This window comes from Perissodus microlepis, chromosome 15 (genome assembly GCF_051167445.1).
Source record: "Perissodus microlepis isolate ML-2025 ecotype Zambia chromosome 15, ASM5116744v1, whole genome shotgun sequence".
NCBI classification, from domain to species: Eukaryota; Metazoa; Chordata; class Actinopteri; order Cichliformes; family Cichlidae; genus Perissodus; species Perissodus microlepis.
This window is the reverse complement of record NC_140475.1, coordinates 23,035,380-23,179,558: the sequence shown is the minus strand read 5'-3', so window position 1 is coordinate 23,179,558 and position 144,179 is coordinate 23,035,380. Positions and strand designations below refer to the sequence as shown.

Genomic DNA, 144,179 nt, shown 5'->3' with positions numbered 1-144,179 from the left:
TGCTTGCTCATTGTAGAGTCTTTACCTTACAATACAGAACACCTTGAAGCTACTGTTTTGAGTGTTGTTTAGCTGTTATATACCACTGTTTAGTGCTATATAAAAACACTTGAATTATTAGTAATTAAGTAGAGTTTGTAAGAAAAAAGGAAAATTATATATTATGTAAGTGAAAATAGTGAACTGCTAGATTATTGTCCAGTTGGTATACTGGTACTTTTTTAAAAAAAAAATGTTTGCTTAAAGTAAAAGGTGTCTAAAAGTCATCAACAGAAAATGAGCCAAGCTTTAAACTTCCATACTATAGAAAAATAATAGAAATGCATTCACATAACTGCTGATCGGTGTTGTTGGTCATCAAATCTGTTTCAAAGCTAAAGTTTTATGCCTGCTGTAGCTGAGAACCAAGAATGCAATTCAACCAGTGTGGCCAGTTTTCAGCACTTTCAGGATCGTCAGCAGCTTTTTTGTCCAAAAGTTCTGGTTTCCTCTGAGGTCACAATTGGAGATAAATTTTTAAAAGCCTGACACTGTTTATCTCTGTGCAAACCTGATTGGTTACTGTACAATATAAAGCGCCTTGAGGCGACTATTGTTGTGATTTGGCGCTATATAAATAAAATAGAATTGAATTGAATTGGTTAAGAGTACTTGGACTACAAATGGAAACCAGATAACCTTGTGAAACCAAAGATCTTATTGACAGTTAAAAGAAAAAGCTTTTTTACATTATTTTTTGTTATTTCCCCTCTCTATTTGAGGAATTTTTAGATTCCTATTTTAAAGAGGAAAGTCCCCACAGATTGTCAGCTTTGCTACAGGAGCCAGTTAGCTGAGTATCTGATAGAGCTGATAGCTGGGTCCAGTTGAGGTCAGGTCAGATTTCCACCACAAACAAAACCCTGCAGGTTTTTGGTGGTCTTGATCTGGGCCGTCGTGTCTGAGTATGATTACTGTGCTTCCACCAGTGTTAGATATGACCAGATTTTTAAAAAAGCACCCTCAGGGTATTAACATGCATGTAAACTACTCATTAGCAGCTTTTAGCTTCTCCGTGTTCCACTGTGGTACTTTTTTGGTTTTGCTGAAAACAAACAGAAAACGAAAATCACAACTAATGATGCACATTTTTTCAAAACTTTGCAGTAAAAAAGAAAATACAAAAATATTCCCTTCGTGTTCAATAATATTATGCAAAGAGTGACTGGTTATTGAATTAATATTTACAGCTGATGGATCTTAAAGTAAAAGCATCACACATTTATTTGTCTCGTGTTGGTTTTCAGGTTACACCCTTCTTATGGCTCCACACAGATCAGTGGTTGTGTCTCTTTATCGTACTCTTCCTAAGTTCGTTGTGACATTTCAGTGGTATTTTGTTATTGTTTTCTAAGCAATAAAAGTATAGCTGGAGAGCCTCTTTGTGCCTCACTTTACTTTGTCATTAAATATTAAAAGTATTGATGGGCGTTGATCAAATCATACCTTAGAACGTAAGACGCCTTGCCTTGAATGATTTTTCTTCTCTAAAAAGGAGTCGCACTGTTCAAAGGGATCTCTGGTGTCACCCCCAAACAATGACAGCCATCAGTAATTGAAACATCACGGCACCCCGGCGCTGTAGCTCGAGGGCCTGGGCTCTTTGGAGACAGCATGTGTGAGTGGGTGTGGGCGGCTGGGGAGTTGAAGAGGGCACAGTGCAGACCTGAATCAATAAGGGTCAGGGAGAATAGGCCGTCTGAAGTCCCCATAAACTGACAGAGGTTTCAAAAGGTTTGGATGGTGGCAGCTGAGGCCTTTTGCAGAGGAGCTGCTGCAGGATTAACCCCCTCCAGCCCCACAGTTGGACAACTTGTTTCATTGCCTAATGGAGCTGCGGGCTAAAGGATTACTGCGATGGCAGACCATGACGAGAAGCCCCTCACCTCAAAGATGTTGCAAGGACACAGAAAGTCCCGGCTCTTGACAGGTCATTATCTTTCACCGGCGTTTGAGACAGTCACTGATATAGGGGGCAGTGCTTCTGCTTTCTTTAACCTTCAGAGTCCTTCCTGCACACTTTTAACAGTAAACGTGAGTAAAAGAGAAATGGTGCGAAGAAACGAAGAAGTCGATTCCACCAGGGACATTTTGAAGTGGTTACCAAGCAGGTCAAGCATGCTTGAGGAAACTGTCTCTACTCTGAGAAGCAGATATGTCCTTGAATTCAAGAAACAAGACATTCCTCTGATGGGTAAAGCACCCGGTGGCTCGCACTCGACTGCCTCTTCAGCGACAGTTGCTTAATTAGCCCCCATCAGCCGTGCTGACCTTCCTGTAACACGCTCGAGAGGCCCGCGGTCACGCAGACCCTCCCTCAGACAGATAATTGGCCTGTAAATATGAAGCCATTCACAGCAGGCTTAGCATGGTGCAGCTGTAAAGGTGTACAGCTGCATTTGCTTCTTCCTCTCTATCAGTACACCCGGACCTTAATGCTCACTTTGACAGAAAAATATAAACATTATGCTAGACCAACAAAGCCACGTAAAATAAGAATACTGGACTGTGGTGTTAGAGCAGGACTCTCTAAGCTTTGATGCCTGACTGCAATGTCAGAAAACCTACAAATGATGAAGTTAAAGGTGGATATGCAGTTTGGGGAGTTTATATAATTAACATAATTAGGGTTAATGATTAAAACTATAAAGTTATGGCTCACTTGCTTAGAGCTGTATTATATTGGAAGTAATACCTACATGTTGACATATTAAGAATAACGGAATAAGTTCTTAGTTTGATTTCTTATGCTTAAAATGTATCCTTTTATTTTGATAGTCTGGCAGAGACAGGAAGTTAGGCTAGTGGAGCAACACAGTTTTTGACCTCTCAAACTCTCTGCATCCGTTTGAACTTTGTAAGTCTTTGATAACTCTGTATTCAATTACTGGTTACCTGTCTTTGGACATTTGTAAGTAAATATTTTAAAACTATATCAACTCCTGTGGATTTTTGGATAAGGAAAGTTGAGCGTTGAGCTAAGACTTCATTTACTGGAAAGCTACAATTGCTATCATGACATCACCCATTGTTTACTGAAAGCTTCCTACTGTGGACCTTCAGGTTTTGCAGTGACAGGTGTGTGGATCACACTGTGAATGGCCTTTTTTACCATAAAACCTTAAATATTTGTTTAACCGCAGCTTTAAAGCACTTAATTTACTATTTAGGCCAGGAAGATTGACTCATCTGTGTGGCAGCCATAACAAGATCTGGTTGAATATTCTAAATACTAAGGAAAGATGCTTCAGTACTTCCTATTTTTCATCTCCTTTGGCAGAGGAAAAATTAGATTCCTGACAGGTTATGGATATTGCTGTAACTGTAAAATCAATTGTTAAGTTGTGTCAGGTAGAGGTAAAGGCTGGTCAGTGACCCAATGGTAAACAAGCAGCTGTCACAGAAGAATGTGTTTGGAGAGTGGTTGCTGGAAGTCGCTTGCTGTTGCTAGGCGATACTGGACGCAGAGAGGCATGTGGCGCTGCACCAGACATCTCCTGGTGATTCCTTTGGTCACTAGTACATTGTTACATTCACCTGCAGTTCTGTCTGCTAACGCTTGCCGCTTGCAGTTTTCTGAAAATATGACAAATGTGATGCAACCCAAAAACGGAGACCAGGTTAGAACATACTGGCTCCAGCAGTATGGCACAACTTTTACTTTGAAGATGAACAGTCTTCACACACTTATACAGTTTTAGTGCCGCTCTGTGATTACTTAGCAAGTGTTTCCGGATGAGTCTGAGTCTTCTATGCAAACTCGGGGCCACTGCAGCAGCCTGCTAGTGACCAAAGCAATCAGAAGAAGGTTGTTGTGCAGCACCCTCTTTAGCACAGCAACAACCAGCAACTACTTGCCAACCAGTTGGGGAATACATACTTGCCAGGATATCACTGACCACTCTCTGTGTAACTGATGCCTTAGTCTTTTGCAAGAGCAAGTTTTCATACAGAAGAAAGTGGAAGCTTAATATACAGTTGCTGATATTTTAATGATAGCTAACTCCTTGGGTATCATAAGTGGTGAAAGTGAAAAATTAGCAGGCAAAGTAGCACAGAGTGGAAGACCTAGCAGAATGTGTATTTATAATTTAAGTGCAGTTAAAATATATGCAGCAGAAGTGGGAGCAGTTTTAATTTCCAGATTTGCTCAATTTGAGTGAAATTTGACACTTTAGCTGTTTCCCATTTTGTAGACACTGCCATAGGCCATGTCCACACTAATACGTTTTCGTTTTTCCTCCCTGTTTTGGCCCTCCATTCACACTAAGATCCATTTTTGGTCAAGGAAAACAGAGCTTTTTGAAAACGCTCTCCAAAGCGGATACATTTGAAAATGCCGTTTTCGCCTCTTACGTTTCAGCCGTGCGTAATACAGGAACGTAAGCATTTTCAGCCGTTTCAGTATGGATGAACAGCTGTTCAGAAATGGTTGAAAACGATAGTGTGGATGCGGAGCGTTTTTAGATGAAAACGCAGTTTTCAAATATATCTGGATTAGTGTAGACATAGCCATAATGTTGTCAATATGTGCTTTACATACAGATGCTAAAATAAGTACTTGATGCTACCGTGGATGTAAAAAATTCTCTCACTCTTCCTTCCATTGTTTCCTCGGCGTGAAGACTCTGCGGTGCAAAAACTGAGGTGTTGAAAGTCAAAGGCGGCAGTCTTGTCCCAGATGGCCTGCTGCTGAGATACGGCATAATCTAATTTCCATCTCCATTACCCAAATAAGTGAGCAGATTAAATTTTCATCTGCATCTAGGGTTTAGGAAATTAAGACAGTGCTGTAAAAGAGATGAGGCCTGATTGCTGCTAAATGTGATTGTCTGCGGCGCGTTTCTCATGGATGAGATCCACTGACGGCGAAAATTACAGCGTATTTTTTTTTTTATTGTTTTGGTACCCACGAGGCGCTTCTGTTTCCATAATATGGAAGAAACTAATTTTTTATATGTCGAATGTTCCGCAAGTTTTATGGATTTTTTAGCACCTAATTTATTTTCCAGTCAGCCATATATTCTCAAAGGTTTTTAGAAATTTAAAGACACAATTTAAAGTACCTAACTTCAGCATAACTGGATTTGCTTATTCAGTTGTAAATGTGACACTGTAGTTTCTTTTCAAAGTCTTTGTGAGCCTCTGTGCTTCCTGCAGAGCACTGATCAGCCTCCACCTTGCCTGGGCATGCCAGCACCCGGGTATCTAGTTAGGCGCTCAGGTGGGAACGGCAGGAACAGTGCGTGCCGAGGCGACATGAAGATGCAGAGGTGCCTGACGAGACCGTCCCCGCAGTATTAACAATCCACATAACGGCACACGGCGGCACCTCCGAGTTCTGAGAAAGCTTTTGGTGTGATCATTAGAGAGTGGAGGGGAGAGAAAGGCATCTCCCTGAGGTTTGCCACAATACAACAACCACACCGGGTCTGTGGAAGGAGTGTCTGCTCCAGCAGGCAGCTAATGAAGGCTGAGAGGACCTGTGGCAGCTCGGTAATTGAACCTTTGGGACATTCTCTCACTCTTCATCAGCATTCTGCTCTCCTGAAGTTACACTCAGTTTCATGCTGCTGCTGCTCGGGGACTGTTTAATGTGGCATTGTGTTGTTGTTTTTTTTCGGGGGGATGGGATCATCTTGATTTTGTTGACTGAATTTGAAGTGTAGATCATCAGCTCGATACCATCTGTGACGGGAGTAGTGGTCACTTCACTTTGTCGGTATTTCTCTGCTAATGAAACCCTGACTGAGCAGCAGGTTGGCTCTAAAAATGCCCGCTTATCACAGAAATAATATATCCACTCTTAGTAATGAAATAATTATATCATTTACAAACCCACATTTTCATATTTTTTTATACTTAAGTTTTATTTTCAATCCCATATCTCATTAGTGTGTAAAATGCTAGTCCTTTATTCTGTTATTTATTGAGTTTACATTTGTTTAAAGTGTCCACATGCAGCACACAATAAAGCTGCAGAAAGAAGGATGAAGTAAAAGAACACTAAAGACTATTTTTTCCCAGTTTAATGTGAAGCCAACTGCAAGCAATAGCTTCACACTCACCATACCAACATGCTTCATACTGTAAAACATACATCCTCTTTAAATTGTAAGGTTTTATGATTGAAAATTATCAGGTGATCTGATCAGAAGGTCTGAAAATGTAGATGAGCTACAAACCACAGCATGTTACACTGTGTTATTTTTTATTTAAGCAAAACTATTCCAAAATGCAGAAACTGTGGAAAAAAATAAGTTAATTCTTTCTGCATCCATTGGAATTAAGAGGGTAAGCAACCAGGTGCTGCCAGCCAGATGCACTTGATTAACTGATCATCAGGTCGTGTGAGCACCTCTATGAACATTTTTCCAGTTTGCACATCTGGAGCTTTCAAGTGTGTTAACAGAATACTGAGGAGGAAAGACAGAGAGAACCAAATGTTGCTGCCCGTGAATCTGGCTAGGGTTATTGTCATTCTACAGTGAAAACTGAGAGATTATTCACACATGGGAAACATTCAAGGCAGTGGACATCCGACCAAAATAAGGACATGGTCAGACCATGCAATGCTCAAAGAAACTTCAGAAAACCAAAAAGGAAATCTCAGCATCTACAGGCTTCAGTTCATAATAAATCTTAAAGTTCATGGCAGCAAATGAGAAAAATACTGATCGATTATGGCTTGTTTGGAAGGGTTGCCAGAAGAAGGCATTTTCTCTCAAATAAGTACCTGGCTGCACACCATAAGTCTGCAAAGTTGTATGTGAACAAAGCACCAGACTTCAGCACAAATACCCCCATAAAATCTGTCAGCACGGTGGTGGAGGTGTGATGATTTGGCTTTGTTCTACAACCACAGGACCTGGGCATCCTGCATTTATGAATTTGACCATGAACAACTCTGTACACTAAAGTATTCTAGAGTCAAATATGAGGCTGTCTGTTGGACAGCTGAAGCTGGGTCATGCAGCAGCACAGTGATCCCAATCACGGCAGCAAATCTAGCTGCAATGATCCTGTTACGGTCCAGACCTCAATCCTACTGAAATGCTGTGGTGGAACCTTCAGAGAGCTGTGCATAAATGAGTGAGCCAACATTCCTCTTCAGCGATGTGAGAGGTTCTGTCATTTTTTTAAATGTACCAATTTCATGACTGTGGGCTCTGATCTATGGGTCTGATTTTGGGGGAATTAATGTATTGCGACATGTAAAGATGGACTTTTTCACCATGAATAGGTGTGAACAAACGTGTGACTAAACGTGGATCCGGTTGAGATGAAATCAGCCACAGTGCCGTGACTTTCTGGCATCATTCGAGACAGAAACAGACAAGCTGGGCGACGTCTACCATGTCTGTCCCACAGATGGCCCGGCCCCGCTCTCCCTCTGTCTGCAGGGCTGGACCGGCGCTCTGCTGGACGCCGTGACTGTGCCAAATCATCTCAAGAAAAAAAAAAAAACCTTTTCCTCCAGCAACTCCCTGGCAAAACCCTCGCCTCGCTCATCTCATCTGACTGCTTCTGTAAATAAATAACAACAACAAAATAGCAACAAGAGGGTGACACCCGGCAGAACTCGTTTCGCCATATGGGACCTGCTAGTTGTCAGCATTTGGCGAGGCGCAGGGGTCACAGATGGCTGCACAGCCCTCGCACCCTTCCACATTTTTCCAGGCTGCTGTGCTTTTAGGTCGTCCTCGATCATCAAACCGGCCTTTTTTCCCCAACTAATTTTTTGATTGTTGACACAGGCTCAGATGGGTAAAACACAATAGCAAAAAATTAACCAAAGGGAGCTGAATTAAAGGGGGACGTATTATGAGACGGGTGGCGGATGACTCACTTTGCATTAGGCTTTGAAGACGGTCCCTCGCGGCCTGCGTCGAGCGCGCCGGCATTAAAAGCCTGTGCATCTTGGCACCTTGCTCAATAGAAAAGCAGGCGGTTGATCTGGGCTGCATTAGTGCTGAGCCTTTGTTCTCCCGAAGGGCTGTCAAATGGAGAGACGGCTCCCTGAGACATTTTATAGATACATTCCCCTCAAAGGCAGCTGAGCACCGGCAGGATGAAGCAGGCTCAGAGTATTAAGGCTGCAAATATTCCATTTGTTCATTTGTAAACGATGAATGAAAATATGACTGACAGACAGCCCAGAGGTCATCGGAGAGGATTTGAAGTTCAGTTTCATTTTTATTATTGAGCTTCATTGTTATTTTTTGCTGCCACTTTTTCTGATTAAATGCTTTCATGTGTGTCGTTCGAGGATCCAGCAGGCGAGCAAATTAATTCCTTATTACACCCCGAGCAACATGACAGAAGTGCTTTGGAGAGCTCTAAAAATTTCATCAGATTCAAGTTTTAGCTCAACAAATGTTTTGTTTTTTGTTATTATTTTTTTTAGAAGTGAACTGCTCTGAAAATCTCTGAAATATATATTTTTAGTGATCAGTCAATATAGCTCAGCATGTGCACACTCATCTCAACTTAAATATGTTTATTTTAAATTCACACACACAAATAAGTTGATAAATGTATAAGTCCTGTTGATTGATTTAAGTCGTGTTAACATGTGAACCAGACAAACAGGCCTCATTGTATGTTTCCCAAGTGCTGTTACACAGAGCAAGGAATTTTAACATAGGTTTTCCAAATGTTTGAGTTTTATTTTATTTTGCATACAGAAACACAAAAACTTAGAGGGTTCAAATTAATCTTTTATCCATTTTTTCCATTTATCTTGTCTTCGTTCTTCTGGCAGATGGCCGCCCCTTCCTGAGCCTGGTTCTGCTGGAGGTTTCTTCCTGTTAAAAGGGAGTTTTTCCTTCCCACTGTCACCAAAGTGCTTAAAGGGTCATATGATTGTTGGGTTTTTCTCTGTATATATTATTGCAGGGTCTACCTTACAATATAAAGCGCCTTGAGATAACTGTTGTTGTGATTTGGCGCCGAATAAATAAAATTGAGTTGAATCTTGTTGGATAACAGCCTGCAGTCTCACACGTGTCTCCTGAGCAATTCCAGCCCATTCTTCTTCTGAGAATCACTCGTGCTCCTTCAGATTTGATGGTCTTCTAGCATGGACCATGGTGTTCAGCTCACCCCACAGATTTTCAGTGGGATTGACGTCAGGGCTTTATGCGGTCCAGTCAAGTGAGACGTGTGTTTTGGATCATTGTCGTGTTGGAAGACAAAGCACTAATTCAGATCCAATTTTGCTGCTGACTGCTCTGCACTGTTTTCTTTTAAAATCTTCACATATCCTTCTTTTGTCATGATTCCTTCCACCTTGACGAGATTCTCACTTCCAGATGCACTGAAGCATCCACACAGGATAATGCTCCCACTGCCATGTTTCACTGTTCTTGGGTTTGTACATCTCTCCATTGTTTCTCCAAACATTGGCAGCTGCTTTGTAGACGCATCTCTATAGCTTTACTTCCAGAGTCCTCCTGCCTCTGCCAGACTTCTTCTGAACTGTTGTGGCTTTCTTTGAATTTCTTGATAATACTTCTCAGTCCATTTCCTGACACTTAGAAATGCTCTGATGATTTTGTATATCGATTTCCTGCTTTGTGAACAAGCCTGAACTGATTTCTTTTGTTTTTGTTTTCTCAAATGAAAGCTCAAACCTTTGATGAAGTTTTTATATTCTCTGTAAATATGAAGATAATCCTCAGATTTAACTTCATTTTAAAGCTTTGAGCATCACAGTGAAGTAAATGTATTTTCAGATGTACTACCAATTGTACTATTGGTTCTGTATCACGGCGAGATGTCCCTAATATTGTAATCAGAGGATCTGTTTCTTCACCCACCTGCTTTTCAAATTTTACAAGGAGCAGCTAATTAGAAGAAATTTTTTTAAAGGGGGAGGAGCTAACAGAAGATGAACTAAGAACACTGCTCATTAATTTGGTTTTTGGGATATTCCTGAGAGCTTGAGGAAAAAATGCTCTCAACAGTCAGCTTTTAGATGGCTTTTTGATCTCAAACATAATGAACATCATTAAAATGGTCAACCTAGACATAAAACTTTAGCCCCACCCACCTGCTATTCAAACTTGGGTGGCAGCCAATCACAGAATGCCAATCAAGAAAGTTCAGAAGAATGACAAGAATAAGGATAAACTGATTAAAAAGATGATTTTGAACTGTAAATCATGTAAAACTGGTCTGGGAGACTTCAAGAATACAAGAATGAGCAGAATAGAGCAAATGTTGAGAACAACAAAGTGCCTGTAATGAAGCCGGAGGAGTAGCAGCAGGTTAAGTCAGCTTGTGTAGTTTCACACCTTTTGTAGATCATACTGCCTTAATTGTTCCCACCTGTTTTGCTGTCACTCAGTGTGTGTACAGTGACAGAGCTACTGTTTCTTGTCCTGTTTCCATTGTCTGTTTTGCCGTTGTACTTTATTTGGACATATAGATAATAAATCAAACCTTCATTTTTTTCTATTTAGTGCCTCACATGTACATTTGGGTTCTTTGTTTAAGGTCATTTGGTTTATCCACATTTAGGAGTGTTTGTTTATGCCAACTTTTGTCTTTTTTCCATAAAAAGGATAATCAATCTCTGGCTTCAGGTCCTTGATGCATACTGAACTATGTTAACCTTTGTAATATTTATCACACCTGGATTTTAAAAAGCAAAAAACTGACATCATTTACTGTTTTTACTTATAAGACTGCAGCATCAACATCTCTCCAGAACTGTTGTTCTGTAAGTAGAATAATCCTGCTGCTGCTGCTGAAGTCCCAGCCGGGCTCCTGCTGCCGCCCTCGTGCCCCGGAGGAGATCAGGTGGTCAGGCCCTGTGGACGGTTACCTGGCAGCCGGCGCAGCGGGGGAGGCTGAAGGTCCCCGAACACAGCAGCACTCAGCCTCCTCCCACTGATCCTCCTCGCTGCATCAGCTCCATCTGCGGCCACAGTCGCACTCAAGGAGATTATGTTTCATCTACAGACTGTCGGAGCACTTTGCTTCACACATGAACACAATAATAAATTAAATAGTAAATTCAGAGCATGCCAGATGTGGTGAGAAAACATGCATCTTTATATTTTTACCTGGAATAGGAGTATGATAAGAGTGTGGGTAATGCAGGATTAGCAGGATTACTTAGTAGTGATTTGATGTCAATAAGTGATAAGTGATTGGTCTGGGTGAAAGAGTTGGGTTAAGACCGAGAACTTTTTTCATGAAATTTAAATTAAGTTTGTTACTGTTCTTTTATCTTTCTTGGCACTTTACAGTCACTAAACTACTTTGCTTTTATAGGAAGACTAACTACAATGCAGCAAGGTGGTTTGAGATAGCGACCTGCTATAAGGTCTACTCTAAAATTAAACAAAGCTGTTATTTTTATACTGTCAATTGCAGAAATGATGTAAAACATTTGTCTTACAAATGTCAGCTTATTTATTTGTACCATCTTTATGAAGGCTGAAGTGTCTTTTAGCTGCTTGAAAAGTTACCAGATATTAACTTGAGACAGTGATTGTTGCAGAGCAGCTGAATTTCGCACCAAAACCAGAAGTAGTCGTGAAGAAGCGATCTGACAATCACCGCAATCGGTATCACTTTGCCCTGTATGCATTTTAGCTGGATGACTGTTTTGCATCTGCAGAACGTGAAACAAACTGTAACACAAGTTGTAACTATTCCAGCCTCAACAGTGAGCTTTTTCTAAACCATACTTTTATTGTTTAAAGATACGGTCACACTGGGAAAAACAGCGATTGGAGGCCTCTGCATGACAAAAGTTGCTGCAACCTCATTGCCTTTAAAATAGCTGCTTCGAAGTATCAGGTTTGTTTCGAGACAGCAATAAAACACCAACAAGAGGGATTCAGACTCTATCAGGTTGTGATTGAATGACGTCAGACTCCTAATTACAGGCAATCCGTTTATGATAATAAATATGTTATGCACAAAAATACAGATTAACTGCTTACATTCAGAGTCCAGGCAGAACCTTACAGATGTGAAACAGAAATTCCTCCACAAATAGCAATGTAGTTGCTGCAGGGTGGCGATTTAGCTTGGAAACGACACGTACTCTCAACATCCTTGCTTTTACATAGGAGTATAACCAGAATGCAACCAGCTGAGGCGTGTCTCCTCCTGCAAACTTACTCATCTGCACACTCTGTCAGATTAGAGGGTGATTATTTGCAATTGTTCCCCAATCTGTCTGAGAGTGATTGCAGTTATCCAGAGTCAGACTATGACTGTTTGGAGACAGGTTGCCTCCCATCAGGTGAAAAAGGTCACCCAGAAGTAGTTAAGGGTGCTGCTCCACGCTCCACCTCAGGGCGACCAGTTAACTTCTGCAACTACGTGCAATCAGCCACTGATTGTGGAAAAATTTCGTGCAATCACCAAGAAGCCACCAATTATTCCAATTTTAACTTAAGTGAGACTGAGCCAGTCACTACAGATGCGTCAGTGCATCTGGAATTGGAATCTTAACAAGGTGGTAGGAATCATGAGGAAAGATAGATATGTGAAGACATTTTGCCCAATACCCTTCCACACTCTAAACCCCCTAAAATTAGACATTCTTCAATTAATGTGCAGGGATATAAATCAGAGACCAGTGTGTTGAAAAACTCCTACACAGGAACACAAACCTATACTTTAAAAGTTGTCTCTATTTCATAAAGAGCTATAAGACTGTGTTGGGTGATGCCTTCAGGGAATAAGTGGTTTTTCTGCTTGTTTGTTGTACAAAAGTACAGTGTCGAAGGCTGTGAAAGTTATCATTAGTTTCCCTTTCTAGATGAAGTAGTGCAAAGAACAACATGGCTACAGCCTCAGTGGTTCAGCCCACTGCTGCCTCTGAGGATTCAGGAGTCAGATTTGCTCGTGGCTGATATTTTGCTCCATCCAGCAGCTTTTAAGCCATCCAGCAGCTTTTAAGCCCTGCTGTCATCCAGGAGCAGATAGAGACGCCTCCAAACCCCCGGACGCTGCGACTGTTCACCTCCGATAGCCTCCTCGAGCCACATAACTAAATAAAAACAGCACTCCTCTCTTCCTTTTACCCCCTCCTCCCTGAGTCCCTTCCCTTTTCTTTCATTTCAACTGATGCAGTGTCTGTCTGTCTGTCATTTGGGGTGGGGGGGCCAAAAGAAAATGGACTTCTGTGTGCTTGCTAGCAGCAACAGCTTTTTTTTTTTTTTTTTAATCCTAGCCCCAAGCCGTACTGTGCACTGAAGCAAGCTATTACATGGCAACAATTAAGAGGCTGGAGCGCAGCACCTGGTCCTCCCCATTCGCTGGCCTTCAGTGGCAGCTGACTATACAGTTCCCCCTGCCAGGTGGTTCCACTTCAATCACATTAGCTAGTCACTGTAGGGTTAATAAAGAGCCTGCTAGCCCTCCCTCCACCCTCTCTGCTTCTTTTCTGCAGCGAATCTGGAGACGGAGCATTTTAAAACTCGTTAAAATTAAGATCCCTCCACGAGCGCTGGATAATTAAAGCAAAGGCAGGACGAGCTCCTTGGAATCCAGGGCTAATGTTTCAGGAGGGTGGGGAGCAGGAGGGGGGTGGCAGGGGTCCCTATCCGCTTAGTAGTCCATTTGTACAAAGAGCAGAGGATCATAATAGACCTTTTCATGGATAGACAAAACAGATGGAGGCCAATTGAAATGAGACAGGCAGGGAGACTGTACGTATCTGCCCGGATACTGGAGATGTGGAGGGATTCAACAAAACAAGCGGTGAGCCAGCAGCAGCGGCGAGCGGCAGCTTTTGTTCGTCCCCGCCGTCAGAAGCGTTATCACAGTAAAAACAGCCTGAAAACCAAAACCTGCAAATAAAAGGAGTTTGGGCCAAATGTGTCAGGCTCGCAATCAATAGTCATTTGTAAGCGCAGAAAGCAGATGTATGCAGTGACATTTAATGCAGCTCGGCCTCCTTTCAGCAGGATGTTAATGGTGCTTCTCTCTGCTGACCTCCTGTTGCTTTGTTGTTCTTGTAGATTTTGTTATTTTGGGGAAAAAAAAGTTTTATCCCATGAAATTCATCTTGTGCACTCGAGGATGTCTCCATTAAAAGAAAAAGAAATAAAGGCTTAAGTAACAAGTGGAAAACTGTTGTCATTGTGGCTCAAATTACCATCTACTTAAAATATCTTGGAGTGTTTTTAACAATTTCATATGCAACATAAAGTAATTTTAGCCTTAAGTCAGACAATGTGAAATATTTAAACCCAAAATGCAAAAGCAGCAACAGAAAATCTCCCAGCATCATTTACAGCAAGCAGGGTTACTGCATAATTGTCAAATCAGCTTTTTTATTGATTAATATTAAGATATAAAACAAAAATGCAGTAATAAAAAGCATACAATGTTGACTAGATGCAGAAATATGTTGACACACATTTAAAATTTGCAAGTAAACACATTTTATGACCCATTTTTTAATCCAATGAACTTCTTAAAACAACATTTTCTTTTCTTTTAAAGGTCCACTAATCAACATCATTGTTACTTCTGTCAGTGTTTGCTCATTTTTAATGCTTATCACTTGGAAAGCTGCTGATTTTTCTGTATAAAATTAATAAAAGTAATCAATTTTAAAAAAAAAATCAATCACGACAAATGTAATCCAGCAAGACAAAAGTAAGCAACATGTGTAAAGTTCATATTTGAACTTGTAACACCACCATTATATTATAAAGTACAAATGTAAAGCCTAATCTGACAAACACAAATGAACATATAGCAATAAGGTGTGATGGCAGGTATTTTTTTTTTTATCAAGGTTTTATTATTACATGCGTTAATATTAAAAATCACTCTATTGTATATTTAATGGAAATGCCCTTATTGTGAAGGGACTCATGTCCAAACAGTGCCCTTCTCCTTTGGACACTGGAGCTTTCCTTTATTCTGCAGCTTTTCAGAATAAAAGAAAACTCTGATTGATGTTAGTTATTATTATCTAGTCTGTGTATTTTTTTCATATATTAAAAGAGTTTTGTGAAATTTAATAGGTACGAAACTGTAAATCGGCAGTATGTGACAGCTGGACTTTGTCATGTGTGAAAGTCTCTTAGCACAGAAATAAGTTTTGCCATTTCGTGTTTGGATTTAAAGCTTTAAAACATATTTATAACATATTTCAGCATATTTTTTATCTGATATGTAAGAAGCGCAGAGGGTAATTTAAAAAGCAGTCACTCAGATTCTGCAGTGTTCAAAATAAGAAATGATCGGTAAAAGTGCCCATTTCTACCAGCTGCAGATTTCCATTTGTTTTTTGTTTGCTTCTGTTTCATCGACAGAATAAAAACCCTCTTTAGAAACCCTGATGCTACATGTCTGAGTCCTCTCTGAATGTAACTCTGCTGTATTTCATGTCTGCCTCCCTCAGAGGCATCACGAGACACATCAAAGCCCCGAGGCTGAACTGGAGATGGAAGGAGGCGAGGAAGGGGGGAGGAGGGGGGAGGGAGGGAAGCAGTGCAGGATGCCCACACTTTAATCTTCTTTATCCGCTGATGTGAAGACAGACCGTCCCAAATTCCATTTATAAGAGAAATACTGATGCAAAAAGGCTGAGCGTGTCTTTATACCAGAGTGAACAAATTGGGATGCAAATGCACAGCCTTTGAACTGTGTAAAGTGGCATAATGGGATGATCCATAAATTATTAATCAGTGTTGGTTTAGAGCTGAGCCCAGAGGATGGCTGACATCACCGCTGCACAAACCCAACAAAGATTATGAAATAAAATAAGTAAAACCTCTGGTGTAGACTATGAAAAAAGGTTGCTTAAAATATTGTTGTGTCCTTATCTTTCAAAGTAAGGCGCCTTGAGGCAGCTGTTGTTGTGAGTTGGCGCTATATAAATTAAACAGAATTACACTGAACTGAAGATGGACAGATTAAAAAAAAGACTTATCTTTAACACGTCTTTTCTTTACTGATTTAGGCGTAAAGTTAATGTTTAAGGGTTTGGTGAAACGGTTTTTATTTGAAGGAGTTGCTCATTAATACAAATCTCTAATCTGCCAATCACATGGCAGCAACTCATTTAGGCATGTAGACATGGTGAAGATGACGTGCTGAAGTTCAAAAGGAATAGCAGGGGAAAAGGGTGATTTAAGAACGTGGTGTGGTTGTTGTTGCCAGACAGGCTGCGCTCATCTACCAGAGTTTTCCCGGATAACCATCTCTAGGGTGTAACTCCATCTCTCTGAGAAATGTTGATGTCAGAGGTCAGAGGAGATGGGCCAGACTATTTCAAGCTGATAGGAAGGCAACCTTAGCTCGAATAAACACTCGTTACAACCAAGGTGTGAAGAAGAGCGTCTCTGAATGCACAACACATGGAGCCCAGAAGCTTCTTAGCTGAGAGGGTGCCACTCCTGTCAGCTAAGAACAGGAAACTGAGGCTAGAATTCCCAAGAGAATAAGACTGGAAAAACATTGCTGTGTCTGAAGAGTCTTGATTTCTGGTGCAACCTTCAGATGGCAGAATCAGAATCTGGCATAGACAACATGAAAGGGTTGATCCATCCTGCCTTGCATCACCGGTTCAGGCTGGTGGTGTAATGGTGTGGGGAGAGCCCTTAGTATCATCTGAGCATTGTTTAATTGATCAATAAGGAGTGAAATCTCTGAGAAATGTTTCCAGCACTTTGATGAATCTGTGCCATGAAGAATTAAAGCAGGTCTGAAGACAAAAAGGGAGGGTCAAACCCAAGATGTACCTAATAAAGGAAGGCACAGGAATTCTACTAGTTGACCTTGACATGAGTGAATTTGTGAATCACAATGAATCACATTTCAGTTTGTTGCCCTTTTGAGTTGCAAACATATGTTGCAGCGCAACTCTGCAGGTGGCTGGATGTATGTGGAGGAGTGTCAAGCTGTGATGCGTCCCGAGTGTGGGAAAGTGTGGACGCTGCTATTTAGTTGGCTTTATGCCAAGTAGTGTTGCTTTAGTTGGCAAAGGGCAACTGCTGTCAACAAGATCAAAGTGGATTATCTTTGACAGCACAAATCTGAAAGCCTGCATTTAGAGGAAAAGGTTTCAATTCGACTCTTTGGTATCCAGGAGCACTGAAACATTTTTTTAAACTAAAACGTTTGCTGAAAATAATCTGAATAAAATTAAAATTTTTGGCTCTATATCATTTTGAGAGGATGGTAAAGAACAGACTTCCTGAGAGAATTATCATCATGAAAGTGGAAAAAGATCCAGATAATTCAGTCACATTTAGCTTCTCAGATAGTTCCTGTATATAGATGTGTCTGTTTAATTAAACTGAAATCAGAAATCCCAATCGTCTCATAAAACTGCCACTTAGGATGATTGCTTGCTAAAACAGATGCATTTCCTGCCCGTCAGCCTTAACACAAAGAAACTGTCTCCAGGTTTCAATAATCTGCTTCTACCTGCCTTCAGAGCACACGGGCCTCTCACATTGTTTGGGAAGCTGGATTAGCAACGCTCTGAGTGACTCTGCATTATTGTGTTGCGTTGTGGAACTCCAACACCGCCTTTCCATGGGGGATCCACGCCACATGCTGTCCAGGCTAGCACGCTAGCTAGCGGGCAGGAGAGCCAGTGTCAAGGCTGATAGGCTGGCAGGCTGCTGGGTCTCAGAGCCAAAGCACACTGCAAAAAATCACCCAGGACTTTAGCAGGATTACATCCAAGCAGTCGCATAATTCTCACTGATGTTTCAGTAAGAAGGCAAAGTTTATTCATATAGCACTTTTCAAGAACAAAAGCTACAAAGAGTATTACACAGTTTTTCTTCCACTACTGTGATAATTTCCACACACACCAACTCAGCCATTAATCTTAAAAACTTTCTTTTTCCAGGCAGTGGCCCTAAGCCACCTGTGGCAGAGCTGAAGAATTTACTTGGGAGTGACCAGGATTACTAATGTTAGAAATTAATAAATTAGAAGGACAGCTCAAACTGAGATGGTCTGGAGATGTGCAGAGGAGGGATAATTAATATACTGAACAAATTATGTTGAATATGGAGCTGCCCAGCAGGAGGAAAAGAGGAAGACTGCAGGGGAGGTGCAGGGATGCAGTGAAAGAGGATATGCAGAGGGTTGGTGTGACCAAGGAGGATGCTAAGAGGGTGAGATGGAGGCAGATGATCCGCTGTGATGACCCCTAAAAGGAGCATCTAAAAGAAGAAGAGTTAAAAAAAAAAAAAAACCAGTGCTTAAATGTCTTTTAATGTACACTGATTTCATGTTTCATTTGGTGCTTTTATTTTGAAGGATTTTTACTGGTAATAGAGAAAAGACCTCAGATAAACAAAGGAAAGCAAATAGTTTTTTTTGCTTATTTAGTATTGTTCCTGTTGGTGATATTGTGAAACATCATAAAGTTGTTTTTCATAGTTTATGTTTTCAGTTAATAGCCCAGCTCATAAGCTGTCAATATAAAGATATAAATATATAAATATACTTCTTCTCACATTATAAAACTGAAGCTGAAGTAGACTATATGGACATGAACAGTAGGCCACCTTCATATTACACCTACAAGAGTTCCTTGGCCAAGGAAACCCATGAAATGAAGCTCCCGGCTGAGAGTTTTCCTGCTGATTTTAATGCCAGAGGAGGTTTGGAGCTCTGCAGATTTTTTAACACTAAAAAATTCCATTAAACGATTCCACTGTGCAGTAATATCCCTTACAGCTGATCATGGACTATCTAAACAGGATGAAATTTCATAAACTGAATTGCTGCAACGGTAGCACCATACTCATTTTTTGTCACGTTTAATAAGCAGTAATATGCTTTTATAATAATATCTTTTTTTTTTTTAAATGTTATTTTTATAGCGCACTAAAAGCCAAATCACTTTGAAAATAAAATAAATTAAAAAGGGGTTCCTAAAACTTCACACGCTTGCACTTTTTAGATAAACTGCAAAAAGCACAACAACAACCTGCTCTCCAACCACAGCTTCAGAGATCGAGCTCTTCCAAAAGCTTGACAAAAAAGAATGTTTTCAGCTCAGATTTAAAGACACTCGCAGCTGATGCTTGTCTGAGGTCTCTTGGGGGATCAATCCAGAATCTTGGTGAAACAACAGCAAAGAGGGAGTGTATGGATGCAGTATATCTGCCACATATGAAGGTGGAAGACCGTTTAAGGCTTTAAACAGAAAAAGTGGCATTTTATCCCAGATTCTGTAATGCACAGAGAGCCAATGCAGATTAATGGGGGCGATCGTGGCTCAAGAGTTGGGAGTTCACCTTGTAATCGGAAGGTTGTCGGTTCGAGCCCCGGCATGGAAAGTCTCGGTCGTTGTGTCCTTAGCCAAGACACTTCACCCGTTGCCTACTGGTGGTGGTCTGAGGGCCCGGTGGCGCCAGTGTCCGGCAGCCTCGCCTCTGTCAGTGTGCCCCAGGATGGCTGTGGCTACAATGTAGCTTGCCATCACCAGTGTGTAAATGTGTGGATGACTGAATGTAGTGTAAAGCGCTTTGGGGTCCATAGGGACTAAGTAAAGCGCTATACAAATACAGGCCATTTACCATTAATGTAATCTCTGTTTTTTGTCACAGTCTGTAATCTGGCTGCAGCATTTTGGACTGACTGTAACAAACAACAGATGACTGACTAACTCCAGCATGCAGTGCATTACAGTAGTCTGGCTTAGATGTAACAAATGCATGCATAACCTTTTCCAGATCTGATGGTGTATAACAGATTTTAGTCGGGAGATTGTTAAACCACAGTGTTGATTTGTTTGTTGAGTTTCAGAATTGTTTTATAGATTATCCAAAGACTTTAAAACCTCTGTTTCAATAAAAGGAGTTAAAGAGCCCAGGTACTGTACCATTTGGCGTCATTTAAGGGGTTCTTTTGAGCCTGTTACCTGTAAGTTCAAACAGGAGGTGATGTGCTGTGATGCATAGGTGAAAGTTGGATGAATATGAAATATTATTTATGTGGAAGATAAAAGAAAGAGCACTGACCAAGATGACTTCCAAAACATCCGGTTTTCATATCCAAAATGTTGTTCCTTAAGCATGCTCATTGTAGAACAGTGATTTCCAATATTCAAAGGTCCATACAGTTGTAAATCATCTGCATAGCAGCAAAAAGACGTGTTATGTTGATTAATAATTTGACCCAAAGGGACCATGAAAAAGAAACAAAAAATAACAGGCCCCAAAATAGACCCCTGTGGAACTCTAGGTTTCATACCTGCATTAATGTGAGGCATTAGCAATCAGAGTTTGTACCACAGGGTTGTCTTTCCTTTCTGAGATATTTCCTTTCCACAGACTAACTTTGAGGTTTCCTTTTCCTTCAAGCAAACACTTTTCTTCTCATCTTCTGGAGCTCAGTACTCAGTTCAGTGCCATTTTCTGATTCTTCACACAGCTTTATGGCTGATGGCGTGACTTTAGCTGTCCAACATTTTTTGCAGTGTGTGTTGTAGTGGCCAGACTCGGAGCAGCTGGTCAGTTAGCAGGCCACATCAGCGTCAGGCCGCCTCACTGATAATGGGATTAGCTTAAGCCAGGCAGCAGGGAAAGCAGAGAAGGATGGAGGGGGGGTGGGGGTGGGGGGGCGAGGAGGGAGGACAATCGACAATTTCAAATCGTCTGTTTGTGCTCTTTGAAATTCATTGTCACTTTTAAAAACGTATCTTTTTTCTTCTTTTCTTTTATATGGTCTTAGTTGCTAATCTCAAGTCTTATTGAATACATGATGTTTATTTTGTATATTATGGTCCCAATTAGTGTCATAATGCAGGATAAAGCAGGGTATGCATACAGTGTCTTTACCTTTCTAAGTTACTCCTGACTTGCTACATAAGGTTTCATAGTGCTCATGTTGAGGCTTTGAAACCACACTGTGATATCATGGTGTTACATTGAAGGTTTAGAACATAACCTAGTTCATCCTCTTTTTGAGTGTAAATGGGACGATCTTTTGCAAAATTAACATCCTGTTATATTAAATCACCCTGAAACCTTCAAACTGAGACCATTAACTCATCGTTGAGAGTGTGAATCAAGTAAAGAGAAGACTTTTCTCATTGACTTCTATGCAATCTGACTTTTTTTTGCAACCATAGGAGTCATACCAGTCTTATTTTTTCCTGTTAAAACAAATTTCTTCAGTTAATCTGTCTTGAACAGGGAGTTAAAACAAACAAACAAACAAACTTGTAACATCCAGCAGTTAATATTTTTAAAAGTCATAACCTTTCCATGTTCTCTATAATCGTTCTCTCTGGTTATACTTGGCTAATGAACATATACAATCTGGCAGAAACATGTTAAAAGCAACACTTTGTCTCTCAATTCAAGCCAGTATGAGCTTCTGAGAGGGATATTTTTTGCAGTGCTTGCTCTCCGCCCTTCAGCTCACCTGCAGTGGAGGGCGGTTGAACCACACTGGGCACTAATAGGCTCACAGCAGCTCCATTATCATAGTCAATCTTGTGCTGTGCTGGCCACAAGCTTTAATGGCTTGGGCCTTTGCCGAGGATAGCGTTAATAGTAGCATCAATACGCAGAGCAATTTTGGTGTGATAGAAAGCCCTGAAGTCGGCGTATTACTTCCTCCCGAACCACCACCGCTACTACCACCAGCAGCAAGAAGCACTACCACATAATTTCACCCTAAAAGCCCCCAGTGCTCCTGCTGAGGGCTGGAGAGGATTGTAGAGGGATTGATCTGTGAGAGTAGATGGATGTGTGAAAGCCTACAGAGGCATCTATTGATTTCAGGAGGCGTGGAGGATGAATCCAATGATAACAAAAGGTCACCGCTCCTTAATCTCGGTCTTTAATCAGAACAGAGGTCCGTCCAGCAGCTACTGGTCCTCTTCAAAAGAATGTGGAACCTCCTGAAAAATGGGGGTTGGGAGGTTGGGCAATGATTTTTCAGAGGTGTGAGGCCAATAAATTCACAAGGATGGGGGACAAAGCTGCACACTCGAAATGACAAAGACAGTGCAGATATCAAGTGGAAGAAAGGAAACTGCAGTTTCCATCCTTTTTAAGTAAACAAAAAAGTTATTGCATGGTCAAAAATGTTGTTATCATCAAAAGTAGGGTCTAAATCAATGTTTTACTAATGGTCCATCTTTTACTTTCTTTTACTTTGACATGGGTGACCAGAAGTTTCACAGTAATGGTATTTCTGCCCCAGCCTCAGAGTGGTTTGATTGAAATCTGGTGCTTTTTATGTCACATTTTTGGAGCCCTTATAAAAGGGTGTTTTTTTTGTTTTTTTAAAGCCAGGCCTTAATATAAAAAGTACAATTTCAACAGCACATCTCAGTTTTTCAACTTTATTAAGAAATTCTGTTGTAGTGAATGAAAGAAATCTGTGAGAATGTCTTTGTTCTTCAATTGTACAAAATAAATGTGTAAAATCAGACGGTGGTAAAAAAAAAAACAGGAACGTTTCTGTCATTTAATTGTTTATTTTTTACTGAATTGCTTTGGTGTAGCATAAATGGCCATGGGAAAGGTCTTTATCAGTGGGAAAAATGATAAAACTGATGAATAAACAGAGAAGTTAAATGTTCAAAAGTTCGGATCGGATCGACTCGACATGGTTTGCCATGGTGTCCAAAATTTTCCATTAGGTCATAGTTCCTGGTACCAAGCACTTTTTTGCTACCTGCTCGGCCGTTGTTCTTAGTGATCCAAACAGGTACTACAATTTGACGTTGTTGCATGCAGTATGCCACCGACTGGCAGATCAGTAGTGTCACTCGATGAGTCATGAGAGCATCTTGTTCACGAAAACCGCGAAAAGCCACAAAAAACAACGCAGTGTTCCCCGAGTGTGACAAAATGTTACAGAGCGAGCAGAAGGTATATATTTGCTTCGACGTCCACCTTTGTTGTAGCGTTCATGTCTCATACGTCGTGGGACACGCAGACATATTGCTATGACGACAAGCACGCAAACAAAGTACTACTGGGTTGTTCAGTCAATCCTAGTCGTGTCAATCTGTGGTGAGTCGACCTGAGTAGGTACTATTGACGCCATCCAGTGGGCCAGATTGGAGCTTTGCCGGGCCTATTCTGGCCTCCAGGGCTTATGTTTGACACCCCATCCCTTATAACATCATAGACTTGAAAAACAAAGTTAAATTAATGTTTTTTAAAAATTCTGTGGGGCAAGATTTTCTTCTTCTATGACAAACTATGAGCACCATACATCATACTTTGAACAGTAATACCAGTTTCATGATGTATGATGCAGAGGAACAGAAACCAGCTTTGGTACCCTGGATGTTTCTTTCTATTTTCTCATATTTTACTAAAAAAAAATTGAAATAGTGTTATTTTGGCAAACTTTCATGTTTTATATCGTCATATAGGGACTCCTCAAAACAAGTTGTAGCATATAAAAGATCTCCTTTTATCTACATTTGTCTTCTAGCCACAATTCTGTATGTGTTACAGTCATTTTCTAACACTCAGAAATTTGGAGCCCTAGGTGATTGTCTGACAGTATTTACTGTGAATTAAAAAGGGGGCATATTTACATTCAACCAACTCTACAGCTTCAGAGTCTGTAAGAAGGAACAAATAGTAGTATAAAGGTTAAACCTTGCATGGCTTCTTTATATGTGATGTTGTAGCTGATTTAAGGCTGTTCGTGTGGGAACGTTTCTCAGCCTTGACTCATTTCATAAGGAATGATCCAGCAGCTCACATAAGACCATAAAAATGGTTAGTTTCAAATAATGCCGGGCAAAAATCGCATTCACATCAAATAAAATCAACCCTGTTAACAGTTCCTCATGTTTGAGACTGTCCACACTTAAAAATATTGAAGTTTTGAAAAAAACATCACTTTGTAAATGTTCTCACTTTACAGAGTCAAATTATCTCTGTGGTCTAATGTTTAAATTGATACTGGTTTAACTTTCTGAGTCTGTGTGCGTGTGTGTGTGCGTTTAGATGTTTTTGTCTGAGCTCCCATTCAGCAGCATGTTGGAATGACATGTACGAACATGTTTGAGCTGCAGGCAGCTGTGTGTGTCAGGTACCACTTGGGAAACGTGTGTATGTGTGAAGTAATTACAGCCACTGTGCAGCACAGTGTGCTACTGACTGTGTGTGTGTTAGCATGACTGAACAGCATCTGCAGACATATGTAAGTCCTTAGATATACGTGCATGTTTGAGTATGTGTGTCTCTTCTTGTATTTAAGTGTATGCGGGGTCTGTTTTTTATTTGTATAGCCTAATATTAAAAAACCTTAGCACAAAGAGCATTAACATCTGTTCAGACTATCAGTTCAGACAAAAAAAAATAGACAGAAATGATCTTAAAAAAGGCTGAATACCAGCACAGACAGAAATATTCTCTCTACTAATGCTCAATTTAACATTTCCATCTGTCTGCGTTTAAGAGAAACATAAATATATCACTCTGGGTATTACTAAGGCTACGTCCACACGTACCCGGGTATTTTTGAAAGCGCAGATTTTTCTATGCGTTTGCACCTTTCATCCACACGCAAACGGCGTTTTCGGTCACTGAAAACGGAGATTTTTAAAAACTCCGGCCAGGGTGGATATTTTTGAAAACTCAGTTTTTGCATTTAGGTGTGGACGAGAAAAACGGAGAAAATGCAGCGTCAAAGGTGTGCGCATTTTTTGACGTCACACTGTGCGCCACGTTATTGTTTCGGTGAAATGAATTTCTACAATACTGTTACTGTTAATTGTACTCTCTGCAGTGTTTAAATGCTTACATATACACACATAGTTACTGTCCCTCCACACCCCCATCCTTGTTTACTATTTCCCACCGAGGCTTCTAGACTTCTGATTGGCCAACATTTCTACACGGTTAGGAATATATCGCCACTTGTTGCTTTGGCATGTTCCTAGCAGCGTTTTTCTTCATTTCTGCCTTTACGTGTGGACGGGATTATTTTTTAAAATGAAAACGGAAAATCTCAGTTTTCAAAAAATACCCGTGTACGTGTGGACGTAGCCTAAGTCCACACACTAATCAGTTTTCGTTTGAAAGCACATCGTTTTGGCCTCCCATCCACACTGAGACGGCGCTTTCCTCAAGGGAAAACGCAGCGTTTTGAAAACGCTCTCGAAAACGCATACATTTCAAAACGGAGCTGCCCCGTCGCAGTGTGGGCACTCGAAAACGCAGACTTTCTAAAACGACGACGCATTAGTCATGTGATGCAGTCATGTGACCAATTAAACAAAGATAGCGGAGGGCATTATACAGCAGTTGTTTTGATTGCTCTCAATTTTGACAGCCCTAAAAAAGATTAATATCAGTCTGTACATGCTCCAGATAGCTATTCTTCAAATTCTTTAATTCTAACTCGCTTTTGCGCAGGACTGGAACGTAAGCGTTTTCATCCGTTTCAGTGTGGATGCACGACTCTGTGAAAACGACTGAAGACGCTAGTGTGGACGCGGAGCGTTTTCAGACGAAAAGCCATTTTCAAATCTATCCGGGCTAGTGTGGACGTAGCCTTAATGCCTCATTACTTTGCTTTTACACACACTGATGGTAAAATTCTGATTCTTGTGAGTTGCCTTCAAGCTTCATTTTGCTTGAATAGATATTCTGAAGGTTTAAGGTTGTTAAACTTGGCTTGTTGGCTAATTGCAAAGTTAAACACATCAATAAATGGTATTCATCTTTCCATATCCCAGTGCAGCCCTCAAGGAATTTGACTGCTGATGTGCAGTAATATGAGTTACTTATTGTACGTCTCACCTTCAGCACTGTTTTATGTAAGATGGCGACCTCTCTGACTCTGTGATAGGGTGACAGCAGAGCAGCGTTTGACCTTGAAATTATTGGACTGCTCCTTTTAATTAGAGAATTGGGATGCGATGTGACATCATGGTAAAAAGTTAACGACTGAGGACGAACTGTGCCAGTATGAGCTGAATTAACAAGAAGCAGCAGGGGGGGACCAAATGTGGCCAAAAGCTCTAATGAGCTCGTTGAATAAACTCCAACATCATTAAGGGCGTCTGCGTTTTTGTGTGTGTGGGTGTGTGTGCGTCTGTGTGTGTGGGTGTGTGTGCATGTGTGTGTGTGTTTGGAGGGGAAATATGTTTCTCTGACCTTTGGAGCTTCACACATGTTCTGGCTTGGTATGATGGCAAAATGTGAAATAGTATAAGAAAGAAATGAACTTTATTTTTGTGTGATCACAGAAAGAAACTGTCCTGTTTTCTCATGACTGTCAGTGGCTTGTATGTTGTTGAGACTCTTCAAAGAGTTCTGAAAATGTGACAGCAGCTGAATTTTAACCTGATGGTCTTTACCATGATGTTGTGTTTCTGTTGAGTTATTTTGTAATCTATGGTCTCTTTACACTGTGGTGACTTTTACTTCCTGTCTTGGTTCCTGTGCTGATCACCTGTGGTGTGCCACCACCAGCCAGAAGTGGGCTTCATGCTTTAACTCCATTAAATCGACACTGTTGATATGTCATAACTACAAACTCTTCTGAAACGCTACGGTGTTCTTGATTGATGACAGTGACGGGCCTGATTAGTTCCTTTGTCTGACACAGAATGGATCAAAATTAAGTTAGACATGTGTAGACTGCGTTGCAGGCTCTGCATAAACCCAGAAGTCCAAATTAAACTTTAGATTGATCATAATTTTCAAATAAACATGATTTTTTCCCAATAAGACCTAACCTTAGCGACTGAACTCGTAAAATTGTCAGAAAAGGGTTGACTGAGGTCGTTATAGAGGGAAAATATTTGCAGGCACAGTTATATCCCCCTGCTGGTCATTAGACAGAATGAAGCTTTAAGGCACTTTTGCATTGGCTTCATTTTTCCTGATTCAGAATTATGTTCAACTTGTATACTTCCAATGGTGAAAGCAAATGACTGCGCATCCTTGAGCCTGGTTCTGTTGGAGACAACTTCCCGTTAAAAGGGAGTTTTTTATTCCCACTGTCTCCAAGTGATCCTCATAGGGGACCATCTCATTTTTGATATTCTCCCTCTTATATATAACAATAGTGAGATGATAATAATAGAGAGTGTCTTGAGATGATGCTTTTTTTGAACGGTTGCTGAATGTAAAATCATTTTATTGAACTGAATCAGGTTTACACTCGATGGAATGACAGTATGATGGTATCTGGACTGAAGCACTGCACAGAACATGTTTATGATATTATGATGAACACAGAGTTGTACCTTCATTAGTAGGCTGAGCTGGAGCAGGGGCTGCTGGGAGTTTGACAGCTCTGTGGTGTGTGCGTTTGTGTGTGTGGTGGGCAAGGTGGTTAAGGCTGAGGCAGCAGGGGCTGCTGGGAGCTGCTGGTGCTGTGGAACGATGCCTGAGCCGTCAGTAGCGCTCCTCCACTTCTTCTGCATCGGACACAAGCTGACCCCCACCCCCCAACACACACCCTCGTTACACACACACCCTCTACATACACACACAGGCCAGGCCAGCCGTGCCTTTGTCTGCTGTGTCCACATGCATCTGTCATGCATGGCAGCGTTGTCAGTGACAGTCTGCCATTGTTGCCCTAAACCTCCTCCATTCACCCCCTCCTTCAGCAGGAGACGCAGCCACAGTTTGGGGTAATTGCTGGTCCTAATTAGTTCACACACACGGACACACACAGACACACACATACACACGCACACTCCTGTAAACACACACATATTTGCCAAAAATACTGATTTAATGCCCAAATCCTATTAAAGGGAAGCTTCGGCAAAACAATGAAAAGTTGAGTTTTGTGAAGCTCCATTGTTGCTCTCTAAAGAGAAGGTTTATCTCTTAATTCTGTGTCTAAGAGTGCAGTTGTGAAAAGCACAAACAGCCACCGAACCGGCAGCTGTGCAGAGTTTTGCTCTAAAGAGGCCAGTGCATGATTCAAATAAACAAAGCAGCAGTTTGAAGGAATTTTTGCTGATCTTTTCTGAAGAAATACCAACACTGTTCTTTGTTTTAACGATAAAACCCAGTCTGTAAAGATGTTTGCAGTTTGGTTCACTAGTGCAGTTTAAAACTTTGTTATCAAAGCTGATAAAAAGGCCTGATGGGTTTAGCTACTCATATACTTCTGGGTAGCTTCAGCTATAATACCACAACATCCTGCATTTTTCAGTTTATATTATAAAATCTGCAAAATAGGAAGTACAGGTTTGATATAAGTGATATCTATCTATCTATCTATCTATCTATCTATCTATCTATCTATCTATCTATCTATCTATAAAGCTACTTTTGACTGATTTTGCATCATATGCTGAACAAGTGAATAAAGTAAAGGGGAGAAATGACTCCACAGATTGTCTTGCTCTGACCTCATACTCATTATGTTGCTCTGTATGCTGCAGGTTGTTGCCATGGACGCTGTAACCTGATAGTAATCACACCCTCGCAGGGGGAATTTACATGTGAGCACCTCTACTTGAAATAATCGCCCGAGCGTGGCCTCATTGGCTCCCAGGGGTCCCGACACAGCCCTGATTTAATCTGCTCATTATTACACGGAAAATTCAGACAAAATACATCCGTGGATTTATCCCCGTGATTTGCATTCTCCTCCCTTTTTTTTGAAAAATACACAGTTTGTGTGTTTGTAATCTCGTAATCACTGTGTGCAGTTTGAGAGCTAGAAAATCATTGTGGAGGTATTTCAGTTGTTATAGTTTGATCAGCTCTGGTCATCCCTGCTCAAATATTAATAAAAGTGTTTTTCACTTGTCTTCTGATGCTCTTTTGCTCCCTTTGTGGCTTTTTAATAAATATAAACAGGATCTGAGCTTTTTTTTCGCCCCAGATTGCTCTTTTTGACACATTTCCACTAACTCAGATCCATAACACATTCAGCTGAGTCTCAAAGATCTTTTTTCAGTTCCAGTTCATATCCTTTTTTGGGGTCACTCTTTGTTTGCCCCTCGTCTCTCTGTTTTGTCTGGCTGTAATTTTTGAAAGGCAACACTTCAGCTCCTAAAGTCTGGCTTTTACTGACAGCCTGTGAATAAAGCAAATCCTGGTGTCATGGCCTCGGAGGTTTTCTGTGAACGTCTTTGTGTTTCTGTTTTCTTGTTACTTCCGCCACGAGGTTGTGTTTTTTGTAGTGTTGCTTGCGTGTTGCTCTGTCTGTAAACATGATAGAAGTGTTCTGAATAAATGGGGTGTAGAAAAGGGTCACAGTAACAGTCCATGAAAATTTGCCTTACATTCACCATCTTCAAGGTCAACTTTGACTTTGATTTATTGGTAGAAAACTATCAAAAAGCTTTATAACTCAGAAAGTGTGCTGTGTGCTAAACAAAGTACATATGTACTATATCCACATAAATAGAAATGTTGTTGTAGTGTGTAAAGTCATGAGTTCTATTTCTTGAGTATTTGATTCCTATTTTATTTTACTTTAAAGTCTATCCTAGTCACGGTGTTTTGGTTCCCGTTTAACTTTATTATTGTTCACATGATAATAAAGTTTTGTGTGTTTCCCTCGCCCACCGCTCGACACGCTGTCCTTCTGTGCTCCCCTGTGTCCTTGGTCGGTCATTTCCTCTTTTACTTAGGAAGTTTTCACTTATGTCTTAATTTGGGTTTTGCGTCCTCCATCTCTGATTGTCTTCATTTGTGATGATTACGTGCACCCATCCGTGTCAGCGGTGTTAATTTGTGGGCTGTGTATAGTCTTGTCCTCCCTTTGTTAAGGAATATGTCCTCTAGTTGGCTTCCCGTACTTTTTGTATATACCCTTTCATACAAATTCTGGTCACCCTGAGTATAAGACACAACTTGCCTAGCACGACCAAATACAGGTACAGAATCAAAACTGTCATGAAGTTTGCACATTTTATCATTATGTGCTCCAGCAAACAGTCAGTCAGGACGCACACGTTAAAATAAAATTGCATAGAGCCTAATAGGATCAGTGAGGATTAAACTCTGATCTCATTTTTCTTTAAAAAATCTGTCACCAGTTTAAATTCCCCAGCAGCATCCTGCATCCAGTCTGTTGTAGAAGAAAGCTCAGCTAGCAGCTGTAGTTACACCTACACTGAGTATTGCCTTGAGCATCTCCACACATGCCGCTTTTATAAAGAAAAACAATATTTATGTGTGTCTTTTCAGTGCAAAGAGTTAAAGGTATTCAGATTATCCTGTGTGTGCAGCTATGTGGCAGTCTCTGTGGAGTCATTTCACAAACTCCAGCGCCATCTAGAGGTACAGACGAGAAAGTTCCACATTGAAGATTTCTAAACAGAGAGAGTTCGGGCATGCTCGGGTTTATGAATGGAAAATAATAAAGTAAATAAAGGATTAAAAAAACATACTCAAAGCAGATCACACAGCATGAAAATAAATATATATATACTGACACATGACGTGTACAATATTTCTGTTTTATTTTTTTAATTTATTTTTATTTTGGTCCACTCAAGATGTATAAATAGCCATGACTCTGATTCAGGTGTATTAATGTGGACAGGCTGATAATGAGACAGTGGAAAAATAAAAACAGAGTCAGAGTAATTACAGAAATATGAATATGTGGATTTTATTTAATGTTTAAAACCTGATGGGGTTTTTTTTTTTAGTTACAATCACACAGAGATGATGATGTTTTTCTGGTCTGCTTTTTAATTTTAAATTTAATAATAGTTTAATAATTAAGTTATTCTGCATATGCATGTTTATCAGGATGGCCAACGCTGGATTTTGTTTCTCCATCAAGAAAATGACACTATTAGTGCTGGGACTTTTTAATTCAGTGCAAAACACATTTATTAGACCACCTGTCATTAAAAGACAGCTTTACAAATATTTTACAGATCTGTCAAAAACATTTTTTAAAACAAGCACTCCCTCAAAACAAACCATGTGTCATTTATTAGGTAAATGAAAAATTGAAATCATGTTTTTATACCCATATTTGAGCCACAGTCTCAGAAACCTAACATCCAACCACTAAAACTGATTTTCTCATCAGGAATTCAAGTAATTAAATGTAATCTGGCATCTTAATGAAATAAATAATAATGTGTTTTATTTTTTTCTGCCTTTTTGTTAAACAGTAAATTTGAAAATCCATAGATAACAAAGATAATTATATTTGAGCATTAAAAATGCAATTTCGATTGCAGAGCTTTTGCGTACTGGTGAATTAACCATTAGAGAAATATAAAATCTTTTTTGGTACTTACCAATACTTTTTACAATTTAAATACAACTTAGGAAAGTTTTGGCATAGACCTCGTAATAAATTCGTTAAGCATTGTATAGCTTATATCTTATATTTTGAGTTCAGAATTGGGGTTTCTCTTTTATTGTGTGCATTTATTTATCTGTTTATTTTTGTTCTTTTAGCTTCTCTCATTTCATTTGCATCACCGTCATCATTTTCACCATGCAGAGCTTCATATTCTCCAGCAGGTGGCGGTCAAAGACAAGAAAAATAAAACCCTAACTCCACACTCAGCAGGAAGTGAGACGTTTGGAAGGTTTCTCTGGCTGCTGAGCATGCTCAGTTCAGTCCACAGCGTTATGGCCCTGCGTGTGTGTGGCTTTAAATGTTTACCTGAACTTTAGTCCCTCAGGATCCTCAGCGCAGTGCAGAATGGTAAGTTTCTTCTACTTCATCACCTTTGGTTCCTTTTAAAGCTGCAGATACATGTGAATTTCTTTAAATGTCCCCGACAGGTTTGCTTCTGTCTTCCTCCAAAAATATAAAGTTAAAAACATAAAATTACACCAGCTCCTTATTTTGTAAAAGAAAAGATACTTGTCTAAGTTATTTTGTGGCTCACACAGCAGCTGCAGACACTCAGCTCAGCCTGAAAACTTCTCATGACCCTCTGATGAGCTCTGCCAGCCACAGTCATAGTCCTAAGGTATAAAAACCAGACCCTGTTGGTCTTTTTTTGTTTGTGAACAACCAAGTGAAACTTTATCAGAACATACTCTGCCTCACTATTATCAAGGTATTTGATGATATTTATAACCTGGCTTTATGACTGCTGACTCTCCTGGCTGTTTGGTACTCCTAGAGAAGATATGAGTTCAGTCAAGACCACTGTAGTCAAAATATTTTTATGTCTACCTGCATGAATGGAGATGCTGGGATGGCGGTGTGTTGCAAAGCGGCTTGCAAAATTGCAGCAAATGTGAGTGCGTCGCTCAACATTGTCACCATTTCATCAAACAAATGTAAAATTAATGTATATAAAGGATCATACTCACTATAAATCGCCTTGAGGCAATTATTCTTTTGATTTGGTGCTATATAAATACAATTTAAGTAAGTAGTAGTACATTACTATAATAGTCATTTCATTTGTTTTTATTGTGTTTTTATTTTAAGAATTTTATAACATTTATGTTTTAAATTGTTCTAAAAGAGGCAGCTGTTCAGCTCTAAATTTGACTATGGGTAGAATTAGCTTTTTGCTTTTGTTTCTGTGAATGGAAGAAGTTTCCTCGTTTCTGTGAGGTTTTCCTCTCCTGTGCCAGAATCAGTTTATCAGCACACTGCTGAGGCCAGTCCTGCTTTGTAGCCTTCTGAAAACTAAAGTTTTAAAACCAAATGTTACCCAGAAGTTAGAGTAATGTGTGTGAGAGGAAAATCACAACCTGTGAATCGCTGGTATGTTTCTTACCCCTGTCATAGATGTCACACCGCTGACATTAGTGATTCCAAATTTAGGACCGGCAACTTGAAACCATAAAATATTAAGTCTGCGTACAGGGTCTGTTTTTTTTGTTTTGTTTTTTAACTGCTTACCACATGTAAAGATCCTGTCATTGATCTCTGCTGCAAAACCACATATAAAGTGATGCCAAAGCTACCGACTTTACATCACAACGGAAGAAGCCACTGTGACGTCAGTCACACACAGTCGTTTGTGAGCCAGAGGTGACTGAAGTAATGTGAGATGGTTGAGTGTTAAATTATCAGCTACACCCTAGCTAATTTACCATTTGGTAAGTTATCAGCTGTGTTTGTGCAACACACATGTTCATAGGTTCTAAGTAATAAAAACTCCAATTTCAGACAGTTTCATTAAATTTGTTTTAAAAAGGCACAAAAACCACAAACATGGTGGAAAAGTCCAGTTCAGTGATACGATTAGTGAGATAGGTGAACTTTAAGCCTTACCATTATTCAAATAAAAATAAATAAATAAACTTCCAGTAAAAAATGTATGAAGGAGACTTTTCATAAAATTTATATCAGGCTGTAAACATGTTTATTGCTACTGTAATGTTGGACATTTAAACATGGGAGGCTGGGATTGGCTCAGTTTTGGAGCGTCACGTAAAAATTAGATTTTTCAGTAAAAAAAAAAAAACGAAAACATTTTGTTAAAATTCAAAAGAGAGGAAAAAAAACAAGAGTGAAAAGGTAATTCTGATAAATACACGTAACAGTCTGAAAGCAGTTTATTAGATTGTTTTTAATCTGGAGATTTGTGTTCAGGGACAGGACACATGGGCAAGTTTGAGCGCCACATTGTAATTTATTTTTACATTTACAGTCAGAGCATGATTTCTACACTTCTTTCAGGGTGGATTTATCTTAGTTTTTACTTATTGTTGTATTCTGAAACAACTGGGGTTAAATCTCTTGTGTGCGTGTGTGTGTGTGGAGATAATGGACACGAGTTATCTGAATATTTAGTGTTTTCTTTCTGGGGTAAACGGATCACTGGATCAACAATATATTTAGCAACATATCACATCTTTTTTTTGTTCAAAATGTATTTATGCCCACGAAACTCAAGTTTATTTATAAAGCACAAATAACCAGATAAAGTGCTGCACAAATATGTGGAAAAATGTTATTACTAATAAGTCAGCCATTGTTTACTTAAGATAAAATATGTAATTAATAAGTTTCAGCACACGCCTGATTAAAAGCCAACAGATGTGTAATAGTCGATATCTGTAAACTGCAATACAGCAACTCCTTGCTGGACTTTAACCTTTTATCAACCACCAGGTTACCATTGAACTGGTAGGGTTTTTGTAAGGTTCAAATCTAACCCATTCTAGCCATGCCCTTAACTTACAAAAGCCTTAAGCAGTATTCTGATTGATGAGTTATTAAAAAAGAAAAACTCCCATAAAAATTTTGTGAAGGAGGAAACCGTCCACAGAGGCCAAAGTAGAATTTTATAGCGTGCTGTAAACGTGTTTATTGCTACTGTAAAGTTGGACATTTTAACATGGGAGTTTGTGGGGCTTGACTCAGCTTTAGAGCATCAAGTGGACGATGATGCTCCAAAACGTAATGAAAAAAAGTTTAACTAAAATTTAAAAGGCAGAAAATAAGTGGAAAAGTGATTCACGTGTATACATTTAACAATCTAATGACAGTTGATGAGAACGTTTTCCTTCCCCCGAAAGAGACGCCACAGAGACACTGAGACAACAAAGGTTAGCTTTAGGAAAAGCTGCATTAAAAAAAAAAAAACATACATATACCTGACATTTTATTGATGATTTGTTTTGTCTTTTTAATCGCATATTTGTTTCTAAGTGATGTTGTTCTGTTTTCATGAATGTACATGTGCCCATATGCCCCCCAAAATCCATCACTTTGATAAATCTAAAAGATAAATTGCTGATTTTGTCAGGTAATATGTCAGATAGTCTAAACACTAAAAGGAGGTCATTGAATATTCGATTTTTTATGTAAAGATATGAAACGATAGGTATAAAGTGCTATGGTAATAATAACAATAATAATAATAATGATAACTTTATTTATATAGCACTTTTCAAAACACGAGAGTTGCACATGAAAAGTGAATTGCAATAATCAAGATGGGAGAAAATTAAAGTGTTTACTAAAAGTTTAAGATGACTTACTGACCTTAAAAGTTTGACTTTCACAATATTTCTCAGATGAAGGAAACAAGACTGGGTAACCTTTGAGATATGAGTTTCAAAATTCAGGTGCTGATCAAAAGTGATACCAAGGTTTTAGCAGATGATTGTATATTATTGGCAAGGGGGCCGTTGTACTGACTACCTTCCTTAGATAAACTGTCTGGGCTGAGCACTGGAACCTCAGGTTTCCAAGAATTTGAGATTAGAATACATCCAATTAATAATGACAAAGACTCGTTGAGGCAGGAGAGGTTGTTGGGCTTGACAGAAAAATATAACTGTGTGTCATCTGCATAGTAGTGGTAGGAGATTCCAATAAAACCATTAATTGGTTGGCTCAGGGGTAACATTTATAAAGAAACAGAACTGGTGGATGGATTGAGCCCTGGGGCACTCCACATACGAGAGGTGCAGATGACGATATACATCGATTCATATGAATTCTGAAATATCTGTTTGAGAAGTATGAAGAAAACCATTTGAGAGCAGTGCCAGTGATGCCGACCCAGTTTTGTAGTCTGCTAATAAGAGTAGCATGATAAATGTTGAAAAGGCTAAAAGTAAATACTATAAAATGTAAAGCTGCTGTCACTCCACACCTAAATACTGACATTTCAGTTGACTGAGTGGCTTCAACATTTTACAGCAGCTTGTCCTCAAACTGGAGTTTCTCCTGCTCTTAAAACAAAATCAAATCCGACCTTCCGTTAAAGCTCGAGACGGCTGCTTGTTCGCTGTCTGGCTCGTCAACATGTCGGGTAAATAAACGTAAAGTAATGTGATGTGTGCTCCACCTCCTCTGGCTGTTTTCTTAAAAAAGGCTCTTTGTAAAGCTGCTCCATTAATGTTGGCTGCACGTGACGCCCTCTTTCACCCCCGCAGAGGTCAGAGGTCAGCCTGGTGTTTGGATAAGCACACTGATCCTGTTAAAGATCTGAATGGACCACACACACACACACACACACACACACACACACACACACACACACACACACACCAAAAAAAGAGATATTTTTGTCCACTCTGGAATAACGCACAATTCTGTTGTTGTTGTTGTTTTTTTAATCAATTTCTTATTCATTTATTTAAAGTCTGAGTTTGAGTTGTAGAACATAAATAAAACAGGACATGAGAAAAGACCTAATAAATTAATTCCCCTTTTTTTTAAATGAAGGAAGACGAAAACCACAGGAATAATTCTGTCTTTATCTCCCAGAGTTCAGCAGGAGCAGGATCGGCCCTCCAGGTCCATGCGATCAGGGTCCGCCCGGGTCAGGAGCTGCTGGGAACTCTGCAGGCTTTCGTGGAGGAGAAGCGTCTCCGAGCGCCGTTCATAGTCACGTGTGTCGGCAGCCTCACCAAGGCAACACTGCGGCTGGCGAATGCCACGGCAACAAAAACAAACGAGGTAGTCGAGTCAGCGTGTTGGGTTGTATTTATAGAGCTCTGAGACACGTGGGCTTGTCATGATGTCAGCTTTTAAACTTTTCCTTCAGGTGGTGCACCTCAGTGGGCCCTTTGAGATCGTCTCCCTGGTGGGCACTCTTAACCCAGACGCCCACATCCACATCAGCCTCTCAGACTTCGAGGGCAAGACAGTGGGAGGTCACGTGCTGGGAGATCTGGAGGTGTTCACCACAGCTGAAGTGGTCATTGGTGAAGCGGTGGACCTGGAGTTCACCAGAGAGATGGATGAGCAAACAGGTTTCCCCGAGCTCGTGGTTCAACCACGACCACAGACCAACCAGTCAGCCTGAATGAAAATTACAGGAATCATTCATCTTTACATTTAATATCAAGTCTGTGAATCTGAGAGATTAATTTAAAACTTATCAGCAATATTTGAGCAGCAGCATTTACACCTGCAGGGCAGCTAACAGAACATCGATGAGCTCCACACAACAATCGTCCCTCAAGAATCTGTCTGTACCCAACACATGACACATCGGACTTACATCATGTGCTTTTATGTAAATCCCAAAAGTTGATTCTATTCATCTGGATGTCCAGATAATTTACTTACCTGGATGATTGAGCATACATCAAGGCAGGTCTTACGTAGGCTTTTTATTGTCCACAAAGCAAAACTGTGGGACTGGTGAAGCTTCATCATGAGCTATCCTTGAAGCTAACTCTGAGATTAACACTGTGCTGAGAAACTCAGTCAATGCTTCATGTTGAACTAGAAGAATGTGACATTAACTAAACTTTCTTAATAAATCAATAATAAATACTGACTGTTAAATTACTGCAAAGATGCAATGAGATGACTTTGTTGAAAGAGCACCATTAAAGGCTTAAATCCTGAAGAATGCTTGAAAGGAATTTTTGCATTGTATATATCATTTAAGGTATTTTTGCAGGTTTTCATCTCAGTTTACTGGAGTTGATGGTGCACATAAAAACAAGGTTAAAAGTTGATGTAAGTTAAACGAGCTTAAAGTTGTTGTTCTGCACAGATGGCTGAAGGGATCATTTGTAAAATACTCAGCAGGCATTTCAAAATTGTTTGTTTTGTGCTCAAATAATAAAAAAAAATGCAAACCCTAGCAGTTTGGTTAGCGTCGGGACAGAGGAGCGATCATTTCTCCTGCACGCTTGTGCTCTGCAGTCTTTACAGTAGCTGCTCCGCTTCCAGGAGAAAGAGGCGGGGCACATTAAAGTCGAGCTACAAAGGGTCCCCGCTGCAGCTTTGTGCTTTTGTTTGTCTGCGTCAACGCAGCATGGTGGCCAAAAAAGCGTTGGTGGTCTGCCCCTGTGCCCCCACCCCCAAGGGGGGCAGGGGGCCGTTTAACACATCCAACTAAAGCAGCTTCGTTTTCCTTCCTGACAAATGAGAAGGCGATGCAGGCGTGCAAAGCAGATGTTCTGGATTTAAAATATCACTTTTTGATCTCCATCCGTTCTTTCGTTGCTTGAAACCACATCTTAATGTGGCAGAGGTGATTAAACATCACCAGCGTTGTTTTATTCGCTCTCACGTACCCTCGCTGTGCGTCCACACACAGATATGTTGCTGTTCTTCTTTAAAATGTCGCCGACTAACAAGTTTAGAAGTAAGAGTTGTTGTTTATTAATGTTTGTGTCTGGCATCCTGCTGTGAGGCACCAATTACTTTCTACTGTGAGTCTCTTGCTTGACCGAGAGATGGCTTTAATCTGTGCGCAGCTTCAGAGTTCAGGTTGCTGTGTTTGTGCCCACACTGCGGCTCGATGTGTCCCCATGCTGACCTTTTAAAAACACACAAACACGAGCATTTCAACACTGTTATTTTATGAATTCATAATATTGAATGGGTTGCACCTGTAGAGCTTGAGTGAAGTCAATGTAAAAGATAAAGGTGCAACAATCCCTATACATATATAACTATTCATTAGGAGGGGGTGTTGAAGATGCATGGAACAGCCAGCAGGATAGGCTACTCTGTTTGAACTGTGGTTGGTTCCTTATCTGAGCTCCAGCTGTGGAGAAGACAGAAGTCCGATTATTGGAAGAAGTTCATCAACTGAAGTGAAGTCAAGTGTTAAACACAGTCCAAACTGTCCACTGTGGCCTCTGTCTGTGCTTCCTGAACTCTGTGGTAAACTGTTGCATCACTGTCAGCATGCAGTTTGCAGTTTGTTTCTATAGTGTCTGCATTGGCAGAATTCCCACACAAATCTCTCTTTTTGATACAGAAATTGACCTCAGCATGGGAATATAAATCCCACTTCAGGCTTTCAGGGAATTTGGGGAATGCTGCCAGATTTTAATCTACTGATTTATTTTTTGATGGTTTTTGTTTTTAGACCTTGTGTCTGGACAGTATTCTCCTAAAGTTTACAGAATGTGTTCAGATGATTGCTGTTTAGAATTTCAGTTTTAAAGACCGCCTGGCTTAACATGATTCACAATCATTTTGTAAAAGCAAACATGTTTGGTAGCTGGCGGAAAGAATAGACTGATAGTAAAACTACCTATGGTAACTAGGCACACACACACCCCGCTCTACTCAGGTGAATCTCCTTGTGAAGATGAAAAGCAATGCAGATGATAGTATCTGCTCTCTTTTTCTCATTAGAGGATTCTCCTCCCTGTTGCCTTTTGTCCCTCTACTTGTGTTATCCATCAGTAATGAGCCCGCCGCCCCCTCTTCGCCTCACTTCTAACGAGACCAACCCTGGTCATTTGTAAGTCGGCTGCAAAACAGACTCCTGTTTGGGGAAACAAGAGAAGCCGTGGTGGCGGTCGCAGGCCTATGGCACAAGCAGACATCCCCCTCCCCGGGAAGCTGGTGCTGATCAGCCGGCTTTCGGCTTTTATGTGGCAGTCAAAGATCTTCCAGGCTAATGACACGCAGCTCTGTTTGAATGTCACAGCATGAGGCGGAGGGCTGGACAAATCCCACACACAGATCAAAACATCCGAGCTGCTGCTGTCACCGCTGAGGGAAGCTGACACAAGTTGCTAGTGTGTTTCCAATGTACAAATGTTTTGTTGTTTTTCATATTTTTGTGGCTCAGAAAGTGAAATACAGTGTATCCAAATGAGAAAGGTTTTCTGAAGAGGTAAAAGAAGAGCACAAAACTAAAAGTGTCAAGAAAACAGTGCAAGGAAAACTCAATTACAGTCCTGCACGTAACAATACAATTAGTACTGAAGTGTTCTCGAGATGGAGAGATGCAGTTCAGACCTTTTGCTGGATGAAGTCTGATAAAAGCAAAACAGAAATAAAAATGGAAAGAAGAAAAAAGCAAGGACGGAGGACTAGTTCAGACTGATACAAATTCTTTTAATATTTTCTAAAAAATGTATCTAATATCTGAGTGTTTAGCTCTTCCGATGCTAAAGTACAGACATAGCTGTTGTTTTCAACCTGGACGCTGTTCAGCCTGATCAAAGCTCACAGGATGACTTTGGATGGATGTACTTGGACATTATTAAACATGCAACAAACTCTCTGAATCATTTGTGTTTTCATTTCAGTTGAGTTTTTCCTGTTTTAAAATGTTCAATTTTACTTAAGTTTTCATTAGTTTCAGTGTAAGTTTCTTTTTTACTATTATTATCTGAGGGGTAATGTAATCCTCTAGGGCAGTTAGTCCTAGTCTGTTTTTGTTTCAGCTCAGTTTGTTATTTTTAGTTAACTGTAATAACCTTTTGGAACAGAAATATTGAACTGAGTGTTATGGCAGAGGCTGAAGCTGTTTATTATTTGGAAATTCACTTAAAAGTTCACTGTTCAATTCCCCATCCTGACTCTAAAACTGTTCACACAGCAAAATAAGCCCATGTGAGTGAGTGGTAGGCTCTGAGGACTCTTTGATGATGATAACTGCAGTTCATGCCCTTTTCTCTCTGCGGTCTTTAAACTTGATCAGACAGGCTTCAGTCACATCCAGGCAGCTTATTAATGAAAAACCAAATCAATAACGCCAAATCCTCCTCAGGATTTGAACATGAGAGCTCTTAGGCCTTAGAGTTTTGGGGCATAAAACGGTGCTGTTGCAGACTTTCACCACCAGGAGGCAGCACGAGTCAAGATGAGACGCAGGTTGCAGGAGGTGCGCTCTTTAAGAGAATCTTCAGTCAGAACCATTTACAGCATGAACCAGGTAAGACCTGGAAGATGGTTTAATAGTTAAGAATATTTAGAATAATTAGAAAAGTAAGTTAGGTAAATGACATTTTGGCCTAAGTGTCCTTTACCGTTTTTGTGATACTTTACTCAGTGTTGCGTTAAATGCTGTTTTTGTAGGAGCAACAAACTATCTCTGGCTTTGTTACTATCACCTACTATCCATCTGTGAGCATGTATGAAGGGTTTTCCACAGCTGACCAGGCAAACAAAAGAACCAGAGCCTTTACAACGTACTATTGGTAATTTTTTCTTCACAAAAAAAAAGAAAGAAAATCATTCGTTTATTACAAATCAAACTAAAAATAAAGGTTGGTTCTTTGTCCTTTTCAGGAAACATGGGCTCTTCCACAGCTTTAATAAGATAAACGGGCACAATCAGCCTGAGCAGAATGGGGCCAAACGCTGGTATAAACAAATAATCAAATCATTTGATGCAGTTTATGGGAGCACTGCAGCTCAAGTGCCCTTGCTCAGACCTGTGTAGCTCTGTCTAATGGGATGTTGGTTGAATTGCTGCTAGCTCAAAATCGTCATTTTATGTCTGTTATTTCTAACAATACTAACAGATAAAGAGGAGAAAAGGACATCCATAGTGACTGACTGTGCTGTTTTCAAGGCCAGTGTGGTGAAAGTTTAAATGTCCCTGAAATAAATTTGATTTTACGATGCTAGGAAAAAAATCCCAGTGTGGCCTGAAATATGAAAACTGTCAGCTGTTTTAGAGGCACGAATAAAAATCAGATAATGAACCAAACATATAAATCTGATCCTGTGAGCAGCCCCAAACAAAGGGTCCCACTCAAAAGGGTTAATTCCCGTGCAATCGCACAAACCAGGTGAGCCCCATCTCAGACACTGTAGGCTGAAAGGTTAACGCTCATGACAGTACAGCTAGAAAAAGACTGACCTAGTGTGGTGTGTCAGGAGAAAGCTTCTTCTTTCTATAAAGAGCATGGCAGCATGGCTTGCTCTGTTCAGATCAGGGTCACTTGATCCAACGTTAATGATAAACTTTGCTAAAAAGGGATGTTTGTAGCTTAATCTTAAAAGTATCCAAACTGGGGGCTAGTTCCTCAGGAAGAGTCATTTAGGGTTAGCTGGATAAAGGCATTGTGTATTCTTCCACCTTGCTTTAAGACAACAATCAGTCAGGTGTGAACAAATCATACATGTTGGGAATGATCATAAAGCCAACCCTGGATGCATTTGCAACTAGTTTTCAAAACAGAGGACAGCTCTTCCCAAACTAGGCCAAAAACAGAGTGCTGCATTATTAAATCCCACGTGTGTTTGTATAGGTATCACGTGGACACGTCCAAGAGGTTAATCCTGGTACCAACACAGCCTTTATCTGGTCTTCTGCGGACCATATTTTACATGTCTCCCACGTTATCAGATTAGGATTTGGGCCTCTAAAAGAGATGGGAGATTCACAAATAACTGAATTTATTTCTGGACTTTATGTCATTTGCTGTGGATGCATTTGTTCTTTAAAAACTGGCGTAACTAAAAATAATAGAATTCCTTTGTTGTCACTCTCCTAAAATAAAGTAATAAAATTAAGTTCTGAGATCTGTCGTGAAAAATAAAAAGTGTGAACATTCCTTCCACCTCAGGTGAAAAGACAACAAGAAAATGAGCCCTGAAGGCAACATCAGAGCCTTTTTGTTTGGATCCTCCAGCTGAAGTTGAACTTGTTTGTGTAACTGAAACTCAGTGAACAGATCAGCCCATCTGCAGCAGACAAGGGTTCCCTTTTGAAAATGTGCAGTGAACTTCCATTAACAATAATTGAGTCCCACTCCACTGAGTCACTAACAGAGGGAGGAGGGGGAGGAGGAGGGAGAGTGTGCGTGTGTGTGTGTGTGTTGTTATTAAAATGCCTACCTCTCTAATGTGCAGGTAAGGACCCCTCACCATTGCATCTCACCAGGCTTGCTGCCAGGGCCGTCTCTTGCTTTTAAGTGAGTGCCTTAATTGAGACAAATTTAGCTCAATTAAACCGCTTTACCTCTGCCAAGAGCATTTCAGAGCGGCGGAGCGGCCTTTTCAATTAGCTGCCGTGAGTAGATTCACCACTGATCCTGTGACTGTTTGGGTGTGCGGACTGTGAGAGCGCTGGAGCCCACCAGAGTCACAGACCCGCTGCTGCTGCTGCTGCTGCTCCATCAGCACGACCTGGGATGGCCATAATGGAGCTCAAGGACATTTTAACTCATTTAATAACACGAGTAAACAAACAGATATACAAAGGAATAAATAAACAAATACATTAGCAGATAAATGACCCAAAATTTTCAGAGTGGGGTTGTGCTGGCAGGCATTCGGAACCCCTCATTAACATGTGAGTTTTAAACCATGTTAGTGGGCTGGCGCTCACGCGGCACTGCTGCTCTGCTGACTGAAACATCTCGACTGGCGTTAATTTCTTAACAGACATTAATGGTTCCCAAAGGATGAAATGCACTCACATATTCCTTTATAATAAACACTTATCAGTGTATTAAGTGGTATAATCAGACACTCAGTGGAAAGATTATGGGGCAAACCGTTAAACCACGCAGACCAACTGCACCCACAGTCAAAATCAGGATTATGTAAGAAACTTTCAGCAGCAAGTGTCACACGACTGACTCTTGATCTTTCCCTGTGACCTTGTTTTGTCTTTCTTACAGTAAGGACATCAGGGCGTTTTACGACGTGGACAAGTGTGACCAAACTGACAGAGAAAGGGATTACAGGGGATACGCACAGCTGGGTATCCCACAGGCCAGGGAAAGTCAGTCACAGCCAAATGCCTCCAGAGGATAAGATAGGTGCTGAGAAACCAGCTCAATGGTAGGCGTGAGATCCAGTCCACCCATAGATGGGATAATAAGCTGGCCACAGAAGGAGACAGACACCAAAGATGTCAACATTCACGACGCTGGAGGGTCACCGATTGGTTTGTGAAGTCTTGCTGTGAAGATGAAGTTCTTACCTTTCTAAAATCTGAAGTCACAAGTGTGGGGTGAATCTGACTGGCCAACTGAGGGACGCCACGCACATCAATCATGGGTTGGTAGCCAATGAACATACAGTAATTATCCTCCTCTCTGAGTCCAATGAGCATCATGTTTTACTCTCTGTGATCTGAAACTTGTAATTTGACCCATAAACTCATCAGGAAATTTTTACCGAGGTCATAGAAGACTGTTTTCTATGGAAGCCTGTTTCCGCCACTTAGAAAAAAGAAAAAGGATCCATAACTCGAAATTTCGAGGCATTTTCTCAAAATTTCGACTTATTAACTCAAAATTTTGAGAAAAGCAACTCGAAATTTCGAGTTACCGCTGCCAGTCAGTAATCTACGTGAATGACGTCATTTCCTTGTTACCCGGAAGCTGAAGCCCTCAGGTACAAATGCTACAGCTAAGCTACCGATATTACATCCAGTCATGAATGCAAGGATTGCTGAGTACTTTCAGCGTGGCTTCAAAAATGATGAAATACTTGTGTTATTAGCTAAATCAAATGGCGTTACTATCAGCAAACGTACTCGCGAAAGCGCCAATTTGTTGCGATCCGGTTTTGAGTGTGCGTTACTCTGCGCCATATGCTTCCGGGTAACAAGAAAGTGACCTCATTCACGTAGATTACTGATTGGCAGTGCTAACTCGAAATTTCGATTTGTTAACTCAAAATTTTGAGAAAAGTAACTCGAAATTTCGAGTTATGTTTCTCCAAATTTCGAGTTTAGAAATTTCGAGTTATGTATACTTGTTTTTTTGTTTTTTTTGTTTTTTTTTTGGGGGGGGGGGTGGGGGGGGGGGGGTGTTGTGGCAGAAACGGGCTTCCATAGTTTTCCCATAGACTTCTTTACAATCAAATGTTTCTGTCGCCCCCTTCTGGCCATTCACTTTTAAGCTACGGACTCGACATCCATCTTACATGTCCACCTTGTTATGTTCCCCGCATTCATTTTTCCGGCCCTCCCTTCTTCGTTTTTTAAAGTAAATTCTAACCTCTAAATCTGAAATCCAGTTTCTTCCTTTTCCTGTTCAGAAACATCAGGACCAGCTCATCATCGCTTCATGTCAACTTCATTTGTGTTGTTTGTTTTACAGTGTACGATGGCCCCTAATGGAACCGTTACGAGCAGGGTCTAACCTGAGGAAAGCAGGCTGTGCCTTTGTTGATGTGTTGTGAGTTCTAAATCCATATGTGGGGCGGAGCCAAGAGGAAGCAGGCTTTAACAGAAGTTCAGATTTTTATATCTCAAAGGTAGCAGGGATGGGAATGATGTAGTCATTCCTTTAAAATTCTGGTGGCTGTATTTTTAAATAACTGGAGACGGACTTTTGGCTGTTTATGACAATCTTCACTATAAAAATAATGAAACATTTCCATGCAGTACAAGAACTCAAACGTTCTTCCCACCGATGACCGTAACAGGCAAACAAATAAGTAAAAATTCCACTAAAAGAGGAGGAAATAAGATGCAGAAAGCTGCCTGTGAGCGCTTCAGAGGAGAGGAAAAACGGAAACCCGGCAGGTCTTTATTCCTGCAGCACAATGGGCAGAAACAGACTCAAAGAGGCTCAGATATGAAGAAGTGTGCGAGCCATGGAGGACACATCACAACCTTGGAGACACAAATTGCTCCGTTGTACGATGTGAATTCCTGCTGAGCTTTTCATGAGTAGGCTAAAGGATCAGCTAATCAAAGGCGCACTAACATGTTTAGCCAGTGTCTTTGTTAGACCAAAGCTACAGTACAAATAGACCAGCACAACAGACCTTTTTTTTTTTTTTTTTTTTTATCGCGCCTTTATTAAGCTTCTGTTTATCAGATGATATCTCATGTGTGCAGTGCTCCCTGTGCTTGAGTGTGAAAGTGTGAATTTAACACATGAAAACACAAATCAGCTTCTGGATCAGACTCTGAAAGCAGAGGCTGAAGGAGATAAAATGACATTTGAATACGTAAGTAGGACCTACAGCAACCTGGTGTGAAGTTCATGCTCAGACACTGCTGATTGTGACGTGTGCCTCAGACTCTGAGTGTGGATAGTTCCAGTCTAAACGAACAGAGGTCTTGTGTGGTGTGATCACTTTAGCTGTTTGTATTTTGTCTTTGAATGATTGTTCTAAAATAAAGTCTGTGCTTAAGGTGTTAACACAGCTTCAGAAATCATTTTAGGCTTTGGTAATGAATCGAGGTGCCAGCAGGGAGTTGTGGAAAAAACACAGACACCTGGTCTGAAAACCACACAAACTACTGTGAACAGTTTTAGTGTCTTTGTTTTTGTGTGTTCGCCTGGTTTTCTGAATCTTCTTATCCATTTTCAACCTAAAAGTGGTTCTTCTATGATTCTGTAATTATTTTGTCTTAAAAATTACTTTTATAGCTCTTTTTAACCTCCTTGTGTCTTTTTGAGATCTTGTAATAGCCCTTTGTGTTCCAATCTCTGTTTTTTTCTATTTTATTTTCATCATTTTGCATTTTCCTTTCATTCCCCATCTCCTTGAGTGATATTTTTTGCCTTTATTGGTGATTTCTTCGTATTTGTCTATTTTTAAACATGAACTATTGGATATTTGGATTCATATGTACACCTCCATCAGAAGTCCACAACTCCAGTGCTGGTGTGGAAATGATTTTGTGATCTGTTTGCATCTCTTTGCTCCTTTTATGTCTCTTTTTAGTTACTTTGCATCGCGCTGAAGTCTTGTGTAGCTCATGGTCTCTTTAAAGTCTCTTGTGTTTTGGTAAGTTTGTAAGTAGACATCATTTTATTGCCTCTGTTTGCAGTGATTTTACATCTTTATTCCTCTATTCATCTCTTTTTAGTTGATTTTCTTCCTGTGTTTTCTTTTTGTGTCTCTTTGCAACTGTTTGTGGTAAATTTCAGTAGTTTATCTTTTATCTTTTTGATAATTTACTTCGTTTTTTAGCAGAAAATTTAAACCACCACATCAGACAAAAGCTCTATGGGCTCAAAATGTGGTCTTAAATATTTTGTACTTGTAAAAAAGATTTGTATGTGTAAAAAAGATTTGTGTGTGCGTAAAAGAGATTTGTATGTGTAAAAAGAATTTGTGTGTGCGTAAAAAAGATTTGTATGTGTAAAAAAGATTTGTGTGTGCCTAAAAAAGATTTGTATGTGTAAAAAGAATTTGTGTGTGTGTAAAAAAGATTTGTATGTGTAAAAAAGATTTGTGTGTGGACTTAGCCCAAAAAAACCCCTGCAAGTTACAAGTACGAATTTTGACCCTATTTTTCTTCCTTTCATCTGATTGGTCAATGTCATGTCAATCACAAATGTAACAATCCAATCAGAGAACAGATGGGTTTGGCTGTCGGAAGGGCGCTTTTTTTGAACTGCAGGTCTTTGAAGGGAATAAATGCCCTTTTACATGCCAACCCAGCGTTTTCCTTCATCACCACGAAGGAAAACAGTCTGTGGTCGTCCGAGTTTGGTGATTTTTGTGTCACAGGTCTACGTGTTTAATATAGGGACTTCCACAGCCTTTTCAACAGCGCTGCGGACCGCGGGGTGGGGGCGGGCAGTGTTTTGGAAATGACAGTCTTCATTACAAAGCTTTCTTCGTTATGAATTAGCATACATGTTTTTATTGAACATTTGAAGAACCAGCAAAAAAAACAGAAACTCTTGTAGGGGACATAAAGTCAGAGATAGAAAAGACAAGGAGCAGGTGCATCTAGTACAGGTAGAGCTGCTGCAAAAACCCACAGAGCCCAGCAGCCAGCGCAACAAATTCTGGATCCTTTGCTTTTAGTTAGCAGTTAGCATTAGCAGCACATCCTGCGTCTGATGTGAAAGGACTTTTATGCTGCGCACTGTGACTCACAGCAATGGTCCCGGGTCAGCCCTGACTTTGTGTTAAACTAATCCTAAAGTAATAATGGTATTTCTAACCACTGATATTGCACAACTTTATCCTTTCAACAGCTGCTGAAAGTTAGGGGACCTAGCTGCTATCGGATATTTATATAGAGATCCTCCAGCTTCAAACTGTATTACCCTTCAAGGACCTGCAGTTCAAAAAAGCCCCCCTCCGACAGCCAAACCCATCTGTTCTCTGATTGGATTGTTACATTTGTGATTGACATGACATTGACCAATCAGATGAAAGGAAGAAAAATAGGGTCAAAATTTGTACTTGTAACTTGCAGGGGTTTTTTTGGGCTAAGTCCACACACAAATCTTTTTTACGCACACACAAATCTTTTTTACACATACAAATCTTTTTTACACACACACAAATTCTTTTTACACATACAAATCTTTTTTACGCACACACAAATCTTTTTTTACACATACAAATCTTTTTTACACATACAAATCTTTTTTACGCACACACAAATCTTTTTTACACATACAAATCTTTTTTACGCACACACAAATCTTTTTTACACATACAAATCTTTTTTACGCACACACAAATCTTTTTTACACATACAAATCTTTTTTACAAGTACAAAATATTTATGACCACATTTTGAGCCCATAAAGCTCTGGACCTGGGGAGCTCTGGTGAGAACAGTATTTTACACCAAATACATCAGGGCTTGTCTAAACATATGAATGAAATTAGTCTCGAAGTTGGTTTGAATTCATCCTTCAAGTTTTTCATGTTAGCTGCCTCTAGCCCAGTTTATACATGTACCATGTAGCATGATAATATAATAATGTAATGTCATAATCAAAAGTTAAAGAATGAAAGTGAAATTCACATATACAAACACGCGTTTGTTTGGCAAAAGGACACACATTCTTCACTCGAGTGCAGCTGCAGATACTTGTGTTAGAAAAGCTCTGAAGCACTGAAGTACTGTTCCAACTCCTTTACCTAAATAAAACAAAAGTACAGGCTCTGAAATGTATTCAGCTTATAGAAGTAAGACATAGCTCTTTGAAGGACATTTTACTTTTAATCATCAGCTGTTTTTGTGCAAAATTAACTGACAACTGTGATTTTCTCTCATATTTGTTGTTAAAAGTTTGTTTCTCTGTCACAAACATCTCTTTGATTTGTACTCACGTTCCTTGCAAATGTTAAAGCGCGTCTCTTGACCTGACTTTCTCCCCTCACCCCCAGCCAGTCGTGGCCCCTCGCTGAGCCTGGTTCTCCTGGGGATTTCTTCCTGTTAAAAGGGAGTTTTTCCTTCTCACTGTCACCAAGTGCTTACTCATAGGGGATCAACTGTTTGCATTACTGTATGATGTTCACCTTACAATAATCTGCACCAAATAACAATAACTTGTTCACTGTTGTTGTGATTTGGTGCTATACAAATAAAATAAAATAGAATTAAATAGAAACACACTTGTCTGAATGACGCTCAAACTGTCTCAGATGAGAACTGCCAAACAGGTATTTTTCCAACTTTCATTAATCTGCCATAAACTTGTTCTCACAAAGTTTTATTTAATTTCACACATTTTTTTGTCTTTGGTTCCCACTGATGAACTTCACTCAGTTCAGTTCAGTCAGTTTAATAGCTGTACTGGGAAATTTGGTTTGCAGATATGCTCTCATGAAATCCATCAACAATATAAAAAGAAGAAAAACACTACATAACAAATACAGAAAATTAAATCCACATCCAAAAAACTGATAAGATATAATCCTCAGTATAATTTTAAAAAAAGGTACAGCTATCACAAATTGATTTAAAAAAACAAAACAAAACACTATTGCATAGAAAATAAAGGAGTTTTTTGTCCTGCCACATTTTACTCTTCGTGTTCAGTATCTGCAGCCTGGAGCAAACAGTTCAAATTCTCTGTGCAGGGCTTCGGTCTGGTTCATCACATCAGCGCCTGTCTTTTGCACCTCCTCCTGCTCATAAACAGCAGATAGTGAGATCTGTGGGGCTTTGCTCAAGTTTATCCTGTCCTCGGTTCAAACATTTCCAAAGCAGTCAGGAATGGAGAATATTAAAACAGAGTGATACTTATAGCTGCCCTCTCTTTAAAACAGTATCTTGGTGAGTGCCTTCGTGTGACACGTTTAGGGGACATCTGCAATCTAGCTTACACTCTTCCTGTGACAGCAATGCATAAAAACCCATCTGGCCTCAGGTTACAGAACACACCTGCTATTTACAGCTACAACTAAAACGGATGCAGGATTGTTTTTGCTTCGTTTCTGTTGCTTAAATTACTTGCAGCTGAGATTTTTAGAAGTGACTCATAACATAATTTCCCACTGCCTTGTTGTTTACTCTCTTATTTACCATTTTGATTAGGTGGAAGTACAGTTGTGAATATTCAGTGGAGTTTTTCCAACTGCACTCTTGGCTTATAATAAGCTAATTTCATTCACTGGCATCCATAAAACTGTTTTGACTGTACAGTTTTATAGCTCTTAATGACTACATTTGGAGATGTAGAATAAGTTATACAGTAGAATTTCCGATTTTAATATGATGTAGAAAAGAAAAAAAAAGATGTTGAACAAAGGTAAATAATTATATGTGGACTTTTTACCTTTTTACCTAACATGTGATCTCTCCAGCCTGGTCGTCCACCCTGGATCTCCTCTCTGTGTCTCAAAAGTTTAAATTAGTCCAGATTGGATCAGACGTTTTCATGTCCCAGACCTCCTCTGTCAGACTCTCTGAGATTTAGCAGCAGCTGTTCCTCTAGAACAGCTGGAATAAGACAAAGTAAAGCTGAACCCTACTGTGAAGCTCCAAAAGAAAAGACTGGAAAAAATAATTATATATGCCCTTTTTTAAAAAAAAACAAAAAAAAACATGCATTAGGATATAGACTCTGTACTGTTGAACCTGTAGTATAAACAGCTTGATTAAATTTACTGTCCATGGACACATACAGGTTTTTAAATCAAGTCGAATTTCATCTAGATGTGATATCCAGATAACCCGGGCTGGTGATGATGGTATTGATCCACCAGGTGAGGGCGCTCTCCCTCTTTCAGTCGCCTGCATGCGTGTGGAATACCAATCCAGAGAATCCCCTGAACAATCAGCTCACAGAGAGATGAGATAAAGACTGAACCTTCACGTTTCCATTTTTTCCAGCTCTTCGAATGAAACATGTTTTTTAACTTCTGAAATGCTTAAACTAAAACTTCTGCTGTGAGATTGTTTTGATAAACCAAAATTCCCACTTTATCTCAACAGAAAAACTTTATGGAAATCAGTCAAAGCCCAGAATGAGCGACCATTTTTCCATGAATTCAGCAAGTCATCGTGTGCAGGTGCCGGAATGTATTCTTGTGTCATACTCCCGAGCTGCACCTCCGTGCGCTTTCACATCTGCCATTTGCATCAGATTTCACTTTATCTTCTCCATTTCTCTCCACAAACACTAAAACGACGCCTCCGTCCTATTACCTGCAGCTCCAGCGTAAATGTTTATGGAAATGGCTCGTCGGAGCAGGCCAAGTGTTTTCCATCAGCGGCTCTTTGCAGTAATAATACTGCAGTGTTGATGTCAGACCCGCCTTGCCTGAAGAGGGGAGGCTAATGGCCCCTTTCCCCCGCTGCATGAACCAGTGAAGAGAGGAGGGAGGGAAAAAAAATCTAATTCACCTTAAATGTGCTGCTGCAGGGCTGGGAAGCGAGAGGGCATCTGTTCAGAGAGTCCCCATTAAAGGAACATCATGTAAGATCAACCACAACGCAATTATAGGGAATATGGACACGAGTGAGAGTCTGCGAGGATCACACCTCTCACACACCTGTTGGCTTTTGGTGGTTTCTTCAAAGCACTGTTTTCATTTCAGTCCCCACTTTTAACATGAAAACTCAACTATAGAAGTGATTATTATTATTATTATTATGTAATATTTTATTTAAACAAAAACACTGAGTGACAGAGCACATACCGCTGTAGTACATGTTTATAACAATATTAAAATTAAAATTCATAATATGTGACAATAATAATAGAGTAGTATTTGCAGTATCAAAATGCATAAATTTACATATAAGTCACAAATAGCTTGCTCGGTGTCTTAAACTTTACATTAGAAATTAAATATGAGTCATATTTGTAATGTATTTTGTGGCTGTGGTTTTCCTTCATTTTTATGTTGGTACACATGTTTAAATTTATAGTGAATGTTTAAATATAAATTTAAAAAGATTTTATTGATATCCTTAAACCATCCATAAACTCCGTCATATAAGAGTTTATCAGTGTCTTGTAAGGTATCAATAAAAACATAGGATGTCATTATTAAAACTTGTTGTACAAAATGTTAGATTTTCAGCATGATCAATTTAAGCATGTCTTATTTTATTTAATCTCCAAATCATAAATAAACACAACCATTAATACAAATGCACAACAAATAACATTATAACATTTTACATTGCACATCTGATGATGTATTTGTACTGTGAAATATACACAATAAACACATTTAACAGATAAAACAGATAACTGAACAAAACTAAATGTTTTATTTTGAAATATTAGAAATTATTAAATGTGTTTCTTAAAGTTGTTTATTTGTCATTTTCTGTGTGCTAAAAAAGTTTTAAAGTAAATTATTAATTCATTGACTGCATTAGAGAAAATATGAACGCTGACAAGCTTCAGAGACTTTCTCAGGAAGCAAAGATCGTTCAGCAGTTGATTTATACTCATGTTAATTTAACAATACCTGCATATTAATATCCCTAATAACAAAAATAAAGTATTAAGGAGGAAATATAGATCCCAGTTTTCAACATTATATTCCGCTTACATAAGTGGTGAATATAGTCCAGAAATAAATATTTATTTTATTAATTCATTAATTTACAATCCTGGTGGATCAGTTGTTTCCATTATCAGGACCGTTGGACGCCTGCAGTACCGTCTCCGACCTATGGGGTCGCTGTGGAGTTGCGAGACACTTCAGGGTGCTCCGGAAATATTCGACATAAACCGGAAAAGGTACACAATGGCTACGGCCAGTAGCATGTAGCCAACGCATCGACAGTTAAGATCTTGTTTTAATTAAGCTGTTTTAATCATTGCCTACTTGTTCGTATTTTAACCGTTGAAATAGAAACGACTGTTTACCGGAGATGGGAGTTCCGGCGTTTTTCCGTTGGCTCAGCCGAAAATATCCATCAATTATTGTGCACTGTGTGGAGGAAAAGGTGAGTGGTTAGCTTTGAAAGCTAGCAGCCTGTCCGAGGAACATTATCGCGAAGCTTTTTAACACTGTTCTCGCGCATTTGACTGCGTTTTAATCGCTGCACACAGCGGGTGAAGTTACTACGGCAATGTGAAATGTTTTGGCGAGAGTGGGGACGATAAATCAAAGCTCGTGCAGTCTGTGTTTACTTACACGTGACACCGTAAACAACACTGCTGCTGTGTGAATGTTTGAAACGCACGCGGAACTTTAACCTGACAGCAAACACAGAAAGTGTTTGGATTCGTTGTTTTTGTTTTGTTAAAATTAACAATAGCTATAATTATTTTACTGGTCTGCTGTTAAACAGTACTGTGCAAATGTGTTGAGCCACTCCTCGTTTCTTTATGTTTTGTTGCCAGGAAGCCAGAGTTTCTTTAAAAGTGCTCTTGAGCAGCTGTTCTCTAGGTTTTTTGAAGTCTTTCAAGGTTTATCTTTGGACATTGGCTGCTTTTGCACTTTGTTTTCAATTCAGTCCTTGTACCTGAACATTTTATTTTTTTCTTTGTTAAGACTATGAAGCAGTCGAGCATAGAAGGAACCTAAGTCGAGGGATGGACCAGTGTTTTCTACACATAATGGACAATTAAGCATAGATCCAATTTTGAATTGTATCTGTATGCTGTTTGTTACTGCAGCCTGTTACAAAAACAGATCATTTGTTCCCACGACTTTAGCTGAATCTGCAAATAAATGTTATATATCCTAGGCATTTTTTTGCACTAACAAGCTATTTGCCATAAACATTGCATACAAAAGTAAAAAACTGTCTGCAGCATACATATCCTACAAATCACACAGAAATCTGTGCTGTAACCTGACATACATGTCTGTAGAAATGTCACTAGGTTCTGTGTGAGTGCAGCTCACAACAGCTGAAGATGTATTTTTGTCCAGAGTTGCAGCTCTGATGCAAAAAAGTTTTTGTTTTTTTTTGTTTTCTTTCATGTTAACAGGGGAAGGAGTGTAATGGAGTTCGTATTCCTGTTGATACAACAAAGCCAAACCCCAATGAGGTGGAATTTGACAATTTGTACTTGGACATGAATGGGATCATTCACCCCTGCACGCATCCAGAAGACAAGTAGGAACCGTTCTCAGTTTAATCTGGACATAGAAGACCGATCTTCTGTGTTTACAGCTCAGTTCATTTCTGATATAACAGAAACATACTCCCTGTGAGGTTTTTGTTTCCAGTGTAATTTATTTGGAAGTCAATAATTTCATTGAAACAGTCTTTTTCTAAATTTGAAATATTTATACAAATTTATACATATATAAAAGTTCATAAATGAAGCATTACCAAGTCTTCACTTTGTCTCTTCCTCCACAGACCGGCTCCCAAAAACGAGGATGAAATGATGGTCGCCATCTTCGAGTACATTGACCGCCTGTTTAATATCGTGCGGCCGAGGAGAGTTCTCTACATGGCAATCGACGGAGTGGTAAGCTGCTGCCGTTAACAGAAACGTGCAGTTTTTTTCACTGATGAGCATTCACAAGTTTTACTGTGTGTGAAGTTAACTTGTTTTCAGTGTTATGCCGATCTGACAGTAGCTTTGATGTAAACTAAAGTTAACTCTGCCCAGGCTCCACGTGCCAAAATGAACCAGCAGCGCTCTCGACGGTTTCGTGCCTCCAAAGAAGGGGTCGAGTTGGTGGAGGAGAAGAGTCGCGTGAGAGAGGAGGTCATCCAGAAAGGTGTGTTTTATTTGCCTCTTTGACTGCTGGACTGAAAATATGGGCAATATATTTTAATGTGATATTCAAAACACTGTAATGTTAAGTGCGTCAAATTTGATGCATGGGGTTTTTGAGGGCTGTACATCATCTGTGTGTATTTTTTCCCAAAAAAAACCTAAATTAACTGATTTTTAAACAAATTGCAAAAAAATAGGCAGATATACCAAACATGATAAAAATTAAACTTGCATATGCAAATTGATTGATTTTTTTAAGTATGAAAAGATTTATTAAACATTCCAGTTGAAAAATATTTTTGGACATTTATAAAACAAATGTGTATTTAATACATTCCTGGTGATTTTCTCTAGGAGGAAGATTGAAACTCTCAAAAAGAGTTTAAAGCATTAAATCTGGAAAAAAACCAACATCCTGGTTTTTTGTTTGTTTGTTTTTAAACCCGGTTGGATCAATTTCAGCTCAGTGTAAAAGTCTGCTGATTTTTTTTTTCCCCCTGTTTCTCTCTCTGTCCAGCTTGGATAGGGAATACAGCCACATGGGGGTAACTCCGCCCTCTAGTTTCTTCTCAGTATAATATTGAGATTTTTTTTTTTCCGTCTACAGGAGGTTATCTTCCTCCGGAGGAGATTAAAGAAAGGTTTGACAGCAACTGTATCACCCCAGTAAGTTTACTCCATCCAGTGAAATCTTGCCTAACTTTTATTTACTTGTAACAACGTAGTTACAGGATTTGTACTTGAATGGATGATTCAGTGACTTTTCTCTGCAGGGAACAGAGTTCATGGACAACCTGGCACACTGTCTGCGATATTATGTGGCCGAAAGACTCACCAACGATCCAGGATGGAAGAATATTGTTGTGAGTCTAATTTATGGCCAGATGTTACCTGCCCACAACTATTTCTTTTATGAAATAAAATGACTCAGTTTAATCATCCTTACGTTCCTCTTTTTTTGTAGTTTTCAGCTCTTGGTATTTTGCATTTTCAGGCACTAATCTTCAGTTTCTCTGTTATCCAGGTCTTCCTGTCTGATGCCAGCGTCCCAGGTGAAGGTGAACACAAGATTATGGACTTCATCAGGAGACAGAGAGGTACATGCATTAACACTCAGAGCAATTCCAATGATTTAATTAAAGGGACCTTTTATGATTATTTCACCTCCATATTTTTATGGTTGGCTTTAATGAAGAAGCTTTGCAATACTTAATGTTCAAAATAATCTTCGTCTTTCACTGGGTCTTGGTGTAGTGCCTCAGTGTTTTAGGTCCTCTATCTTTAAGCCAACTTTGTTCTGATTGGCTGTCGCTCCCAAACTGAAGGTTTGTGCCTGAGATGACCATATTAGGGATGTCTCATCTCGTCAGCAGCAGGATAGATTGCAGCAGTCTGAAGCTGAGCTTTGACATACGTTGACCTCATTGTTTGAATCCTTGAAGCCATTTTTTATGTAAGACCGTGTTTGTGATAGAAGAAATGAAAAAAGCACAGTAATTCCCCTTGAATGCAGCTGCACTTCAGAATGATAAATGGAAAAACTGAAAATATGGGATGCTTCTGATGTGAAGTACTCTGAACTGTAGTGACAGATTCACAGTTCAAAGTTAAAGTGCTGTTGATTATCAGGTTGACTCTTTTATCTTGAAGTCAAATTTGATAGGTGACCTTTGATGACCAAACATCAAGTGCGAGCCTTCACCACACACACACACACTCTGTCTGATCTTCTGTTGACTCGATGTTTATGGTCGACTCTTGCAGCTCAGCCCAACCATGACCCCAACACACATCACTGCCTGTGTGGAGCTGACGGTAAGCCTTCAGATCCGCCCTCTTAAAGTCAGGATAAGTGCTCTTAATAGAAGCCATTTACCTCCTCTGACCCAGCATATTCAAGAGATCTTGTGTTGCTGTCTGAATGACTAATTTATATTTTAACCAAGTAGTTTGATCATGTGTTTTCGTTGCATGTCAGCTGACCTGATCATGCTGGGCCTGGCCACTCACGAGCCAAACTTCACGATCATCAGAGAGGAGTTTAAACCCAACAAACCGCGACCTTGCGGTCTCTGCGGACAGACTGGCCACGAGATCAAGGACTGTCAGGGGATGCCCAGAGAGAAGCAGGGGCAGGTGAGGAACACGACTCTGAAGTTTACGTCCCTGTTAGCACTGCTGTCTGAAAAAACAAAGCTTTAAAGCGTAGTTTGAAGATCCACGATTTGAGTGAAAGTCTTTGACTGGAACATTTGTTTGTGCACATTGCAAAATGAGCTGTGAATGGTTTCAGTGTAGGAGCTGTTTAAATGGGCCATGTTTCTTGTCCTACAGGAATTTTAACTGGAACCACCTCTCGACCATGTTTGTGGTGCTTTTTGGAGCATTTTAGTAAAATTACCTGATAGTTGTACTATCGCGCTGACCTAGAAGTTTGTGGTTTGGTTTTGCTGAATGAAGTTTTAACATTTTATCAGTCTGTTATTATGCAATTAGCATGTTTCTGTATCTTTATTACGCCTGCACAGTTTACGGGTGGAGCTTTCTAACCAAGCCAGCTAGTGTTACATAATAACTTAGGACTCCACCTTTTGGTCAATTCTGGCTCAAAAAATACTGCTGAAAAATAATTGATGTTTGATGTCCCATTGCTGACATTTGCCATTTAAAGTGCGCAGTATAAACTCTGTCAGCGGACTGAACCTATGTCTGTTTTACAGCATGATGAGTTTGCAAACACGATGCCGGCGGCTGAGCAGGAGTTCATATTCATCAGACTGTGTGTTCTGCGGGAGGTCAGTCACTCAAACTCACTTCGATCAGCTTTCTTTCTTTTTAGTTGTTTATTTTAGGGTCAAAATCTCACCTTTTGTTCACAAACATGAAATCGATCTAGAACGATCAAATTTGTGCAATCCAACTTCAATGAGTTTTACAGAAACAAAACACAGTGTGTTGCCTTTGTGGTGCTTAAAATGATGGTTCCTAACCTCGGGCACCTCTGAAACTATTTTGAGGAAGAGTAAGAATATGAAATAATGTTTTGAGGATTCGTTACATGTGTTTAATATATTCTGTTCAGTGTTCAGGTCAGCTTCGCTGTAAGATTTCAGCCTTACCTTGAACATTTCCTTTGAATCATCAGCTTTTCTTTTTTTCTCAGAAGTAATCAAAGACGGGCTGCAGAGGAATGTTCTGCCTCTATCTGTTATGCACAGCATTTGAACATGAAAACAGGAGCTGAAGTGTTGCTTCATTGATAAAATGACCTTCTCAATCATCTTCATTAATTCTCATGTTTTCTTTAGTACCTGGCCAGAGAGTTGACCATGGCCAGCCTGCCTTTTCCCTTCGACTTTGAGAGGAGTGTAGATGACTGGGTCTTTATGTGTTTCTTTGTTGGAAATGACTTCCTGCCACATCTTCCGTCCTTAGAAATCAGGTGAGCGTCAGTTCATCGTCCCAAAACTGCTTTATACAGTTCTTTCATCAGGGACTATCAATCTGAAACACGCTGTTTAAATGTGGTGTCAATTCAGGAAGTGGTAACAGGGGTGTCTGCAGTGAAAGGTTATTCAAGAACTTATTACGAAGCGCTGTCATAAGTTTACTTTTATAATACCCAGAATGTACATACAGTTACTCACCATGATGTAAAAGGGGAATCAGAGAAAACAGTAGGGTGACTTATTGAATGATTGGGTTACAATAAGCCACAAATTCACAGAAAAATGGGGGGAAAAAACACCAACAACTTTTTAAAAAATGTCCAAAAAAGAAACATAATGAACGAAACTCAAATGAAACAAAACACATAATATAAATATAAAAAGACCCCAAAATGAAACCAAATGAAGAAAATGAAAGAAAACAAAAAGCACAAAAAGTAAAATGCACATGGTTGAGGAGTAAAACTACTTTTCATTTGTTATTCATGGGACAAGGCCACAGCAGGTAGCTTATTTATTTATTTATTTTTTTAAATCTGTCCTTTCTGACTCGACCCCAAAAAGGCATTTCTGTCTCCTCCCAGACTTTAATCGGGTGAATAGATTTTTATGTATTTATTCCTGAGCTTATTAGAATCATCCATGTTTTTTCACTTAATAAAAAAATAAAAAAATAATACAGTTCAAATAAATATAAAAAATCAGGTGATTTAAATAATAGATTTGGTGAAATAAATAAAAATGTAATAATAATTACATTTAATAATAATTATTTAATAAATTTAAATATAAAAATGTAAACAATTAAAATGAATATAATTAAAATTAACAAATGTCCTGGAGAGTATTTATGTATTTATTTATTTATTATTGGTTCTAATTACAAAGCCACAAGTTCATCTCATAGCTAATCAACTGTCAGAAATGTTATATTAAGTGCTGTATCCACTGTAACTCTATTATTATTTTCTTTATCGTGTTTTTCATACTCGTATAGTTTTCAAGCTTTTTATGCTGTTATTTGTTTGTGCAATATACAGAAGGTGTTTTTTTTTTTTTGTTTGTTTTTTTCCCTGTTGTATAAAAAAGATTTGAGATTTGTATGTTCAGTCTTTCATCCCTATTAATGAAACAAAAGTTGAGGAGCTTATGTTTGCATCTGTGGCTCATGGTTTTGTTTGTTTCCCCCAGAGAGGGAGCGATAGATCGACTGGTCAGGATCTACAAAGATGTTGTTCACAAAACTGGAGTGAGTGTCATCATTTATCTGAGCTCTGCAGGCAGCAGGGTCCAGGGTTTTTCTGTTTGTTTGTTTTCAAATGTTTTAACCAACGCTGGAAGAAAAATGATATCATTGTTATATATAGATATAGGTATCATTGTTTTTGAACAATTGCACTTAATGTGTAGAGTCACCCTGTGCATACGTGCTTCTGCAGGGCTACCTGACACAGAACGGATACGTCAACCTGGAGCGAGTTGAGATGATCATGCAGGCTGTGGGCGTTGCTGAGGACAACATCTTCAAGAAACGCAAAGAGGATGAGGTGATTTTCACAACTTTCTCTCCTCAGATTTAGTCTTTTAGACCTGAGATGAAGACGAGAAAATGTTCGAGTATTTCTGCTCTTTATGAATCTATTTTATCGTTCACGATGTCATCTTCTTTCTTTAGGAAAACTTTAAGAGAAGAAACAAAGAGAAAAGAAAAAGAATGAAAGTGAGTATGATGAAAATGATGCTGATATTTTGGCTTTATAGTTTAAATTTACTATATAGGATCTTTGTTGTGCCATCAAGTAAACTTTTCAGGTGTTTCTGCTGCTAATGTTTAGCCTTTATTTTCAATGCAGAGTCACCCCCGAAGGTGCAGAGAACCTAATGTGTCATTTTCTGCCTAATCAGCAGATATCACTTAAAAATACTTTTCTAGTTCGAGTTGAACTCAGATGGAGAAGTTTATATCAGTCTCATTTTCATGGTTACTGAAGACACTATAAAGCTATAAACACAGCATGCAATTAAAATGAAGCTGATTTAATCAGTGTGATTCGACTTCACCCAAAAACAAAGCCTAGAGTAGAAGTCAAAGTGTGACAGTGTTTCTATTTTACTTATGGCATGCCACGTTCCTGATCAGTCATGGTCAGGAATGCTCTTAGCATTTCCACTCATCCTGATGTTCCCTAAAAGTATTTGAAACTACACATGCTGTTTTATTTTTGAGTTGTCATAGTTGCATTCTTACAGTTATGGGCTGGAGTTGAGATATTCTGTCCATGTTTCTGCAGGCGGAGCAGCAGGGCCCGGCCTACCTGACCACGGGTCAGTTTGCCCCTCATGCCCTGGGGAGAAGAGACCGACCCGAGGCTGTCCAGAATGCTCGGCACCAGGCCTGTGACATGAGGATGCAGTCAAACATGGTAAAGCTGGCTGTTTCTATCAGATTGGTTTTGTTTTGTGTAAAATCTTTAAGCACTGATGGTCACAGTTTGGCAAAACTCTTACTGATTCTTGCATAATGTTGTCGTGATCTGTCATTCTGAGATTTTCTCAGAAATACGAGTTACCACTGAGCTGGACCAGCAATCCATACTTGGTGTGGTCATATCCAGCATTGTGTTTTTCATAGAGGTCCGTTACACTCAGTATTGGTTTTGTTGGGCACAATCAGACCTCGGGTCTGTGCCTTTTATACCAACACTGAGGGCGCGAGTACTCTTTGCATTACTCTATGAGTGATGGGTGTCGCCACTCAGACCAAACCACCACATGTGTGCTCGTGTAGCAGGAGAAGAAGTCAAGACGGAAGTTTCTTCAACCTGTGCAAGGCTACAACGAGTGAGAGGTGCACAATAGGCCAAAATAACACCAAAACTGCAGCCCGTAAATACGACGTCACTCCTGCTGTGTGGCACCATTTGCGAGGTCGAGAATTGCAGGAAAAACGGACCCATAAGTCATGTGATTATTGTATCCTGTACTGTTTTGTTTGAAACCTGACATTTTATTGCAATGAGCCATGGAGTCCTTTTCTTTTCTCCCCTCAGAATGCCGCTCAATCCTTGAAGGCCATGATGAAGAATGGAGGCAATGTAAGTTGGCAGATGTATATCACTGTGTTAACATTGACTCGCTGCGTTAGTTTCCAGCACCATGTTTTTTGTTCTTGGACTCGAGCTGTGCAGGATTTATGCTTCCAAGTAATCATTATTTCCTTTATACTGAGCCTCAGTGGAGCCCCCTCTGTTCATCCTCTTTTGAAACAAGCGTCTTTGCTCTTCTCCACGCCCAACTTTCTTCTGATTGGTTGCCCCTCTTAAGTGGAATATAAGTGGGAGGTCACACTGAGAGTTGTGTGCCTAAGTTGACCACACTATGAGTTGTGAATTTTTTATCTATGGTGCTGGTTTTTACGTGTTCAGCATCGTTTTAAAGTGTGTCGAGTCATAAATAACCAACAGAAAACCAAACCACTGACACGCGGGAGAGTTTGTGTCCTCACCATTTCGATCCCCTGAATAATCTCATGGTCTCTTCACAATCTTCTCTCCTCCTCTTCTTCTCAAGTGTGTGTCTGTTTACACCTGCAGGGGCTGGAAAACACCCACTTAAGGACTCGGGGGGGGGGGGAGAGTTTAATTCTGCTGTTTAGGTTATTGGGAAAAGGCTTTTTTTTTTTTTTTCCTGTAGAGATTCTTCTATCAGCAAAATCTAAAAATTAATTTGATTTAAATGCTGCTCTATCAGTCAGTTTATGTGTTTCCTCTCTGCCATCATTTATATTTGGAGAAAATGGCAGCCTGTTTAAAAAAAAAAAAAAAAAAAACAGACGCACGGCCCTGAACTGAACAAAACGCCAGCGTCTGTATTCTAAAGTGTCTCCCAAGTTGGTAAATTTCCTGCCGTCGTGCAGCGTTAAATTTTATCGGCTGTCAATAGGCGACCATACATTAGCACATGAATGAAAAGAGTACAAAGGCTTCAGGGGGGCAAAAAAAAAAGGAAAGCTTGTAGCTAAGGCAGCGGATTCAGTGTCCTTCAAACACAGACGATACACACGTATATGCAGGAGCAGCTTTACCTGACGTGAATGCATATAGTCGACTCATTGTCAGCAGAAAGGTCTTATAATGCTCAGCATTTACTATGTAAATATATATATAGCAGTGTATTAGGCAGTTTTTATATACCCTTTTTTAAAACGATTAACCAATAATCACGTTTCATTTGAACTACAGGAAATATTGATCAGTTCAATCTTTTTTTTTTTTTTCTTTTGAAAGATTTTGTTGCTGCTCTTGGTCGAATAATACATTTTAAAACCGATGCAAATTTACTACTATACTAGTACTTGGATAAGAGATTTTTGAAAGTATTACATTAGTGACCTGAGAATCTGTTCTCTTCAAATGAAACAATGATATTACCAGCTTAGACCTGTTTAACTAAAACGGACATTGTCCAGGAATTTTTTTTTTTTTGTTTTATTAAAATGCAAAGCAATCGCTTTAGATTGTATCAGATAACGAGAACGAACGCCGACTGCGGTGGAGCACAGCTCAGTGATCATAAAGCTTGTTCAGGAAATTTTAAAATATTCTGCTATTTCCAGCGACACACCGGTTTGATGAAATTGTTTCTTTGGGGAGAATTTGAAGATTTTCGTCTGCACAGGCAGAACTGTTAAAGCTCAATGCAAACACTACAACACTGCTGCTGTGTGAAAGGAAAGACCGCTAACCTGTTGTGTTTGAAAGTGCTTCTGCTCATGCTCAGGTAGTCCAGTCAGGGTTTTAATGTAGAGAAGTGCAATTTAAGTTCCTGATTATTTTCTGCCATGGTCTTGGTCTCATCTGTACATTTTCTTCTGTTTTGTGTGTGTGTGTGTGTGTGTGTGTGTGTGTGTGTGTGTGTGTTGGGGTTTAATCACCCTCGGTAGTCGTCTGCAGGTCCCAGTGACAGTGCAGACAGCAGGGGAGTGAAGAGGAAAGCTGATGACAGCGATAGCGAGCCGGAGCCTGAAGACAACGTCAGGTAAATCCTTACAAACTAGGTGGGTGGGCTCACAGCAAAGGGTGGGACTACTGTGTTTAATCTAAAGTGAATACAGAATCTCCCCCCAATTTCTTATATTTGCTAACCCGCATTAATTTCATTTTTAGAATTAATAAGCCTACAAATAAATTGTTCCCCTTTAAACGATTCAAGCAAACAAACTTCTCACGTGCACCATATCATCTTGTTCTCTTCTGTAACTACTTCATGTTTTTCGTCATCCATCATTTGATCCGAAGTCTTATTTAGTCTTAAATCTTAGTGCAGACAGTTAGATTCCAGACTGACGGTTTAATTTCAGGATATCTTTTCCCCCGTTTCTCCTCTTTGGCTCTATTAATCATGACAGCGCTCTTATGCTCTGCTCATTTTCCACATCATAAGCAAAGCATATATGAAGGAGCTGCTGGAGACCACTGCAAAGAGGACTAAAGACCACAAAATCATCTGCATACATAATGCGGTTCACTAGAAAGCTGCTATTCATCCACCCACTTTCAGCTTCTTTGATAAGTCATCAACATATAGATTAAAAAGAACCGAGGACACAGCTCCAGTAAGCCTGAACACTCGTGATGAACACTTATGGTGTATTTGGGCACCCCTCTTTTGACTCAACACACTTTCCCCCCCCCTGTATTTATTTACAATTAGGAATGTGCACACAGGTCAGTGAATGTTTGGCTTTAAAGCCAAAGTGGTTATCAGTGGAATTAATAAAGATATTTATTTAAAGCTTGGCATAATTTAAACTTCAGCTGTAGGCCTGTCAAGACTCCCTGTCTTACTGGGTTTATTCTTTTTTATGATTAAAGAAACCCAACAGCACATAGAAATGTAATTTTAATCATTTTAATAACTCATACAACTTTGTGAGCAAGACATTTTTTAGTTTAAGTTAATTATAAGTAAAGTTAATCACAATAAATTAATTATGGTGTGAAAACAAGGTTTCATAACACAACTTTCACTGACTTCTCAGGTACAAACTCTCAAAGTGCCCACACCAAAGACCTATGCTTGAATTAAACCTGCTTTTACAAACCACCACAACCCGAATAATACTCTGCAAGTAACAAAGCTGGCGTGTCAGACAAGCTGCTCATTGGCTCCTTTCTCAGCACATTTAGCGTCTCTGCTGGGCTCACACGGTGACCAGAAAACGGGCAAAACAAAACTATTTGTTTATGAGGTCAGTCATTTATTTCATCATTATTGTAAATCGGCTGCTGTCTGTCGAGTTTTCTTGAAGCTGTTTATAACTGGAAGCTCCTTCATAACCACAAATAACCCGTAATTTGAATGCCCAGGGAACCGCGTGCGTGCAGTTAATAAAACGCCTTAAAAATAAATCTGTGCAGATGAACTTCAGTCAGCAAAGGTCGCTTTAACAAACAGAAGAGGAGAGACGTGCTCATTAATGCCACCGAGCTGCACCACAAGCTCTTTAACTCTCTGCCATCTCCGCTGCGCGCGCACACATACATATTAGTACGCACATTTGTACACACACTCCCTGCTCTGCTGAACAGCTCCCACTTCCCTTCTGCACGTGATTAATATGGAAAGCAGGAGCGTTCGAGTAAATTCCTCTGTGACGCACTCGTCAGAGCTGCTAAATCCATCGGGCTAAATTGGTATTCATGGAGGCTTTTCTCTCAGGAGTCGGCAGCTTCCCGCGGGCCGCTCCGAGGAGCCGTCGCGCAGATGCCGGACGACCCTGATTATGTGTGCAGAACGGCATCGCCGCCCCAAATCTACCGCGAAGTCATAGCCGTTGAACTGTTCCAGCTGATTTTTCAGCCTATAGATGAGCCATTTATTTGAATATGTTGTTCAGATTTACCTAAACTGTAAAGATTTGGTCATGTCAGCCAATAATCAACAATGGATTTGCAATTCTTGGCCACTGGCAGTATTTGTACCAGTGGAGTTGATTTCCAACATTCCCATCTTTATTACTAACTGAGATATCAAGCCTTTTGTCTGGTCATCAGTACGGGTGGGAGCAGTCTAAAAAAAAATTGACATTGTGAAGTTGTTGGAGGTGGTGGGGTTCAGACAGATGTTACTGATGTTGAATGAAAGCATTTTAGTGGAAGTCTGGAGCTGTGCGCAAATTAATCCACATTTTAACCCCCAAAATGTTGCATTGGGCAGAATTCCCTCAAATTAGATTTTATTTAAAGGTCAGTGTTGGGAAGGTGGGTGTTGATGCCTAATTAACTACTCCAAAGGTCATCTCCTGGCCTTTTGGACAGTCCACTGGTAAATATGAAATTTGATTGGCTGTGGTAGTTGACACTGTTCTGTTTGATCTCCAGTCACAATCTGTTTTAAGCTTAGCAGAGTCCACTGTGTGACTTCTCGTGGTAGCTCCATGAGATCTTTGTTCATGATGCAAAATCAGTTGTCTTATGTTTCATTGTGAAAGAACTTCAGAGCTGTGCGGTTTGTGACATAAATTTAAGGGGACTACCTCATGGTGTGATGTGTCGAGGCCTACTTTTTTACCACGTATCTGAAACTGTTCAAATATCCCCAGCTTAGACAAAAGGATCCATTATAGGTCCTCTTCTGTTTTCCTATTTGTCTCTAAAGGACTGAACAGTCATCCACCACTGGGCTCAGTGCCACTGGCTGTCTGTTAAACTTGCGCTTGGTTTTATGGATCGGCTCCACAATATATGTGGATCTTTTAATTCCATTTTTGGCCTTCAGGTCACTGAGGTGATCCTCACAATAACTTCTCTCACCTAACACCTAAAGACCTACCAGTCCTTTGCCGTTACTACCCCAAGCACATATAAATATGTGGAATGGCACATTCCAGATAAAAACATGTGCAACCGGGAAATATTTCTAAATTACTCTTTCTATTATTCAGGTCTAAGGAACAAGATGGAAGAAAAACATGCAAAACAAAATGCAGAGCACTTACCATCAACTTCCCAGTGCCACATTTTCTGGCTGTACTACTACTAGCTAAGACTGATTTGTGCACGCACGCTGACAGAGATACTTGCTAATTATTATTCATTTGAATTCTTAAGGAGACTGATGACTAAATTACTTAATAATAACCCCACAGTGTGGTTTCCAATAAGATGACTTAAATCTCAGAGTGTTTGGGCCTGTGTGTAATGTCTTTCTTGGTTAGTGCTGTTGGTGAAGAAGTTGTGACCACCCGTTTTGTGTCCTGCAGGTTGTGGGAGGAAGGCTGGAAGCAGAGGTACTACAAGAACAAGTTTGACGTGGACGCGACAGATGAGGATTTCAGGCGGAAGGTGGTCCAGTCGTATGTGGAGGGTCTCTGCTGGGTACTGCGCTACTATTACCAGGTAACTGAAGTCACACGGTGGGTTCAGTACTGTGTACAAACGAGCCTGTGTTCAGCAGCGATGTGTTCTTTTCTTTTTTTTCTTTTCCTGCTGAGAAACCTATTCTCACTGGTTTATAAAGCCTTTACTTCACCCAGATGCTAGCTTTAGAAACCGTTTAATAGTTTTCTTTGAACTTTGAACCCCGAGCTTTCATTACATACCACGATCCAAGCTAAATTTCCACCTTTACAAATGGAGAGGCAGGTGTATTTAGTCCTTTTTTTGATGAATTTATGCACAACATCAACCTTTCTGATCCTGTTTCTGAGTTACAGAATCAAATTATGTTAAGTTCCCAAATATTGCTGGTAAGGTTAAGAGTTTATTTTTCAGAGCAGTGCTTCTCTCCTTGAACTTCCACATACTCGTCTTTCAGCGGTTCTTTTTCTCTTTTTTGTAACATTCTTTTTTAGTTAAGGTCTTATTTATACATGTGTAAAAAGATTAATCGCATTAAGTTCTTGCTAACAAAAGTTAACGATAGCTTTCGTAAAATTAAATCAAGAGTGTGGCTGCCACAAGGTGAATTCTAACTTTTGGATATTTTAGCTTTCACGTAGACACTGAGGGGAAAAATTTAAGGTGAATGATGCACAGAGCAGAACTTTGTGCTAACAGTGCAAACAAAGACTGAGAAAATCACTAAAGTTTTTGAGGGGAAGCTAAAGGATATGGATGCTTTTTTCTTGTCATTTCGCAACCTTAACCAGAACCTGTGTTTGACACAGAAACCTCACATTCTCTGTAAAGGTGATCCTGTAAGGCACATCGACTGAGTAACATGGATAAAGCCATTTATAGAATAGAATAGAATATAAAGCTTTGTCATTGTGTTCAGCGTACAGTGAGAGTCTCTGTCCTGCTCGATGCATCAGGGTTAAGTATCGCTCATTAGTTTCTGAAGCATTTGATCGTTCTGGATTTTGTTGCTGTTTGCTGAAACCTGAGTTACAGGAAATGGGTGGATCTGACTGAGAAGAGCACTACATGTTGATACTTGCTTTTCCTCTGCTGTATCCTCGATTTTACTTTAAATACACAAAATGAACGTCATGTTGTATTCACGTATACTTTAAACTAGCAGCTGAGAGCATCAGCTAACCAGAAGGGACTTTGCTGAGGTCATAAACAAAGTGTGCAGGAGGGACACTTTCCTGTAGATCTGGATACAACAGGAGTTGTTCATGCAGTGAAAGGAGTTGCCCCCTGCTGGACATTAAAGATAAGTTGCTTTCATTTTTCACCACAAGCTTGTAGAGATAGTGGGAGAGGCAGCCTAGTTGTGTGAAGTCTTCTCCAGGTCTATGTGGAAACGAGCTTCATGCCCTGTGAAACGTCCATTGATGGTAAAACCTGGTTGTTCAGTATATTCAGGTATTCACGTGACATAATTATTTAGGAAACTAACATTGCTGAGCCTTGATGTAAGCAACTCATAAAACTGCCTTCACTTGCTTGTATTGTTGCTGCTAGGCATGTGCTTAACTTAATTTGATGTTCTTCTCACTGTGATGTTCCTGTCACTCTAAATCAGGGTGTATCTGGGCTTATTAGACCACATGACCTGGGTTCAGTCTTTATGCTTCCTAAAAGATTCGAGCCTGTTTAACAATTAGCTTCACTGATAGCTGGTTTTCTTAAGGGTACACGTGTTTAGTCCCAACACCGTGAGGCCTATTCATATTCATATGTGGAAATGCTCTTACTTTTAGTAATACAGCCGTGAGTGCTTCTGATTTATTTTTAGTCTATTTGATTTCACCAAACTGTTAAGTGATCTCTGATGACAATTTTTTTTTCTAACCATGTTTCTTCCTCAAGGAAGAGCATTTGTCCTTCCAAAGTTTTAATAGTGTGTTGGAGAGCCTAAAGTTCAGTCTTCAGACTGGTCTGACTGCTCGGTTTCATTTCTTTAACTACTTGTGGTCTTGTGTGAAGTCAGAGAGAGGATATCCTTAATGTGGGTCAAACCTTTTGTTTATACGGAGCAGCCAGTGAGAAGAAGTTAGTTTAAGGGAGAGGAGCTAAAACGTCAGAGGCTAAACTGATTGGAACGATAAGAATAAGGACTATTCTGAACTGTGAATTATGCAAAGCTGCTCTAGTAGAGTCCAAGAATCAAAATATGGAAATGAGCAGAACCAGATCAGAACCACTTGCTTGTTGTTTTTGAAGATGATTTGCATTTGAATAGGACTCGGAGGAAAAATGTTGTGTGATGATTGAAAACATGAAAATAAAAGATCGCTACAGCTTAATCTTTAATCCTGCCTGTCCACACACCTGATAGGAAGTAAACCAAAACCTTAATGAGGAGTCGGTACACTTATTGTTGCTGAGCAAACATGTCTGACACAGAAATGCGACCTTTACTTCCCACAACTCACCTCTGAGGTAACAAGGTCCTCTGATAAATCCTCCTCACAAGTGAAGTTAACCCAGGGACTGATATGTGTTTCGTTGCATTTAGATGAAGCCTTCCGACATGAATGACTCTCACTTTTATTATTATTTACTATGTTTTTATTTTAGTTTTACTTATTTACACGAAATAAACTCGTGCTCATCTCACACTGAGATCTTCTGCTGTTGTTTGCAGTGTGATTATACACGAATCACTGTAGTGTTGTAAAATATTGATCTTTATGTTGAAATGAAATAATCAGCTGGGGTCCCTCTCCAGGAGAGCCAGGGCACCTCAGGCTGAGCCGGGGGGGATTTGTCCTGGCTGATTGTGCTCCCCTCGTACGCACACTCTGTCGACTCCACACGCTCGCCAATCCAAAGCCCGTCTCAGGGGGCCGCTCTGAGTGAATTCATTAGCGGGCCCTCGACGGACGGAGACGTGTCTGCTCTTCGCTGCCACACATTCACGCTTCTCCTCGCCACTGACGGAGTTAAGATCACGCACACCTCACCAAGTGATCGGGGAGGACAGAGCTCAGTTTATCCCCGTTCTGTCTCTGCTTTTCATCATAAGGGCGAAAAACCGATTTTTTTTTTCCTCCAGTAATCTGTTGGATGTACAGAAAAGGTCTCATCTGCCAATAATTCATTTCTTTACAACCGAATGGCCACAAATGACAGTTTTCCAACTAGCAGGCTGTTCTCTAATGGCAGTTTGAATGTTCATGCTTTGTTGACACTGGTGATTTACCTTTTTAGTATTTTTATTGTAATTTGTGGCGGTGCATGCAGATGTTAATGGGCTCTACAGCATTACAGGACTGACAGGCAATTTTGAAGGGCAAAGTTGTCGGGGTAAAAGTCAACGAAGGGAGAAACCTGTGTCCAAAAATGTTATTTTATTTCAGGCTGAATGGAAACTGAGCTTTATTTCTTCAGTTTAAAGAAGGTTGAGCTGTTTCCTGATTTCTCTACATTTCATGGCTGATGGACCCGAGTGTTCCCAGCATTGTGACCTTTTCTGATTTAGTTGAGCTGTACAAAAAACAAACCATATCAACGTTATCTAATGAGCGCAAATTGAAAAATAAATATAAGCAGAATGTTTGTGGTGAGCCCTGACACATTTCAAATCTCCTTAAGGATTTGATGTTGCTCATCAGTGGTGATAATTATACAGGGCGAGTTTTGTTGTTCTTATAACTTAAAATGGAGATGATCAGTTTAAAATGTTTGTTTAAAAACTTTGGTAATCACTGGGGTAATATTACTGTAATCTTTCTTGAGTCATCTGTCATTTTTCTTCAGTATTTTTATTGGTTTTTGTTTAAGAAATAACAAAAAACTTGAGCAGCTGGATAGTAACTGGATCCTAAGTCAACCAATTCAGACGTACTTTCATACTCGCAGTCGTTAAACATGCACAGATTATGAACCAATGAAATATCAAATTTTAAAATGGTTACATGAATAAATGTCCCACATTTTTACAGATGTCTGCTTTCCAGTTTGAGAAACAAATAATACATCGATCACTCAATGTCGATGTTAATAACCAGTGAACAAATGATATTCTGTGGATATTTCCGTGCCTCCCAAATAATTTTAGTGAAATGTCATAAAATTGTTTTTTTTTTCAACATGTGGATTTTAAATCAGTAAATTCAGTTTATTTAAAAAAAAAAAATCTGTTAATGAATTTTTGATTATTTGACTCACTAATGTGAACACAGTGTGAATAAATCACCCATTTATATATTTAAACTGAAAGGTCTGTGTATGTTGAATCTGTGGCTCCTTCATGTACTTAATAACATATTGAGGTAACAACTTTCACTTCCTGTTGTCAGCTGTTCTGAATCAGGACAGTAAATGTGTATATATATATATATTTTTTCCCCCCCTTGTTGCTGCAGTTCGTGATCTTTGACCCTGCCAGCCTCCGCCACAAATGAACCGAGTCCTTGAGACAAAACATTTTGCCATATTACCATAAATGATCTGTGCGATCGTCCGAATGTGGCGATCAGAGCCTCCTCTGCCTTTTATCATGGTAAAAGGACCGTATTATCATTTGAATGACCACCTTTAATAATAGAGTGCTGGGCTTTAAAGCTGAGATTGGCTGAAATTCAAGGATTGGTGGATTTACCGGAGGACCTCGTTTTCTCAAAGGTGGATTGTGGGAAGTGAAGGTTGTTCTTTGGTGCGAGGCATGTTTGCTCAGGAAGGATAAGTGGTCCAACTGCATGGTGACGACTTTTTTTTTTTTTTTCTTTCCCCAGAGCTTTTTTCTTCTTTGTCAGCAAACATTTCTGAAACACAGAACAGAGGAAGGTGATTACATTTTAGATGCAAGAGCCTCTCAGCAGGTGTGGGAGAGATTTATTTATTTTCTTTCCCTCAGAGGCATCATGGTTTGAACTACAGTCTAGGGTTGTTTTTCCTCATTCTTGTTGTTTAACCATCAAGCCAAAAACAAACAAACAAACAAAAAAAAAAATCTGGCATGTCTGAAAGTGTAGAAAGTTTGAATAAAAAGCAAAAGCTGTCTGAGGATTCAGTGAAAGGTTTAAAATGTCAGCACTGCCACCTTAGACTGGTCAGATTGGATTTTAAGCTTAGTGCCGCTAAAGAAAAAGGGCAGAGAAAAGCTTTCTGCTTCCATTTCGAAGTTGCTTTTAATTTTTTTCCCCCTCATCTGGGTGCTTGAGTTGATATCGTGCCAAACGAGCTAACGCTGAATGAAGGGAACAACAATAAACTAACACCAACGATTAAACTGAGCAGAAAATGAGTCACCAGATTTTATGAGAGTTATGCCTGATGTGAGTGACTGAAATGTGTTGATTTTTGGATTTTCTGTATTTTTATTATTGTAAAGTGAACATAAAGCGAATTTATTATCCAGGTAAGGGATAAAGCCACTAAGAACTCCACTGGTGAGATGTGGATTCTTCTTCATATTTGTGAATAACTTCAATGTGTGCACCAGCATCACACTAAAAGCAGTTTATGATCTCAGGCATTACCAGAAATGATCTTCTGTGTTCACAAACATGTGAAATGTAAGTTTAAAACTGCTTCAGTACTAAGCTGTGTATAGTTTGTTTTCCCTGATCTGTAGATCAGAGGTTAACTGTCCCCTTGTATATTTTACTGATCCACAAAAAAAGCTTTAATTACTTTATATGCAGCAAGCTTCTTTTTTCAGTCAAACATTGGCCCCATTAACTGATCTTAAGCTCAGAGCTAAGTTGTTGAATTGAATTGTTTACTCGTTGATTTGCAGGGCTGTGCTTCTTGGAAGTGGTACTTCCCGTTCCACTACGCACCGTTCGCCTCTGACTTCAAAGACATCAAAGACATGTTCTCAGACTTTGAGAAGAACACCAAACCAGTAAGAATGGATTTATTTCTCTCCTCTTCTATTCTTCTATTCTCAATCTTTCTCTCTGTGACTTTTCAGTGAGAAATGTTGTTTTTCCTGCAGTGAAATCTGAAAGTGTGTTGAATCAGTCATGTTCCTTTAAACTAAATGCTGCTATAGCTTGTTGCTTGTAAAGCCACTGATAGCAGCTCAAGTTATTAAAGAAATTCACTAAAACACCGTAAAAGTTCACCTCAGTTGACCTGTTCGTCTTCTCTAAGTATTAAGCTGGCGTTATGAAATGAAAATTAAAACAACGCAATGAACAACAGTAGAACAAGGAAAACACATCAAAGGTTTAAACTGAGAAAATCTATAATTATACAACCAGTTCCTTTTGAATTTGATATGTCTTAAAAAAGTTGGGAGATGTAACAAAAGGGTGGAAAAAAAGGAAGTCGTATTAAGAAAGTGCTGGAATAATTCAATTATCTCATCTGCTGTATGTAATATAATGTTCACTCTGGCGGGAACTTTGTGTGGAACAGACAAGGCAAAAAAAAAAAAAAAAAAAAAAGAAAATCTTAAATCCAACTTGATCAACTGATCATGTCAAAGCAATGCAAGACAGACCAGCGCACAAATGTGAATCGTACAGCAGCATTGCACACTACAGCGTCTGCTCTACAGGGTTTAATCAACAGACATGACTGTTTGTTGGGTGTTTCGTGCAGTTCAAGCCACTGGAGCAGCTGATGGGAGTGTTTCCTGCCGCCAGCGGTAACTTCCTGCCACCAACATGGAGGAACCTCATGAGCAGTCCGGTAAGTTTCAGGCATGAAACACCTCAGCAGTATTGCTGCTCTCTGATCTTTTTAGTTGTGGTAATTGTACCAGTGTCTTTTTGAGTTTTACTTGAAAAATGAAAAAATAATTAATGAAATCACTTCCTTTGATGCAGGATTCCTCGATCATCGACTTTTACCCCGATGACTTTGCCATTGATCTAAACGGCAAGAAATACGCCTGGCAGGGTGAGTCTGTGACATTTAAATAATGTGGACAGAGAGGTTTATTACAGCTGTTTTTGTTTAATCTTTATTGTTAATAAATGGAAATATATTTTTAAGTCAACGTTTCATTCGACACACTTTTTTATTTGTTATTAACTATGTGGGTCATTTTGGTATGAAGGGCTCAAATTCCCTGTGCAAACAGCAGAAACTTAAAAAATGTTTCAGTGCGGGAATATAGAGGCTGTGACTTCAAAATAAAAGTTTTAAAAAGGAGAAGCTATAACTTGAGTACACATTAAAAACAGATTTAGAGAATGTAATACTGTACTATTACATGATTACACTATTTATTACTGTAAGTGCACTTGTTTTATATCATGGTGCTACTTTCATAGGTGTTGCCTTGTTGCCTTTTGTGGATGAACGTCGGCTGAGGGCGGCTTTGGCTGATGTTTACCCCGACCTCACTCCTGAGGAAAGTGAGTAAAAGCCCATCGTATCAAATGTAACATCTGGATTTCTCTTTCGGTGAACTTTACCTTCTGTGATAAAGGTGTTTGATGTAAAACTCACTTTATGTTTGTAATTCTGACATTATCACCATAATGCAGTAACAAACCACTCCAATAGCTGGGGTTGGCTGTAGTGTCAAAATGTTAAAGGGTTGCAGTGCTGCCATCTCTGCTCCTCTCCATGTTTGGATAAAGGGTTAAAGGGTCTAAAGAACTGTGTTATAGTCAGACAGGTGCGTTTTATGTATTTGCATACATCATCCCCACAACGTACAGTTTGCAGTAGAACCCATATTTACCCTTCTTTTCATTGTTCTGACATAAATGTGGTCATTTATCTCGTTATTTTTCTGTTTTCTAATCATGGGCTTCTCTCCCGTTTACACTCAGACCTGTGTGAGCAGGGTAGCAGTTTGTGAACACTTGTTTTTTCTCTCCTTTCTAACCACACCTGCTTTCTGTCCTCTGTTTCAGAGAGGAGAAACAGCCTGGGAAGTGACGTGTTGTTTCTGGGGAAGTCTCACCCACTCTTTGACTTCATCCATGAACTGTATCGCACAGAATCTAACGAGGTAAGAAACCCGACGCCGTCAGTAAGCATTCACTTCAGTCAAATCAATCAATCAAAACTTTATTTATTTACCTCTTTTCATACAATAAAGATTGAACTCAAAGTGCTGTGCACATTAAAAACAGAAAATAAACAAAAATACACACATGCATCTCCTTGACTACACCCTCTCATCACCCCTCCATCCCTGCACCATGACCTACACATAGATATAGACACCCAGCCATCATACAGAAACACTGCAGATAAAAAATAAATAAATGAAAGCTAAACATAAAGGCAGGTAATGTGAAAGAATAGAGACATAATTATAATAAAAGAGGAAAATGTGAACAAATAATGCAGTGAAAATGTGTCAGTAAATAAATGAAAAGTTAAATAAAATAAATTAATAAAAAACCTTAACTTTAACTTCAATTCAAAGGAAACTCTTTTTAGCTCAGTGTTATCGTGAGAGACACACACACACACACACACACACACACACACACACACACACACACACACACACACACACACACACACACACACACAACCCTGTTCAGCTATCTTAGTGAGGACCTTCATTGACACTATGGTTTCCCTAGCCCCTTACCCTAACCATTAAAAATGAAAATGAATGCCTAACCCTTACCCTAAACCTAACCATAACCCAATTGTAACTCTGACACTAAAACCACATTTTGAGCCTCAAAAAGGTCTTTAAACTTGTGAGGACGGGTGAGTGTGTCAGTCACAGGGATCGGATACAGTATATGCGAAGAGGACCATCGAGGAAAAGGAGAAGAGGGGCAGATAAGTTCAACAGCAATTTCAAAGGAAAAATCTGGATGATCCAGCGGCCCCTTGGACCGTGCAATAACAACTTCTATGAAAGTCAACTAAATGAAACTTTTTTTTGCAGATTTCGGTCCTCACAAAGATAGCTAGACAGGAACACACACAGAGTCAGCTGGTTTGCGTCTGTAATAACAGTCTTCTTCTTCTGCGGCTCAAACTTTGATATGCTGCTGTGTCACTGTGCTGCAGATGTGCGCTGAAGCTATGCAGGTGTCGCCCGCTTTGAGTTTAGTCTCACTGATTAACCGAAGCAATCGATGCGTAGACTTGCTGGGTAAATACTTCTTAATGAGTGCATCTGAACAGTCAAGCAAGCTTCTGTGCTTTGCTTTCAGCGATGAAATGAATTTGATGCGAAGGAAAATTAGTTCATCTAGAGGATTCAGAGTTTCAGAGGCCTCGCAGTCTGACTGAAAGAATAATGCAGGTTTTATTTATCGCTGCGTTCCACGAGAGAAAAGCCTTCACCTCAGAGGACCCTCTTCTCCTGCAGTTACATGAACTTGAACTTTTACGTAGCCCGTCTAGACGACAGGTACAGATTTGATAAATAAATAAAACTGTCAGATGAGGATGAGATGAACTACTGAAAAACATTTGACAAAAACCTCCTGTGCAGACATGCAGTTTAAAAGGAAAAATCTTCCCACCTGACCATCACAGTTTTGGCCACAAAAATTCCTTTTTTTTCTTTTTTTTTTTTTTTTTTTGAGGGTCCATTTTAAAATTCCATTATCTATAAAACTACTTGAAGTAGGTCCTTCACATTTTTAGGGTAAATTTCTGGTACTATGGCTTTGAGTGTGGACTCAAGTCAACATAGAATGTGGATGCTTGAAGTCCCTGAAATATTTGGATGTGTGATCTCTAACGGCAGATTTGGAGACCCGTAGAAAGCCGTTTTTCAGGTAGAGGACTGACGCTGCTGCTCATATACAAGGCAGGTGACACTAGTTTAGAATATGTGTAATCTATTCACAGAGTCATAGTAACAGATATTTACCCTCAAGAATTTATTTGGAGCTCAAATATTTTCTAGATGATGGTATTTTAAAACAACTTCTTTAAAAAGATGCTAGAGAATTGTAAAAAACGCCTCATCCCTCAGAATTTTTTTTTTTTTTTTAACTGCGCTTTAGATGTTTTAGTTTTTTTTTCTCCTTTTATGTCCATGGCCTAAGAAGATCAGAGGAAGCATAATAATAGATTGTTGCTGCATTAAACCATCATTTGTTTGTGGATACAAACTGCAGCTTTGTCTCCATCAGGACACTGAGATCCCTGCAGAGCTGTGCCATGGAATCCAAGGTAGACTAAATCTCGATGACGACCCTATTCTACCAGATAAGTAAGCAACACCGACTTTATTCTCATTTCTCTGCCTCTTGTCCCATGTTGCCACCGCTCTAAGCCAACGGAAGACGAGCTGGGTAAATGTGACATCTGCCTCATGTATTTGTTTTTGGTTATCCTGCAGTACGGTGAGGTCGCCTGTTCCAATGCTGCGAGATATTTCACAGAACACTGCAATCGGGTAAGTCAACACAAACTTTTTTGTAGCATTGATATTTACTGTACATGTCGGGAAGACTCATTGGATTTAACTTAAAATTCCACCAACAATGACGATGATGTCAAGTATGGCTGGAGGCGAACAAAGAACAGGAAACGCCTTTACAATTGCAGTTAAATGGTCAGATTAAATATTTTTGGCACCAAGTAAAATGTTCAGATTTGTGTAATTTTTTACACAATTTTTTACACATTACATATTTCTTGGTGATAGTTCACGCATGAGGTGTCTTTAATTATTCATGGTCATGTCGTTTTTTTCCTGTTTAATCCCTTTGTATAAAAATTCCACAACTATACTTATAAAAAGCAAAAACCTTCCCTGATTTGAATTTGGCTGATGTCCGCTTCAGGTTTGTCTGCTTGTGCCCTTCTGGACTGTATCAAACATTCCTGCTGTTTTTATTTTTCTTTCTTTTCTCCACTTCCCTCTCTGAAAGTCCAATTCTGCATCTGCAGTGCATGCTGATCTTTATGGTATCAAAGCCACAACCCTTTAATTAAGTTTTACAGTAAAAAGGGAAGTCATATTGAGACAAATGGAGTAAATATGTGCAGCATGGAATAGAGCAAATATTTCTCTATTACAATGCATTGGAATTGGGCATCCCTGATAATCTGATACGTAAAAAGTAAGGTCCTGGTCTCACTGCTGACCTTCTGATCTTATGCATTTCCTTTGGGCTTCAACACCACTGACTTGTCCACTGAAAACTGCCATTTGGAGTTGGAGGCCAGATTCTCATCAGCAGTGGTGAAATCTGTTGTCTACAAGTAGCCCAAATTGGATGACCTGAAAAATTTAGATGAGAAAATATTTTATTTTTAAAAATCTCAGTTTTGAGTTGAATCCCAACTTTAACACAGATGTCGCACAAAAAAAACATGACAAACTGTTGCATCCACTTCCAAAAATAAGCTAAAAAATCTGATTCTGATGGACGTTATGACAGACCATCCCAGATTAGTCTTTTTTTTTTTCTTATCGTTTTTATTACAAGCTTCACTGACGTCGTCATGTTTCCATTGGTGCTCAAAGCTGTTTGACAGCACATTATTATCGCCTCATAGTTTTGAGCTGTGTACGCACCATCCCCCCTTTCATTACTGTAATATGAGCCATTCTTCAAGGATGAAAAGACATTTGGGCACGTGTTGAAAATGACTGAGCGAAGTAGGCGAGGGAGGTTAAGAAGAAAATGACAACATTTGAACCATCATGGTCTCAGGATCTCTGTGTTGAGGCAGAGATTTATTTTGCTTCTCTGAAATTCTTGCTTTAAAAAAGTATGAGCTAATGGAACTCTTGTTGTGGTCAGTTGCAAATGATTTTCATTTTCTTTCCAGAGTGAAGTTCAAGGATCCCCAGTATCCAGATGGCTTTGTGTTCAAGGCGGTCCTCCTGCCTGGAGCAAAGTGAGGATTTTTCTTCCTTTTTGCATTTATGTCATGAATTCCTGGTTGAACATTAAAGGCTTTATTCATTTCAGGTGCAGAAATAGTTTTTTCGTTTGCCCTTGTAATTCCTAAAGAATACAGCAGTTACATTCATATATTTTTCTTATTGTAACAATTCCATGAAAAGACCAAGACCAAGTACGCGTTGATTCATTTCTCAATAGGTTGTGAATGTCTGATTTGTCTCAGGCTCTCAGCATCCTTTAGGTCCATTTGTTCCTAGAAATTATATAAATCGTTACAACATGTGGTGGCTCTGTTTGCAGAAAGGTAGTTAGTTCTATTGGAGTCTATGGAAAAAGGATTTCAGAGCACCGTTAATATATAACCTTAAAAAAAACCTTCCAAATTGGGTTTATGATGTGAATCCCCAGTTTCAAGGCTTATTCAGTACAGAATTGGCCTAGTCAGTGTCTTCATATTAAAGGAAGCTCCTGGAAGAAAGCGGGCAGATGTTAACACTGCAGAAAACGATGGAGAAAAAACACAATGATGTTGCAGGACTCGACTGTGCAAGTGCTTTGAGACCTTTGACACTGGGCACTGGAGCTGATCTTGCTCAATCAGCATATACCAGAGTGATGCAGGAAGTCAGAGTCAGGAAGAACACAGAGGCTGTTTTAAAAAGTTTAAAAAAAACCTTTGCAGACTAAATCCTCCACTTCTGAAGTTCTCCGGCATGACTTGAAACTGTGAAAATGAGAGAGCAACACTGTGTCACAGACACAGATTCATCCACTTTTGTCAACAAGAGCGGTAAAAAAAGTGTATTTTCAGCTGTGACAGAGGCGGTAAACTCAGGTGGAGAAAAAAAAGAAAAAAAAAAGTTTTTTTTGTTTCTGAAAAATACAGAACTGCACTAAGATCACAGTCACAAAGTTTGTGGGTAAAAATACAAGTCCTTCATCAAATACGAGTCCTACAATTCACTGGCAGCATTTCAGTGGTGTTGAGACCTGGATTTTTTTTTTTCTTTCTACAAAGGCGTCACTGATAGATTTGAGGGTTTCAGGTAAACACGATGGCACCCTTCCCTCTCTCATATATGTCAATAAAAGGAAACCTTTTTCACATCATAATGCTGTCTTTCAGGATTCCCAGTAAGGTTCTGAAACCCGAGGACTGGGTGAGAGGGAACGGGCAATCTTGGAGGCCTCAGCTGGGTTTCAACCCAAACAGGCAGCAAGCTCACCTGGACCAGTCTGGCTTCAGGGCTCTGGGGTATGTTCATATTTACATTTTTAATATAATCAATGTTAAAACCATGAATTTCGAGTGAAAATGGTTCAGACTTTTTCCATTCTCACATTCACCTCAGTCAGGCAAATCAGGACTGCTGTTGGGTCGTTTGTTAACACTTCCTAACAGGCCCCGGTTATTCCAGAAATCGGTAGGTGTGTGGAGAACAGTTGTACAGTGCTGCATTCCTTATTCATATATGATGAGAATCTCAGTCAGGATAATGGAGGCCCTCTACACTCCAGGGATACATCTCCCCAGACCACAGACCCACTGCCAAACTGGTCATGCTGGGGGATGTTGCGGCTGGTATAATGTTCACAATGGCATCTCCCGGCTTTTTCACGTGTGTTACGTGTGTTCATTGTGAACTTGCTCTCAATTACAAAGAGAATGGGGCAGTAGTGGTGGACCTGTCAGTTATGCTACCCTCAGGGAGTCTGTTCCTGGCCGTCATGTTGCAGGGCTCTTCCTGTTCCTCCGTACAGAGACGAGCAAGATACAGTCCCGCTCTCCTGATATTTCCTTCCCACTTTTGAGACTGTGCTGAGAGACACAGCAAACCTGGAGCTGGACTGTCTGTGCGACCTGAATGAGCCTGAATTCTCCCAGCACTGATGAGGACATTAGCAAAAAGCAAATTGGAGAAAAATCGGTCAGGAGAGATGAGGAGAGAGCAATGGTTTAGCTGGAGTTATACAGGTTTTGTATTATACTGTGATGACAGGGTTTTTTTGCTTGTTTTTTTACAAGCAGTGCATAACCATATCTTTGTTACAGAGTATTTTCCCATGCTTTTATTTTGAACAGCAAACAGTGATGCCTTTGTAATATAACTTTGCATCCTGAAACTTTTTTCATGGTTCATCGGTGGTTTGATCAACTTCGGTAGATACACCTGTCTCTGAAGCTCCTCGCTCTGTGTGATGAGATCATTTTAAAGCATCCAAGTCTGTCTGCCGTGACTCAGTACAGTAGTTTTAAGTATTTTTAAAAACAAAGATGTATTTAAATGTTTACTGCCTCCCCCCCACAGTGGCCCCCATTAACCAGCCATCCTTGATTATGATCTAAGCTCTCTTCTCCACACATTGATATTATCATTAAGGAAATGTGAATAATTGAACATCTGGCACGGCCCGACTGTGGGAATTAATTATGCACAGATTTGAAGAAACATAATGTATTCCTTCCCCCCCCCCCCCCCCTTTTTTTTTTTTTCCTGCTAAAATAAGTCGTTAATTCAGTGATTCGGGCCGTTATGTGCCTTGATGGGACCACACGGGCAGGTGCTCACAGGATGGCGAGCAGGAAAACCTGAAGGAAGTGAATTTTTTTATTGCTTTGATTTTTAAATTGTGCAGTTATGGGTGTGTGTGTTCAGTTTAGGAAGAGGCCAGAGGTCATATGACATTTCTGGTAGGACACAGGCTCTTGTGTGGAAAAAGGCCGGGCAGAATAGCTCACTGAATCATTTAACCCTTATGTGTTAAGTGCTTTGGTTTGGTTTGTTTTTTGCCTTTTTGTGGATGTGCAGGGAGTAAAGATAATTTTACCACCATGAGACGACATTGTCCATCCAGCTATCAACCAGTCAATCAATCAGTCAATCCTGCTTTTAATGCCTTTCATACTTCCTTGTGTTTTCCTTTTCCTGTGATCCTGAAATTGTTCCCCATCCAACATTGGGGATGATTCCTGAATCATTTTCAGGGTTTTAAGGTATCAGCTTATTACAGTATGAAGTGATGGCATGTGCCTGATTCTACATTGCCTTATTGATTAATTGATCAGTCAACTGATTTTCTTTTTTAAACAGTTAAAGGAACAGTAGGTTTGCAAAAAACAACAACCACCTCACCAAATGCCACAACTGTCACACTGACTCATCACAACTGGACAACAGAAAACTTGGGGAAAAAAAAAAAGTTGCCTGGTCTGATGAGTCTCGATTTCTCCTGCCACATTCAGATAGTGACATCAGAATTTGGCATAAACAGCATGAAAGCATGGGTCCATCCTACCTGGTATCAACAGGTCAGACTGCTGCTGGTGTAATGGTGTGAGGAATTTATTGGTACAGCAAAGCCGGGCCCCTTAGTACAAAGGCATTTAAATGCCCAGCCTGAATCTGTGTTGTTGCTCAGCATGTTCATCCCTTTATGACCAGATTAATGAATCGGTCACCAGATCTCAGGTCGATAGAGCACCTTTGGGATGCGTTGGAACAGCAGATTGATATCATGGATGTGCAGCCGACAGATGTTCAGTAACTGTTCGATGCTGTAATTTTAATATGGACCAAAACCTCTGAGCAACGTTTTCGGCACCTTGTTGAATCTGTGCCACAAAGAACTAAGATGGTTCTGACAGCAAAAGGGGATCCAACCTGGTACTATGAAAAGTGTGCCGAGGTAGGGTGGAAAGTTTAAAAGTAATTCAATGTTACTCTGGCATTTGCTCTTCTCTTCTATCTTCTATCCTGCATTTAAATAAAAAACAGTGTTATCAAACATAATTGATGAGTAATGCTAAGACTAAGCTGAAACCAGCAATCTTCTTCCTTTGTTTTATATGCAGCATATTCAGACCATTTTTACCCACTTCAGTCTCCAGACACTGCCCAGACATTAAGGTTAATACCGGGTGTGTGTAAAGGTTACAATGGAACTTTCTTTATTTCTAAATTAGTTTTTAACATCATAGCTTCTTCTTCTCTCTTCAGCCACAATCTGAACAGAAGCCAACAAGGTGGAGGACAATACAGCAGCACTCCACCGCCAAGCAGCTACAACCAAGGAGGCTACCGACCTTCACACAGCGGTGGCCACCAGTCTTTTCAACGTAAGACACACACACACAAACAAACACACACTGCAAGGCCTTATTTTTGCCCTACTCGGTGTTTAACCGAACATTTTTCTTTGTTCAGAAACCAGTAAAGATTTTTTTAGTGGTCTTTAACAATAAAAAAAAGGATCCACAATGAATTTTACAGAAACAAGGGTTAGCGCATTAGCAACCCATTTGAAAACCGCAGCCCTAACCTTAAGCCCCCTGAATCATCTTTAAAGCCCCCTCGAATGGCCACTATCTTAAAAAAAATGTCCTCAATATGAAGATGGAACATTTCTGGTTCATAAATAGTTCACAAATTTCAGTTTGATTCAGAATGATGTATTTAAGGCTGTTTGCATCAATATAAAAGCAAATAAAATTATAGATGAGCGTTTAATTAAAATTTATTCCATACCGGGGAGCCAGAAAGACTCTCATTTTACAATTTAACAATCCAAGGTCTCAAAAAAGCAACTGTGTAGGCAGACGAAAGAGCCAGTCCTGCAGTAAGAGTCCTCTTTTAAGTAAAACAGTGTGAGATGCATTACACTCAAGACTCTAACGTGTTCACGGATTGGGGACATGCTGTTTCATAGTCCAGCACTCCTGCTTCGCCCTGTCCTATCCTGTTACCATTAATTTGATCTTCTTAAAAAATAATAATTACAATATTTTAGACTTAGAAATAAAGACAAAAATCTTCATGGCACTTTTTTTCTTTATTAAAATTCTCGACAAATCCAAAGCATCCTGGAAAGTTTGGTCAAATGTGACTTTACCAAAGGAATAAAGTGATTTTAGTAATTTAAAAGTGATCTTGGAGCATTTTAAAATTTTCAGTCTTTATTTTCATTTTTTAGATTAATTTTAGATTTTGGATTCATTCGAATTAAGAAAGTGCAAATATTTTTCAAATGTAGTTTTTTAAAACGTTTCTTTGTCCCTTCTCTATACAAATAAACAGCAGTTTTCTAATCTAAAAATTAAAAGTATTTACATCTGAGTTTACCACACTGAGAGTAAATCTGACAACACACTCAGATCAAAGTTTGGTCAAAAGTAAGTGGACCTCATCAAACTGCTGCTGTAAGGTCACTGATGAGCGTTTGAAATTGGGTGAATTGTTGAGTTTGCTGCTGTAACCTTGAGCTCAAAAAATCGATTGAGATGTTTTGCTTTAATGCACCCCCCACCAACAGTACCTGCTCCATTAAATTCAGTAAAAACTTTCTTTTGGCGTTCCTCTCTGGAATGCTCTCTTTTTCTTTGCACATTCCGACGGCCTTGCTTTTCATGACAGAGCGTAAAGCTTTCATCACGAGGCTTTGACATTCACGTGTTATTCTAAATATTTGTATCCCTTTAGCAGAGACGAAGAAAAGCTAAAATATTCAGCAAAAGGTAAAATGCCTCTTCAGGTGGATTTCAAAGAACTGTAGTCATGTTAAAAAGGAAGTGTGACCTCTTTAAGTTGTAAGATTTTACATATCCAGTCTGTTAAATATATCATACGTCTCATCTGTAGACCTTAGATGAACAACAGTACATGACAGAAGCAGTGTGTTTGAATCTTAGCAGAGTGATCTGAACAAAAAACAAGACTTATGGTCTGATGTCCTTTGGCCTGCAAATACCTCACACCAGCTGTCAGCACAGAGGTGTTGATTCGGGCACCTTGCAGTCATTGAGGCGACTTTGAACTCCTCTGTATACCAAAGTATTTTAGAGTCAAATGTGAGGCCATCTGCCTGACAGCTGAAGCTTGGTCAGAACTAGGTCGAGCACTAGGTGTTTCTACAAGCTGCTTAATCATGGGGTGGAATTCGTTTTTCACAGACTGCTTCGGTTTAGTTGTTAAGTGAAAAACAGCTGTGTAATGTGTTGTACGTTGGTGTTAATCTGATGATGTATTGATAATCTTTGTTATGAATTTTGATACATTAAACCATAGAAGTGGAAGAAGTTGTACTTTCTTTTTCCCATTATTGTCCATTTTATGCCAGGCACGATTGGCTCTGATATTTTCTAGGTCAGCTGGTGGTTGGTTCTTTCTTTGGTTTTGAGCCTTCTTTAAGTGACTTTTTCTTCTTCAAGTAACGTCTCTGACTATCCTTGATCACCATCATTATAAATAGTTGTCCCTCAAAGTGGATTAAATGTGTGTATGAAGCCATTTTGAATTTCTTTTTTCAACTGGCAGAAGAAGGCGGCGACTGCTGCAGTGGACCATTCCTGTCACGATTATTTAAGCAATTTATTGGTTATTTGTACCAAATGGCACAAAAAGGAGGAAGATGCATCTTTTCTAGGTTGTTTTTGAGCGAATCAGCTGTGAATAAAAAAAGTAATTGATCTTAAAAATGACGTCTTAATTTTCCACCGATGGACTGATGTAGTTACTGACTAATCAGGTCACATCTGGAACGGACACCGTTGCCATTTCACTCTGAGGAAATTGGGCGCTGCAGCTGCCAAACGGAGACACAAATAATTGTGTTATATGATTATGTTCATCACATGCAGTTGAACAGCTCGTCACATATGGAGGCAGAATCCGTCTCCCAGCTCCTAATCACGGTCTGTGCTCTGCCTCGGCCCTGGCCCCGCGGTCCTCTGCCAGCTCTCTTCCAGTTTGACTTTGATGTGCCAATTTGCAAGTAGATGAATAATCTCATCTGCCCACTGATGGCGTGCGGGGGAGTCTCGGCTATTCTGGTGGCACTTGATGCAAATGGGGGGCTTTTGGCTCCTCCGGATTGCGGCAGCACCTCCCTTGGCCTCTGCTGCTCGTTCTTAGTGTTAAACTTGCCAATTAGCAGCCCGGGATGTTCACCACCCCCAGCTCTATATTTGTCCTATCATTCACGGAGAAATTATTTCAATAAAAGGGAATCATTTTAAATCCTGCTCGTCCGGTTCTGGTGACACAGGATGATTTTTATTGTATCAGCTTGAAGTACCTGAAATAGAAATATGTCATTGACAAAGGTAGCGTTTATATTTTATTCGATTTTCTTTTTCCTCCTGAAGTTTTAAAGCTTTTCTGTGCTCAGTTTTGATTTAATGCGGGCGTGTTAATCTCAGTTTCACTAAAGACCAATCTGCAAATGTACTGCTCATTTAAAAAAAAAAAAAAAGGGAAAAAAAAGTTAATGGCACACTCGATCGTGGTATCATACAGAGTCAGCTAGACTTCATTGGGGTATCGATATGTCACGTTATGAAACACAAACCATTGTGAATTTATTTCACCTTCTTTGGCTCCCTTGCAGTGAAATTCTGTGTCCTGCTCACTGCTGGTGGTGTGACACGGTATCTGCAGCCCAAGCAGGTTGCACAGGGACTCCAGCTTCTCCAGGATGGGGGTGCATCCTTAAATGCTATTTGTGAAGGTTTGCTGTGTCTGTCAGCACAGCCTCAAGAATGTGAGGAGATACTAGGAAAGTGGGCATTACATGATGAGAGCTGGACAGGGCTGTAGGAGAGCATCAACCCAGCAGGAGGACCAATATCTGCTCCTTTGTGGAAGGAGGAGCAGAGGAACACTGTCAGAGCTCTACAAAATGACTTCCAGCATGTTTCAGAGTCAGACTCCTTGAGTGAGGCACCAGGGCCTCACATCCTTTAGTGGGACCGACACTCGGAGCCCAGCACCGTGGAGCTCAATTGGCATTTGCTCAAGAACACCAGAACAGGCAGATCCACCGATGGCGCCTAGAGCCGGTTCACACCGAGCACATGTCACAAATGCCACACTGTCTGCAGACGTTTTGATATCTGTGATAATACGTCAGATATACCCCGTCCCTGACCGCAGAGATCTAAGTTGCAACATGATTGCCGAATTGCCAGAGTTAATTCTTGACTGACTGAGTGGATAGACGATCTTCTGGTTATGTTCCATTTAGATGTTTTCAGTCCCTTGCCTCAGGTGAAATTGGCAGCCTTCAGTGTTAGCTCACCTTTTGTGCTGTTCTGTGTTGACTGGCTTGCTTATATCTAGACCTGCAAAGTTTATTGAGCACCTGAAGTGATTCCAGCATAAAATGTGCTCTGAGTTTCATCCGTGTGGAGCAAAATAAGATTTGTATATAAAGTGTGGATTTTTTTTCTTTCAGTAGAGGTGATTAAATTATTTGTTCATCTCTTCTGATTCTTTTTAACTTTTATGGTAAAAACTGAACATGGTCCAGTTCTAATATCAGCGACTCCTGGAATGTGATTATCCACACAAGTAGGCCTTATTCTGCAGCAGGAGGCCAGAGGCTTGCTTTTGTCCTGGTAACGCTTTCTCAGAGCCAATCCTCTGCTCGCCCAGTAATCACTGCAGGCTTTGCTGGGCTTTTGTGTGGTGGCTTTGCTTGGTTGCTGATTAGTGTTGTGGGAGACCGGGGGCCGATAATGAGACTGTCGAGTGGCTCCGCTGGACACTGGCCCCCTCTGATAAAAGCATCCGGGAGGCTCCAGTGCCATTGGGTGTGTGATGCGCTCTGAAGAGGGTTGAAACCAAAGTTAACTTGCCCCTTTGACGACGTGGCCACCTCCTGCGGTGATGTGTCAACACGCAGCCTCTGAAACATGCTGCTGGGCTTTGTGTGCCACAGCCAAACCAGCTGGTGTTTAATAACCAGCCATGGGAGTCTCTGCTGGTGGCCATTATTGTCTTGACATGCAGTGACACCAAATTTTAACCAGAGCAGCAAAGTAACTGTTTGATCCAGCAGCCACAGTGGCCGATAAGCCTCCCAAAGTCCACTTCAGAGTAGCAGCTACACATAATGGCTGCTCACACGGGCTGGTGGATCGACTTCAATAACATAAAGTCATTGGATTTTATGTGGCCTCGAGTATTTTTGTTCTTTATGTTTCTCTAAAGGTTTTCAAGTTGTGGTGGAGAACATTTTTATGTAAACAAAATTATTATTATTATTATTATTATTATTAATGAAGATTAGCTTTATGTCCACTTTAACGTAAACTCTGTAACCTCAGAAATGTAGGTGTAAAGACCTGTTTGCGTTTTCACACATGCACTCCAGATATGAACTTTAGTAGTCATTTCCGAGAGACGGTGCACATTGGCCCAGATGCTAAATTGTCATTAAGGTTATTGTCAGGTGAATTCTGTGGTACATGTGATAGATGGCAACTTCACACTGATGGTTTGAGACCTGATGGTAATGAAGAACTCTCTGAACTTGCATTGTTTCTAATGGCCAGCTGGGGCGACTCCTGTGGCTGGGAAAAGACTCAAGGTAGTCTATTGGGAAAATAGCCCCAGGCTTTTTTAAATCACCATTACACTTTCGATGTCTGCAAATCCACTATGGTCTGCTTGGGTCCCAGTGACGTAATTTGCCATCTGGTGGTTAGCATGAGAGTTCATCATGATGTCCATGTTCTTGCCTCTTTTTTGTGACCACATAAAGCTCCCAGGCTTCTGACTTCAAGCAGACTTTAAAGACATATAACAAGAATGACTGCTCAGCCGTCCACAGTCAGAACCTGCCCCCCGTGATGGAAACAGCTGTTTTTCTCAAAAATACATTTACTCCTTATTCAGTAAGTTATTCCTTGTAAGCACGAACTATAATAAAAAAGAACCCACTGAGGTTGCAGAGGCCGTGTGACATAGCCAGAGCAACCGGTGGTATAATCGTGAAACAAAAAGAAGGACTTAAAACAAACTAGTGAAAATTATGTATCCTAAACAGACAAAATAAAATACAGATCATTTGAAATTCATCTACTCATGTAGTAGTAAGCTAATGGTATGATTGCAGTTCTGGCTGGATTTTAACCAGAGCGTCACAAATCTGCTTGAAACTGTCAGTAACAAGTTTTACACAAATTTTTCTACCAGTTATTTTGGGCTTGACAAATTAGTGCAGATTTTGGTGGATAATGTATGATTTACATATTTAAATATAACATTTTGTGGCATCTTTCCTTGACGTATTGGTGAATGTATAATTTACCAGGTCCTCGTGATTCTGCATGTATGTCTGTCCCAGTAAAATGCTCTTATTCTGATTCCAGCCATGTCGCAGTCATTTGTCTTTTTTTTTTTCTTTCTTCTGAAATTACCTCTCGGTTTGTGGAGCAGCAGCAGGAGCAGGTCGCTAAAGTTTTGTCCAACTAATAGAAAAGTTACTGTCCTCCTTCTGGGATCTGAGTCAACTAGTCGCTGAACTAATTGAAGCGATGTGGAGAGAGAGACGTTTAGTTGTTTAGCGCGCTTGTAATCCCTGCATTAATACAGTGGACGCAGCGCGTTTTAAGGATTTAAAGCGTAATCCTTTGTTGGCTTTTGTCCGGCGCAGACTGGAAGTCTATACACTTTCAGATCATTGTTAATTAAGGAGATTGACAGGTGTCCACTTGTAATTCTCTCTTTTGAATCATCGCTGGTGATGGGGGGGAGGCCAGAGGGTTGTGGAGTTATAATTGGAGCCCAACTGGGTGGTCCACTTAAAGTTTGTTGGTGGAGGAGATAATCAAACATGAAAACTGAATGACAAAAACAAAATAAGAATGTGTCAGCAGCAGTCTGCCTGCTTGCTGCTAATTGTGTGTTTTACTGCTTTTTGCTGTGGTCAGCAGAGAACGGCTGCAGGATTTCCCACTTGCCTTTAGTTGATCAGGTGATTCTGATTAATTTGTTTGTTTTTTGTTTTTTATCTGCATCAGTTGGCTGGAGATCTTATCAGCATCCCAAACTCAGGATTTCTATCTGATTGCCAGACGTCCCCCAGTATTGTCAGGCAGATTTTATTTATTCTACTAATCCAACAGGAAGTTTTCAGTGGCAGATCATTGTCCTGTTGTGATCTTAAAGTGGGTACTAACATGTCTGGAGTTCAGAGTTTACAAATTAGTGTCATTTTAAATATTTGAGGCACTTTGAAGTTAAAATCTAAACACAATAATTAAAACTAGCAAAAAGAGTCTGGTTTGGTGCTGCTCAGAGCTTTGCAGATCCACATCTATATGTTGGAAAAATATGTGCAGAAGATGGTAACACCAGCTACTCGCATGCCTGTTAGTGTAGTTGTTGCTTATGTAGCTTTGCCCCAGTGCAGTGTCATAATCTTTTTTTGCAATGTTTGATTTTTGAGTGTTTTCCTCTTTGTCTTTATCTCCGCTGATTCACTTCTCCTGTATTTTTCAAGCCAACCTTTGAACCAGTGACCGTGTCAATACCTTGAGGCTACATTCTCTTGGCTTTTTGAAGCCTCTCCATTGGCCTTATTCCCATAATTCCTCACTCTGTTTAGCCAAAGAGCTACAGAAACTGATGCTAATGTCCACGTAAGATTTTAAGTTAATCTCTCCATCACACTGCGATTGACTCGGCGGTGTTTTAAACTACATGCTGATGTCAGCATGTTAGTGTGGTCACAGTGACGGCGCTATTGAATGCTGACATTGGCTAATTAGCATTAAAACTAAACTTATAGAAGATATTGGAGAGAATGCCTTCTGCTTATGAGACCTTATGACTGGACTTGGTCTTACAGGTCATCTGGAAATTGAGGTCAACTCGACATGTGGTTTGTATTGCTGAAAACTAATTTTAATAGGTTCACTTTTCCTTCGTCTTTCTCGGTTGTCTTTGTCTTTGTTTACATCTGAAATGTGTATAAAAGTGTGTATGTTGGATGGTGTGACTCTGCGTCTGTATGCTGGAACATGTCTACTTAATGTGTGGTTTGAATCTAACTGTGAAGCCCGTTGTAAATGTGTTTTCAAAAGTGTTTTATAAGTTGTTGTTATGAATATTATTATTGCTATTGTTATTACTGTTATGTCGTAAACCAGAGAAACCTATTACTGTCTAGTTATATGTAATATGTAACTTGTACCAAGAAGTGTAAAGAGGACTAAAGGAAAACAGTTTAAGACATAGTTGCATCACACATTTTATTTCCTTTTACATCAGCCTCAATAAAGCCCAAAAATGAAATGTACAGCTGTTAGGGGATAAACTGCATCACTTCCATAGCTCAGAGTGTTTCAGGGGTTCTACAGAGAAAACATGCACAAAAAATGTCAGGGTCCACCAACATCCTCCTCCAACAGATCCTCACTTTGCTCCTGGATGTGTGAAGTATTAACAGTAGCTTAGGTTTTTGTCACCCACCAATGAGGTTTTAGCCAAAGTCATATCAGCAACGTTGTATCAAACCTATACGTTTTTAAATTTTAGCATCATTTATTCAAATGCAGTAGGTATTTTGTGCTGATTGCATGCTCAGAAAAACAGGAAAGCTTCTTTCAAACAAGGTTACCACAGGTTCGCCGTCTTTACGATGCAGACTGAGCATGTCAAATTATTAATGCAGGTGTTCGGTCACATCACTGAGCCTGTTTATGAACAAATATTAATGCCCCCACTCTCATCTAATACCCACACTCTTCCACCCAGACACTCCTGCGAACTCATCCCAGTCCATAATTTTTTCTTTACTCCGACTTTAAAGCTTCCAGGTTTGTAAACGTGAGCCTCTGGGTCCTTTTTCGCAGCACCCTTCACCCACCCCGGGGCTGAGCCACTCAGCAGGCCTGCCCCTATAAACAAACAGCCCCACGGCTCGCAGCTGGCCATCGCCTTGGCAACAGTGAATCTGGAAGAAGCCGTTCCCTTTTTTTTTTTTTTTTTTTTTTTTTTTAAAGTGTGTCTTTGTGAAGGGCTTGCAGCGATGGAACCAGGGTACTTGAGGCGTCGACAATGCTGCCGGCTGAATGCTTATTTCATTTTCTGAACAAAAAATGCAAATGTGGTGCTCCCGCTCCCTCCTCGCATACGTCTCCCCTCTCCACTCTTCCAGAGCCCAGTGCGATTCGACGTTTGTAAAATCCTAATTTTATCATGGCAACTGATTCGTTCTGTGTGCAGGACAGAAATGAAGGAGTTGGTGTTTTTTTTCTTTTTTTGGTTAAATTCTGTTTCTTTATTTTGTTTTTTTTAATCTCTGGGGATTAAGCAGGCATCAGGCGGGTTAATTAGTATCCACGTTTAATGTCAAAGCCTTCTGCGTTTGGCTTTTAAACAGTCAAACTGAAGGATTCTCTCAGGTTTCATAACAGTTTAACTCAGTGAAAGTCGCCCGTTGATGTGAATCTGACACATTTTATCATTTAAACTGAATCACAAAAGCACACCAAACACCACCTCCTCGCTGCTTAGTTGTACGTTGAGTTAAAGGCCTTCAGATGCAGCTCACTGAAGCTCCGTGCTTCTTAAAAAGATTTGAGCAGAACCACTCACAAGCACGTCTTTTGTTCCCTGCAGATTCCAGGCAGAACAGTCTGATGGGAGCGCCTCCCTCCTTCCACCAGCCCCAGTTTCCAAGGTGAGTTGCTCTTTGTGAACCTCCATTAACTGGTTTTCGTGGGAAGTAAAGTTCGCACTTAACATGCTAACTTCACCTGTGTCGATGGATACGAGCAGCTTTTTGTGGTGGTTTGTCCTGGACTTTGTCCTCCACTCGTCTCTAATGCTCCTCAGATTTGTGTGTTTTATTGGTGTGAGTCATGTGTGAATTAAACATGTCCAGGCCTGTGTGGTCTCCACATTTCCAGCCTTTCCGCTCTGCCTTCCCTCCATTGGGGGGCTCCGTCCGAATTAAGATTTTTTCTTGTCGCTCTAAAACAAATTTCTCTCGAGGAGGTTTGTGCAACTTAATGAGGCATCACTAATGTTGTTGGCGACCGCGGCGTTTCCCTGCGCCTCGGCCTGGCCCGCACAGACTGGCTATTGATTCTGGCTCCAGACCTCTCCAAAGTCCTAATCAGGTTCTCTCGTTCAACTTTTCAGGCCTATTGTGGCTCCGTGTCACTTCAGGTCAGTAGTTATTAGCGGCGACTGAAAACAGTTTCTTTAACTACTCAGGACAGGACCAAATGAAATGCAGGAGGAACTTGGAGAGAGGGGATTATGGATTCCAGCGCTCGGTTAAGTCCGCCGCTGGCCAGAGTGTGACATGGTTCAGTAATGAGGGATGGGGCTGCCGCTCTGTTTCTGCTCTCTTCATTGTTCCTCAGAAGAGACTTTAATATCGCCGCTGGATCGGCGCATTGTCCGGTGGCCGTTTGGAGGGCCGCAGCGTACTGGCTCTGCACTCGGTCCCACGGACGCAGCGCGGCCGCCTCAATTCAGGAGTGAGGGCGACTCGGGCCATATGGGAATATGGTTCATTTCATTTCATGTGCATCGATGCTAAGTCGTCTCTGAGGAGAGGCCGTTTTGACTCTTTGACAGCTCGATCCCTCGGTAAACTCGAGTCGATGGGGATTTTAAGGAGGCCACTTCAAAGCAGAATTGGAAACTGACTTTTTGGATCAGTCGGGTGGAAATTCTCCAAACATGAATTAATCTTAACTTCTTAAGTTTATGAAGTTGGTCAAAGCCAAATTATTTTTTTCTCCTCATTTTAATGAATAAAAGATTCAGACTGCTGCAAAGAATACACAGGTTGTCCTTTTGTGGTTTTCATTTGTTGCTTTAATCAAACAATGTGCAGATAAAACAGGTTCTCGATCAGTAAGTGAAAAATGGACTAAAATGTCCTGCTTCTCGTCTTTTTGTCTGCAGGTTCACACAAATACACGTTTACTAATAAAAGGTTTTAAACTGTTCAGAAGGTTTTGGCAGAATTTGAAGCCCACAGCGATGCTGCTTTTACTCCCTCCACACTTTTGTAAATTGTAAAGCCACTGCATCATTCAGCTATTTATGGAACAGGACGGCTCGGCGCTCTGATTCAGGAGGCCAAACCAGCAGGAAATTAGAGTCTGTGTTAACCCAGTGCACATACAGCGGTGACTGATTTTGGACTGCTGTAATTAGTGAGCGTAAGTGGACGGCTATCAGCCGAACACCTGAAAATAAGTCGTAATAATTCTGTGGATTCTTTTTTAATTTAACTCGTGATTTTAGGCTGTTTTGTTAATATGATATAAAACCCAGTGGTTGAAGCTCATGTAAAAAAATTAATAATAATTCTTAAAAGTACTTTAAACGCAGCTCATCTTGAGTGTAAATACTATAATAAAATAGTGTGTTTTCGTTTATGTCTATCACACAAGTTTGGTCGTAAATTTAATTTAATGTGGTATTAAAGGGTACTTAAATATTACGTTTACTGCTTTTTTGTTATGTAAAAACAAAAAACATAATGTGTTTAAAAGCCCCAAGAAAGGAAAGAAAAAATGAAAATGAGTCTGTTTAATTCGTTATGATTGCTTATTCTTGTCTAGTTAATGAGTTCAAATTCTTTTGTGTGACGTTACTATAATATTGAAGTTTGGGGTATTTAATGTTACAAATGTTCTGCTGAAGGTGCCGAAAAAGAACAATTTCTGCTATGAAACTTGATTAATGAAGATCTTACAAATAAGGAAGTGGAGTGTTTGTTCACTGTATTCAAAATTTTAAAGTTTTAAGAAAAACTTATTATTATTATTATTATTATTATATTCTTTCCTTTTTGTCCAAATTAGGAAAAAAACGATTATGTCTTATTAAACAAAAATGATATAAAATGTGTTAATAGGGATGCACTGATCATGATATTGGTGATTTTTAAATTGTGATGTCATCTTCTCATGCCAAACATTCTGTTGATTTTAGTTCTTGTGTATTTGTATTTTTTTTACAGTGTCAGGAAAATAAATTACTCTTCATTATAACAAAAAGTTTTCCATCTCTTTTACATAATTTTTAAACTTTATAAACGAATGTAATTAAACCGTCAGGTGAATATTTCTGCCCTCCAACACTGGCTAGAGGCAGATATTTGGTTTATCGGTGCATCTGTGTTTTTAAAGGAGTCCTTATTGTTACCTGTGGGAAAGTATTTCTAACCTCAGGTGTCTCTTACTCATTGTGTTGGAGCTTTAAAAGTTTGACGTGCAGATTTGACGTGTCTCCAGGCAGCAGCAGCAGTACAGGGGCGGGAGTCACGGCTGGGATCGGGCCATGCAGACGCAGCAGTCGGCGTATCAGCAAAACTGGAACCGTGGCGGAGGCTCGGGGCCGGGCGGCTACCAGCAGCAGCAGCAGCAGCAGCAGCAGCAGCAGCACTACGACCACCGCAGAGACGACTGGCACGATCGCAGAGACAACCGGGGGCAGCACCATCAGGTAAATGCGACGTTTCCACGCACACCAATTTGTTTATGACAAGTGGAGGGCAGGGCTAAAACTTCCATCTTCACTTGATTTTGGCTTGTTTTTATTTGGTAAAGTTAAAGTGAGGCTTAAACTGTTTCTGGGCAGATCTGTGAAGCATATGCAGAAGAAAGAGTCTGATTGGTTGTTGCTCAGTTGCTTCAGATTGAAATCAGGAATCTTTTTGCTCTTTGGGTCTGTTTTTTTTTTTTTTTTTTTTTTTTTTTTTTAAAGGTTTTTTTTGTAAAATATTTAACTATAAGTTTTATAACATTTTTAAGTATTTTAATTTTAATTATATATTTTTGAATTTTGAAATACTTCATGTTACTGTTGGAGGTGTTTTTGTGCCTGATTCAGTGTTGTGAAAGAAAGTACTGTGTGAACTGTAAAACCCAGAAACACTCAAATATCAACAGACAAAACATAAAAACTCAATATGAATTTATGAGAAGCTGAAACTTAAAGAATTAAGAAATTATCAAAATGCTTAATTTTATAGAGTGAAATTATTTTTTTTCTAGAAATATTAATCATTCGGATTAACTGATCAGAATTTAACCAAATCAGAAATTTCAGAATTTCTGTTTTGATAACTTTTGATTCTTATCAGACAATAAAAGTTTCTTTCTGAAGCATTTTAAGTGAACACTTAAGCAACTCTTCTCTGATTGGCCAACAGAGTTTGATAGAAATTCTAACCGGAAACTTTAAATAGTTTCAGTAAAGAGTTGTTTTACAGTATAATAGTTTTATTCATGTCAGCACGCTTTTATTCTGAAAGGAAAGCATGGAGACTGCAGAGTTTTCTGGCGTTCTTTTAAAACTAGAGCCAGAGAAAGTTCAGTGTGTAAAATTTGGAAAAGTAAAGAGATTTTTTTGGCTCAGTTTATCTGTGGGTCTGATGTGTTAAAATATCAGATCACACACATTCCAACAAGTGTGCTTCGTTTTATTGAAAGCTTTGGATTTATTTTTGTTATTTTTTAAACAGGAAGACTTTATTTTAAAAGTCTGTTAATCTAAATTATTTCCTCAGTTAAAAATTATTTCAGTGAGATTTCATTTCATTTGATTTTAGCGTTTAGTAAAACAAGAAAAAATGTGACAGATGTTTAAATTCTTAAGCTTGTGGCCAAGACTTGCACTGCTCGTGCTAAATGGGTGGACTAATTAAGAATAAAACCCTCAGTGTCATCTTGTCTTTATATCAATATAACTTAAAAAAAAATCTGACCATCCACCATGTAGACTGTTTTAATACAAACAAAATCAATTAAATTTTTACAGAGAAAATCTTTGTATTAACCAGTTTTTATGTTGTTCTATTATATGCTATACTTTTATCGTGAAGCACTTTAGGATATTTACCAGTGAAAAGTGTTCTGTGAATACATTTTACTTACTTAAATATTTTAATACTGTTTTAATAGTGTTGTGCTTGTTAAAGTTAAAGTTATTCCTTTGACCTGATTGTAAAGCTGTAATCTTATTTTAAACCTCTGTCTCTATTTCAGGGCTACAGCTCCGGCAGAGGTTACCCTCTCCCTCCTCCATCCAGAAGATACAACTGGAACTAAACTCTTAATGATGTTGGGATTTTATGGAATGGGGAACTGTTTTTAGGGGAACAATGTCAACATCTAGCTTTTTTTTTGTCCACATTTCATATTATTGTCTTGTACAAGGATTTTTTTCCTTTATTGTACTACTTTGGGGAAAAAAAAGTGTGTTATGTAATCTCTGATTTTTATGATGAAGCCTCTTAAACTTGTAAAATACAAGTGAGTGAAGGACAAAGTGTCCCGCTGTGATTATTTTTGAGAGGAACCTCTCCAACTTGGCTCATGTATTTCAAAAATGAAAATAAATTCTTCTCAGTGATGTTGGTATATTTGTCTGAACAGAAATCCCTTTTTTCACGAGTTAGAAATAATAAATAAACCCATTTAAATTTAGTTTAAATATTGAAGGTAAAGTCACTTATTTAAAAAAACATAACTGTCCTAGATTTTTTGGTGAATATTGTGGGATATTTAAAGGTGGACATTTGATAGAAATCCGTTCCATGTCCAAGTAAATGCTGTCCTGTTGGTAATTAGAGCTGTATTGATGGAAATGCGTTAGAAAAATAAAAAGGTCCAAAATGAAAATATGATTTATTCAATACTGTAAACAAACGAAAATCAGCTTTAACAAAGGATCTCTGATGACGTGCCTCAGTTCGGTTTTTGTCTTTATGAGCTGCTTCTATTGCTCCACTTTGTTGAACCTGCAATAATTTAATTTGTTCTGGAAATGAGAAAAAAAAACATGTGAGAGGCGCCGGAAGCTGTGCCTCATCCTGAAGTTCCTTAAATTAAAGTTTCTCTGCGTTCAGTCTCAGTCACGTCTGGCAAATACAAAATAAGAGAGAGAAAAGACTTAAATGTTTCGTTTAGAAACGGGAGAAGAAAACGCGCCATCATCAAGAGTCAGCGCGAGCCCGAGGCTCGAATTTACAGTTTGAGTTGTGCACGTTTTATTGCTCAAAACCGCCTTTGAGTCACTGCGTGTGCAAAAGGAGCCGAACCTTTACGCACGGAAGGAAAACAAAAAGATTGGCGCGTGTCCTGCAGAAAACGCCACTCGGAATGATGCCCTCCTCTCGGCATCACTACCAAGTTCTGCCGTACAGTAAGTTGGAGCCGATCATGCTGTTGGTGTACTCAATAAGCGCCGCGTCCGTCTGCGTCATGTTGATCTGCCCGTGCAGTCCCAGCGGCGGGCTGGGGGACAAATCCTCCAGCTCCTCGGTGGAGGACAGCTGGTTCACCTGCGGCTGCTGCGCGCTCTCCACCATGGCATCCCCCACGCTGCTCTGCCTGTTCCCGCTGTGGTTCGACCCACTCGAGTCGGTCCGGCAGCCTTTAGAGTTCTTGGAGAGGACCGGGGACACAGACGAAGCCCTGCGTGTTGCTCCACACAAGCCGCCGCCACCGCCTCCTCCGCCGCCTTCCTGCTGGAGCTGTTGCGCGGCCTTGTCCTTGGCCTGCCGCTTCAGCTTATAGCGGTGGTTCTGGAACCAGATCTTCACCTGGTTCGGGGTGAGGTGGATGAGTCCGGCCAGGTGCTCTCTCTCCGGGGCGGACAGGTACTTCTGCTGCTTAAAGCGTCGCTCCAGCTCGTACACCTGCGCCTGCGAGAAGAGCACGCGTCGCTTCCTGCGCGGTGCCGCGTGCAGCGTCACCATAGACTTGGCGGTGGAGTCCATCCCGGCCAGACTGCCCACCATCCCGGGCATGTTCATCCCCGCGGAGGGGCCCATGAATCTGGAAACTTTGAGAAATCACAATCAGAGTTTGGCTTTAAAAAGAAAGAATAATAATAATTAACTAAACTCGTTTAGAGAGGAAAAGTGAAAACGGTAGAAAAAAATTAAAATGTTAAATTACCCCAAAGTCTTCTGTAAAAATAGGAAAAGTTTGTTGTTGTTGTTCTTCTTCAATAATGAATCATATTGTAAGATTTTAATCTTTTAAACCAGACCGACAGGTGCGAGAGTCTAATGGGATAAATCAGTGAGTTAACTTTAAAAGATCAAACATGTTGACGTTAATTTAAAGGCATTAAAAATGCAGTTAATCCGGATTCAATTTGTTTAGGAGCAACAAACAAACGTTTAATAAAACATAATTTAAACATTTAAATCCTTCAAATCGTTTGGAAGAGGAAGCCGGATTATTTTAACATGTCTAATAATCATAATAAAGTGACTTAACTCTAACAATCGCTTCAGTCTAACTCAGGCTCGCCTCTCCGGGCCGGGGACGCTCTTACTTGTCGGGTATCGGGGCTCCGGGTTGCTGTACCACGCCGCCGCTGCCGCCCCTCCGCCTCTCACCGTCTCCTGGTAGGACGGCAGGTCTCCGACGTTCCCGATGCCGCCGTTGCAGAACCCTCCGACGGCTCCGGAGAACTGCGGTACCCCGTGGGGCACGTGGTAGGGCCCGCCGGGAGCCAGAGCGGCTGCTGCTGCTGCGCTGGCCGAGCCTGATGAAGAGGAGGAGGAGGATGAAGAAGAGGACGAGGACAGGTGGTGGTGGTGGTGATGATGGTGATGGTGGTGGAGGTGAGGCGGCTGCTGCTGATGGTGCGCCTGCTGCTGATGCTGCATACCGGGCTGCGAGACCTGCGGCTGCCGGTAGGCTCCCAGCGGGGATCCGAGGCTCCCCGCTGCGGGGTCCATCACTCCGAACCTGCGGTAGCTGTCCTCCATCGGGCTCAAGATGTCTGTGACTGAGAAGGGAGTGGAGTGCTTTGGGCTCAAGGACATGGTGCGGCCACCCCGTGCCCTCCTGCTGCGTGCGGCTGGATGTGCTCGGTTCTCTCTGGCGGCTCTCTGCCTGAGTCCCCCTCCCTCCCACCGGCTTCTTGCTTCTTCTGTGTCGCTGGGAAAAAGTCCAGCTGATCGGCAGCAGGAGGAGACCAGTTGCCCTTATCCCGCTGGACCCACATGGAGGGGCGGAGCGACGCGGACACAGCAGCCAACAATGGTAATTGACATTAGAGGTAAGCAGAGAAAATGGTTCAGACCTGCTGCTGCTGCGGATTCTGTTTCCGAGGCTGGATAGAGTCAAAGCCCAAATTCCTCCAAACATCAAAATCATCACCTGATTTACCACGGCACATATTTACCCGGAGAAGAAGAAGAAAAAGAGCGGCCACCTGTCAGAGTTCTCACAGCGGCTTTCCTTCAGATCGTTCTTTATTGGAACTGAATTTGATGTTTTTTCATTTAAAGTGACCATAAATGTGCCCCCCCCCCCCACCCCCTCTCAACGTGTGACACCTGCAGCTCTTTCGCGGTTTTCTTCTGTTATTGCGCGCGAGCAACAGTGCGCAGGTCTATTATCTCAGTTTCAGCTTCCAGTTACGCGCGAGTGGATCTGAGAGTCGGTGACACTTCCACGCGCGGTTACTGCTTCGTGTTCAAACCACATCTTTAATCTGACTGCGAGTTTAATCTGCGCGTGTTTTAATCCCGTGTATTTCCCGCTCTCTACATTAATTTTGCGCACGCGCTAATCTGCTCCCTTTGTTCACTCTGCGCGTTACAAAAGTTCACAAAAATAAACCGAGCTAAACTTTTGTTTCTGGATTTTTTTATGTGTAACTTCTCCTATAAACGAATATTAAGAAGCTATTAAATCAACCAAAATTATAATTATTCAGACTGTATTTATTGTCAAGTGTTTATGATGTAAAAATCTTTGTTTCACTGTCTTTAATCTAACAGTCTTTGCATGTAAATAATTTATCCAATTATTGTTTTATTTGCTCAATTTGCAGGTTTGCTTGTTTATCCTTTTTTTTAATGACATAATACATCCCAATGAAAGTTTCAAAGAGTTTAAGATTAAATATTTAAGATTAGAAATGTCAATGAGAGAAATGAGACTACAGAGAAGCTTTTGGCGCTTTTTGTAATTAGGAAAAACGCTAACATGAAATGGAGCTACATGCGTGTGAGCCGAAGAAGAAGAAATGACCCAAATAAAATATATATATATATTTTTACATCCAGATTAATGCTTTGGATGATTTTCAATTCTTTTTCCAGTAGAAGTGAGACTGAAGCTGAAGCTCTGACCTTCGTTTTAATTCTACTTTTTCTCGTCAGAGCTGCGAGGATATCCAGACTTTTCTCCTGATCTTAAACCTCTTTAATGTTCTCACTGACCGAAAACAATCCACCTTTAAACGTGCACCTTCAGCCATCCTGTAAACAGTCCGAGGAGCCAATCACCTGCTGACCTGCAGCACCACGTCACGCCACGTCCTCTTTGGAGTTTTCACAGATCGAGGCTTCCCCGTTGCAGGAGGGATCGGGAAACAGCCGGGCCAGGACCGAGGCCGGGATCCGGAGCTTCCTCCGGGCTCAGAACTACTGCTGGCGGTAAGTGAGGTAACCCGGCGGGTGCAGAAGCACCGGAACCACCTGAAACAAGGTTCTACTTTGAGGAGTTGGAGCTCTGCAGTGGCCTGATGGTGTCTACAGATGTTTCCAGCCCCTGTAACGTTTTATAACGAGAGACGTTATCGCTATAACTATTATTAATGAGTGATAGTGCTCTAATATGACATCACTACAGTAAAGTTATGTGTTAATGTATTTATGCATTGATACAATTACAGGCACTTAGTGATCTAATGCTCCTTTAATGACTTTAGGGGGAAAAAACTATCACACCATCTTAATAATAGTTAAAACTTGTCACATACAGACCTTGAGTGCTTTGGCTGGTCACATATAATTAATCTGGTTTAGGTTTTACTCACTTTATTATTTCCTAAAACAGTTTTGGGTTTTTTTTTTTGTTTTTTTTAATCTTTGGTTTGTTTTTTTTTCATCGCTGAAACTCTGAATATGTCTGAGACCTTTTATGATGCGTTTAAGATCAACTTGGTACAATCAGATTCTTATGGTCCAGGCTCCTTTCCTGTCCGATATAATCATTGCAGTATTGTAGTTTTAGTGACTCTGAGCCACTTTAATGATTTTCAAGTGAAAAAAGAGAAAAAATAAAAGGCTTTAAAATATTACACGCTAATATTTTAAAAATGTTTATATCATTGCAAGTGTCTGACTCCTTTTGTCTCGCTATTTATTTAATTTTACATGACCTAACATGTATTTCCTGGGATTTCACCAAAGCATTCAGGCCTACTGAGCTCTACTTATTCCACTCATAGTGTATCCCGCCTGATTTTGTGGGCATTGACTTTATGGTCTCTTCAGAGACACTTTCATTACTCCCGCATGGACTTTAATTGTGTCTGTGGCTCTTTATGATGTGTTTAAGCACGTGATACATGTATGTCTGTTAGATATTTTAAAATCCTCCAATTACTTGTTGTTAGATATATAATCATTGCAGTATGTGCAGACTCTTGGTGAGTCTACTTTAATTACTTTATATGAAAACCTTTTCTTTTAAATACAAAATTAAATTAATAGTAATAGTTTACGCCCTATGAGTCTACAAAGCCCGTGATGTTGTAGTAAAATTACGAGCCTCTGGTACTCAGGTTTCTCATAATGTGTCCAATTTGGTGTTTCTTGACTTTAATATTTCCTAAGAGGCTTTGTAAAAGTATATTCCCACAGGGACTTTTAATGTGTCCAAGGATATTTGTGATATGTTTAAGGTGAAAACATTTCATGTCAATTCCCAGAAAGGTCAGCCTCTAACATCGCCATACTCATGTTCTCTAATGTAAGATTTACAATGAGTTTATTTTTAATTCATTATGGCTCAAAAGTGTTTTTAGTCGTTAAACTGAATTCCTTTTATAGTGAGTGTTACAAGTAATTATACTGATGGGGTCATTTCCAAATAATAGGGGCCATTATTTACTTGTTTATTGATTCTATGCTATCTCAGTGACATAGCAAATTTTAAAAGCAGCGTTTCTTTAACTCTTTAGTATAAGATGGGAAGTGTGATATAATTATTATACAACAGGCCTCTGGTGCTCTTTGTATGTACAGTGCATCTATTTTATTGTTTATTGATGTAATCTTCACCCAAAGAGGCCTTTTGAAAATGTTATATGATAATATTCCCACGGGGACTTTGAATGCATCAATATAAAGCATTTAAATGCACTGAAAGGTCATCTAGTGTCACAATACTCATGTTCTCTGCTCTATTATTTAGATTCCAGCTAATGTAGGTTTATTCCTTTAAATGAAATTCCTACAGGGACTTAAATGATGTATATATTACCAGTGATGCAGATCAGTTTATTACCAATAAAAGGGTCTGCGTGTGGCACTCTAACATTGAAATCCCTGCAGTGCTGTGCAGAGATCTAGTGTATCTTTGCTGCTGTTAAGTGATTTTTATGGTGAGTTAATTAAACTGAAAGGTGTTTGTTACACGTAACTAATTAATTGGGTGTTCACTTCTTTATTCTGCTAAATAATGTTTTAAACAACGATCCTATAATATTTCTTTTGGCTTTTAAAACAGCAGTTTATCCGTAATAATCCACATGATTTATTATCTGTATAGTTAAAACTAAATGTTCATTATTTTCTCATATTTATGCTTGGAATAAAAAAATACCAGACTTTGAAAACAGATGAAATCCTGCATTAAATAAATGTAAGTCTGTGAAGGTAAAATATAAAACGTAAGAAGTAAGTTTGATTTATTATGCACAGTGTTTTGAAAGGTCAGATGAATCTGAGCGGTCGTCAGACGATTAATGCTGTAAAAAAAAGTGCTTCACAAATTTTGCTTCATTTTGTTGTGAAATGTGGGATAATTACAGTCATTTAAATAAAACCACAGTCGAGGTTTTCAGGGGGAAATCTCTCATCGGCGACGACAGGCCCCAGTCAGATGCCTTTTTCAGAACAATGTGTTGGGTTTTATTGTGTAAAAAATGTCACCTATTACCATAAAGTAATGTTTGAAATGTGAGATCCTGCTGAATATTAATGAACATTTTTTAATGTAAAGTAAAAATATCTTTGACAAAAAAAGTAAAAATGTAAAATACAACAAATTCTTCCACACTGTGAATAAAATATTGATTATTTCATGTTTTCTTTTGTTTTGTTTTTAGAGAGATTTCCATGAGGTTTGCGTTCTTTTAGAAGAAGTTTCCCTTTTCTTTCTTTAAACTCCTGCGATGTCATCACAGAGAACCATCTCTGTCTAAGCTCCTGATTTATAATCACCCCACAGTTATGTCACGAATGTGGTTTAATCCTTTATTTTCTGTCGTTTTTAGAGTACAGGGAGGTTTGTGGTTCTCTGAAGGACGTTAACGACCTTTTTTAAATAAGAGTTTGTTCAAGGTCAGAAAATGTTGAAAAGTAATGAAATTCAATTTTTAGCACGCTGAAAGTCAAATACAAAGATTTTGGTTTAGTGAATGAATTCCACAAAAGCGATTGCTTTTTTAGTGTCAGTCTACTAAGTGATTAATCCAGTAATCATTAATGCTTTAGCATCCTGCTTGTTTTATGGATGCGTAATTAGATTATGAAGCTGGCAGGTGCAGGGGGGGGGGGCAGCTGGGGCCCCTCAGTGATCTTACTCACAGCACGGATTCATTTATCTCCATTTAAAAAAAGTAACTGTCAGCTACTCGATGGTGTTTTTTCTCCTGTTTTGATTGATCTGTTCTTTTAATTCTCGTAATCATCATAAGGAATTATCATAAGGAATCATAAGGAATTTCAGAACTATGCGAATATTTAAAGCATATATTCTCTTATCTCCTGTTTTTACTTTAGTTCTAATATTTGAAATTAAAATGAATACAAACGTACATTATTTTTAACATTCCTGTTTTTGTAAAACGTTAATCTTTTGCCGTGTACCAGGAGTTAAATCATTTTTTAACTGCTTAGCACAGAGATTGTCCTCAGACACTGCATTTAACTTTCTTTTTGTTTCTCAGGTAACTGTAGAATGTCTTTACTTACTTTATTTTAAATGAGTAAATAAGGTTTACCTACCTTAGCCATGCTTTTTGTCTGCATACTGAGGAGCTACGTGTAGTAGTGCATACTTGTTTCATTTACTAATCTGTACTTTCCTCAAACATACACCACCTGCTATGGAAAATGCAAAGACTGGTGTGAATGTTTATTTTCCAACTTTGTGAAATGGATGAACTCGATAACACAATTACAGTTAACAAAATAAATTCATATTTCTCTTTTGCAATTTTGGAAAAACATAATTTAGTAACAGTTGACTTTCTTTTCAAATGTGTTTGCTAATCCGGTTTAATTACAATTAAATATCTAGGAAACACAGTGAGTTTAAACATACAAAGATATGTTAACAAACTTTTAATAAACTATGAGCAACTACTTTTATTTTTATAAAAATGTAAAATAACTGATGACCCTTTTATTGTTTTTTTCTTTGATGTTTTTAAGTGAACTGCATTCATACCACGGTGGAAAGTGCTTTTAAGCCCAAATAAAATCATCATGACCTGAAATAAAGCATAATTACGGTCCCACATTGTAACGCTTATAATTTTGCCCCTGCTATGGGGGGTCAAATTTTGCTGTTAAATGAAAGTAACTATGCACTTTATCAGCCATCGCTCTGATTGGTTGAATTCAGATTAATGTACAAAGCAGCCCGAGACCACCGTCTGGTGAGCATGGCTGCAGGATTGTCTGTGTTTGAGGGTAACAGATCACTAATCACTTAAATATTTTTAATTTATTACAGCTTCTAAATGTTTTCAAAACATCACAAATGATAACCAATGTTATGTCACTCTGGTTGCAAAAAGTAAGCAGTAAAAGTGAGAACCTGACCTCTGGTTGCAATACTTTTAAGAGGTGTGTATATTCATATTTCCTCACATTTGTTGCACAAAAGAACAAGAATGCAAAAATAAAGTGCAAAGATGTGTTGGGCTTCTTTACCAGGAAAAGGTTGATATTCAAGCATAGCACCCTATCAGTCGCAAAAACTGCAGCTTCTCTAATCTCCACTTGAGGCCGACTCCAGAAGTGAGTCAATCCACATAGACTCCTATTTTAAAATGATATAATTTAATCCTAATTAAATCTTTCATGACATTCAAATCAAAACAAAACAAAACAAAACAAAACAAAACAAAACAAAACAAAACAAAACAAAACAAAACAAAACAAAACAAAACCACATCCATTTGGATTTTGTTAAGGCTAAAAAGTTGTAGCTGCTTTAGTCTATTTGTGTGCAAATTTTTTATTGTAGGGTCTTTACCTTACAATTTAAAACACCTTGAGACAACTGTTGTTGTGATTTGGTTCTATATAAATAAAACTGAATAAATTTGAATTGAACTGTAGTTGCTGGCACTTTCAGAGTCCTAATATCCAGTAATCGGAGCCTCTGAACTCAACTGCAACTCTGTTTGTGCTGCTGGAGAATTTTACTGGAACTGGGTGACAAAGAATATGCTTATGTGTGAAGTACAGACCTCCAGTATGCTTTTGTTAATGAATCCTAAATGTATTAGTCTGTTATTTAGCACTTATTAGCAGGTATGTGTCTGTGGATGCAGCTTGCCAAACTTAGCCTGCTAGTACTAGCTGACTACTTATCACTCCACCCCTCTCGTCCAAATATGCACCTTCCAGATTCCAGAAAGCAAAACAAACACACAACTGAAAAAATGTTTACAGACCCCACAAATGAATGATCTGTATGGCCACGTTTGGCCATCTTTAATATACAGTCTGATGTTGTTGGAAAATGTGAATGGTTACTTTTTAAAAAACTTTTAACTGTTTGATAAATTTGAACTTGTCCTACAGACACCGACCTCCTCTACAGCCACTTGTACAACAGTAATGAAGCAACAGATAAACAATTAAATAGCAGAAAAAAAAGTTAGATAAATAAATACATTTAAAAAGGACATTTTAAATGAATTAATCAGTACCAGAATCTTTCTGTAATTTTACACATTTATTTTAATAAATGATGATAAATAATGACAATAAAGTATTTGATTCTTCTATTCTATAATAGTCCAAAGGGACTTGCTGACAGACTTCTTTCATTTACCACAGCAGTAACCCTCACCTTGGTAGAAGAGGCGGTGAGGGGGTCGGGAAATTCAAATCTTTTTGCTCAAGGACTCTTAGTTATCCACCTTCAATATAGAATTAAAGAAAAATTATACTGGTTTGTAAAGCTGGGAGACTGTATATGTGCGTGTTTGTTTGAGAGAGGAAAATGGGGCTAAACAGATTAAATTTATTTGATTTTAAAACCACAATCTGGAACATTTAAATAAACCAAACACAAACTTGTGAAGACCTTTTTGTGTCATGGGGAAGTTTTTCTGAGGTTGGAGGTTATGCTGGGTTTCACAGACAGATTTTGGTTTGCAGTTTAGATTTTATTCCTGCTGTGTTTAATCTGTGCTTCTCATTAGCCTTGATGGCACAGTGAATAGAATAAACAACTACAGGTCCATGTGGAACCAGTTCTGCCTCCAGTCTGATTTGATGTATGAAATAAAAAGGCAGAAAAACGATAAACAGACTGCACACAAAGAAGTCAGATCTGCTGGCAGAAACACATTTACTTCTTTCTTTCCTTTCAAAGACTCCATCTTCTGATTTACATCAGTCTGAAGCTGCTTAACTCGACTCTATAGAGATTAATAGCATCGGTCTCTGGGGGTCAGCGAACTCATGTCTGATCATTAAAAATAGATCTTCCTTCAAATCATGAATCTGTTTCTCTGTGAAGAAGTGCCCCTGACCTCAGTGAGATCTCTGAATAAGAAGCAATAAATAAAAAAAATGAGTTTATTTTCATCTAATTCAACAAGCTAATAAACAACCATCAATTTAATCAGTGCTAGATGTGAACTGCAAGCCTAAAACTTAACTGCAAAAGAAATTTCATGATTTTACTTGATTATTTCATCAAATTAAGCAACTTTTCATAACCACAATATGACAAGCGTTTTAAAAATATGACACTGTTTTAAATTCAGGCACAAAAGACGCCCCGGTGAGGTTTTTAGGTGGAGATCAGCGTTTGTGTTAAAATAGGAGCCTTTATCGTCACAGCAGCAGTTATAGACACATAGTTAAGACCGTTAAATGATAAAGATGTCCACTATGACATCGAAATGACCGATCCATCCACCCCGACCTCCTCATTATGTTGAATTTGCTCTTCCATCACTACTTTAACCCTGACTTCTTTCTGTTCTTCATGGGCCAATGTGGGCACAAGCTGAGGAGGATCATACTTATCAGTAAACATCTGCAGAAACAACTTTCTCCAAACATTTCAGCGATGTTGTGCCAAAAACCGGGTTGTTCGTATTTGTATTAGAATATTCGGATATTTGTACGTCCGTATTCGTACGTATTCGTATTTGCACCTGTTAAAAATAGAACAAAACTGAAATCACATCACATGACCATTATTGTAGACCGCGGCTCCTGAGCGAGTAGGCAGTAGTAGCATGCTAAACAGCAAAACAGCTGGAAAGAGCAACAATGTGGTTTCTTTTAACTGATTTGCTCCTTATCCTTCTGTCTCTTAAACTGATAAGCCTGGCTTTGTTAAAGGCAACCCTGACAGTGAAAAGGATAAAAACTGTAGTACCTCTAATGGCCACTTGGGAGCAGTTTTAAAAATGAGTCAGACCCATAAACTCTCATGTTAAAATGCCCAACTTTACACGTTTACAGCCTGATGCAAAAACATTTTGGCTTCTATAGAACGTTTTCCCCCTTCATGACCCCTCTGAACAGGGTTATTATTTTTATTTTATTTTTTGGAACTGATCCACTTGGATACTTGAGTTAGGGTTGTGGACACACTGATTAAAATGTGTCCCAGCACAGGTTGGAGTCTGCTAGGCCTCATCCACCTTTCATTTTGAGCACTTGCTGTGTGGTGCATACTATCCCAGAAGTTTGTGTCTCAGGTTTTGTATCTAGTGTGTTATTACTCTAGTATTTAGCTGGTATTTGTGTCTGTGCATTACAAATGAAGCTTGTTTCGGTCAATCTCTTATTCACATGGATCATCCCAGCCAACCGAGCTATGTGTTTGATTTGGCACATTTTACACCAGGTGCCCTTTTGTACCCAATATCCACCCACTGTGGGATTTGTGTCTGCTTGAGGGATCTTTGTTGTGTTGGGTGACTGTGTTACCCACTACTCCAGAGCCACTGGCTCTAAAGAAGCAACATGGAAGCAGCCAAAATGCTAATGATGTACAGCAAGTTCTAGGTGCTGTTAGGCTTCATGCCAGTGCCTTTTGGTGTATTTTTAATGATAGTATATGAAATAATTATCTAATCTCCTTTGATTTGTAAGTTGGCTCACTTAAACAACGTGATGATCAGTTAATTTTTATCGTAGTCTTAATTTTTATGGAGAGAAACAGAACATCAACTAAAAATCCAGAAACACGTTACATAAAAGTTATAAATGGATCTGCATGTCATGGAAATAAATGTTTGATCCTCAAGAAAAAATATGACTTAGTACTTGGTAGAGAAACTCTTGTTGGCAAGCACAGTGATAGGACATTTCTGGTAGTTGGTCACCAGGTTTGCTCACATCTGAGGAGGGACTTTGGCCCACTCCTTACAGAAACTCTCTAAATCCTTCTGCTCGGCAAATCAAAGCTTCAGCTCCCCCCAGAGATTTTCTGTAGGACTGAGGTCAGGTGGGGTGGCTGTAGCTCAGGTTGTACAGGGTGGGCCATTTATATGGATACACCGTAATAACATGGGAATGGTTGGTGATATTAAAGTCCTGTTTGTGGCACATTAATATATGTGAGGGGGCAAACTCCTCAAGATGGGTGGTGACCATGGTGGCCATTTAGAAGTCGGCCATCTTGGATACAACTTTTGTTTTTTCAATAGGAAGAGGCCATGTGACACATCAAACTTATTGGTAATGTCACAAGAAAAGCAATGGTGTGCTTGGTTTCAACGTAACTTTATTCTTTCATGAGTTATTTACAAGTTTCTGACCACTTGTAAAATGTGTTCAATGTGCTGCCCATTGTGTTGGATTGTCAATGCAACCCTCTTCTCCCACTCTTCACACACTGATAGCAACACCGCAGGAGAAATGCCAGCACAGGCATCCAGTGTCCGTAGTTTCAGGTGCTGCACATCTCGTATCTTCACACCATAGACAATTGCCTTCAGATGACCCCAAAGATGAAAGTCCAAGGGGGTCAGATCGGGAAACCTTGGGGGCCATTCAACTGGTCCACGACGACCAATCCACTTTCCAGGAAACTGTTCATCTAGGAATGCTCGGACCTGGCACCTATAATGTGGTGGTGCACCATCTTGCTGGAAAAACTCAGGGAACGTGCCAGCTTCAGTGCACAAAGAGGGAAACACATCATCATGTAGCAATTTCAAATATCCAGTGGCCTTGAGGTTTCCATTGATGAAGAATGGACCCACTATCGTTGTACTCCATATACCACACCAAACCATCACTTTTGTTGTTCCAACAGTCTTGGAGGGATCCATCCAACGTGGGTTAGTGTCAGACCAATCGCGGTGGTTTTGTTTGTTAACTTCACCATTCACATAAAAGTTTGCCTCATCACTGAACAAAATCTTCTGCTTGAACTGAGGGTCCTGTTCCAATTTTTGTTTTGCCCATTCTGCAAATTCTGTGCGCCGATCTGGGTCATCCTCGTTGAGATGCTACAGTAGCTGGAGTTTGTAAGGGTGCCATTTGTGAGTAGCTAATATCCACCGAAGGGATATTCGACTAATGCCACTCTCCAGTGACATGCGGCGAGTGCTACGCTGTGGGCTCTTGCTGAATGAAGCTAGGACAGCCACTGATGTTTCTTCATTAGTGACAGTTTTCTGGCGTCCACATTTTGGCAAATCCAACACTGAACCAGTTTCACGAAACTTAGCAAGCAGTTTGCTAACTGTAGCATGGGAGATGGGTGGTCTCGTAGGGTGTCTTGCATTGAAATCTGCTGCAATGACCCGGTTACTGCGTTCACCAGATATCAACACAATTTCGATCCGCTCCTCACGTGTTAACCTCTTTGACATGTCAATGGCTGTGAACACAGAGAAACTTGTAAATAACTCATGAAAGAATAAAGTTACGTTGAAACCAAGCACACCATTGTTTTTCTTGTGACATTACTAATAAGTTTGTTGTGTCACATGGCCCTCTTCCTATTGAAAAAACAAAAGTTGTATCCAAGATGGCCGACTTCTAAATGGCCACCATGGTCACCACCCATCTTGAGGAGTTTGCCCCCTCACATATACTAATGTGCCACAAACAGGACTTTAATATCACCAACCATTCCCATTTTATTACGGTGTATCCATATAAATGGCCCACCCTGTAGAGCAGGTCATCTACTAGTTGGAAGGTTGGTGGTTCGATTCCTGGCTTCCCCTAGTCTGCATGCCAAATACCCTAACCCCAAATTGCTCTCCGATGCATCCATCCAGTGTGAATGGTAGTTAGAAGGCACTATGAAAAAAAATGAGTGAAAGCACAAGTTGTGTAAAGTGCTTTGAGTGCTCAGAGTAGAAAAGCGCTATAAAAGAACTGGTCCACTTACCATAGATCTGGAGACTGGCCAGACCACTTCATGACCTTAATGTGATTCTTCTTTAGGCACTACTTTGTTGCCTTGGTGGTATGTTTTGGGTCATTGTCACACTGGAAGACCCATCCAAGACCCATCTTCACTGTTCTGGCTGAGGGAAGGAGGTGCTCACCAAAATTTTACTCTATATGGCCCCACAATGTGGTGAAGTCATCCTGTACCCTTATCAGCAAAACATCCCCATGGTGTTCTTCAAGTCATACTCAGCATTTATCTTCCAGCAAACACAGCGGGTTGAATCGATGACAAATAGCCCAATTTTTGTTTTATCTGACTACAGAACTTTCACCCGAGCCTTCTCTGAATCATTTAGATGTTCACTGGGAAACTGAAGACAGGCCTGTACAGCGCCTGCTTGAGCAGAGGACCTTTGGCATTAAAGCATAGTGTTAGCAATGGTGTTCTTGGTAAGTGTGGTTCCAACTGCATTCAGATCATTTCATTTTGGGCTGATCCACTACCTTCCAAATAATCGCACCAACAGCTGTCACCTTCTCACAAAGCTTTTTGCTGATGGTCTTGAAGCCCAATCACAGCCTTGTGCAGGTCTACAATCCTGTCCCTGACACATCTTTGGTCTTGTTCATGGTGGTGGAGAGGTTGGAATAGAAGAAAGTGAGCCTATGGACACGTGTGATTCATATAATTGTTTGATTGATGGTAATGTGTGTGCCTGATTTGTACACTACTGTTGAAGCCAGAATTCTGGACAGGTTGTAGGGTGTCAAATACTTATTTTCTTCCGTGAAATGCAAATCATAATTTATCTAATATGTTTTTGCTATATTCTTTCTTTCTACATGAAATTACTATAAAAGTTAGATACTATTCATTCTGTTCACAGTTAGCTGTATTATTACATTGATGATATGTCTTGCTGTGGGTGGTACTGATCTTAAAGGGGGTTTTTAGTTTTGTTCGGAGAATTCTCAAATATAATTTGAGAATGTCTCAAATTTTATTTGAGGGATGCACATATGTCTTTTGGCCCCTGCCATGTTGGTTTATTGGTCTATATTTGAATGAGATGATGGAGTTATAAGCTGCATGATAAACTGTGTAGGTGCAGTCACAGAAGAAGAAAGCTACAAAGAAACAAAATACTAGAATTTTATTCATACAACCCACTGATTCACATTTCTTTCCTCCTTGTTAAGCAAATATCATTTGTCTTTTATTTCTCTGTTTTTCTCCAGACCTGGTCCCCCAGAGCAGCTCTGAGCCAAACCACCTCATGTCTCTGACCGAGGCTAGAGGTGGGGGGACGTGGAGGAGACACTTAACTACAACCTCTATTTGTATGAATCCTTTTCCCCCTTCCCTCTTTACATTTCCTGCCTCATCGTGTCCTTTTATTTCCCCTCTGCAGACTCCAGGTTCTCTGCCTTCCTCTCTGTCCCTCTCCCCTCAGTTTAATCCTCGGCTCTCCGGAGGAGCATTAGGGCAAGCAGCTGGGGCCCCCTGAACGCCTCTTGAAAAGGCAGCCCACTCTAACCAGGAGGGCGAGGAGGGAGGTGGAGGTGGGGTGGAGGGGCTGTTTCAGACCACCTGGCTCCTGAGACACAGAAAAATCCACCGGCCGATAACTCCACACTGAGAGGAGCAGGAGGAGGACTTGACGGCACAATGTCTGGACTCATGCTCTTTCTTTCTTTTCTGGAATTAAAGCTCAAAGCTGATGTTGCTCTGCGGTCGTGTTTGTTCGCAACCTTTATGAAAATATTAAACAAAAAAACGTGTTAGTTAGTCTCTCTTTAAATCCAGTTTTTTGGCTCCATTAGAAATGTACCGAGACTATTCGATGGCAATGTTTTCAGTTTCAACAGGATGCTTTCAGTGTTCACTTCTTTATTTTGTGGGGGATATTATTTAAATAAAAATACTTTTTGATCCATATTTTGTTGCTTTATTATGTCATGAAAACCTTACATATAATAAGCACTGAGAAAACGCATAAAAACAGAGATGTAAACCTTCCGAACTCATGGATAGAAACGACTGGCGAACAGATAGTAAACGTGTTTTTACGTCACACATGCCGAGATGTTTCTTCTTTTATCACACTCACACATTTCAGGCTGTTACCACGAGAGGAAAAAAAAAACGCTTCATCTTGACCTGTGGTTACAGTGCAGAGAGAAAGGTCAGAGGTCACGTGTTCAGAAGTGGTCTTCAGAAATCATGCAGTGTGCCTGTGTGCAGGGTGATGCAGGTCAAGGCGCCATCTCTGCACCACTTGGCAGTTAAAGACGCATTAAGAAACATGAGAAACATGGAAAACTCGTGTGTGTGTGTGTGTGTGTGTGTGTGTGTGTGTGTGTGTGTGTGCGTCATCTTTGTAAGGACCTGAGTGAATTTTTGCATTTGGTTGTCACTGCGGTACAGACGGGCTGATTGAGGCTTCAGGTCTAATCAGGTTTTGTTTTTTCTCCTTTTTTAATATTTATATATTCATGTCACACATATCATTAATACTCATTAGCACTTATTACTCCCCTTATTGCTCCCTATTTCCCAAGAAGCCAACGGTACTTTTCTTTCACTTTGCACTTATTTTTAGTTATTGTGGTCACATCGACTGATAACCAAACTTTGGATCCTTACTTTGTGTTTGCTCCTTATTGCGCTTTATGATGCAGATCTCCCAATCCTGCAGGTCTGGTTTGATGTTACCCACACATGTTTCCAGTGTCGTAGGCTATATTCATTTGCTTTTATTTAAACTGGAGCGTTTCTGTGTGCAGTTTGCACTTTCTCCATGTGCCTTCGTAGTTTTCCTGCAGGCCCGCCAGCTTCCTCCAACCACCAGGTATGTTAGGTTAAGTGTGTGTAGAGTAAAGGCTGTATACATTTTTGGTTAAATATGGCTTGGAATTAGGGTTTAAGCTTTTATAGTTAAATACAGTAGAATTATCTGTCTTATTTCAGCAAGAGGAATCTACAGGAAAGGAGTTCAGGTGTTAAACTGGCCTGCCTCCAGTCCAGACCTGCCAACATTTGGAGCTTTATGACAAGATAAAGAGGACAGCTCTATCAAACAAGAATAAAGAAAGAATCAGCTTCCAAAAGTACAACAAAAGGCTGATTTAGAGAGGAGAGTCTGTTGATAAAGAAGGTGATATAAGACAGTAGTACGCATGCACATGTTCCTGCTTTGATTGTCTTTGTGCTTTTTTTTTAATGTTTATTTATAAGATTTTAAGTTCGAAGTTACATAAAATCACACCAGACAAAGGACATAAGATTCAAAAACAATAACATTCAAGCACAGAAAAAAAAAGAAAACCAAAAACAAACAAACAACAAAAAAAAACAGGAAAACAGGAAAGAAAAGAAAAAATACACCGGTTAGCCAGTACAAATCAAAAGTTCAGAAGAAATACCAGTGTCCAAAGAAGATGATCTTTTGTGTGAGGTTAGACAGGGCAACAGAGAGTTCACCAAGTCCAGAAGATGTGGGGAACAAGTCCAGGAAGGAATCAGGGTCCGGCAGAAGTGCAGTTTCACACAAACACAGAGTGCAGTCAAATGGGTTAAAGTTTATGTTGAATCCTCGTTAATATGATTGAGAAAAGGGCCCCAGATTTTGACAAACTTAAAATGAGTGTCAGCCAGACCATAACGAACCTCTTCAATATACAAACATGCAATCATCTCACGTAGCCAAACCCTAAACAATGGAGGAGATGGTGATTTCCAGGCTCCAAGAATAAGTCTTTTAGCTACAATCATGCCAAACATTAAGGCTTTCTGAAGAGGACGTCTGAGTGCCAGTGAGGTTAGGGAGCAGCCTAGCACTGCAAGTGCACCATTTTGTGCTATTTTTTTAATTAAATATTTGGTCTAAAGGATTTAATATGAGAATTTCTATTTCCAGTTTTCAGTTTGTTTTAAAAAGTTTTGAAATTTCCAAGGTCAGCATTTTCAGTGGCAGATGTTTGTTTCTTTTTTGCTGGATTTGTGAAAAAATAAAACTTTGTTTTGATTAATTTCTCAAATGCTACATATAAAAAACTGCAGAGGAAGTAAATCATTCAAAATTATCTTTCAAAAACAGTTAAAAATGTCCAGCTTCAACGTTTTGAAGGTTTAGAGAGTTTTCACATCACTGAATTCTGCTTTTATTTGCATTTTATGTTTGTGCTTTGTACTGTATTTTAGCTTCTTTTTTTTTAATGTCTGTAACTCAGGGCAGGACCCAAGGATGTGTCTGAGGTACTGCACCGTCCTGCTGGTAGTATGTTCATGGGAAAGTGGCTCAGGAATGGATTATGTCAGTGAGCGTCCTCACAAAGATGGAAGTACAAAAAGTGTGTGAGAGTGTGGGAGAGAGAAGAGGGCTCTGCTGAGACTCCAGAGCGCCATCAGGAGGTCTTTTAATGCAAATAAATCTGAACGTCTACTGAACAGATGACTTTAAACAGTCACTGATGTACTTTAAACTTCACAATTCTGTTTGGAAATCCAGGCAGATAGAATATCTTAAAAATGTATTTAATAGAAAACTTCAGATTGCATCACCAGGAAGATGCCTCAGCGTGCACAAACTGTCACAGACCATCCTTCACTCCTGGCTTTGTTGAAAGTCAAGCTTTGAGCAAGTACTGCAGACCAGAAATAAATTCAGTGTGTCAGTGTGTAATACAGTCAGTGAGACGAAAGAATGTGCAGAGTCAGATGTCATTCATCTCAACACTTTGAATTTATGTCTCCTTGCATCTCCTTTTATATGCACAATCTAATTATTTATTTTTTTATGTTTGGACTTTAACATGTTTTATGTGTTGTTAGAGTATAAAAATATTAATTAGTATGACAATGTCATTATTTTGGTGAATAAACAACCAGCACCACTTATTACTGGTATCCTGACTTTGACTCCCATCCGTGTGGACCTGACTTCACATAGCCAGCACACATGGACACAGCAGGCTGCTCTGGTAGGCACATTAACTCAAATTAAATATCAAAGTAAACAAAAGGAATAATGTGATGCTGCTGGGTTATAATTCAGGCTGGCAGCATTAGACTTCATTATTATCTGCTCGACTCACCGCTGTCTTGCTTTTTCTTTTCTTCTGTTTTCAATGACAGAAGCAAAACTCCTCACTGTTTGTCATCAGGTTTGTTTAAAGAGGATCAAAAACGTCACTTTCAGTGAGAGTGGGTGGAGTCAGGTGAAGCTCCCCTGGTCTCAACTGTCCTTGCAAACCTTGCACGCAGCTACTGCTGCAGTTTAACGTTTGTCAGCCTTCTGGCGCCCCCTACTGGTCTGTGACCCCCAGCAGTCGCCTGCCTCGCCTGGTGGTTGCTGTGCGGAGAAAAGATTTGTTGGGTTCTGGGAATGTGCACCTCCAGGCCAGAGGGGGACGATAAACAGTTATTATGGCATTGAAAGTTATCGTTAACCTGCTGTGCTGGCTTGGTGTGTTTAATGTGGTGAAGTCCAGAGCACTGAAAGTCCTCCAGAGTCACTCAGGTCAGTGTTTTCCCTCTAAAGTTACATGTTTGTTCTCAGATAATAGAGTCAAATCTCCCCTGTGAAGGATATTAATCCAAAAATGCACTGAAATTAGTCGCACCTGGAGATATCTGCAAAGATATGTTCTCCAGATGTTTAGGAAAGGAGCTTCTTTTATTACCTCCTTTAGGATAGGAGCCACAGTAGGAGGATCCTTTATGAAAGCAGAGGAGAAATTCATCCATCCAAGAATTAATGGAGAAGAGAACTTGTAAGAAAAAAAAATCCTGTTACAAATTACTCAAGCAGATTTAGAACCGAAGGGTTTTCTTTTCTTTCTTTTTTATTGTATAAGGTGCAAATTGCTGTGATCACTCATGTTTTTAAACCTGGTTAACCTAAAGTCTTAGAAGAAAACTTGTATAGAGAGGGGGGAAAACTTGCCCCTATGGAAAGACATATTTTGAACAGGCTTCTGCTGCCACCTGCTGGCTGCGGGACGAGCAGCAACCCTGGTGTCTCCACCCTTAAAAAAAATCAGCTGTCAATAAAAACCGGATAAATTGACTTCAACATAAATTAAACCATAATGCAAAGAAAGGAGAGAAAAGAAACATTAACCAGAGATGTGAAGGATACACAAGATAAAACAGAACAAAATAATTGCAGATCATTTCACATAATAGTTTAAAGTAGTTTTTGTTTAACTTATCATGTAACCAGACTGGTTACAGAGGAAATTTAGTGAGAGGAGAGAACAGAAAAATAGAGAATATTTCTGAAATCAGCCAAATATACATGTATATAATTGAGTGAAAAAAAAGTTTTTATCGGGTTAATGTTTATCACACAATGCATATGATCACTGATTCTGTTTACTCAGGCGTTTGAAGTAGTTTGGCGATTCCTTCCTTATTTTTGAGTAATGCAGTGCAGCGTTTATTGCTCTGCAGTCTCATTATAACAGATCTTTATGCCAATTTTGAAAGTGACTTATAAAAATGGAAATATTTAAAGCGGAGTTTGAGGTTATTAAAAGCGTAGGTGAAAGGAAACTATTTAAAAATTCTTGGCTGGGTTATTATTATTTTCCTGTATATAATAAGGGGGGGGGGGGGGGGGGGGGGGGTCTTGATGGCTTTTAAATTATTATTTTTTTATTGATTGATTAATAAATATTGTGGTTGATGGGTGTCCACATTTCTTTCTTATTTTTCCACATATTAAACTTTCTTCATTAATCACAATTTTATTGCATTTTTATTATTGTAGCTTTTCTGAACATTTTACATGCAAAAACCTCTAATTCTTTGTCTTGTTTTTGTGATGTTTTAATACATTTTTTGATATTTCTCCTTTTGTGAATGCGAAATATAAATGTAGTTTATCTTTGTGTTATAAATAGTTAAGAGATTTTAGAAAAAAACAAAGTGTAGTTTGGACACTAATTAAAATCATGTTCAGGATGAGTTTGTCTGATCAGTTGTGCCTCGCTGCTGTTTTTAAAAGTTCTGGGTGACGTTAGAGCTCAGTGCATCAGACGGTGCTGATTTTGGTCTTTTTGCTGGACTTCTTGTAAGTCACACGAACGCTGCACAAACTAACAAGCACACGGTCGCTGTTTAATGGGCTAAAAAAACCCTCCAGACTAGTCCTTTAAAGTCCTCCCCCTCTTCTTCCTCTTCTTCTGCCCTTTTATAGCAGCAGGTGACACATTATAACTTTCTCAAAGCTTAACCAGCCAAACCCCCACCCCGTGACATCATCCCTGTGAGATGAGCTGACCTCTGACAGACACACACACACACACACACACACACACACACACACACTCACAGGGGGGGTTGGGTCTTTCTCTTCTTTGTCACAACACAGTAAATAGCTGGTTTTCTTGCTCTGAATGAAGTCGTCTGTTGCAGTAATCCTGTCAAAACAAAAATGTTCTGCCTTAAGACTCTAAAACCAGGGGAAAAATCTGTTTCTCCTAATATTCAAATATTTTGTGTTTAGCTCTGATTGTAAAGCAAAAACTGGAATCCAAAACCACTACAGCCCATTAAACCAGTGTTTTGATGGTCTGTGGTGTGTAGAATAAGTTATAACATCTATAAAAAAAAAAACTGTGAATGAATAAAGAGGAGTGTATGATTGGATTAAAGTTATTAGAGAATAAACTCACCACCTTACAGCCATTCACATTAAGGCGAGAAACCAGGTGCAATAGATGTTATTCCGTCACTGGGAAACATGACAAACTCAAGCAAATGTTTATTTAAACATTTGACTTTTTGGAGATATGAAATACATTTCTTCACCACTTTACTCCAGATTCTATTTATCATTTGATCCAAACTTTGGTCAGAATCAGTAGTTCCCTCTCTTATAGGTTTTGTGGTAAACATGTTCCAAACTTTTTATGATTTGTTGTGTATGAATTAAAGATAACCTGTCGAAACAAACTCAGCAGGTAAAGTGGGCTGTCTGCTGACTGGAAGGTCAGCGGTTTCTTCCTTAGCTCATCCAGCCTGTAGGTTGATGTGTCTCTGTGTTTATCAGACAGAAACAAGTGCACGTATGAATGTGTGAATGAGGCATGTTGTATAAAGTGCCTTGTGTATTTGGGCAGTAGAAAAGCTCTATGCAAGAACCAATCCTCTAACAATTTAACAGACTAGTAAAATAGAGTAAACTGAAGCACACACACACAATTATTTCTCCAGTATCTATCTAAAATGTTCCAAAATTCACCAACTGCATAAATCAGCTTATTTCAGTGACTTTGATTAGTGGAAGTGGGTCTAGACCTTGATGAGCTGCAGCTGCCTGTGTCACGATGCAGGTGCTCAAAGTTTGCAAGGCTTTGTGAGGCACGCCCTCATACCAATAAAATGGGTCAATTGGCAGTGACTCTTCACGAGTCAGGGGACAGGGTAGAGGGGGACTACCCAAAGATTCACAAACTGTGGGTAGTGACAAGAAATGAGCTTCCTCCAAATGCTGGCTGGGCTCTCCCTTTGTGATAATACAAGGAGTTCAGTTATTCAGTGGGTACTCAGGGTAGAGCCACTACTCCAGGAGTAGGAACTAGCTGAGGTGCTTGATATTCATGGATGGATATCTTGAAAAAAGCAAACGTATTTGAGTCTTTCATTATTTGCAAGATTAGCAACGTCCACTTAAAGTGCACTTTCCTACTCAACCACAAGACGGCGTCTTCATTTGAACTCCTGTAATCTGTAAGAAATATGTAGTGAGGCTTAAAATAAGGGGGAAGATAAAAGAGTAAATGTTCTTACAGCTGCTCAGGATGGTGTGTTGCAAAAGCAGGGGAAAGATCTGCACACCATTTGTTTCCAGGTAATGATTCAATTCAAAACGTAAAATGTTCTTCTCATGAATCTGTTTAGTGATTCTAAAGATTGAAACACTGCTTTTATTAAAATGAATGTTTTAAGGAAATAAAAGAAGCCAAGATGCTGTTCAGACCTTTCCGCTTTCTTTGCATCTAAAGTTATTAAAATGGCATCTTATAAATAAACAATTAAATACATAACGTGGCACATTTTCGCTCCTTCTTTCAGCCAGCTGCGGAGTCGTTGGTTTCTTTTAACCGACACATCATTCCTTAAATGTGATCGCATCTTAGCCAAAACATCACTGCCTGAGGATCGGGCTCTGACTGCCGGGCTGGGGATCAGCATACGCTCTGCTGTAGCATCACTCTGTGTTCTTGGCTAGCTCCACGTTAGCTTGTGTGCAGATGCTCTGTTAGCAGTAGTGCAGTTGTTTCTGTCCTGGACGCAGTTTTCACGTCAGCATGAAGCTGCTGTTCTTTCATGCAGTGAAAATAAAAGTGATGTTCATATCTGATAACCGAGGAGCCTGAGTGATGTGACTACTGACTTTAGCACAGTAATGTGTTACGTTACTGCGTTACTGAAAAAATGTAATGTGATTACAGTAACATGCTACTTTGCAGTGCATTTCTTCCAGACAGCATCCATTCCATTTTAACCTCCTATTGCGGCGTTGTAGAGCACCGGTGTTTTTCCTGGTCAGGACTAGGTGACCATAAGCAAATCACATCTGCTGGCATATGTCGCTCTTTGGTGTCATTTGAGCCGGGCGTGCGCCTCAGTTTTTATAACCTCGAGCAGGTTCTGGGTTGCAGGCACGAGTGTCAGATCGCGTTGGGGTTTTATAGTGCCATTTGAATGAAGTATCAGTGCAGAAGCTCGGAGTTTCATAGGTTAGACAGGGAGTGATGTCACAACAGTTTGAAATTATGAGATTTTCTGGGAAGAAATTTGAAAAAAAAAAGTTTTTTTCTTCTTCCAGTTTAGACTTCTTCTCCTCTTTTACCAGGGCTCACGTGGAGCTTTTATCAGAGTGGTGACGCCTATTGTTCAGGGGAATGACAGAGAGTATGCATGCCCTCATACTGAACACTTGCTTATTGAATTCTCTGCAAATCTCAGTGCCAACGCATTCCTTTAAATTGAGCCAGATCACGTTGGAAAATGAGCTGCTGGGGATTTTATTAATAAAAGAATTCAGCTCCATATCAGCTAAAATTGTGATGTTATTAAGGCTGAATTGTGACCTATAGATCCTGACCTGCTTTAAAGCAGCTTTTATGTCGCTCATATTCCCAAAGAAAGTGATTATTACTCATATTACCCGAGGCCAACCTCTGCAGCTCTTAAATGGCCCGCTGTGCAGAGATAGTCATGCAGCTTTAATTTCAAAGGACTAAACGAAGCCTCTGTGGGTCTCATGGTTTAGAGCTGAATGCTGTAATGATTGCAGCCTTTGCAGATTGTTTCACCGCGGGGATGAAAATGTTTATCTTTTTAAAAAATAAGATCATGCAAAGCTTAAGAAGAAAAAAAGGATAAGTCTGAGAACCTTCACAGACATAAAGTCTTTTTCTTGCTTCCCTTTTGATTGTGTCGTGACCCGTCACATTTATCTTGGGACCCCTTGGGGGGTCCTAATCCCCCAGTCTGGAAATCACTGCCTTAAATACTCCTTATGATCCTCGGGCTGCTCTGATGTTTATGATTCACAAGTCCAAAAAATTGGGTCATTATAAAATCACCATCATCATTAAAACATGTAAAAGAGCAAAGTATATTAACCTGAATTATACCTTTTCCGATATGTACCAGGGATTTTTTTTTTTTTTTTTTAGTTTTAAAATAATTGAGGAATAATTTGGATACTTCAGGGTAATTTATATTTTAGAAAATGTTCCAGAAGGGCTGAAATTAGAATTATTATTTTTTAAACCCAACAACAAGATTTGTCCTGCAGATAAATCACTGAAATGATAATTTAAAAAAAAGTTTAAAATAATAACATAAAACATAAAATATGGGGGATTTTAGGACCAAATGGTCCAAAATGACTCATTTTGATTGATTCATTTGTTTGCAGGGGCCCAGAAATTAGTCACCCAGGTTTCAGCCCATTCAGAAATAGGATTTTTTTTTTTTTAAAGATAATTGAGGATTTGGATACTTGAGTGTAATTTGTATTTTAGAAAATGTTCCAGAAGGGCCGAAATGAGCATTTTTATAAAAAGAATACTTGTCCTGCAGATAAATCACAGAAATAAGAAAAAAAAAGACTCATTTGTTTGCAGGGGGTCCGCAATTACTCATCTCGAATTCAGCAGCCCATGTAAAAAAACAAACAAACAAACAAACAAACAAAAAATCCTGTTCATCCTTTGAGATCTGAAGGATCCGCCCTGCGGGGCCAGTACAGGCTGAAATCACACGACTCACCTCTGTTCAGATTTTTATTTACCGCCATAAATAACCAGTTTATTACAAACCAACTCACCGGGCAACATTATAAATAGATTTATGAAACACATACAAAAAACATCTCTCAGAAAAAAGTGACTTTGTTGTTGTTGCAGCAAACACAACGTAAACGACATCAGAATAAATCGCACAAAAACTGCTAAAACGTTTGCTGTGATCAGTTCTATCTTACAGGGGGCGGGGTAGTTTTAGACGGCTCGCGCGTCTGAGCGAGGTCACCAAAGACACCAAAGAAGATGAACATGTGTGAACTCGTTTCCTTGGTTACAAGAATTAAACGCTCTAAAATTTGTGCCAAACTCCTTTCAAAAAACACGGATTTCACTTCGAGGCCGAAGCGGTTTTTATGATATTCTGACAGGGCAGAAGGCCGGTTACGATCTCACGAAGAGGGCACGCACAAGTCTTACGCCGGGCTTCACCAGCTCCAGTGGTACACGTGCGCCAGCTGCTGCACCCCAGGGTGCTGCTGCACCCCTGGGTGCTGCTCCGGGCCGTATGCGGGGTGCAGCAGGGGGGAGTAGGCGCAGAGCGGCAGGCTCAGGCCGGATCTCAGCGTCGCCTCCAGCTCGCTGGCTGCAGCCCGGCCGCACGGCTTTCCGTCCCGCACCAGCACCGGGATGGCGACCCGGCGGGCCGACAGCAGCTGCAGCGCGTCCACGCTGTGCCCGGCGCGTGTGCGCTTCATCTTGTAGCGGTGGTTCTGGAACCAGATCTTCACCTGGTTCGGCGTGAGGCGGATCAGCCCGGCCAGATGTTCCCTCTCCGGGGCAGACAGGTAGCGCTGCTGTCGGAAGCGGCGCTCTAGCTCGAAGGTCTGCGCCTTGGAGAAGAGCACGCGCCGCTTCCTGCCGCGCGCCTTCTGCCCCCGAGCGCACCGCGCATCCCGCTCTGCGTCCGGGGACTCATCCGTAGACACCTCCGGGGATTTGGGATCGGCGCGAGGCTCCAAGGACAGCCCGTGCACTGCAGGGAGAGAGACAGTAAAGTAATCTGATTACTCTTTGAGACTCAGTGGCAGATTGATGGCGTGACTGGTTTGAGCTCAGGTGTGTTTTTACAAACAGAACCAGCAAAGCGACTTTAAGCTTCTTAAGTTCATTGGGAGAAAAAAAGTGAAGCGATCAAAAATGTCAGAAGCTGAATTACCGACACAGAAGCTGAACTCGAAGTTTAGCGGATCAGATTAAAAAAAAACAAACCCCGATCCAGTTACAAGTAGAAACGTAAATAAATAATCATTTAACGCAGTTTTTAGGAGGCTGTTTCACGATTATTTGATGGAAATATCCATATTTAAGCATATTTTCACATATTTTCGAGATTTGGAGCAGCAAGGGCGAGGGTGGTCAGTGTGAACGCGTGAACTTTTATAGTCATTAAAATCAAAGAAGTCTCTCACGTGAAAAGTGCAGGTTACCGGGTGTGCTGCTCCACGTGCTCAAACGCTCACCGGCGCGCTCACACAAGCCCCGACCGCCTGCCACCTCCGTGGAGGCCTCCTCGGTGTCGTCCTCCTCGGTCTCTTCGGTCCCGGACCCGCATCTCCCCGTCGAGTCGGGAAGGTCCAGGATGTCCCGCACGGAGAACCCCGTCTTTGCGTTGGTGCCAAACGGCATGACGCGGGGAGGACGGGAGAGACGAGAAGAAGGGGAGAGTTCTGGGCTCGTATCCAGGAGGGTGAAGAGCTGCCGTTAAACAGGAGCAGGCAGCGGAGGGTTCAGGTCCATGAATGCCGTCAAAGGGGAGCCCGGAGCTGCACGGGCCGACCGGAGAGGGTTTAACAGCATGAAAAATACATGAGGGAAGACGTTCAGAGAGTGTGGCAACGTCCTTTTAACGTGTGTGTGTGACGGTAAAAAGGACGGAGGCGGGTCCCGAGAGTCAAGTGGATGAGGGTGTGTAGAAAAAAAAAACGGAGCAGTGCATTAACAGAGACGTCGGAGCGTCAGGGAGGAGATGAATGATTAACGATGGAGGATTAGAAGGAAAGAAGCGACGCATTTACACATGTTAGAGCCACTGAGCCGCTTCCTGTTTACCGCAGAAAGAAAATCTCCAGTATTTCCATCAAAATGCGCTCATGGTGCCTGAACAGCAAACGGCGAGAAGAAAGACACAACAAAAATATTTGAGGATTATTTATTTATTTATGCAAGACCATAAGTATCAACTCGGTAAACTGAAAAAATCCCTAAACCTTCTACATTAGAGCTATAAACAACCCATTATACCTAATAAAATATACAAAGCATCAAAGAAGCTGGTTGTACTTTTATAAAAGTAAGAAATATAAATAATTTATTCAAATAAAGAGATTAAAAATGTTTTTATATTGATTAAATTACATTTAGAAAAAAATATAGTCAGAATGACTACATTAATAACTTCTCTGATTTATTGATATTCATAGATTTAACCCTTGGCCACAAAATTATTCTTTTTAATATCGTATTGTTTTTTTTTTGTAAACAATGACTTTAATTTTAATAATATTGTTTATTTTTTAAAAAATCTGCCATATTTTTAAATTGTTAATTTGTAAATCATCATTAAAAAAATGAAGAATCTGTAATTTGATGCAAAGTTATGGCAGAAATGATATTCTGTGAATAAAATTTGAAACATTTTATTTATTTGACCTAAAAGTGTCCAAATCTGAGCAGATTGACTCAAAAACCTCAGAATGTGGTTTCTAAATTTTCTGGTGTTTAAAAGTTGAGCTGTCATCAGTCCACCACCTCAATTTCTTTCAATAAATGAATAAAAATAAATTAAAAATCCACAACCACTTGTCTTCAAACTTGGTATTAAAAATCCAAATAACAAAGTAATTGCACTGAGAATAATTTTATGATGATTCCCTCAGAGCACCAGTCTGCACTGATAAAGGTCGGAGCATGTTTGTTGTTGGGATGAAGAGTCACAGTGTTGACTCACTCACTGATTGGCTCAGTGATTCAAACACACTTGGGCTCATTGCTTCAGCTTGTTACTGTCTTATTGTTTAATTCTTGTAATCCTTTATTTGCGCCGCTTTAATCCTCTCTGTGTTTTCTGCCTGAAGCCTGATCGATGCAATCAGTTTGAAGTTTCAACGATTTCTCCTTTTGGTCTGCAGTTATGACTTTATGACTGTCTGATATATTTTTCTGTTTATGACTTATTCTTCTGTGTTGCCTGGGTCCAGACTGTTTTTGTGTCTTTTGTTGGAAGCTGTTTTAATTTACATCCGTTCACTTTTAATGAGAAGTCCTATTATTTTAATTTCAAATATTGTTGACTTTTAAACATGTTCAAAACAAAACGAGTCACACATATCGGTATTTTGAGATGGAAAAAGAATGACTATCTCACTGAAATCTAGAAGGTGAGACCATATTTGCTCCGGGTTAGTTCTCAAGCTTAGACCAACTCTTCTAAACGGGGACAAAGTGGCTTACAACCTACTTATTTTCAAACTTTCTGAAGGAAAAATGTGTTAATATGAAACATCCTCCTCCTTTCTTCTGGCTCCTCTGTGGTTATCACATTGTGTGCATGACGGAGGTCACAGCACTGTATGTGTGTGTGTGTGTCTGTAAAAATTAAGTTCCTAAAACACTCGAATGAGATCCAAACTTGTATTTTATATCAAATAATATTATTATTAGTATAGAAAAGACCCTCCTGTATCAGCAGAGTTTAGCAGCTTTCTAAATAGTTTCTCATGTTGTCTAAATACAGAAATGCACATCTCTCTTCAACTCTACACCTGCGCCTTAAGTAGGACAACTGCCAAATTGTCTCTTGTAAATGAGACGCTGAGTCTCAGTCAGATTATTTGTATCAATAAAGGCATAAAAAATAGCATCAACAGGGGATATTTAGTTTCTTCTTTGTTGTGATGTTTCTGTGATCAGTCATAAAAAAATGCAAAACTGGGACCAATTAAATGATTTTGAGTTTATTATGATTCATTAATGACCAGAAATGGAGTGTTACCGAAGACTCAAAGCTCTGAATAGCTCACAGTTGAGGTCAAAGCCGGTGAGGCGACAGTGCGAACATCTGCATCCACGGACTGCTGAAAATCTAAGACTAATATTAATTTTTAACACAAGTTATCTTTATTTCTATTAGTCTCCTGATACCACATCATCTGCACTAAGAAAGCTGCTTATAATTATGATGAGGTGCAGCAATTAGACCGTTGGAGGTGCATTCTTGTGGATCATGTCTTTAGGGATAGAAATGTGCCAGTGTACGTGTTCATGTTGGATTTTGTTTGTATGAAATCATCTGTGTGCCGTCAGTGAAGTAAAGAAATGTTACAGAGATCGGCTGAGAGTGAAGTCCAGTGCAGAGTTGGAGAGAAGCTCCAAGCCACCTCCATCTGCACAAGCAGAAATGCATAAACTATCATATGAGGGTTTTTTCATACTGACACGTGCTTAATTTTTTATTCCATTCAAAAATACAGAATGAACTTTTTTTTGGATGAGCAGTTTGAGAAATTATTCTGAATAATTAAAAATATTTTCAGGGGTTCTTCAAGGAGATGTTTGGATTGAATTAGAAAAATAATAAACTGTTTGGTTCTACTTCTCTCAGATGAGTCAGTTTGGTGTGGTCGGGGGCGTCATGGTAACTGTCAGGGATGATAAATTATGATAATGACATTACTGCATAGATGATAAATATTTTTATAATAGTCCATTTCGTATGTTTCTGCACAGTTATAGCTGCATACTGTCATCACCTTCATGGACCTTTAATTTTTAATTTGTGAAAAAAGCCAATAAATTAAGTTATACATGGATTTAAGGGACCTTTAAAAAATATTCTCTTGAGTAGAATTTCTTGAATGTGGCAAAAAAAAGTATTTCTTGTCTTATTGAGAATATTTTTTTGACCAGACTAATCAGATATTGTGACAGCCATAGGTTCAAGCATAAGAAATAGGTGAGTGTGACATGATCTCCAGTGTTATTAAACTTTATCTTAAACAGGAAGTCAAACTCCTGTGATTAAGAATCTTTTTGTGGGCTGCATTAATTTAGCCTGCAGGCGTAACCGGAGTTCCTAGGTCAAACCTGCACAAGCGCAGGAGAACATGCGGACTCCACATAGAAGGGTTTTACTTTGAAGGGTTTGAACCTGGGAACCTCTTGTTGTGAGGTAGCAGTGAGCCATCGTGCTGCCATTTAAACAGCCGCGCCCACCATCTGATTCAACCCAAAAGAGCATGCTGGAGGAAGGATATGGAATTTAAAAAACTCCCTTGCTTCTTTCTTTAAAGGTTTGGTTTTCAAAAAACAAAAAAACAAACAAACAAAAAAGCCCTCACTGGGGTAAGTAATTAATTTGTTTTGGAAAAGGCTGTAGTTATGATTATTTTTTTAAATGAGCAGTTTTCACCAAGTTATTCCCAGATTACCAAATCCTATTATTATTAACTTATATTGAAATACAAGTAATTAAATAAATCAAAACAATTAAACTGTCTAAATTTGAGTTTTATTAAACAACCAAAAGATGTCTGGTAGTAGAAGTTAAATTAAAAATGGCTCTCGGCTGCTTGGATCCGTGACCTCACTAAAGACTTTCCTGAGTGTTTGAATTTTTTTTTGTTTAACCCCACCTGATGTTCACTGTTTAAAATTTCATTTTCATTATGGTTAAGAAGTCGATTTTAAGCCTTTTTTTGGTCTTTTCATCCTTGAGTCTAGGTTTTGAGGGACAAAAATCCAGATTCCTCTCCATGAAAAACAGTTTTTAGTGCCTAAACATAACAGCAAACAAACAAAAAGAAAACAGTAAAAGTTGATCATTTTCTCCTTGCTGATATTCATGTGACGTGCATCACCACCACCACCTGCACAGCTTCTTAAAACAGACTTTGTAGCTCTGTGAAAGATCATTTCTCATTTTTTTCTGAAACCCAAACCAAAAGTAAGACCAAAAATAAAAGGCCAGTGAAAAAAATAAAATTAAAGTTCAAGTGGTGTAAAAGAAAACGTTCCTGATGGTATTCTGGCTCATGAGCATGTCTTATGTGACCGCAGCCCTGCAGTGTCCCAATGTGCAGTTCATCCTCTCCCAGTGAGCACCTGACCCATTCATCCACCCCAACCTCCTGCCTCTGTAGACTTTGTGGACCACGGCTCTAATAGAGGGCACTGTCACTTGAACTGTCACTGAGGTTACACACTGGTGCATTAAGTGTGTAACTTCAGACTGTCTCAGTAATGGTGAGATGGGATCTCTGCGGGCACCGTGCCATCTTTAGAGGGGTCCATTGTTCTTATAGTGGCTGAAGATGTTTAATTCTGTGTTTCTCTGGCGGCTTTCCTTTAAGAATATCTGTTTGGATGAGTGAACCGAGGGAAGCCTGCGTAGCTTCTCAAAGCATCAGCTGAATCTTTGACCTGTCTGTTCGTGGTTGAGTTGCATAATGCAGCTAATTGCTAGGTTTGGTTTTAGTGGCGATTTGGATCATTAAAAGCTTCAAATAAAAAAACACTTCCTGTTAATTAGCTGAAGGGTGCTTGGAGATTTAGTTGATAATTTCAGGTCCTTTATCATTAAAGAGTTAGTGCTTCAGAGTCTGCTTGATTTCTGGTTTATTAACATATCTGTGGATTCATTTCATTTAATGAGTGGGAGCAGGGCGGTGTGATCTCTTCACCACCGAGTCAGTCTATTTTTATTTGTCTATTCAGTTTTAAATGTAGTTTTTAGTTCACTTTACTTTCTGTTCCTTTTCAAAATGTGGGTCCCACGAGGTGAAGACGAGCATTTAGTCAATAAAATGTTAGAAGTAATTGATTCAAAAAATTCAGCTGAAGAGAATATTGAAAAGCAAAGTCATACTCAGGATTTGTAACCACAGTAATATCACAAAGCGCTGTTTGCTTTTCATTTTTGAACTGATTTGTTTTTGTGTTTCAGGATGAAAATAATTTCCCCCCCCTTTTTAATAGGCCCGGAAAACCTACAGGTGTTAGTGGGAATTAATCCAAATCCTGCAAATTCCTTATAAATCCTTGTATTTTAAAATGGCTAAAAACAAGTTGTAGCGGATAAATGAAGGATCAGATTGACGATTTAAAATGATGGAGGGTACCGTCCCAATCATTTTTGAAAGTTGTTAGTTTGATTGAGCGCTGGTCTTCAGTTTTTTTGAGTGTGAGATGTGTGACAAAGACATGAGCTGTGTGTGTGTGTGTGTGTGTGTGTGTGTGTGTGTGTGTGTGTAAATTCCTGCTGGGTGGTCGAATTCTGCAAACAAACACACGCCGAGCCCATGGCCACAAAGACCGCACAGCCTCCACATTTATCCCATTTATTCCCCCCGAACATTTTATAATGGACGGACACACACACACACACACACACACACACACACACACACACACACTCACACTCTTTTTCTGCTGGGAATACATGTGAGACTGCTGGGAGTTGTCATGGTATTCATCGTGCTCCCTTCAATAGACTCTCCTCTTTATTCATGACCACACACACACACACCCGGCAGTTTAACCCATTCCCGTGGTCAATATCTACAATTAGCCTCTGTTTATTTAAACTAAAAAATAAAATATTTAAATAAAAAAAAGATTAAAAATAATTTCCAGTAAAACTTGTAACCAAACTCATCTTTAATGTGATAATAAAAGGAATTAAAATAATAATAAATGGATTAAAAAAAAGGCAAAAAAACTGGTAATAATCTGTTAAAATAAAATAAATCAAAATGAAACATAAACAAAATCACAATAAAATACAAAACACACACATATGAATTAACATAAATAAATAAATACATAAAACACAATGAATTTGAATAAAATAACACTCACAGTAAAATTCAGTTTTAAAAAGAAAATAAATGGTAATAAAACATGAAGTGTTAAATCATAAAAAAAAAAATAGAAAATGAGAGTGCAGTTTCTCGAACAGTGAATTAAGAAGTCGATATATAACTAAATAAAAATATATTTTTTATTTTTCTCATATGTCAGCTGGTAACACAATGATTCAGGTTCAGGTTTTTCATTTTGTTTGTAAAATAATAAAACATAATTACCACATTTACAGCCTCCAAACAAACACATTGAATATTATATATTTTTCCTCTTTAACGCCGAGAAATGTGACATAAAAGAGCAGCTGAGACACCAAACTGAAAGAATACATGGAAAGAGGAGGCTGAAAAGTTCTTTCTGAGTATGCTCACTAGATTCAGCTGCAGTGTAAAACTTTTCACACGCTGCACAGAGGAACTGGATGAACTGGTTCACTGAGGAGAAACCAGTAAAACACACATTGTGATATAGTTTTTAAACTGTTATTTATTTCTTATATTTATACATAATATTTATTTATTTATATTTTTAGATTTATCTGTTAATCAGCATCTGATTCAGAATTTAAAAAAAAAAACTCCATAAGGGAGAGGGTCACATTTAGCTTTTTTTGATACATTTTTTTTCTTCCTTTAGTTTCTTTCTTTCAAATTGTGGGTCGGCCCCTGATGGGACACGGTGCACTAATAAAAGGGATTAACATATGGAGTGCAACACTGCTGAATGAGTGTGACTTTTTTGACTAAAGTTCACCCTGGATCCACCGTTCTTCATCCTATCATTTTTTATGTCTTTGTTTTCCTTATAAAGGCAAAATTTCTCATGGATATCAGAGAATTTACACACCTGGAGAAAACATCAGATGCTCCCTAATACAAAAAGAACAAAAAGGTAAATTATAAATTGAGCTGCATTCATTTAAAAACCTGTAAAATGTAACATTTTAGAGAAGGAGAGAGTCCCAAAGTCCCTGCTGGAAGCTTTAAATGGATATCCAGTCCAATGCCGCACAATTATGAATTCAGACTGCCCCCTGCTGTCTCGGGAAGGACCTGCAGCTAGTGCCACTGAGGCTGGATATTAAAAATCCAGGACAAACAACACCCTCCCAGAGACTCAGAGATTCATTTCCTTCATAATACGATTAAGTGAAGATCAGGGATCGATCTGAACCACAGAATATTTTCAATATGATAAATTCACGGTGTGGACCTCCTTACAGAGTTTAGTTCCTGTGTAACATAGGAAGTTTATATTGTGTTGATTTGTTGTGTGTTTTGCTTACAGTGAACTTACTAACACAAAAGGAACTCTTTAACTCCCCTAACTTCATTTGATACTTGATTAAATCTGGATTTGTGTAAGAGATCTGTTTGGTAGGATTATTATTATTACAGCAAACCATCCGTTTAAGAAATGTGTACAAATCCCAAATAGCAGACACACTTCCTTTGTAAAGGTTTGTAACGAGAAAAACTTGAATGCAAAATGAATGGACGAATCATTGTGAGCAGGGGGCGTCTTGTAGTTTCTGATTTTTTTATTTTTTTATTTTGTTAATTATGTAGCAAAACAAAACTGGCCAGTGAAGCCCTGCTGGGTGTTTAAATGTTCAGACAGTAACAGTGGATCTCGTCTCCAGTGAGGTGGGACCGGAGCTGTAATGCAGGCAATCTTCCAAAAGGAGGCGCCGCTACATTAGAAACCAGAGTCAGTCAGGCAGTATTTAGCGTTTCTTACTGAGTGTGGCGGTTAATAGTCACAGATATTCTTTTAAAACTGTGGAATTTAAAATCCCAAGTGAACATTCAGATGTTGAGATTGTAACAGCTCAAAAGCAAGACGTATAATTTAAAACAGGAATCATAAATAAAAGGGAAAAACAGATCAGTGGATGCTTTCAAATGAAGGGAATGAACTTAGTTTAGGAGCACTCTGGCTCCTAAACCAAAGATACAAAAGTCTGGTGTGAGTGAAATGTGCAGTGTAGATGAGGAAGAAAGCGGTAATTAAATATATCTGCGTACAAGATGAAATAGAATATTTAAAATCTGAGAAACAACGATTTCAAGGCTCCTGTGCAGCCTGTGTACCGAAGCAGTGCCTGAAAAAGTTTTTTTCATATTTTACATTTCATATGTTATGACTGTTTTGCAAAGTACTTTGTAAAAGTTATAATCCTGCTTAAGTCAAAAAGCTAAAGTTTTCACATCAAACATACTTAAAGAACCCAAAGTAAAAGTACTGATCAGATAGAATATTATTGGATCAATATTACTGTATATCACTTTAATGCTAAGGTTGGAAATGATTTTAATCATTTGTATACTGCTCGACAGTTTTAGCTAGAATGAAACAGATTTGTTTATTAGTTTATATAATCTGTAAAAAATAAAATCTCTGGGTGCCTCTGGAGTGACAGGTGCTGGTGTCATGGGCCGAATAAGATCAAGAGAAAAAATTACCAAATCACTGAAGGGGCTAAGCACATGGGGTTGGAATTCAAAGGTGCAGCACAGCGACTCAAATTATAGGACTACAGCTGCCTATGCTGGCACCATAGACTGTATATAATAGATGGACGTGGTGTCACCAGCTGGTTTTTGGCCCTGCATTTTGAAGCCTCAAGATGGGTGTTTTAGCCACTGCTGTGCTGCATTCAATAAAACCAGAAGTTGGCTTGTATCAATAAGAAGGTGCTAATGTGCTTCACAAAGCTGTACAGGTGCTGCACACAGACACAGATAGTCGCTAATTAGTGCGAAATAACAGTTTAATAAAACTCCACAGGTCATAATATTAATCAGACAGCTGCAATAAAAATGCACAGACATAGAGAGACTCCACTACAGTGGCTGCTTTGACATGCTCATTTACTGAGTGAAGGACAACCAGGCGACTGCAGCTACACGTGCCTGTGTCAGCTCACCTGCCAGTCAAAGCAACCACTGCAGTACCCACCAGGTTCAGATCAAATAAATAAAGAAAACTTTATACACTTTTTGTGAAGGGGGAACAATCTACAGAGGTCAGTTCTGTAAACACGTTTACTTCAGCTGTAAATTAGTGTTTTAATGAGGGAGTCTGTGAGGAATTACTCATTTTTAGAGGCAACCTCAAGTGGGCATCAGGGGAACTGCAGGTTTTGTTAACTAGATGCTGGTTTAGTTTTGCAGGAGGATGACGGTTGGTACCAAACAACCTGTTCTTTGTTTTGTGTTTAATTACATTAATGGACTGATTTTGTGGAACAGCAGTCTAGCACTGCTGTGCACTTTGTGACTCGATGGGAATTTGACCTGCTGTGTTCAGTCACCCGTTTGGACTGCGTACATTACAGGTGGGTTTAATTTTGCAGTTGAATCAATGATCATAAATAAAAGTATAAAAAAAATTACAAGTTGTAATGAGCCTGGTTTTGTTGTTGTTGTTTATTTCTGGACTTTTTAAAAAATTATTTGTGGTGCCTTATTATCTTATTATTTATCTGTCAGTTCTGTTTAACATGCACACACAGAGGGGCTTTGAACAAACTCTTTCCAGTGACGTAAGTTCGTTGTGTTGTGTCGTCCTTTAAACAGATCCTTTGGCAGCTGCTGTCCTCTGAGTCTGGGGGGAAATAAACAGCTCAAGATGAGTTCAATGTCAACATGTGGACATGGGAGAAAAGAAATCCAGCTTTCAGAGCCCTTCAGGAACTCTCGTATTTCTGATGACAGCCTGCAAGCAGGAAATGAGGAGAAGGAAGAGGACAAGGAGGAGGTGGTGGTGGTTCAAATCTCTTCAGATTGCTGCAGGCTGCAGTCGGAGGGTTGGATGGTGGAGCGGTGAGACGTTGTGGACGGCAGCTGATGGGTGAGTTTGATACAGATTTAACCTGAAGGTGACTCTGAAGAAGAGAAAAGGGATTTATGTGAGATTTGGAGGAGATTTCATCTTTTCTGGAGTGTTTTATTGAAGAAAAGCTGCATTGTTGGTGCTTGACTATCTTTTAAAATGTGACACGGTGTAGCTATACCAGCAGCAAGTAAAGTGAACACAAAATAAGACGCTGAGGTGCTTTTAAACTAAAATGAGCTGATCTGTGTGCTACAGCCTCTTTAAACTGTTGTTGTGCATTAATAACACTTTCAATAAATATTAAAAGTGTTTTCAGAGTTACAAAAACAACTGTTAGTATGCATACACCTATAAAAGAATCCAGAGTAGACCGGAGATTATGCAGGGTAAAGGCAAGAATTATATTCGATAAAAAAAAACAGACAGACAACATGAAAAGTAAGGAGCATGTTCTTCACTTCTTCACTGTTGATGAGAAATTCCCAAAGATGAGCTTTTTTTAAAGTAAGTTTATGAATTTATCACTCAGTGTTTGCAGAAACGTGTCTGAGCTTTAGTCTGCTGCATTCAGTCAAATTAAACTCCTTCCTTCCTCATTTATCTAACCAGGAAAGCTGCAGGTGAAATGAAGAGCGCGTGCTAATGATGGGCAACAAGAACAATAAATATAAGGTTTAAAAAATGCCTCTGACTGATGATAGATGTGCACAAACAGTGAGGACAAAGTGAGAGTCTAGAGCCCAGTGAATGCATTTAAATGACTGTTACATGACTGTCAGAGGAACACACAGCTTCCCCAAAACATAAACGAAGTATTAAGAGGACAAACTGGTTCATTCAGCAGTGATTTAAATTCTCAAATAAATCATTTTTGCTGGCAACTTGCGAAAAGCTTTTTTGTCCTATTAACACCCAGAAATCTCCTCAAATGGAGCCAGAAAGTTTTAAGGCTGAATTTTAAGCTATAAGAAGATTGTTTTAGTACAGCAGATGAGCAGAAACAAACAGGAAGTGCAGCGCTGCACTAACACCACAGATGAATCCTCAGCTGAGCTGCATGTAGAGTTAGCAAGAAAATCTGATCTATAATTGAAGAGTGGATTTAATCTGTGCACACAAACACACATCAGCCTCATCAGCCAGTAAAATCTCAGCCTCATTTAATGCGTTAAACATTCAGTCATTTAAATTATTTTAATCTACGTGTTTAGTATAAAAAAGCTGGAGATTGAGACAGAAGATCAGAAACAAATTACAAATTTGTCGTTTTTTCGGAGATAAACTTTAATAAAACGTGTATTGTTATGGATTTATTTTCCAAGTAGATATCACATAAAGAAGCTTAAAAATGTTTGTTTTATTTCCATATTTTATAAGCGAATTAAACTAAAATATACTAAAAGTTTTAAATTAACGTTAATAACATGTATTAATGCCATGGATGACGTAATAAATGTAATCATTATTCTGGTTAAATAATCTTCAGTCATTTGTTTAATGTTTATCATTTAAATAACAGTTAAAATCTGATTTATGTTTAATCAGGAAAAACTAACACGGTCACACATTTAACGTCGTTTAACGGAGACGTTTATTTTGAGAACAGGGTTTATAACTTTCTTAAAATAATAATAAGATGTTTCCTGCGAAGCCTTTAAACCTGCTCCCGCTTTACACCCGAGCGGCTCGGTCACACCTCTCCCCCCGTGTTGCAGAGCAGAGCTACGGGGAGGTGAATCAGCTCGGCGGGGTGTTCGTGAACGGCCGCCCGCTGCCGAACCCGGTGCGCCTGCGGATCGTGGAGTTGGCGCAGCTCGGTATGCGGCCCTGCGACATCAGCCGCCAGCTGCGGGTCTCTCACGGCTGCGTTTCCAAGATCCTGGCTCGCTACAACGAGACCGGCTCCATCCTGCCGGGGGCCATCGGCGGCAGCAAGCCTCGGGTCACCACCCCCGCCGTGGTGAAGAGCATCCGGGACTACAAGCAGGGGGACCCGGGCATCTTCGCCTGGGAGATCCGGGACCGGCTGCTGTCCGACGGGGTGTGCGATAAGTACAACGTGCCCTCCGTCAGCTCCATCAGCCGCATCCTCAGGAATAAAATCGGGACTCTTTCTCAGCCGCGACCGTGCGACGGCATCAAGGCCCCGCTGCAGTACGGCCCTGTTTACCCGTACCCGTCCTACAGCGGGCCCGGGGCCCCCTCCGGGACCAGAGCCGGCAGCGGCACCGCGGGACACATCGGCCTGCCCCGGAGCTGGCACAACTTCCTGGGCATCAGGGCCTTCATGGAGCCGGGAGGTTGGTGGAGACTCTTTATATTTCACACTTAACACTCAGTATAAAAATGTTAAAAATCGGGTTTATGCATTAAAACATTTAAATTTTGTTTAAAAGATCTGCTGGTTTATTCAAATAAATCAAACCAATTATTCTACTTATATCTTTAATACAGTTAAAATTAATTATTTAAAAATTGATAAGGTTTGATTTAACATGATGAAAATTATTAACATTTACCTTTTTAAATAATCTTATAATAATAATAATACGTTTGATTAGTATAATAAGTAGCCTTCTGTTAATTTAAACCTTAAAAGTTTGAATCTAAACCTTAAAGTTCTCCCGACTTTAAATGAAAACATAACTTTAGTCCACTGTAGATTAAAATGAGTTTTTCTGTAAAATTAGTTTAAATCAAAAATACTATGGGGAAAATGAAATGAATTAACAAATAAAATGTCTTTAATGGGTGGGGGAGTGAATCAGCAGATTATTATTGTTATTACAAATAAGAAAAATGGGTTTATTTATTTCCTCACTGGATAATTCTTGTACATTTAAATTGTCAACATGAAACTGTGAAATATTCATTTCCAAAATCATCTTGTCTCTGAGAGTACATTTCAACAGATGAGAGGCACAGATTATAAGTTATTCATACACTGTGACCTCAGTGACCTTTTGATAAACTAACAAAGTCTAAAGACCATCATTCACTGCAATCTAATCGTGCTGTCGTGTTGTTCCTGATTCACATGTTAAATATTAAACACTCGTATTTCTGGTTAAAAGTATCTGGTTTGGAATCAGCTGAATATAGATGAGGTGATATTTTTGAATTTTGTCAACAGTTACTGTCGAAGTTTGCGATCAAATTTTCTCAGGTGACACGATGGTTCAGTGGTTGACGCTGTCGCCTCACAGCAAGCCCAGGTCTGGTGTTTGAATCCACTGAACTGGCCTTTCTGTGGCAAACTGTGATGTTTGTAGGGCGTGTGTTTGTTTTCTCTGGGCACTCGAGCTTTAGGGTTAACCGGTGATTCTACGTTGGCCGTAGGTGCGAACGTGAGCGTGAATGGTTGTTTGCCTACCTGTCCGAGGCATAATCAGCCTGAAGTGGATGAGCACTTAAGAAATTACTAAATATAAAGATTTATTAAATAAAAAATAAACTATAATAAGTCTGTGAGCAGCTCATCGTCCTCCACATCTGATCTAGATCATTAATCTTCTTCAGCTCTGCTTTATTTTTCCTCACAGAAACGTCTTGATCCACAAAGCTCCTCTCTAACAGCACCCGCTCTGATTTATCTGAAAGCGAATCAAAAATGACAGAATATTATTTACTGAGAGCTGTTTTCTACACACGTGTAGTTAAGGAAACAGATCCCAGTAAAAACTTTTGTTTAGCTTTCTGACAGCGCTCATGGACGGGTGCTAAACTATGTGTAGCATATCAGACTTCATCCATCACTGACACTGGTGTTTGCACACTCCACCAACCTCATTAAATATGAGCCAGTGTTCAGTGAAAATGAAAACACTTCCTGTTTGTTCACAGTTCAAGACGTAATTATCAGCAGACACACGGACATTAAGCCAAGTAAATATTAGTTATATGAAGGCATATATGAAGATTTGAGTGCAACATATTGTGGATGAGTTTCAGGTTAACGTCACTTTTATCTGTCAGGTTAACTCCTCAGTATTACTATCTAAAGATGTGGCTTTAGCTGGGGCCACCGTGGCTCAGGGGGTTGGGAAGCGCATCTGTAACTGGAAGGTCGCCGGTTTGATCCCCAGGCTCTCTGTCCTGGTCGTTGTGTCCTTGGGCAAGACACTTTACCCTACCTACTGGTGTTGGCCAGATGGTGTGATATGGCAGCCTCGCCTCTGTCAGTCTGCCCCAGGGCAGCTGTAGCTACAACTGTAGCTTGCTTCAACCAGTGTGTGTGAATGTGAGAGTGAATGAATAGTGCCTTGAAAAGCGCTTTATAAATCCAATCCATTATTATTAAGATGTGCAGCACGTACTGATTCAACACATGCGAGGCCCCGGAGATCATTTTGATATTTATTTATTCATTCAGTACTCACATATTATACAGACTGAAACACCCCCCTCCCCCCCCAAACAATTCATGTAAGATCCATGCCTATTTTACAAATAATGTCTGAACAGGCTCAGACTGAAGCCATGCTTCTATTTACGCCTGGCCTGTATAGTTATCATTAACGGTTCCCTGCCAAACAAACTAGCAACAATATTCTCACATGTAACCCTCAAAAATACAGTTTTGATGTGTATTCAGTTACGTCTGTGGTCCTTCTGTCTTAACCTTTGGATCGTGAGGCTTCACGCTTTCACATTATTTCTCTGAATGATTTTAAATCGGTGCCATTTAAAACAAACAAACAAACATTCGCAGTACGTTCATTCAGGGTGCGTCTAAACAATGTGATGCTCCTCAACAATCAAACTGTCGTGCTAAGTAAATCCATCCTGTCGAATTCTGCGCAGCGCAGATTTATCTTTAAAGCAACAAACTATTATACATTTAAATGTTTGCCTTACCACACCTAACACTGGACAAACAGAATGCAGTAAAAACTAAATTATTACTTATTTTATTTTCTCCCTCCATCATGTGATTAGAGAAACACAAACTGACAATAAGCCAGCCACTCTACGTCAGCAATGTCTGCATGCAAACCAGATCCAGGAGATATTATCAGAGAGTGGAGTCTGGAGTGCACAGAGGTTTCTGAGAGCGCTCGTCTGTTGGTTTAGTGTGCGTGTGATCCAGACAGTTTCCATGTTGCTGCTCAGGGCTCTGCAGGGTCAGACCATCTGCTGCAGCTCTTGTTGTTCTTCTGGAGGATGATGGCACTTCTTTATGACTCTGCCTGGATGTTTGGGCTCGTTGCTCTCCTGCAGAGTTTGAAGTTATTGTTTTTGGGTGAAAGGTGCCACAGAAAAATGTTTTTAGCTGCTGAAGTTCTGCAGCCACAGAGGAATGAATTGCCTCAAATCCATCAGAGACGCTGTTAACCAAAGCGTTTGTCTGTACAGCACCTTTTCCAGCACCTTTTTCTTTTAAATTTTATATTTTTTCCCCACAATTTCTTTTTATTTTGTTTCTGTTTCAGTAATATTTATCCTGTGCGTTCCTGGTGTTGCTCCAAAATTAAATAATGTGGAAATTAGAAAAATATTAACTGAACCATTTTGTCGTGCATAAGAGTTTTGGTTAACAATTACAAAAAAGCCTTCGACTGCTGTCCTTCAACAAACCCTAATATGTGTTATTATTGCTAATGTTAACCTGAAGCAGGCCAAAAGTGGCTCCACTTCTTGTCTTCTTATTCCACCTTAAACTTTTTAATTCTATTATGTTTTTATTTACTTTTTAAATTTACTCTGAGCGGACTAATTTAATCTTGTTTTTTGATATGAGCCACTTTGCTTTTTAAAAGTGCTCTCTCAAATATCCTTTGCCGGGCGGTTACCTATCACGTACTTTCAAAAACATTGACCTACATCACTATTTAATGTGTTGTTTCTCTAACAAGTTTATGAAATTTGATTTAATAGGTTTTGCACAAACGACTTTACTCTAGTCTGACGAACCAAAAGACAGATAACTGTTAGAACATCGGTTCTCAACTTGTCCCACTGATCTCAGCTGAATCAGTTTGCAATGAAAAACATTAAGACTGTAAAAAATTTTTATGAGCTATATCATTTTACATGTTTTTTTTAAAGGTGTGCCTGGATCTGATGGACATCCAGCCAAAATGGAGGAATGGACCAGCGTTCCCAGCATGACCAGTATGAGCAGCAGATCGTTTCCGTCTGGAATCAATGGAGTCGAGAAACCCAACAACGAACTGGACATCAAATATCCACAGCAGGTAAGTAACCTGAACATTTCCTGCAAACAAAGTGTTTTTGCACAAGGAACACTTTTAACTGCAGGAAGGTACAAATAAAATATGACTTTTATGTTTATTTTGGCAGTAAAACAGGAATAAATTCTGACTATGAAATTAAACTGGTCAACATGTCACAGGCTTTACATGAACTGGAAAATAAAAGTGTGATTTACAGCACACAAATGAATTTATTAAAGGCAGAATCCTTCTATGTCTGAATTTTGCTTTACTTGCTGCTATTTTGCCATTTGCTTGTTCTGGTTTGATGATAGTTGTCAGTCCTGATTGTGAGGAGATCCCTGATTGGCTACAATCCACCAGCCCCTCTCATGTTTTCCAGTTTTTCGGGGAAAGTAGAAACAGCTGTTAAACTGAGACTTAGAAATACTCCAGTGGAAGTTTTGAAGAAGGAGCCTAAATTCTTGGATTTTCTTAAAAGGTTGTCTCAAGTGTCTTTAGCTCATTAATTTCATCTTTGTGTTAACCTCTAACAGCTGCTGATGTGCACAGAGCTTATAGAACAGCTGTTGTAATGTGGACAAATCAAAAGGGAGTATTTTACTATTTACTTTGGAACGAAGGGGAAAACAAGGACATTTAGAGAAAGAGTTATTTCTCTAAAAAAAATTTAAATTGTTATTCATGTATTTTTTTTTTACTCTTTTTTTGTAAATTAGGGAGATTTTCTGACTGTGCAATTTAAAAAAATCAGAAACTGGAAGATCTTCAAAGGTCCTCCAGAAAACTCATTACTTAAAAAAAGTAAAGCTTTAAAGGCATTTGTGATCAGGGAGATATGCAGGACTATTTTTTAAAAATAAACGTACATTTCAGCCTAATGGCTTTTCAAAAAACGAGTAGACCAGACTCACTTAGGAGAAAACCTTTTAATATTTATTAAAGGGCAAAATGAATGTTTAAGCCATCATCGAGGTAATTTGAGAAAAAATGTCAGTGACAATATTTTTAAAGTAAGACCAGATCCAAGCATCAATCGACAACAATAATTAGTTGATGGAAAGCATCGGGATGTGAATCATCCTGAAAGATAATGGATTGATCGGAATGTTACTTCAAATCAAGTGGGATTAAAACCTTTCCTTTTTTCCTTGTTTTCCTCAGTCTTCATCCGGCCTGCCTGGTTACCTCTCAGCTTGTGCATATTCTCCGCCAAACCAGTACTGTGTGTATGGAGGCCCTGCAACCAACTACATGAACTCTGGACACCACTGGCAGCCCCAGTCCTCCAGTCTGACTCCCAGTTTGAATTCCAGAATGACCCCCAGTCTGAGCCCTGGAATGACTCAGAGTCTGAGTCATCCCAGCTCAGCTGCACTACAGGAAGCTGCAGATTTCCACTCCATGTCTTTCAAACTTTCACAGAGAGAAGGTGAGAGTGACTCAGACATCGCCTTTGAGCCAGTTCTGTGTAGCACCACATCTGGTCCAGATGTTTTTACTGTTACTGATAAACTAGCAGACCCCCACTGCTGTGATGAAAAACAAGGGAATTTCTGAGACTAAATATTAATGACCTATTGGCTTTAATTTAAAGTGAAACCATTGTGCTTATTTCACTGTTTATGTTACACCGAGCCTTGTTCAAACCCCTCAGTTCATATGAAACAAGCTCTTTGATATCATACAGAGCTGAGAGTAGAAAAGAAAAGAGATGCATAAAAAAATCATGTAGATAAGATAAAAGAGAACACATTAAAACCAAACAATATACCAATACAGTTTAAATGGGTACAGAGTCAAACAGTTTTTAATCCCCAATTTAAATTGACCACCAGGTGAAAGGCAGAGAGGTCACCAGTCTGCCGCAGGGCTGCCAACCTTTCACTCTCACATTCACACATACAGGCAATTTTTAAAATCACCAGTTAATGTGATCTGCACATGTATTTGGACTGTGGGAGAAAGCTGAGGTACCCAGAGATAATCGATGCAACCATGGGAAAACCATGCAAACTTGTACTAATTCCAAAACAACAAAAACAGAAATCTTAACAAAATTGTTCAGTTGAATGGTCTCAGTGTCAGATCACCAGGCTTTGGGGATATGTGGCAGTTAGCCATCATTGTGTTTTGCTCTGAAGAACAGTTTATGTTCATTTAGTACAAGTTATAGATCATTAGCTAATCATTAGCTCTATTAGTAAATTGCAAAAATAAGTGGACCTAGAACCAAACCTTGTGGGACGCCTTCCGTTATCGTTAACTGTTGCTGGTCAGACAAGTAATTCCTGAACAGTAACCGGCGCCATTTTAAAAGCTTGACACGCAAACCATGATCATCTGTGTGGCCCAAAAATCTAGCAGCCTGGTGTTTTTCTTATCCAAGCCTTTATCCAGAACCCAAGTAACAGCAAAACAATGCAGTGCATACACGGCTTCATCTGGATTTATGAAACACATGCCACAGAGCATGCATTTTATGTATAAGAGACGCTATACTCTTAGACAAACCGGCTAATTTGGAAATTGGCCTTTAGTTATTCCTTCTTTCCTAACTTATTTTAGGGCGATAATATGACTGGTTTCTTGAAGTGTGCTGTATTTCTTTGCCCCGCAGATTCCCAATTACTCTGCCAGCCCACTGTTGATATTCAGTAGTATTTCAGTCTTTTGTAGGATGGAAGCTAAAGAAAAAGTTGACTTTTGTGGCCTGGCTGAAAACTACAGATGTATAAAACTGTCTCTCTAAAAAGCCGCAGTGCTTCTATCCAGTGTTTTAAGCTATAAAAACACATCTGAGAGAATTTATTTTCTGCTAAAAGCTGCATTTTCCTCCTCAACAACCACTAATGTGTGTGCGTTTTTAAGAAACACTACGGTTTTGTTAAGATTAAAAAAGCCCCAAATTGCACAGAAGAAATAGCTCCTGGTTTTCACAGAATAAATAACATTTCCTTTATAGTTAGTTGGCTGTCCTGTGCAAAAACTGACATAATCCACACATTTTCTGTGTAAACTGTTGTTAGCAGTACATTTCTAACAAAAACAGATTAAGTTTGATAAAAATGAATGAATTTGATAACTGTTTGCCTTTTTTCATCCTCGGGACTTGGCCTCAACAAATCTAGTGGGGAATAAAAACCCCAATAAAAAAACACACAAAATATTAATGTACTGCAAAACCAAATGAAAATGAAACTCTGAAATTTTAAGGGCAAACATCTGAAATAATGAAGCCAAATCTGATTTCCCACCAGCAGCATCAAACCTTATTAAAGCTGCTGAAAAACACGAAGCCCACAGAACCAGTTTCTGATAACCATCAACAAACAGATCATTCCTATTTATCCTTTGTTTAACCAAAAAATCCCTTTGAAGTTAGGTTTTTTTAAAAGGAGGATCAGGCTGGGCGGCAGGTTTCAGTACAACACACTCAAAATGAATTTAAAAACCCAGAGACGACCTTTAAAGGAAGGTTGAATAAAATGCTTATGATCACTGAAACAGAGAACTCAGTCTTTCTTTCTGTAGCATCTCTGTCCATCAAAAGAGATATACTCTTTCTCCTGTCTGTACACTCGTACCTAGAGTAAAGGTGTGTTTTGATCTGAGGTCTTGATTTTAATTAAGCCATTGAGCTATCTGTGAAGTTTCTTTAAAATGGCTTTCAAAATAGCAAAGAATAGAGAGGCGTACGTGCAAGTCCATGCACAAACTATAATTCACTTTTGCAGTTGGTGAAGTTCTTTGTCAATTAATGAGAGTTTTGGGGTATTTTAATGCTTTCAATGTCCTACTTATGACTTCTGATGCTGCCGAACTGACGCTAACACTTCGTCTTATCATCACCAGAGTATTTACTCTGCCCAGCTTGTACAATGAAAACTGACATTAAGAAAAAACGTGTTTTGTAGGGGGTACATTTTAAGAAGAACTGCACCAAAACAAACAAACTGGTCAAATATTGAACACACAAGTGTTAGATGTTTCGGTCAACTTTGCACAACTAATGGGCAATCTTATGAGTGCCCCGATTCAGGTCAAATTATATGTGTGATAATCATTTCTATGTCTGCTACTGTGTGGATGCTAAAGGCTGTTGTGACCTGTGCTTTCAGTGGTAGAAGGAGTATATTTATCTTGCACGTGGACTTCAATGCTAGCTCTGTTGTCATGACAGTAACACCAAGTTACCCATGTAAATTGATACAAAACTAGATTACGTACATGAAATAGATCATCTTTTTATCCATGCCAACAAATCCCTTTAATTCCCTTAGGGAGAAGTCTCTGACCAACAAGTGTCTATTAAAAATCCTTCAAATTATTGGGTTTCAAAGGGCTTCCTAGACTGATGGGCCACAAATAAAGTCGGAATCCTCGTTAGGCTGATACGACTGTGTGCATAGTTGATTAGAGAAGAGCTGTTTAATCTCGATAAAATAAACTGGATGCCGGTAAAAGAGAAACATGGTCACGATGTTGCTAATGGGTTATTTCTTGTGTTTCCTTTGCAGAGGAAGGGAAACTTCCCCTGAAC

The 144,179-nt window shown here is 39.6% G+C and overlaps 5 protein-coding genes and 1 long non-coding RNA gene across 7 annotated transcripts in view; 4 read left to right on the top strand and 2 right to left on the bottom strand.

The window, feature by feature from the left end:
- Positions 1-31,513: 31,513 nt before the first annotated feature.
- On the top strand, positions 31,514-37,228 carry LOC146372200 (uncharacterized). Its single transcript, XM_084952141.1, has 3 exons — positions 31,514-31,644; positions 36,133-36,324; positions 36,413-37,228. Exons 1-3 carry the CDS (start codon positions 31,642-31,644, stop codon positions 36,671-36,673), a joined length of 456 nt encoding a protein of 151 aa, XP_084808267.1. The 5' UTR covers positions 31,514-31,641; the 3' UTR covers positions 36,674-37,228.
- Positions 37,229-52,442: 15,214 nt separating this feature from the next.
- xrn2 (5'-3' exoribonuclease 2) lies at positions 52,443-96,186 on the top strand. Its single transcript, XM_084952383.1, has 31 exons — positions 52,443-52,669; positions 53,664-53,791; positions 54,041-54,152; positions 54,297-54,408; positions 55,015-55,073; positions 55,181-55,270; positions 55,432-55,504; positions 56,172-56,222; positions 56,386-56,543; positions 57,128-57,202; positions 57,716-57,849; positions 59,048-59,105; positions 59,296-59,403; positions 59,532-59,576; positions 60,148-60,279; positions 60,907-60,951; positions 62,799-62,893; positions 66,120-66,255; positions 71,996-72,103; positions 72,808-72,897; positions 73,035-73,107; positions 73,485-73,568; positions 74,076-74,173; positions 76,281-76,360; positions 76,490-76,546; positions 77,932-78,000; positions 79,135-79,263; positions 82,007-82,125; positions 91,415-91,475; positions 94,057-94,267; positions 95,812-96,186. Exons 1-31 carry the CDS (start codon positions 52,595-52,597, stop codon positions 95,872-95,874), a joined length of 2,928 nt encoding a protein of 975 aa, XP_084808509.1. The 5' UTR covers positions 52,443-52,594; the 3' UTR covers positions 95,875-96,186.
- A 250-nt stretch (positions 96,187-96,436) lies between these two features.
- nkx2.4b (NK2 homeobox 4b) lies at positions 96,437-99,043 on the bottom strand. Of its 2 annotated transcripts, XM_084952385.1 has the most exons (3): positions 98,453-98,774; positions 98,114-98,326; positions 96,437-97,612 (listed from the first exon to the last, which is right to left on the bottom strand). In XM_084952385.1, exons 1-3 carry the CDS (start codon positions 98,607-98,609, stop codon positions 96,951-96,953), a joined length of 1,032 nt encoding a protein of 343 aa, XP_084808511.1. In that variant the 5' UTR covers positions 98,610-98,774; the 3' UTR covers positions 96,437-96,950. The 2 variants fall into 2 exon arrangements, with proteins under 2 accessions (XP_084808511.1, XP_084808510.1); XM_084952384.1 differs by having other exon boundaries at positions 98,114-99,043.
- A 120-nt stretch (positions 99,044-99,163) lies between these two features.
- Positions 99,164-112,366, top strand: LOC146372197 (uncharacterized). Its single transcript, XR_014802668.1, has 2 exons — positions 99,164-100,232; positions 111,669-112,366. It is a non-coding gene; the product is annotated as an uncharacterized LOC146372197 (long non-coding RNA).
- Positions 112,367-121,732: 9,366 nt separating this feature from the next.
- On the bottom strand, positions 121,733-123,563 carry nkx2.2b (NK2 homeobox 2b). The gene is made up of 2 exons (XM_084953984.1): positions 123,170-123,563; positions 121,733-122,733 (listed from the first exon to the last, which is right to left on the bottom strand). Exons 1-2 carry the CDS (start codon positions 123,384-123,386, stop codon positions 122,186-122,188), a joined length of 765 nt encoding a protein of 254 aa, XP_084810110.1. The 5' UTR covers positions 123,387-123,563; the 3' UTR covers positions 121,733-122,185.
- Positions 123,564-133,400: 9,837 nt separating this feature from the next.
- pax1b (paired box 1b) overlaps positions 133,401-144,179 on the top strand; it is an 11,174-nt gene continuing 395 nt past the window's right edge. Inside the window, exons 1-5 of the mRNA XM_084953991.1 lie at positions 133,401-133,475; positions 135,176-135,760; positions 139,509-139,657; positions 140,801-141,068; positions 144,157-144,179. The exon at positions 144,157-144,179 is cut by the window's right edge and continues 395 nt beyond it. Of these exons, the coding sequence (XP_084810117.1) occupies positions 133,472-133,475; positions 135,176-135,760; positions 139,509-139,657; positions 140,801-141,068; positions 144,157-144,179 (1,029 nt within the window). The 5' untranslated portion in view covers positions 133,401-133,471. The remainder of the gene's footprint in view (positions 133,476-135,175; positions 135,761-139,508; positions 139,658-140,800; positions 141,069-144,156) is intronic.

What these genes read in the sequence shown, in the direction of transcription:
- LOC146372200 (XM_084952141.1), top strand. An exon ending in CGGCAACAAAAACAAACGAG is followed by an intron (nt 36,325 to 36,412) that starts GTAGTCGAGTCA and finishes CTTTTCCTTCAG; the next exon opens with GTGGTGCACCTCAGTGGGCC.
- xrn2 (XM_084952383.1), top strand. Translation starts at nt 52,595, where the DNA reads ATGGGAGTTCCGGCGTTTTTCCGTTGGCTCAGCCGAAAATATCCATCA. An exon ending in ATGTTGTTCACAAAACTGGA is followed by an intron (nt 59,106 to 59,295) that starts GTGAGTGTCATC and finishes GTGCTTCTGCAG; the next exon opens with GGCTACCTGACACAGAACGG. An exon ending in GACCCTATTCTACCAGATAA is followed by an intron (nt 76,361 to 76,489) that starts GTAAGCAACACC and finishes GTTATCCTGCAG; the next exon opens with TACGGTGAGGTCGCCTGTTC.
- nkx2.4b (XM_084952384.1), bottom strand. Translation starts at nt 98,609, where the DNA reads ATGTCCTTGAGCCCAAAGCACTCCACTCCCTTCTCAGTCACAGACATC. An exon ending in GGAGCCCCGATACCCGACAA is followed by an intron (nt 97,613 to 98,113) that starts GTAAGAGCGTCC and finishes GATTTCTCAAAG; the next exon opens with TTTCCAGATTCATGGGCCCC.
- nkx2.2b (XM_084953984.1), bottom strand. Translation starts at nt 123,386, where the DNA reads ATGCCGTTTGGCACCAACGCAAAGACGGGGTTCTCCGTGCGGGACATC. An exon ending in CGGTAACCTGCACTTTTCAC is followed by an intron (nt 122,734 to 123,169) that starts GTGAGAGACTTC and finishes CTCTCCCTGCAG; the next exon opens with TGCACGGGCTGTCCTTGGAG.